This window comes from Crassostrea angulata, chromosome 7 (genome assembly GCF_025612915.1).
Source record: "Crassostrea angulata isolate pt1a10 chromosome 7, ASM2561291v2, whole genome shotgun sequence".
Taxonomy (NCBI): domain Eukaryota; kingdom Metazoa; phylum Mollusca; class Bivalvia; order Ostreida; family Ostreidae; genus Magallana; species Magallana angulata.
The window spans coordinates 57576743-57698638 of NC_069117.1; the positions used below are offsets into that span (position 1 = coordinate 57576743).

Consider the following 121896-nt stretch of genomic DNA (forward strand, 5'->3'; position numbering starts at 1 on the left):
TGGTCCGATTTTATATCAAATTTTATGCACGCTTTTAAACGATGGCTATGCTTAGTATATGTATAATAATAGACATTGCAGTAGTTTTCCCAGTCAATTAAGCCAAATTTCAATGAAGAAAAATACGTACAAAATCTGCTAACAAAACAAACGACATTAAAAGGTATCGCGTTATTTCGCCTCATGTTAAATTTCACCCCTGACGACGAGACGGGTATGGTTGTATTACGAATTGACATCGCTTTAAATAAAGGTCGAAATGGTCACACAAATGATCAGACAAATTACAAATAAACATGTGTACGTTTGTTTGCCAATATTTCTAAAGTCTGCTTTCTTTACAATCGCATAGCATGCGGGTTGAATAACCCCAATTATTCGGGGGACGAAACCATGCGGTTTCCTTTTCTAAACATTCCCGTGATGCATTTTGGTTTGTTTTTTCGTCTGCCCAAAGAGAAATTATTTTTATTTACTTTGAATATTTCTAACTTTGAAAAGAGATTGATTTTGCTGGTGTAAATAGGAGAAAGTCCATAACTTTGTAAGATAAATGATTTGTATGAACAAAATTTTGATACTGTAATCACGAAAAAATCGGACCAAGCAGCTATGGTTTTAAAGAATCTTGGCCTTTATTTTTCATTGATAATTTATTTCCAAATGCACTTTCTTCTTGATTTTTTTAAATATGCTTTCTGGCACATTAAGGTAAGGAAATGATGCCGGGACAGTCCGGTCTCTTCTTATAAAGCGACCTTGGTACGATTCGGGTATTTTTCTACTCTACGGTCTTATATATGCAGAAATGTGATTTTTAATGTGAGACTTTCATAGAAATTATTTAAATCTAATTCATTCTGTATACAAAAAATGCTCTTTTCTATGTCAATTCTTACTGAGGGGGAGACAACCGGACGAAGTTGGTTCCTACTGCCCGTTAGCCTTGTTAGGGCTTTCAGACCATTCTTCCATTGCATTTCTCCATAGCTAATCTACTCCATGACTCTGAATGAACTGTAATACTTGCTCCCCCTGGGACAGAATCAGCAATTTAGAATTCATGAAACACATTGTCATGGTTTAAAACATTTGACTAATGGGTGTAAACTAAGGTGTCTTTGTACTTTGGGACGAGTAATGGCTATTAGTACTGTTTGTCGCTAATCATCCCGTGTACTATGTAATGTATGGCCACAGGACACGTTGGGAAATTAAAGGAATCTGAAACAAAACACATTCAGTCTACCAACATACTCATACAGCTGTTATGAATGAGCACATGACTCGGAGCACAATATTTTAACAAGATTTTATTGGTCCAGTTCACAAATAGTGTGTAGAAGCCCGTCTTGGGTTTTTTAAACAGTGTTTTTACTTGTAGTCTGAAAGGCTATAACCTTCCATTCTTTTAAACAATATCTGTTTACACAATCATAATGCATGGAAATGTTTATGATTGTTTATTTACCAATCGGAGGCCCTGTAGGGGCATGCATAATTTAAACAATATATGATATATCAATCATTTTGTATATTCAAAATGCATTTTATTAGAAGAACAATAACGTATACATTATTACCAATCATATCAATTTGTTCTGTAACATAGAATAGGTAACATTGTTAGGTCTATAACACAAAAAGGTGGAAATTTTCTAAAAAAAAAAAAAAAAAAAAAAAGAAAAAGAAAAAAAAAGAGTGTTGCTTTGTTTAACAAGATGGATATGTCGTCATTTTGGATCTAAAAAGGGGGGGGGGGTAATGTACTAGCTTCTTATGTTTAGAAAGTACTATGTGATTGTTTCAAAAGTATATCAAGTAATATGGCTGAAAAGGAGAATTTTTAGGTACATGTATGACAGGGAGAGGTTATTTAATGTTTGTTTTTTTAACGGGTTTTTTTCCCGACAACAGTTCTAGTCTTAAGTTAATGTGCGATTTCATATGAAGAATTGGTTATGGGTTGTAGCCTTAAATTAATGTGCGATTTCATATGAAGAATTGGCTATGGGTTGTCATAATCACTCTGGTGTCGTTTTATCGCTTATATTTATTCCTACAATCAATCCTCTACTTCCTAAAACATCGGTTCAACTGAACGACATAAAACATAAAAAAATGTTAGGCCATGGAAAAATCTGTCAATTAGGCTGGAAAATTGAATTTAAGATTTTGATTTAATTTCGTTTTCATTTCCAATCTGACAAGTGAGACTGACAGTCTAGAAACAATTTCATTCTTATTCTTTTTTACTCTAGGACCTTTATAAAAGGGGAATGTTGTGTAATAGCCCATGGCGTGCACAAAGATGACACTTTCATTTTAATTAGACCATACGGAGTGTTCTAGATCAGTTAATGGGTCCTTTACCCAAGTCACATGACACTCTTCCATTAACACAAATTTATCATTTTGGCTTTTCCTTTCAATTGAGAAAGCATAGAGACTTTTGAAATTTATATACACGCAAAACAAGACATCTTATTGTGTTAATGTTATCAATTATCTCGCCGAATTCGGAACAGTTTGTCCATCAGAAGTACAGTTAAGATATTTCTAGGAGGGGGCTCTCTCTCCATTGTATGACTAGGACATTAAAGCCATCAGATTGAACATTAGACCCGCAATGAAGACTATTTACATATCTTTTTAGTGTTTATCTCCTGATTGCGTTGTCTATTGGGAAATTAGTCGTCTGCAATGATAAGGGCGCGTTATAAAATTGGTATATCGGATCAGTTTGATGGAAATTACGTATAATAATGCATATTCAAAACAAGTTACAGTTCAGAAGGCGCTAGTTCACTTTCTAATGTGGAAATTGCTTCCTTTTAAAGAGCTCGTAGCAAACTAACTGTGTTTAACGTAGCACAGAGTAAGCTATCATGCCGAGACTTAACTTAAAGGGGCATGGTCACGATTTTGGTAAAATTATTTTTCCACTTTTAATGTTAACAGTGCTTCAGTAAAGCATATTTAATAGACAACCAAAATTTGATTGTCATTCGTTGAGATATAAGCTAGTATCAGAGCTTACCATTCTTTGCTATGTAAACAAAGCATTTGTTTACATCTTGAATGTTGAAATAAAAACTCCAATTTTATACCTAAAATGGATGTGTTAAATGTTAAGAAACATTTATTTATGCTTAAAATGATTAGGAAAATCGACAAATCAGTTTAAAAAAGATTTTTACTTGTATATTGAACATATGTAAACAAAAACAGGACACGAGCCTTGTTTACATGACAAAGAATTGTGAGCTCTGTATCTTCCTTATAACTTACCGACTGACTCTCAAATTTCATTTGATCATTAAAAATGCACTCCTAAAGCATTGTAAATGATAAAAACGAAAAATAGAATTTGACCAAAATCGTGACCATGCCCCTTTAATACAGTGGGATTTTTGTGTTGAAAGACACATCTAAAAATTAGTTTCAAAACTAACCTATTTTGTTTTCCTATTTTTATATACGAAAATCAATGTAGGAAAATTCAATGCTTAGCATTCCCTGTCGAAACTCAAAGCTACTTTACGGAATTTCTGGCGTTTCGGGTGTTTTGGAGATACCACTATGGGCAGCGGAAAGGGCAAAAAATACATTTTTACAAAATCAACGATAAACTAAATTCAGCAATCCAAAATAATATTATCAATGACCATAAATGCAAAACCAACAGTCTTCTTTGCAAAATAAATGTACATAAAAATCATCCAAAGATATCTAAATACAAATCAAACACAAAAAGTAAAACCAACAGACATAAATGTAAAACGAACATACATCAACATGAAACAAGCGGACGCACAAATAAACGCCAGGTGGCGTTTTTTGGGAAGCAATATACGTCATCGATTATTGGAATCCGGGATGGTTCGCACCTATTTTGTTTCGCCCTGAGATGTTTCGCACCTGCCTCGGAGCGAAACATCTCACTGTATTTAGATATTTTTCTCGTATTATCATTTCTCTGAAATTAATTATTACCTATACAAGAATTGAAATATGTTTTAAAAAAAAAAACTATTGAAACAGTGCTTGTCTTTATGCATGCATCGCCAAGAGAGCGTTCTTGCTTGATTAGGATTTTTATTTACTAATTTTATTAAGCCATGTCGTTTTATATGGTTCAGAACAAGAGGTGTGAACTGTGTAGTAATAACATTTATAGCCTGTTATTCACTTGAGAATTACCTGTATTTTTATAATGAAAAATTTGGGAATGTTAATTACAAATGTAAAATATTATATTGTTAGCATAGCTCTGTTTATGGGATCATTTAATTACATAAATTATCAGCTTGAACTTTACATTACCCACCCCCTCCCCTGTATCCATTATTTAAACTACGCCTATTACCAGTCTTATTCTTATGGCAAAAGTCAAACTCGTTAAAAAAATTATTTCTATCCGACTTCTTTTTATTCTATAAATTGTTTATTTACCGGATGGCAGTAAATACAAAATTTACAAAGATGTCAAGTTGTAAATTTTGCATTACTTCCACCCGGTAAAATTAAAGTGATACGAAATGCAACAAATGACTGACAAATTTTACGTGAATAGAGGCGTGAAAATTTGGTTTGCTATAATTATCTATATAGATGTGCCTTAGCCTGACGGAAACGGAAAGTCATAAAATAAACATTTTGTATAAATTGTTATCATCAAAATATGCATTAATTAATGCATACAATGTTTTCTATAACGAAGTTTGATCTATTTTCCTACAGTCTTATGTATTGCCTGTACAAGTAGTTTGAAGAAAATTTAAGGCATGGCAGTATTCACGTCGCACTGGCGTCGGAAGCAAATTGAAAGGGGGGGGGGGGGGGGGGGGGGGCTAGACTGATCCTCAGAAATATTGAGAGAAAAAAACCTAATTCCCAAAATCATAAAAATCCTAATCCGTGGGTGAGGGGGGGGGGGGGTGAGGGTGGGGGGAGTAAACCTATACTTCCAAAAGAAAAAATCTAACCTAGTACATTAAAAATTATTTCCCCCCAAATCATGAAAATCTTAATCCGTGGTGGGGGGTGGGGGGAGGGGGGGGTGGGGGCTAGTATGCCTAAGACTCTAACTTCTCAATCTTTCAAGGTACATTAAGGAACAATTATATTTCCTGCGAGAAAAAGTGTGTGTGTGTGTGGGGGGGGGGGGGGGGGGGGGGGAGGCTGAACCGTCTATTCTGCTATGTGCCTAATGGTTAGGTCTAACTTTGCAAAAAGCCCCCCCCCCCCCCCCCCCCCCCCCCCCCCCCCCCCCCCCCCCCCGGTTCCGAAGCCTATGTGTCGATAAGCTTGAAGTATTCTGATACATGCACTTAATTTTAATTCACAATGTACATATATGTCTTGTAGCATTTTAAAATTTTTTTTTTCCAGATACATGTATTTGTATATCATCATGTTTATGGGTAACAAATAAATGACCTTTTTTTATATATAAGACTGTACAATAATTGATTATACATATGTTTTCATCCGAATAGGAAATTTGGAACAAATGTACGAGTATAAACAGGTCATTAAAATATTATTTATAATTTTTAATAAATCATAATAAATAAATGGGAATGGTAATAAATTTTAACCCCACGTTTGCTATAAGAATAAGACTGATAAAAATCGTAGTTAAATAGTGGATGCAGTTGGGTAATGTAAAGTTCAACCAGATACCGGTAATTTATGTAATTAAATGGTCCCCAAAATAGATCTTTGCTAACTATATATACATGTACATTTCTAATTACATCAACACTCCATTACATTACATAACAATACAGTCAGATGGTTTGCTCCGATGCAGGTGCGAAACATTGAGGTGGGAAACATCTCAGGGTGAAACAGAATAGGTGCGAACCATCCCGGATTCCAATAATCGATGACGTATATTGCTTCCCAAAAAACGCCACCTGGCGTTTATTTGTGCGTCCGCTTGTTTCATGTTGATGTATGTTCGTTTTACATTTATGTCTGTTGGTTTTACTTTTTGTGTTTAATTTGTATTTAGATATCTTTGGATGATTTTTATGTACATTTATTTTGCAAAGAAGACTGTTTGTTTTGCATTTATGGTCATTGATAATATTATTTTAGATTGCTGAATTTAGTTTATCGTTGATTTTGTTAAAATGTATTTTTTGCCCTTTCCGCTGCCCATAAACCACGGCAGTCCTTGGTCCGCGTTTTACGTTAGAATTTAAAGTAGCATGTAATCGCATTTTCTCGGGCCTTTCCGGCAGGCATGTTCTTCCGAGCTCTGCCGGAAAGGCCGAGAAGCTGCGCATGCAACTATTACAGGGCGCTCTCTCTCCTACAGAACGAATACTGGGCCAACTCTGAGCTTATTCTCTTGTTGTTGGACCCAGCCTCATGAAACCTCCAAAAAGCCAACACACGTTTTAGTTTTCAGACTTTTATAAAGACTTTACATGAAATATACTTTTACGTGAGTTTGGTATGCACCAGCACCGAAGGTCTGATTCCAACTGACTATAATTTACAATTCAGAATCATATATAATGAACAATGTAATAACACAATAAGGATTAATATAATATGTACAGAAGTAAGAAAATCAATTATAAAACAGCTATTGAGAAGCTTAAGTGTCAATAAACATAAACAGAGGTCAATTTAAAGATTAGCTGTCCATCACTGATTTGCCTCAGGTGGGATTAATGCTGCGCGGAATTTAAAACGATTTTGAAACAATTATCGATATAGAGGAAAAGTTTTTGTAGCAATTAACACAAAGTCCGAAATAGTTAATTTACACAATAATTAAAAATAGTCCGATTTCAAGATTGAATTTCACACCGTGACATAACCATGTAAATAATGCTATTATTATTTTCAAAGAATTGCTGATAAATGAAAAATAAACAGGTCAGAAAGGTGGTAAACATTTTTTAGGATGGCAGGAATCCAATGGGTATTGGATTTATGGCAGAACTTTGTATATGCCACCTTGATTTTTTAACGTGTTTTTTATTAACTAAAATGAGATCACCCTGCCATTGTTGTTTACTATTTTTTGTTTATATATGACCTGGTGATCTCAATATTTGTTCAGGTGTTTTTAACTAACAAGGGAGATCCCACAGTACCTGTTACATAAGTCATTTTAATAAGTTTAAGTATTGACTTTGTCAGGGATCTCCCTGTTTGTGATATGGTTTATTTGTACAAGTTTTTTGATTCGTCATTAATAAATGACATTATTTCGTCAATGACTATTTAGTTGTTTTTTAAGGTAAAAAATTAACAAGCTGTAGTTCATAGATGGAACAAAAGATTTGAGTTTATTAATGAAATAGGCTTTATTGGTAATTGTTAAGATCAATGTATGAATATAAACATTTTATCGAGATTATCGGTAAGGTAGTACTCGTGACGCCTGACCCTGTACCCACAGGCGTCGGAACCGGGGGTGGATTTCATATAAGTCTGCCCCTCCCCCACCCCATTAAATTTCTTTCGACGCCAATGATTACCATTTACAGGTAGGGGCTACCTACAGTACCGATCAGACACAACCTAACAGAAGGTAAACCCCAACTAAACCCTGGGTTTACTTGCTGGGTGTACTTCGGGTTTACTAGAGTGGACCCAGAGTAAACCCAAAGTAAACCCAGAGTGGACACAGAGAGTAAACCCCGATCAGAAGTACACGAATACACAAGGGGCAGGAATTACAGGGAGTAGGTTTGTAAGATAAATGACGGGTCTGTTTCACACTTCAGTGCATACAGTTGACCACAAAAGCAATTTCCAAATAAACCCAAAGTAAACCACGAGTAAACCCATAGTAAACCCATGAGTATACCCAAATTTTCAAAAAGTAAACCCAAAGTATATACTAGGTTTAAGGACACATGTACCGTTTCTCAGTTTTAGATAAATTTCAATGAAATTTTATTTCTTATCTACATGTATTTGCATTTGAAACTATTTATGGCAAAAAAAGAGATTATTGCCTGGCTACTTTTGAAGTTGTAATTTTTAAGGATTTCTTTATCAAAGCTTGCAAGTTGCAAATAAAAGCGATAAAATAAATTCATATAATACCATTTTCCATTGAAACTTTATATCTCATAAAGTGGAATATGATTACGGAACTACATAGTGGAAATTGTCACATTGCTGAGTTTGAAGATAAATTGGAGAATGATGGAAGATGCATGACCCGTCTGACCTTGAGTGACCTTTTATGTCTGCAAGTATATTGATGACCTGCAATTGCTTACTGTTCAATCCGACTCCAATGGATAAAGCAACAAACGCTACTCAACTCCATGCATTGGAAAATTTATTAATCTATGATATACAGTTGTCAAAAACAAAGTATTCACAGGTAGGATTACTTCTCTGGTTCGTTTAGTCGGTTCAAGTAAAAAAAAAGTCTCATTTGGCGGAGTGATACTTCAGTTTCCTCTTCTTCTTAGAAGCTTAAGGAGTTCTCTCTTCAGCTCTCTCTCATCATCCTCCTTCTCACAGGAAGCTGTAAATAATGTCAGAATAGAATGAATATGATCCAATGCACTTCTTAAAAAAAACGCTAAGGTATAAAAATAAAGGAAATATATACTAACCAATGACGTCCTTGACTACAGCATCAGCTTTGGCCAGGTTCAAAACTGACCCCTTGGTGAACATAGCGACCTCCACAACTGCAACATTTTATCATACTAGTATTTTATCTTATATATATATGTATACAATAAAATATGTTTAAATCACAACTGTAAGCACAATGTTAATTCCTGTAATTATACTGTACGACTGAAACTGTGAATTTTCTTTGAAATAAAGCGAGTACACGTGTTTGTTTACTAATTCTTAAGCATGATTGAAATACGCACTGTTAGTATTTGTCCTCATTTCATTTAGAACATCGTCAACCGTGCCTTTGATGCAGGTTCCGATTTTAATGGCTTTGCTCTCACATCCATCGAGAGCTAGTACTGCATCTGGAACATGAAACTGATGTTAAAGTTTTTGAAAATATTATTTTTTAAAGACATTATAGCAAAGTCAAATTGTCTATGTTTCAGTAGTTTGAAAACTTGGTTTTGAAGAGTTTCATCAAAACGTACCCTTGGTACAACCGGCTTCGGCAGGAATGTTCGATGGAGTGATAGATCCAGCTCCTGAAAGTACAAAAATACGGTGAAAGATCGAAATAACGGGGACAATCACGACTGACAGTTATTATCCTTACACTATGGTGACTGACCTTGGTCCTCGTGAAGGGCGGCAAGTTTGACCGCGGCTTCCAGGTGTTGAAGTGCAAGGTTGATGTCCCCTCCCCCTGTGAACACATAATATGACAATTTACTCTTTGATTAACATTGGAAACCCACATACAATCTATTGTATGTGCTTCTCTAAACTGATAGCAATAACCTTTATTTCAGCTGTTTTTTTACTTTCCTGTTAGCCAATCATACTTTTTTGTGTATTGATATCTTGTACACGATTACTCTATTTGAATTGTATTTGGGATATGGTCTACATGTGTGTAAGATTTGTCTATTTACCAATTCTATTGACCATCAATATCTAATTGAAGATCTTTGTTAAATTTTTACACTGGAGTTTACTTTTCACACAGTAAAAAAAAGATATTGCTCAAAGAATTGCGTGATTGCTTGTACATGAGCAATATCTTTTTTTTCTTTTCTTTTTTTTTGGGGGGGGGGGGGAAGGGGGTGAGGGGGGTGAGAGGGGGGGTTAATAAGTTCCTGACTTACTTCCTTCCAATAAGGCAGCGAGATTTTCGCGAACTTCAACCAAATCGTTATGTATTCTCTCGCCCAACTTCTTGAACTTTTCTAGATTGGCAGGATCCTTCAATTCTATAAATTCAAACGTATGTTTACTTTATTTTATAACTTTTAACTTTTGATAAAAATAAAAACACGATTTTGTTTTTTAAAAATGTCACCTTCTTCTGTGATTAGCCAGGCCTTCTCCCAATGCTCTATGTCCAACTATGGCGGGAAATGTCAATAAAAGTTAGAAATTAGATGTTTTCTTTCTGAAGTTTTGTTATATAACATTTATCCATCGTGAAGGCGTATACACTTACAAGTATTACCAAGATTTGAAGAGAAACTATTTTTCTTTTAGTATTTGCCACTTATCACAAACCAGAAAAACAAAAACATTGATTTTGTTAAATTATTTTGTTTAAAAAAAACATACCACAGAACAGGTGCCTGTAAAAGAAATGAAAAAAACCTCGATAATATTAATATTTTATTTAATAATTGAAATGGCCAGATATCTGAAAGTGTAAAATTGTTCTAAATTACATAACATCTTACTTGCAATCTCTTGCAGTACTTCTGGTGCCTTGGCGATGTTCAAAACAACTCCTTTAACGTATTTTACCAGTCCAACATCTAAAATATCATAAAACAAAATAAAAAAATACAAGTACAGATTTTCAATTAGCCACAAATTTAATAAACATTTAGAAATAATATTTTTGTATCATTCTTATGTGAAACATTTGAAATTGATTATTTCCAACTAATTATAGTATATGATATAAAGAGGACAGGGTGTTTAGACTACATTTAACTTTTTTGAGACAACAGGCTTGGTATAGAAATTTAAGAAAATATAAAATATTTGGAGTTAAATGTAGTTTAGAAATGAACGTTGTATTTAACATTATATAAATAGTGCCTGTTTGGGAGGGTAACAGTTGAAATTGACACCACGAGAAAACCATTGTCAACCGACGCGAAGCGGAGGTTGACAATGGTTTTCGAGGGGTGTCAATTTCAACTGTTATCCTCCCAAACAGGCACTATTTATTTTGTTATACTGAATGTCTTTTTTAAAAATTTTAAGAAAATTTTACTGCTTTTATATAGGAATAACGTGAATTCTACAGCGAACCGTACGCGCATAATTTTCGCGCATGTAACATTTTTTAATGTTACCCGTTGCCAAGTGCGTTGCTAACGCTGAGGGTAATAGTAAATATTATTAACTGCGTCTTAACCAATCAGATTTCAGTATTTAACATGAAAGTATAACAATCTAAGATAGAACTGATGGGTAATAAGGTGACGGATAGGTGATACAACCACCTTAACCACCTTTAACAAATGGACGATACAGCCACCATAAACTGAAAAGTGGTACAACCATCTTAATCTAATGGGCGATACAACCACCTTAAACGGCACAAAAATCTGATGTTGACCAAAAAAGACTCACAGTCCCTGTTGTTATTTTCCATTCTTTGTATCATCTTATCCACAGCAGCCCTCAAACATGTTCCCACCCGGAAATACTTTTCCCCGCAGTCCGCAAGTTTGCTGATCTCCTCTGTAAAAGATTAAATAAAAGACATGTTACACTTATAATCCCCTAAGTTGTGTATTCAAAAACTTTATAACGGAAACTCATCACAAAATGTTCTGCGTACCCTTTGTGCACTGAGCCTCCACCGGAACATCTTCTGGCTGGACAGTCCCAGCACCTGTAAAATTAGGTCAACAGCTTCGCCGTGAGTACTAGTCTTATCTGGACATAAGTCGATTTCATGCTACTAATACAAACAACTGTCTTTGTATATATCCATACAAAAGATTGAGGCACGTAGCATTGTTTTTAAAAAGGGTGAGGGGCAATATCATCCAAAAATTCTTGACAAGCTAAAGAAAAAAAGGCAAGTTCGAAAATCATGAAAATCCTAATCGGGAGGAGAGTGTACATGAATACCTACTTCTAAAAATGCTGTTATTTAACCGATTTTCCCTTCAAATTTTACATGCCCCCACAAAGATAGGGGACCGACTCCATAATCATTCAATTCCTAAAATGTTAATTTAAGAAAAATGGAAAAAAATTTGCTGCGAGAAAAAGCACCTCCCTTCCACCCCCTCCCCCCACCCCAATGCTATGTGCCTGAGATTGTTATATTATAGGCTTAAGAATTCAGGTATAAGGTATGTACAGTCCAATGTTCAGCGTTATACCTTGTTCCTCGTGCAGTTTGGCCAGCATGACAGCCGCCGTCAGATGTTTATGGGCCTCTTTAAACTCGCGTTCGCTTCCCTCTGAGTAACACATATAAAAGACGCGCTAATTAATAACACACCATAACCAAGTTCTACAGCAAAACTGTTAAATTCTATTTTCTAAATGTTACTTCATTGTGATGCTACTCACGTCCGCTGAGCAAGATGTCCAGGTTGTTTTTGATGGCGGTAGCGTCCTTGTAAATCTGCATCCCCATATCGGCGTACTTCTGTTCTGTCACATCTGGTTCACTCAGATCTGCGATCAAAATGAACACCTTCAAGTTACATGTATATGGTATCGATATATTTTTGAGCAAAGATTTGGTTGAGCTATGAATTTAACAGTACCTGCTTCTGTTAGCTTCCAGGCTTGTTCCCAGTGAGCGGGTAAAAATGGCTGAAGAGTGATAATAGAAACTAAGATTATTTATCCACGCCATGATGTTTTTCTAACAAAGATCAGCTTTAAAGACCAAGTGTTTTATCTTACCTTAACGCAGTGGTCTGTAAAAAAGATTGATAAAAATGTATTCAACAATCAATGCAATTTATATACAGTGTATTTCAAAATTTGAGCTTAATATGTGCAATATGAAAAAAAAAGAACTATAATTTAAGTTTTAAGTATTTAAGAACTACAATCAACTTACCGAACAACATCCTAATGTTGTCGAGTTCTCCCACAATTTTGCCAATCATCGCTTTCAAAGCTCCGATTTTGTCTTCAACTGTTGATAGCAAAACAAACAGTGTGTATATATATATATATATATATATATATATATATATATATATATATATATATATATATATATATATATATATATATATATATATATATATATGTATGTATATATATATATATATATATATATATATATATATCTTAGCAACATGTTGTCAAACTCCTGATGATTTGAAATTTGAAATGAAACTAGTTGAGTTTATTTCGGTGTTGTGTGTGTGTGTGTGTATATATATATATATATATATATATATATCAGAAATATATATATATATATATATATATATATATATATATATATATATATATATATATATATATATATATATATATATATATATATATATATTAGAAGTATATGTAAAGTTTTGAGTGACTTACAGGATTGGTTGTCGGAGCTGAGGACATCAAGCACGGCCTGGGTGCCGCCTTTGATACAGTTCAACGCCTGGTTCACCATCAGCTTACATTCCTTGAGAGCAATGATGTCATCTGTACAGGAAGTTAAAGAGAGTTCAAATCTTTATTACTAGATACATTTAAGGTTGCATATTTCTTCGTCCAGATGAATAATTGTATTCTTAATTTACTAGAATTCAGTTATGTGTGAACGTTTTATTCATTATAATCTTTGGTAAGTGAAGAGTTATATCAATGGTAACGTTATTCATATTGAATTTAAGCTCAACTGTTTTTGTTTGCTTTATTTTAATTTTGTTCAAAGAAAATAAAAGCGTGCTATATATGTTTAGCCTGTTTTTAATTACTGACCTTTAGTACATCCCTCGGGAATAGAGACTGGCTTGGCTGGGATCATAGAGTGACCCTCTTCAGCTGAATCACAAAAAACACAATCAAATATATAGGCCTACTAAGTAAATCATTTTCAGCATAAACTTGATCATGTTTATAGTTTACGTTGTCTTTTATTTTGTAATTTTTATTTCAAAAGTTCTATTCTACACAATTCAGATGATGCAGTCGTCGATAAAAGCGAACACCTAAGTCGAAAATGACATTTTGTATTTTGTATTTATTTTTATTTAAATCTTTTATGCAATCAAATACACTCATCTTATTTATTTTATGAATCTGCACCATAAGATGATACTATGAAAAAAGTTATAAAAAAGTTGGAAGATTCTGCTGATGTTAATTGATAAAATATCACTGTCACACGTTAAGCAATGGTTTGAAACAAAAAATTCACTAATACGTAAATAAGACAACTTTTGTAACGATAGCTGTTAGCACTTTAAACTTGAATGAACATCGTTTAAAAATACTCAGTTTGAGATTTGTGGGTAAAACATAAAACCCTAAGTTTATTTAGTATCACTAAAACTAAAACAACAATCCTCACAGTCTGGTCAAACAATTAGCAATAGTATAAAAAATGCAGACATAAGGACTTTCAGTACTTTGATTACCTTTCTTTTCATGCATTTCTACAAGATGGATGCCCCCTGACAACATTTCGAGGATCTCATATTTGCTCTGGCCGCCATTTTCTAAATACAAAAACGTGTAAAGGATTATGTATATTGTGTATAATACTTTGTATAAGGTTTATTAAACAAGAGGCCCACGGGCCACATCGCTCACCTGAGGACCAATAGGTATGATAAAATCAGCTTAATGGAGTCATAATACAAACTATCTGGACAATGTACAATAATACATGTAGATCCTGTATAAATAAAATCCATTTTTCCCTGGATATTCTTATGTTTATAATCATTAGTCCTTTTTCTAACAGGATGATTTTATAGTCATATCATATGTTGAGTATTGCAGTTTTCAAAAAGATCCTTAACAATAATTTATATATGGGATATAAACGTACATCAAACTCTGAACCTTCTCGTGAGGCCAAAGAATTATCCTGGGGCCAAAGTCTTAGCAATTACTGTAGTTTCATTAATTTTCGTTGGTATCAATTTTCGTGGATTTTCTAAATATCACAGTTTCAAGGATACGTAAATTCATGGCCAATGATCCTATCAATACAAAATGTTAGTTGAAATTGCACTTCAATGAACATTTAATTTCGTGGATTAACTTTACAACGAAATCCACGAAAATTGGTATACAACGAATATTGATGAAACCACAGTATGAAGAATCATCTGGCTGATTAGTTTCTGAGAAGATTTTTAAGATTTACCCTATATATTCCTTTGATAAACTTTGACTCCCCATTGTGGCCCCACCCTACCCCTGGGGATCATGATTTTCACAACTTTGAGTCTACACTACCTGAGGATGTTTTCACACAAGTTTCAGCTTTCCTGGCTAATTAGTTTCTGAGAAGAAGATTTTTAAAGATTTACCCTGTTTATTCCTATGTAAAACATCGACCTCCCATTGTGGCCCAAACCTACCCCCAGGGGTCATGATTTTCACAAATTTGAATCTACACTACCTGAGCATGGTTCCACACAAGTGTCAGCTTTCCTGGCTAATTAGTTTCTGAGAAGAAGATTTAAAGATTTACTCTATATAATCATATGTTAAACTTCGACCCCACATTGCGGCCCCCACCTACATACAGGGGTTATTATTTTCACAACTTTGAATCTACACTACCTGAGGATGGTTCCACACAAGTTTCAGCTTTCCTGTATTATTAATATCTGAGAAGAAGATTTTTAAAGATTTACTGTATATATTCCTATGTAAAACTTCGACCCACCATTGTGGCCCCATCCTTCCCCGGGGGTCATGATTTTCACAATTTTGAATCTACACTACCTGAGGATGCTTCCACACAAGTGTCAGCTTTCCTGGCCGATAAGTTTCTGAGAAGAAAATTTTTAAAGATTTACTTTATGTATTCATATGTTAAACTTCGATCCCCCATTGTGGCCCCATCCTACCCTGGGGGTCATGATTTTCACAACTTTGAATCTACACTACCTGAGAATGCTTCCACACAAGTTTCAGCTTTGCCGGCTGATTAGTTTCTGAGAAGAAGATTTTTAAAGATTTACTCTATATATTCCTATGTAAAACTTCGACCCACCATTGTGGCCCCATCCTACCCCGGGGGTCATGATTTTCACAACTTTGAATCTACACTACCTGAGGATGCTTCCACACAAGTGTCAGCTTTCCTGGCCGGTTAGTTTCTGAGAAGAAAATTTTTAAAGATTTACTTTATGTATTCATATGTTAAACTTCGACCCCACATTGCGGCCCCCACCTACATACAGGGGTTATTATTTTCACAACTTTGAATCTACACTACCTGAGAATGCTTCCACACAAGTTTCAGCTTTCCTGGCTAATTAGTTTCTGAGAACAAGATTTAAAGATTTACTCTATATAATCATATGTTAAACTTCGACCCCACATTGCGGCCCCCACCTACATACAGGGGTTATTATTTTCACAACTTTGAATCTACACTACCTGAGAATGCTTCCACACAAGTTTCAGCTTTGCCGGCTGATTAGTTTCTGAGAAGAAGATTTTTAAAGATTTACTCTATATATTCCTATGTAAAACTTCGACCCACCATTGTGGCCCCATCCTACCCCGGGGGTCATGATTTTCACAACTTTGAATCTACACTACCTGAGGATGCTTCCACACAAGTGTCAGCTTTCCTGGCCGATTAGTTTCTGAGAAGAAAATTTTTAAAGATTTACTTTATGTATTCATATGTTAAACTTCGATCCCCCATGTGGCCCCATCATACCCCGGGGGTCATGATTTTCACAACTTTGAATCTACACTACCTGAGGATGGTTCCACACAAGTTTCAGCTTTCCTGTATTATTAATATCTGAGAAGAAGATTTTTAAAGATTTACTGTATATATTCCTATGTAAAACTTCGACCCACCATTGTGGCCCCATCCTTCCCCGGGGGTCATGATTTTCACAATTTTGAATCTACACTACCTGAGGATGCTTCCACACAAGTGTCAGCTTTCCTGGCCGATTAGTTTCTGAGAAGAAAATTTTTAAAGATTTACTTTATGTATTCATATGTTAAACTTCGATCCCCCATTGTGGCCCCATCCTACCCTGGGGGTCATGATTTTCACAACTTTGAATCTACACCACCTGAGGATGGTTCCACACAAGTTTCAGCTTTCCTGGCTAATTAATTTCTGAGAAGAAGATTTTTAAAGATTTACTCTATATATTCATTTGTTAAACTTTTACTCCCCATTGTGGCCCAACCCTCTGGTGAGCTAAAAAAGTTAAGTTTACAATACAATAAGTTGTTAAAGTTGGTTTCTGGAAGAACAGACTTTGAAAATTTTCTTAATAAATATTGACAATTTTTTTACTTTTATAATCTTAAGTTTTTAAGATCTGTGTACAAACATAGAATTGTGAGCAAATCTCTGTATCTTGCTTATAATTCGAAGCTTAACAGTCAAATATGGTTAGTAAATAAAAATTGTAAACAATTAAACACAAGAAACATGCACTACATGACTGTATAACAAATAAAGAACACTATTTATTTTATCGAAATGAATCATATATATACATGTATATGCCTACATATTTCCGTCAGCGATATCAAACTCTATTCAAACTGAATAAACTCGAGAAAAAATGCCGAGCATCTCAACAAAACCTATTGCAGTAATCTACCATTACGCAAAAGATAATGCCGAATTACCGATAGAATGAATTGTATTTCAGTACCCCTACATCAGATTTTGCTTAATTTGCGCAGGTAAACAGTTAACTGTTTGATTTACCGAAGTCTCTGTTTGATTTGATACGTAAGAATCACGAAATGCAGACGATAGTTTCCAGGTTACAAAGCATAAATAATGAAAACGAAACGAAAATCAGAACAAGCTAATACCAACGTCATGTGTGAAAACTGTCAACTCATTGAAATATTTAGCCTCAATTTACTTTTTTTGATTTACCAAAATCGGCACCAATATATTTTGCATGTTTCAAAATTTCCCTTCATACGCGAACTGTTGCACAACAAGCAAATTCATCATAGTCAGATCGACACTTTTTCGTATAATGTCATGGCTGCTTTAAACAAAGAACCTCGTTTCAGAAGTATGGAATACGAGTCTTGGTAAAATGGGTATGCAAACCCGGGCCGTGGCAAAATAAAAGCCGGGGCAAATCGGCAATCGTCAATTCCAAATACGCATTAATTGCAGCATTATTCACAGCGAATACAAATATACAAGTCCATCAAATATCCTGAAATTTAAATGAGATTGGCAGATTAATAACTGCCAATCTTTTGTTTTGCCCAGGCCAAGTCTTGCCTACCCATTTTACCGGATGCCGAACCCGAGGCTATTAAACTGATTGAAACACGCCTTTCCTACATTATTATTTTTGTAATAACTCAGATTTAAAACAGACCATCAAATATCCTGAAATTTAAATGAGATTGGCAGATTAATAACTGCCAATCTTTTGTTTTGCCCAGGCCAAGTCTTGCCTACCCATTTTACCGGATGCCGAACCCGAGGCTATTAAACTGATTGAAACACGCCTTTCCTACATTATTATTTTTGTAATAACTCAGATTCAAAACAGAAATACCCCTTAATTTTTGCAATTTATATTTTCCTTCCCATAAGGATAATTTATGCTAAACTACGTTGAATTTGCCTCGGTGGTTCTTGAGAAGAAGATTTTTAAGAATGCACCCCCCTTTTTCTACAGTTTCAAGGTTTTCTCCGCTTTGAATACAGATCAGACTTTTATTTCTGCAATTTATATTCGCCCTCCCATAAGGATGCTTTGTGCCAAATTTGGTTGAAATTGGATAAGCGGTTTTAGAGAAGAAGTTCAAAATGTAAAAAGTTTACAGACGGACAAACGGACGGACGGACGGACGGACGACGGACAAAATGTGATCAGAATAGCTAAAAAGATTTCTTTTATAATTCATATTTACATTGTATTTTAATAATTAACATTATAACATCAACCCATTATTTAAAGGGGCATAGTCACGGTTTTTGTCAAAAATCATATTTCATTTTTAATGTTTATTACAATGGCTCAGTAAGGCATTTCCTCGATTATCTCGTCTTACAAAGAGATTATCTAATTCTAGATCTATTCTATCAACACATGTTTCGGTAAAAAAAATTGCTTAAGGAAATTTCGCTATTAAGCTATTTTGCTTTATTGAAGGTATAGGGTATTACATCTGATCCGCTCCACTCTTAATCTGTCATCATTGTAAATGTAGATTGGAGCGGATCAAACACACTTGAATTGTGGAGATGGGTTGACTAGGGGCGCATTCCTGAAATCTAGTGATTACGGTAAAAATCAACACCTTTTGAATTCAATTGCGTCACTTCAATGGGTTTACAACATTAAGAAATCGGCCGTGTTTTCAACCTTCAGGGTATTACTCTGACCATATATTTACGTAATTCCTTTCCCAATAAACAATAGGATTACTTTGTATTTTTTCTTCCTTGTATTGTTACCTAACAGCGTAGGGCGATTGGTTAGAGCGTTAACTACCAGTTCCAATACCGCTTGGGCTTTTATAATTTTTAACTTTCTTAAATGCTTTTGAAACATTTTTTGGGGTAAAAAATTGTAAAATTTGAACGTTCTAAACCGGTGAACGTATTTTGATTATAATGTAGTTTATCCACATTAAACAAATGTCCCATAACACCTATGATTATGTAGACTGACGTGTGTAAAGGTTTAATTTACCTCCACTCAGGGTTTTCTCTACCACAGCCTTGAAAAACTTCAGGTCATTTATGATGTTAGACACGATGGAAGCTTTTTTGTCATCATCGAAATCGTCTGGAAAATTAAAGCAGCATGGATTATAACAACAGCATTTTTATTCATGTACTACATGTATATATACTATTATATATATATCTTATGCAAAATCCAAACAGACCAAAAAAATACACCTACTACTGTAATTGAAAAATTTCAATACATATTTAATTCACATTGTTTATTGTTTCAATCACAAAATGCAGAATTAAGGAGTGCTTACTGTCGACTGTGGCCAGATATCCCGACACCCAGTGGTTCTCGTCGTCGTCGCCTCGCTTCTGATAAAAAAATAATAACAGGGAGGTGAGGTTCTTATTGTTCTTCTTCCCCCCCCCCCTTTAAAAGAATTACAATTCATTTTTTAAAAGATAGCCTCATCGCTTCCATTGAATAATTTTTGTTTAGTCAGAAAAGCTGTTTTGGAAAGCTATTGTATTGCTCGTATTGAATTACAGAGATTTTGAAATAATATGCATAGTCCTCTGAATTTCAATAGATCCGGAGTAGGCTGTAGTTATGATTTTTTTAAAAAGGGAAAATGCGCCTATAGACATGTCACTGATTTGTTATGAATGTTTTTCTCTATATTTACATGGGTGTTTTATGATAATGCATTAGGTGTATGCAAAATAGACATTTTGATTTTATAAGCTTGATTATTTTTATATTGAAGATATTAAGGTGGTAGTGTTTTATTATTTTCAACGGAATTTGAAATCTGCAACAACACAAAATTCATCAGAATTTTCAGAAATCCATTGAACAAAAAGAAACATCAGCAAAAACCTGATCTAATCTAAGACCTGAAATCGTATGTGTGAAATAAAAGAAACAATTTACTTGAGAAAAAAAATGTAATATTTCTAGGTATGGATATCTAGGCGTATTTATTCAGTATTTCCATTTTTTTATTAATTATAATTTATCTATTCATTTTTTTTTTACTTTATTTTTGAAAACGCAATTTCTTCAAAGAAATATAAAGCATGAAATTATTATTTCTGATCAGATTATATATATTGTTGTAGAATTATCAATGAGACTACAATAAAGATTTACCTTGAAAGAGCGGGCGGCGGTCAACGCCAAAAGTCCCAAGAACAAATAGGCAACACGCATCTTTAGACTATGCTCTTCCTCTGTTATATGAAAAAGTGTCTAACGCAACCAACTCCACGGTTTTTATAAGTATACTTACCCCTCCCCCTCCCGTCTATTTTGAAATAAGATTTAAATGTTGATTTCTTTTTTTATTGCCTCAATACTAATGAATCCTCTGGTAAAGTCTCGGTTTTGAAATCGCTGTCCCTGAAGCATATCGGAACTTGATCGTGGTTTAAATATTGCTGTAGTGAAAAAGATTAAATTTCATTATCGTGTTGAATAGTCTTATTATTTATTTTCAATTTAACTCCATCGCAAGAACTGGTTTTGAATTTTTTCTAGCACTTATACAACTTTCAAAATATTTTTACAATAGAATGAAAATATCCACAGGTCAGCAGTGCGATCATTGAGAAGTAGCGGTACGCGTTTTCTGAAATAAATTGAGTCAAAAATGAAGTTTAATATTAGGGATGAATTTTCAGATGATAACGTATTAAGGGATTACGTAGAAATTTTCTACTTTGTCCAACATTTGTTGTCATTACAGCCTTACCAGCAAAAGAACAAGTAAACTTTTCATTTTCAATTTGATCCAGTTTATTAATTTTTATTGCTCCACATTTGTAAACTCATGAAGTTTATTGATATCTTCCGTTGCCATGTCGTTACGTTTTGCAATAATCATCTCTAAGTACATACGTTAGTACCTTACGACTAAAAATTTTACATCTCGTCTTTTAAACATTCAGATTTACAATTTGTTTGGGTCTTTTTTTTCTCAGATTTTCCATTGGCCGCTGACATCTATTCTACAAATGCAATATTATAGAAATAGATGAATGATTAAGTATTCAATGACCTGTTAGACATCCATAGAATTTCCACGGAGTTGACACCCCATCTTCCCTTATATGCATAGACTTATAAACTAGTATTTTACACTATACGGTCTTTTTCAAATTTTGATGCAAGTAATTTATACATATATGCAAACCTTTAAAAATACGTAAATTCGTGACGCGGCGATATCAGGTATATATCATGATATAAACATCATTATCTTGTTAAGTGTTTAACGAAATTTAATCAAAACTTTACTTCCAATTAAAATTTTGATAAGGAAAAGTTTGATGAAACATTTTGTACAATACAGCGCCTCTATGAAACTCGTTGCATTGTGTAACACTGCTTTTGGATCAACATTTGTAGTTGAATAACAACAGACAAAATTGAGTCATCATGTGTAACGTTACCAGATTCAACAATACGGAATAAGTAGATTAGGTTTATACACAGTTACCTCAGGCATTATTCAGTGTTTGGATTTTTCTAAAACGATTTGTTTTTGATGCAATAATTGGTAACCCTGTAACAATGCGGGAAGCGTATATTTGAGAATTGGCCTTACCAAGGTAATATACATTTTGGAAAGACTGTTTTTTCCAAAAAAAAATTTCAAGAGACCTAATTTTTTTAGTGCTCTGTTTACTATAATAGTATTGTGCTCCGACCATTTAAGATCGCTTGCTAGATGTAAACCTAAGTGTTTGTGTGTTGAGATATATTCTAACATACAATGCTGAAAAAATATTTCGGGTAGTTCGTAGCTAGATTCTGTGGTAAAGATGACAGCCTTAGTTTTGTTCGGATTGAATTCAAGTATCTATAGACCACTGTTCCAAAATGTATAAATCATGATTGATATTATGTTCAATGCTAGACAAATCATTGAAATTGATATAAAGCGCTAGACAAATATTTACCTAAATTATTGAGTTCCTTTTTTTCACATTTAAAAGTTAAAAATTGGGGGGGGGGGGGGTGTTTTGGGGGGAGGGGGGGGGGGGATAAAAACTCTATTTCTTTCGTTATTCAGCGCAAAAAGGACATACACACGAGTATAAAGTGAAACGTATCTTCCAAATCTTTTTTATTACAAAGATTGCAAAATCTCTGGTTTCTTGGCACCTTGTTTGTTGTGTCGACCTTTTTCAACATTTAAAGACTGTGATGAAGTTCGAAATATACTTTTTCTTTTTTTATTATTCAAGGAATAAGGGATCATTTTTTGAGTATTATGATGTGATAATTTCGGTCGGGGCGTGATCAAATTCAATAAAGTCTGAAGGGCTTTATGATAGATTTGATCACGCCCCGACCGAAATAATCACCCCCATAATATTCAAAGAATGATTCCTTATTATTATCATTTACTTTTACATAGTTTTCAGCAATTTTGCGATTTAACATATTGAATATGAATAAGAAAAACCCATTTGTGTCCCAATTATACGTCATTTGAATTTATTGAACTGTATAGTACAAAATTAATACGTGTTATCACAGGCGAAGACACTTAAAAATTAATTGGTTTTCTGAGATAAGGTTGCATATTCTTCTCAATTCATTTATATGCAGACAAAAATTATCTGCAAGGTGTTGATATAACACACGCTTCGGTTAGGTTGAAAAATATGACTTCAAACTCTGTTTATAAATATCTAATATTTTACACTCAGTTATCTTGTAGGTTTTACATTGATTTGAACACGTGTCGTCAAACAATTTAAATCCATCCTAGACAAATAACTGCATGGAAACCACCCAGTTATTTCGAAATGAATTAATATTGAACCACTGTTGCACAATTAGATATAGATATTATGCACTTTTTTATCTTAAATCAAATTTTTACCTTATCCAACTTCACACCTGACATGTGAAAAGATAACTCAAACACATACATGGCGGAACTGTCATGATGGCTTTTTATTCATATCAACATTCACAGCTAACATGCCACTTGCATGTTCATACTCTATGCGCCGATCTTACGACTTGTAAGCTTTTGGCAGCATAGCATTTACAAAATATTCATTCAACAAACCATATCAGAGCTGGGGGACCTAGAGACAATAGTATCCCTCAGCAAATGGTTACATGTCAAAATTGCTCGAACACTCTCACCAATGTAACTGTCCTGATCACCAAAACCATGGTTTTCTTAACGCCAGAACGATATCTGGAATTGAAAAAAAAATACACAACAGCAATCAGTATCTGAAAAGCTATTTCTAAACATACAAAACAAGGTATATGTTCAAACCAGTCATAATATGTAGGTGAGGGGTGGGAGGGAAATGTTCGTGTTCCCTTGGCCGAGGATTGAAATGAATAGGCCAAGAGCGCATGGTCAGGAATGAATAAAGTATCAGTCATGATGTATAGAAAAAAAAATTCCGGAAAAATTGCATAATATTTTCCTTGATTTTAATTGCACTAATTTATTATCAATAACTGTATTTATCTGTAAGGGATAAATTTGATTATTGTTATTGACATGCATGTTTTCGTATGCATCCTTCAAGATAAAGTTATTTGCATTTTTAATTTCTAACCAATATTTAACAATTCTAAGTTTCCTTCTATTATGCAGAGGCCACAGACCACAATACACGTGATATGAAAAGGTTTAATTATGCCTTACTTTGTGTATAGTCATTTTAAATAACAACCAAGCTCATTTTGATCCACTAAGGTTTAACACATAAGTGCAAATGGCAAATTTTATTCGCCATTTAAAATGAACGCGCTATACTTTTTGGGGGGAGTGAGGTATTTTGAACCAAAAGACATTTGTGTAAGGCTTGATTTGTATCATGTTGGTAATAGATTGCCACTTAAATGGAATTACAATAAATCTAAGTCCTAATTTGTCATATTGTGTTGTTAAATATCCCTTCAAGAACTTTACTCACACTCGACCCCACTGGTACCCACAATAGTGCCCAAGAAATCCGGAAAAATACTACAAACACATCATCAAAGTGTTTGAAACATTCCAATAATGTTTTAAGCGTTTTGATTAAGATTCATTCGAACAATCAGCGAACCGGTTAATTGATTTCTACATGCCATTTGTATGCAATTTAATGCACCTAACGCAGACTTGTGTATTTGACAGATTGGAAAAAAACCTAATTTTTCAGCGATAAGCGCATGCGCTAGCGCTTATTATGGTTACACCAAAAACTCATGAGCTTTTTATAAGCGCCACCTAGTGATCATGCTGACCGACCGCTCGTACCGCGTACTCTAAAAATAGCAAGATCAAGGTGTGTAAGCTGTTTGTAATTAGATCCCACGTATTGCAAAAGAAAGTAGATTTATGGGTTTATCTAATTAAAACAAGAATAAATTGCAAACTTGTCATTATCAGACATATCAGGTAAGTCTGAGGATGCATAGCCAATTACACAATTGAACGTGCCAGGAGACATTCATGTATTCTCTTTTGAGAAGTGGACAGGCATAGCCTACATCCACTTCTCTTCGCAAGCCCTCATGTTTTGATTCTGGAAAACGTGTAAATGTCGGAACCAAAGACGGTTTACACTTCGAGCCATGTTTCGACTCCAGTTTCCCTGAATTTTCGTAACAGACCTATTATTTCTATATTCTAAACATAAATGCATCCATATATAACAAACAAATCACCACTAACCCGCTTTCAAATCATTTTCTCAACCTCTACATTCCGGGTTTAAATTATGAGATCACTCGCTATAGGTGGTTTAAAAAGTAGAAATTTTAGAGTCGGAAAAAACGGAAAATAGTGTTCCGATTGTAGACTTTAGATTAAAGGTATTTTTCTTAAAATTTACAGAGCTATATAGAACGGTTTTACAATTTAACACAAGTTAACAAAATGCATACGATAAAATAAGTAACTTTGTCACATAAAACAATGAAAACTCTTTATTTTAATCTTTCTTGTATGCTATATTAATCAATGTTCGTTTTATTGTTTAAAAATAGATGTAGAACAAAATTTGTCACCATAAAAGATGGTTAAAAAGGGAAGAAATACCACTTTGTAATTATTTGACTCAGTATTTGTTTGTATGTTGTAAGATTAAGTTGATTCAGTTACGTTTTTGACATTATTGTCTTAAATAGGTTTCCAATTTTATCCGAAACATAAACTTTTAATCTGCGATGACCTAGATAAACATTTTGATACACAAAATTTAAACCCGGGATTTAGAAGTTGCGAAAATGATTTGAAAGCGGGTTAGTGTTGATTTTTTTTTGTGATATATGGATGCATTTATGTTTAAAATGTAGAAATAATAGGTCTGTTACGAAAATTCAGTGAAACTGGAGTCGAAACATGGCTCGAAGTGTAAACCGTCTTTGGTTCCGACATTTACACGTTTTCCAGAATCAAAACATGAGGGCTTGCGAAGAGAAGTGGATGTAGGCTATACCTGTCCACTTCTCAAAAAAGAATAACATTCATGCTGCTGTTATATAAGACGCGTGTTGGTTGACCGCTGTGTCATGTAAACAAAGGATGGCCAGTGGAGCGGATCACGGAGTTTCGAAGCATGCGCTCAGAGATATTTTCTTGTCTTGTTGCTATATCAAAAGTTTACGTAGACAAAATTTTAATTGAGACTTTCAAAGGCCAACAAATTTATCAACATAGTGTGTTAAGAATATTTGTTGTGTAACTTTAATAATTCATGCGTTTTGTCAATTTCTTTAAAAAAAAATCAAAGACACTAGTCATAGTTTAGGGTCTTAATCGGTGAAATTGTACAATCGGTCTAGCTTCACTCACTGAGTTTACTGTTTTCAAAACTTGCCATACACTGAATACATGAACAAGGTTAGCATCCTGACTGTTGGGTAGGAGACAAGCGTTCAGCGATACAATGTATGACAGCACACCTAGAACTTATCAATTAGACTTTTAACTTTGCAGAGATCCCTCTCTGAATTTCATATGGTGCCGTCGCAAACCACTGGCAATAAATATATCCTCTCACATTCGAGAAATATCAATTTTATATGCAGACTCCCAACTTTAATTAGTCAGTCCGTGGGCCGACTGATCAGTTACAATGTAATATGCATTACATACTCCTCTCTTCAAATTGATTGAAATGGTATGGTCAGGTTCTCATGTCACGTATTTTTACGAAACCTTTTTTTAGTTTATGTATAATTATGATTTTAAAATATTAACAATTGACAATTTTTAAAAAAGTAGCAATGAGGCTGGCTTAGCGCTTTCCAGTACTTTGAGTACTTTGTTGTATTGCTGACCAAGTCCTCAACATTGATAACGAGGCCTCACAAACAGCAGCCTTAAAAATGTTTCACTGGACACCTCTACACGAAATGCCGGAAATGTTTAGTCACATTGTTGAGTAACAATGGAGTTGTCCATGTGTTAGTTTGACAGAATATTACATTCAACTGCAGGAGAGTAGCGGGGACTTTGATTAATTTGTCCAGCCATCATGTATGTCCACGGGAGAGGGGGCGGGGCCTTACCTCTCATAAAACAATAGGTCGTCGTAAATGCCATACCTACAGTGCTATACCTGCAAGGGCGCTTACACGGACCAACACCATGTGGATTAATACACTGGTAAGTTATTTGTATTTGGCATCATTATCAATTTGACATAATTGAAAAATATTGCTTTCAAAAAAATATGGTACAATGTGCTGAAACGTCAAAAAATGATCTTTCTGGTACTCAAATCTCGTCAATAATTCTTTCATCAACGTCTTAAACTGTATAGTGAAATACATTTATTCATATTTTGTGTAGAGAAATATTTGTTTGCAATAAAGTGCCACATCTGTCTAGCTTTTGAAAGGGTTGAATGGTTCACCGAGGCTTCCTGAGGATTGCATTGGTCATTCATGAGGAGTTAACGCCCTTGCCACTTTTATAAATAGTACTACCTATTTCGAAAGTTAAATTCATTGTAAAGAAAATATTTTTTTTTATCAAACAAGCGGAAGAGCGTCTGTATCATGGTCCCCTCTGTTTTATTGACAGGAAAAAAAGTCTGCAACATAATTTAAATTACAGATTTCATTGGATAAATGAGAAATTGTCAGAAAAGGACATAAATCGACTACAAAAAACTGTCATTAAAAACGTAATATATGTGTCAGGACTCCTCAAGATGTGTGTCATAATGGACCCATGAACCCGGGGTCCTGAAGGCACTGGGACAAGGGATGTGTTTATGACGCGATTCTCGCACGCATTGATGGGTTAGCTGTCGTCCCGTCAATGTTGCACAGTTCGTGGTCTGTCCATTGATACACTAATTACAGTATACACCAACTATTAGACTAGGTAACGCTAACATATAGAGGATTTGTCTTAACCACACTCTCGCTCTCTTTTCGATTATTCTAAGATTACATTGAATACTAAATATACCGTATATATATTTAGATATACTTGTTTGTGAATGTTTGTGTCGTGTCTCATTTAATGATATTTTTTTGTTTGCATGACGACATTTCGTGCTATTAATAATATTATTCCAAAGAAACTATTGTTTTTGGGCAACATAGCGGAAAAAATAAATAAATACCGTCCTCGAATGATGCGTGTTTTATGTCTAGTCATGCCTTTTATTGTTTATCCTATGAAAGAGTTCTTCAAGGCTGCCCCTTGAAACCAATCTATTTATTGTTATTTTAAGCGTATAAATACCTGTCGCATGTCTTTTAATCTTGTTTATATGCAAATGTAATATTGATCATTATCGAGCTTGTCCGCCACACTTTCCCAATTTTTAGTTATTGTAAGGTCTTATTTTCTTCTTACAAATTCAATCAGCAATTAAAACAAATTTGGTTGTTGTTGTAGATACTTCTTGTCGCGCTCTGCTTGGTCTGTGTCTTATGTCAATCGACGCCCACGTGTGTAAGTATTTAAGATATAAATTCAAATGATATTGTGGTGTTTTTAAAAGCCCCTTTATAAAATCCAAACCTTTGTTAGTTTTTATGGTCGAAACTAATGTGATCCAAACAGACATAAGCGATTACTTTTATTTTTGTTCTTTTGCAGTAACAGTGATTTCCTATCCGTTGGTTTTACTGAATTTTATACTAAACGGTACCCGTACTTTAAACAGTGTCAAAGAGATTTTTAGAAATGCAACTAGAGAGATTCCCTCGTGGTTCTTTCAATATGATTTCACCATACACGAATTAAGGATTATCTGAATATTTAAAGTAGTGATTATCAAAACAGGTTCACAATATACTAGGTTTTAAAGAAACAAAAACTATTATCAGAGAACAAAATCTTCATTCCAGATTTATTGTTTTAAAATACAAAAAAAACAACAACAAATAGCTGTTTTTGTATTACTTTTAAGGACCCTCCTTGCAAGGCCGGGACAGAAACATGTGTAATGTTATCAAGGTGTACAGGGAAACAGTGCAATATGTGTGCTGGTACGTTGCAATTGAATTCAATCCCGTTTCTTTTTTAAAATATTGCTGTATTTTATATAAAATTCAGAACTCTTGAAATCAGAGACGATTGTTACCATATGTTAGTTCGTTCAATGCTTTTTGTCTCTAAGCAGTTAGCATAAACTGTTTTCAGAATCATCAAGCATTCAGGTCAATAAAGCCGCCAGTGTACAAATCCCTGGAATGGGACAACTGCAAAAGCAACAGCTACAAATGTTGCTCCAAGCAAAAATGCTGCAACAACAGAACCAGGACCCAACCAACATAGCAACAGATGCCACGCTGATTGACCCCGTGACCCCTCCCCCTAACGACTGGTCCACAATTTTTGGAGGGAACACAGCTAACACAGCTAACACAGGAGCAGCCGCGGGTAAGGCGCTTCCAGCATAGAAAGGACGAGGCTTTTCTTGATTTTTTTATTTGATATTTTTTATTTAAAAAAAACGGGGGAAATAATTTTTTTATACATGAAAAACATGAAATATCCCGACATTTACATGCATAGGAGAATGAAAAAGTATATATATATATATATATATATATATATATATATATATATATATATATATATATATATATATATATATATATATATATATATATATTCAGCGGGATAAAAGAAAATCTGCTTTCAATATTCTTATTACGTTCTTTGGTATTATTATATTAATTAATCATGAGATGCTGTTTTTTACAGGTTCAAACTCCTTCTCTATGAACGATTACTTGTAAGTACAATATTTGAATAATCAATTTCTATAATAATACTTTACTTAGCAACTATTCAAGAAATTTTTTTAAAACAAATGAACTTGGAGATAATTATAATTTCCATAATCAAACTTTAATTAGCAAACATTCAAGAAAATTTTGAGAAGACATTTCTAATTCATTGCTTTATGTTATATAAAACCCCATAATCTTTACGGAGCTCTTCCGTATTTTACTGATAATGTTGGTCTTTTTCAGTTTATCTGGATACCTATTTGACGGCTTCGGTATGGGACTAATGGCATGAAACAAAATGGCCGTCACATGAACAACATGGCACATATTTAAAATTATAAACACTGCTCTCATTCTCATCCCTTTTTTGTTATATATAGCTTTGTTTACAAGTTAATAAATATTATAAGACAATTTTTGCGGGTTTTGTTTTGTATATTAAGGCCAAAATAAAGTAATTAAAAAGTGTGTTGCAGATTTGCACATTAACCTTGAATGATACCTACAAATGTACATATATATAAAATGTGTCTATGGACGTTTTTTTTTTGGGGGGGGGGAATAATCATTTTTTAATTTCATTTAAAGAATCCTTATTTTGATTTCTTGCACCGAAAAAAAACCAATGAACATGCATATATCAGAAAGAAGCATTTAGGTATCTTTGCGACCGTATCTGACAAACGACGACAAAAATGTAGTAACTGAATGTAATGTTTCCATATTTACCGATCCTATTTATTTCCAAATGTTTCCATATTTACCGATCCTATTTATTTCCAAGTGGAAGAGGGAAACTTTTACTTCATTTGGCCTTACTGGTTCTCGGACAAAGATGGTGTCTTTAACTTTTGATAGTGGTCAACTTGTTAATGATTCCAACATGGCGGAAGTGATGGAATCCTGACAGTGATAAGTAATTTAGTCCTTATCAGTCATGACCCCACTATTTATCGCTGGACGCTACTACGGTCAATATTTATACATCATGGTGACTTTGTGCATTTGCATTTTCTTGGCCCTAGGGAATGTTTGTGGTGAGATTTCTCGTTGACCTGTCTTCAACACAGCCATTTTACCTTCGATACTGGTGAACAGAGTTTCCTGATAACCCGTATTACGTAACCTTTAAATAAACTCAATTCAAAACGACACTCATTTTGCGTGGATTTTAAAGTTTAACTTTCGATTTCATTGATTGCGATGAAATTTCTTCAAACGTTGAATAAAGGCACTCAATATAATAATATTACAAAATGTATTATTATTCAATTTTAGTTAAATTGAAATAAAAAATGCATCAGATTTCTGTTAGAAAATAGAATCTCTGTTTTTATTTAACTATTTATTTATTATTTTATTCAAGGCTCATATTTCTGTTTGGTTTAATTAAAAACTTAAAAACAATGGTAGTCAAACTAAAAGTTGGCATTGAGGCGTATTAGAAGTATTAGACTATAATCCGTATTGCTCAGCTCTGTAGGATAAAGGAAACACTTTTGCATAAATGATAATTTTTTCAAAAGAAGTAGAAATAATTGCTTTAATTCATTGGAGAAGAAAACAATTTTTATTTATCCTGTTATCCTGAGGAGCAATATTTGTTTGACAAGATCCCTTTACAGTAATGGTTATCTACCTTTAAGAGGGTGTTTGTACCTTAAAATGTACACAATGTACCACTGTAGGGTTTGAGCGAGCCTCCCGAGATGAAATGTTTGGAAAGCGGTTGTTTCAGCGCCATCTACGTGAAACATCTGGGACATCAACAGGTATGACATTAACAAATAGTGTGTTTCCGATCCAAAGATAATACGTCTATACATACGGTATTTTAACAGACACAAGAACTGATTTATCAGTATGCAACCAATCATTGAAACTGTGGGAATGTTTAACCTTATGAAAAAACATCTGTATTTCAGGGTCCTCGACTTCGTTTAGTTCTCTCGCCAGTGGTGGCTTTAGTCCCGGAACACTCACCGGAAGTGGGACTGGGTCGCTAGGCTCCATGAGTTTTAATCCAAACCAATTCAACTCAATGATGGGTCAAACTTCGGGCGGCTCATTCGGAAATTTTGGATCTGGAAGTGGCATGGGTTCGGGTTTTGGAACAACTGGAAGTGGAAGTACTTCTGGCTTCGGGTCTGGAAGTTTTTCCAGCTCTGCAGGGTTCGGATCGGGATCTAGTTCATCGTCTATGGGAACAGGATTTAATGCTGGATCATTTGGAGGTTCAGGTACTGCATCAGGTTTCGGAATGGGGTCATCATCAACTGGCTCTGGCTCAGCAACAGGAACCGGATTTAATGCTGGTTCATTTGGGGGTTCAGGCACTGCGTCAGGATTTGGAACAGGTTCATCAACAACAGGCTCCGGATCATCGACAGGATCTGAAACAGGGTCATCCACAGGAACTGGATTTAATACAGGGTCATTTGGAGGGTCTGGATCTGGATCAACAGAAACAGGATTCAATGCTGGATCATTCGGAGGATCTAGCTCCGCATCAGGATTTGGAACGGGTTCGTCAACAACTGGTTCCGGTTCATCCACAGGAACTGGATTTAATACAGGGTCATTTGGAGGTTCAGGCACTGCGTCAGGATTTGGAATGGGTTCATCAACAACTGGATCTGGTTCATCAACAGGAACCGCGTTAAATGCAGGGTCATTTGGAGGGTCAGGTACGGCCTCGGGTTCTGCATTTGGGTCTTCAACAGGAACTGGATTTAATGCTGGATCCTTCGGAGGTTCAGGCGCTGCATCTGGATTCGGAACGGGATCTACTACAACTGGTTCTGGCGCCTCTGGAAATAATGGATTTAATATCGGGACATTTGGTACTGGTTCAAGCACAGGTGGGATATCTGGAAGTTTTGGTACAGGATCAGGAGCTGGAGTAAATGGAACAAGTTCCACGGCAGGATCTGGAGGCTTCGGTTCAGCTGGAATGACAGGGGGAACAAGTGGTTCTGGTTCAAGTTCGTTTGGTTCCACTGGTGGGTTTGGAGGCTCTAGTGCTTCTACATCTGGATCTGGCTTTAGTTCCTCGGGATTTGGAAGTTCTAGTGCTTCGTCATCTGGATCCGGCTTTGGCTCGTCGGGATTTGGAAGCTCTGGTGCTTCTAGTGGATTATCTTCAGGATTCGGTTCATCATCAGGAAACAGCACACTCAGCAAGACTCCCACATCGTATACGACGAGCAATGGACCGGGAACTGGAAATGGCCGATTTGATTACAGTAACAGTTTTGGGAGTCAAAGTGCATCAACAGGGTTTGATGCGTTCAGCAGCAATTCTTTAAACAAACCTGGTAGCGGATTTATCAGACCAAGCCTTCTTGAGGCTAGCTTTGGCTCAGGTATGCCAAAAGGAGGTAGCTTTGCGGACGGAATAAAAGGCTACAATGCCGATGCATTGGTACCAGGCGGTGATACGGGAGGAACGCAAGGCGCATCGAGTGGCACCAGTGGTGCTGTTAGTGGCGCTGGAAATAAAATTCCTACATCAAACACTGGCAGCAGTGGGGGAGCTAGTAAAGGAGATGATGGATCGACACTCAGTGGTTTCGTAGGCAGCTTCACTAGTAATAAGCTTGGAAATGTTTCAAGTATCGGGGGGTTTACTTCATCAGGATCGGGTGCTATTGGATCGGGATCGGGTGGCAGTGGATCAACCATAGCGGCGACAACTGGCAGTGCCTCTACATTTGGAGACAGTGGCAGTAGCGGTAGTTCCTCCTCAAGTGGGTTCGGTTCCAGTGGATCGAGTGGCTTCGGTTCTGGTGGATTTGGCGATGGTTCGGGAGGATTTGGGTCTGGGGGTTTTGGTGGTGCAAGCTCTAGTGTTGGCTCAAGCGGAAGTGGTTCCGGGGGATTTGGATCTGGGGGTTTTGGTGGAAGTTCAAGTGGCACATCTGGTGGATTCGGATCTGGGGGTTTTGGTGGAAGTTCTAGCAGCACTGGTGGATTTGGATCGGGGGGTTTTGATGGAAGCTCAAGCGGAAGTGGTTCTGGTAGTTTTGGGTCAGGAAGTGGGAGCTCCACAGCTTTTGGAGGAGGAGGGGACAGTTTTGGCGGGGCTTTTGGGTCAAACACCGGAGGTTTTGAGAGCGGAAGTGGATTTTCTTACACGGACGGTTCGATGAGTAAAGGTGTACACGACACTCACGCCGGAGGAGGACCTCTGTGAGTAATACATTGGAGTGACACTTCAGGTCTCTGTTATATCATTACGATGTTTAGTTGATGAAATGTCATCTGTGTACCCTCAGTTCTATTAAATGATTGGGGATAAATTTCCAAGCGTTTCATTTTTAAAATCGTTTTCACATTTATATCCTTTATGAATAACTCCTTAAATACGTACTAACAACAGGTTATGTGTGAGACACGAAATGGAACTTATTTCGAACAAATTATTTTTTATCAAAGAGTAAAAAAATAATAGCAATACCTTTTGTATATAAACTTCTATTGATAATTTAGAATCAGCTGAAGGGATTGATATAGTAATTTGCTATTTGTTTGAAATTCAGAGTCGCATATTATATCATCGATATTATATTTACATTCTACTGTGTTTTTCCATTAAATTCTGTGATCTTCAAACGCCTCTAAATGCAACAAGTAGTCAAAGGTCAAATTGACGAGTTTAATTATGACGTCACAAACGTTGAACGCTGTAAACTGCAGGCACGTAGCATCGTTTTTGAAAGTGGGGGGGCCAGACCCATCCAAAAAATCTTGACAAGCAAAAAAAAAAAGAAGAAAAAAAAAAAAAGAAATATAAAGTTTCCAAAAATCTTCAAAATCCTAATCCGTGGGGGGGGGGGGGGGGGGGGGGGGGGGGGGGGGGGGGGAGTAGACTCAACTATACTTTCAAACAAAATTGTTCCCTACCATAATTTTTTTCCATCCAAATCATGAAATTCCTAATCCGTGGGGGGGGGGGGGGGGGGTGTAACTTCAATTTGACTACTCATTTCCTTATTCTCATATCAATTTTTTACAAACTTGCAAAAAAGTGGGGGGGGCCAACTCCATTATAATTCATTTTTTTATATGTAAGGCCAGCATTTTTTTATTTTTAGATTTACGAGATATTTTTCAAATTATTTGGTGAGGAGGAGGGAAAAAAAATAAAAATAAAATTGAAAAATTTGTCCGTCGAGAAAAAAAATAAAAATAAAACACAATTTTTCAACAATATTTTTTTTTATTTTTAAAATAAGAATTAACACGTGTCCAGGAGCTGCCATTTTTTAAATATATAAGTAATTTTGGTTGTTGATGTTCTTATCATAACATATTTTATCCATGGGCACTGTAAATTTGTGTTGATTTATTGTATATGCATGTATAAAAACGAAGGTTTTTTTTTTATATACAAGTACATACTGTACATATACATTAAGACCAAAAAAAAAATTAAGGGAGTTTTCACTTCTTCCTTGCAGAAAAATAGGATGAAGTATGAGAAATCATTCATTTGATTAAATTAACAATGCTTTTCACAAATTCAAAATTTAAAATATTGTTACTGAAAATAAATTGGATTAGATGCATGTCCATAAATGTCAGTAAAAAATCAAACAAGTTTTTTTATTTAAAAAAGACTAACTAATTTTTAAAATTTTAATTATTTATGTAATTATACCTTTAATAAAGGAAATGATTCGTTATTTTGTTCGCTTAATGACAAATAAAATCATTCTCTTTCCTTCAGTCATAAGACTCCTGTGTTCAGTGTATTTAGGGTTATTAGTCCAACCCTATGACCCACTTACAACCGTTATGTAGAGGATCTATTTCCAAACGGTTAAATTATGATTATTTTAGAATTTATTTTGCAAAAATGTTTTTAAAAAAGTTACTTATTATTTTCTTGCCGATGAGTTTCTTTTTTAATTTACGGAATTGTGATAGAACAACTTCTCTTTCTTGAGGAAATTCTGGCTAAGTTGCCGATCACAAAACTTAATAGTCGTAAATTGTAGGGTTGGACGAAAGCAAACAGTAGTAGGCCCAATGGTATTTTTTTTGGTGACTTCTAGTGCCTGTGACTTGATCGGAAAGAACTTGGTCTTTTTAATCAATGCATGAACAACAATAATTCAGACTACACATACGTGATTGCATCAACATTTATTTTTATTTTTACCAGAAAGAAAATTTCAGGTCGGAGGAAAAAATAAAATTAAAAGCTAGTTCAGGTCCTTTTATTTTTATTTGAATTTTTTAAAAAATAGGGTCGGCGGGTTTGTAAATCGAAATTTTAAAAAATGCTGGCCTAAATTTTAAAAAATTTGTTGCTGCGAGAAAAAGTGGGGGGGGGGGGGGCAGGCCCCCCCTGGCCCCCCCTGATGCTACGTGCCTGAACTGCAACGTCACAAGCGAAAATCAAAGTTCACGCTTGTGGCTGTTACTGTGGCTCTTCCATTAATATTAACTTACCCTTAGGATAAGATATGAATTTTAAGGTATGAATCACATTTGCAGACGAGGCAAGAAGTTAAACAAATGTAAATATAAGCATTAAATCATGATTTTTTGAAGTATACACTCTCATAACTGCAGCGGTGTGTGCATACAAATTTTTATAACGCGCTAACGCGCGTTACTCAATTTGTATGCACACACCGCTGCAGTTATGAGAGTGTATACTTCAAAAAATCATGATTCAATGCTATAATAACATTACACTATTATTTGTAGGCGGTTCACGTCAGTTATATGTTGGTGAAATACCGGTATACTTACTATGTTCATAACTGGTACATGTTGGTCATATGTTGGTGATATACCGGTATACTAGTATGTACTATATTCATAAGTGGTACATGTTGGTCACGTGTTGGTGATATACCGGTATATGTACTGTATTTAAAAGCGGTACATGCTGGTCATATGTTGGTGATATATCAGTATACGTACTACTAATACGTTATTACTAGTACATGCTGGTCATATGTTAGTGATATACCGGTATATGAACTATATTTATTACTAGTACATGCTGGTCACATGTTAGTGATATACCGGTATATGTACTATATTTATTACTAGTACATGCTGGTCATATGTTAGTGATATACCGGTATATGAACTATATTTATTACTAGTACATGCTGGTCACATGTTAGTGATATACCGGTATATGTACTATATTTATTACTAGTACATGCTGGTCATATGTTAGTGATATACCGGTATATGTACTATATTTATTACTAGTACATGCTGGTCACATGTTAGTGATATACCGGTATATGTACTATATTTATTACTAGTACATGCTGGTTACATGTTGGTGATATACCGGTATATGTACTGTATATATTTCTAGTACATATTGGTCCTGTGTAGGCTGTACATGGGAGTTGTTCAAAGAGACGTACACTGGTATATTGCGGGTGTTGGTGTCTACTATTTGTGTAAGTCACAGACTTGCCCTAACAGATTAGTATTGACACAGATAAAATACTCGGTATGTACAAATACCTGGTGCAAACATTGATAACATCACACCTACAAAATCATTTTTCGATATTCATATCATCCGATATGGAAATGTAGAAGTTATTGAATATAGATAAACCATTATTGCAGAGATTATTATAAAAAACTGTAATATTTTAAAGATGATTGATATGAACATGTCACCCGCCTTATGAAACTTAAAATATTTTGATCAAATCATAATTATCCAATTGGTCACCCTCCAAATTGACAGTTGACAGTAAATATTATAGTTAGGAAACGCACTCCTTTCGCACTTCAGTGTCAGAGATTCAAGGAAATAATCACGTGACCCCGCGATTAGGCAAGTTCCGGGTACAGACCATAAGATTATACTCAATGCAGTCAGAATTTTTAGATATTATTTACAGTAGATACTCTTTTATTTTTTTATAAGCTTCCGTTTTGAAAAAAAAATTCAGAACATGTATGTTTAGTTGCATGAGATTCTGACTTTAGTTAGATAGGATTTTTTATGATTCTAGGACCAAAAGTGTTCGTTCAAGTACATGATTTGACATCCTAACTGCAACCTACTAAACACTTATTTAAAGACAAGTTTTTCATAATATTCAGGATTTTTTTTTTAGGTTTTTTACCACAATGTTCGTTGTATTTTTAAGACGTATCTGAGTCTGTAAAAATGTTAACAAGAAAGAAAATAATAGCGCGCTTTTTTATGAAGTTAAATAAGGTACTTGGGGTAGTGAACTTGTTCAAGGATCGTACGTATACCACCTACCCCACAAATTAAAGCTTATAAAACTTTTTTTCATGCAGGTATCGGTATGTAAGCAATATAGATTGTTGTCCTTCAATGTTACATGGACATGATACAGTTTCCTAAATATATGGGTAGATTAGGTGTAGATAAAATGTGTTCTTCCCCAACCTTTGCACGCTCCTTGTCCAGATAACGTACCTGGCCGTACCTCTTTGCTGGTCCCCCATCCTCGTGATAAGTTTTGTAATTTGCCTCTTATTTTATTTTGTAATTTACCAAATAACAGTTTGATTGTATGACTGTTTTCATATTTTGAAGTGACGTGAATGTTAAACAAATGAATCTTCCTGCGTGTGTTTGAAGAGTTTGGTGACAGGGGGACAAATTAATACTCACTCAGAATCTCGGACTTATTAATAAAAAAAAACTATGACTTTCTTAAGAAACTTAAGAATTGTGACAGCTTGGTGCTGGATGTTGTGTTTTATACAAACCTCAACAGGTAAGTGGACGGATGTTAAAGTTTTAATCTCTCTCTCTCTCTCTCTCTCTCTCTCTCTCTCTCTCTCTCTCTCTCTCTCTCTCTCTCTCTCTCTCTCTCTCTAACACAAATAAGCTCAGAAATGTTTTATAAATAAAACATATAATTGTCCTACACCACTGAAAATCAATGAAAATTTTGAATAGATTTACTTTTATTATATATAGCCAAATTTTATTCTTAATCTGTAAATGATTATCCAATGGTTAAAATGTATTATTTTAGAAAAAATAGAACATCAAAACTATCGCGTGTGATAGTTTAGCTGAATTTTTTTCAGACACATGTTCTTATTTGCATGTTTTACTATTATGTGTCTTAAAATGAAGGATGTTATTTCCCTTTGTAAAAACCGTTTGAGGGAAGGAATACTGTGATAATATATTGGTTACTGGATATATCAACGGAAGAGATTAGGGGTGAATTATTGTGAAACATGAATACATGTATCGTAGCTCGTCACCCTGCCTTTTTTATTCCTTCTGAAAAAAATGTGTCAAGATTTTAAGGTAAAATAAAAAAGAAATGCCAAAAGTATATAGAAATGGCCCTTCGTGATCTAGTTCTAATTTCTATCTAATCCTTATATAATCATTCATACATGAAGCATTACCAGGTACAAGATTTAAGTTTAACACCCCCTGGAGTCAAAGGTCAAGTTGGCAGATACCGTGGACTGATGATAAATGGAGCATTTATTCGGAGAAACGTATTCTTTTTTAATTCATGTTACGGGTCTATAAAATATCTGTAAATCTGTAAAATATATAGCGAAGACCGATATATCCTTCCAAATCTCTTATCAATCGTCGACTGTCCTCTTATAACTTGTTCTCTACAAACTCTCACCAGTCAGATACTAGCTCTTCGTTGATTTTTTCCGCAATAGATTCACAGTACATGTAATTTCGAAATAGAGACAAACGTGTACATGTATTTTTATCGGTTTCCAGTCATTGAAATATTCCAATTTCTTTGTACTAATTTTGAGAACTTCATTTTCCTTAAAATGAACCAAATTTAATGTGGAAGATAAAGAAAGTCTCACAGAGTTCATTACGAAAACTAACCTGGTAAACTTTACTGATTGGACAATGGTTATGATATTGTTACAGTAGAACTAATTTAAAAGCCAGTTGTAATCATTAAATTAATAATTATAAGTTAAAAAAATTACATGGACGTATATACGTCCCGTAATTAAAAAAATGCACCGACTTTTTCAAAGAATTGTTTGGGTAATTTATAATCAAACTCGTAAGCTCGTAAGTATTAACCCAAATGCTGAAAATAAATTGAGTACATTTGTACACTGTACTGAGTATATGACGCCTACTGTATGCAATATGCATCAAATAAAATTATAACACTGCATATATATTTTTCTTTAACGAAAATTAATAAATTCCGTATACCGGTAATCAAAAAGATGCAAATATCACGTACAAATTCGCTACCCTTTATCGCTAAATGTGACCTCTTTGTCCTACATATACTATATATATTCAAACAAAGATATTCGATATGGTTAAGATAATAATTTAATCCCCGCCACTGTATTCCACGTGTCCCTGTATGATACGAAGGTTAAATAAGTTCGTCAAAATATCCCTTTTTTATATTAGATTTCTTTTTTTTTTTTTTTTTTTTTTTTTTTTTTTTTTTAAATATTTTGCATTTTATTCAGTAGATTTTGTTTGGGTGGGGTGGGGTATTTTCAATACACAGGCACCTGACGTTAAAATTTTTTCATTATAAATAATATATACCCTCTACCTAAAAATACACGAATTTGTATTATTAGTTAGGCCTAAAGGGAATATTTTTTTTTTATGTCAAGTTCCTGTGGTTTCCAAGTGAAATAATGATAATCCACATTATATATTAATAAATATTTCTCGGAAGCAGAGACATAAATAAATATAAATTAAAAAAACAAAGAAAGAAATTGATTTATTCATAAATGCAAGGTGAGGCTTTTATAATGAATAAAGAATAAAATAGGCATTTATGGGGGGGGGGGGCAAAAATGAATGATCGGGATCGATATTCTGTTCATGGTTTCTGAGAGCGGAAACAGACGAAATCGAATTTGATTGAGGTTAGTTTGGCATGGAGTGTTAACTTAAAAGTAAAATGTAGCATTTAAACAGTTTGCAAATTCTATGACATGCATTTATCGCTTTTTGTACAAGTAGACTGAATTTGTTACACGACAGTTAATCAACTGCAGTGCTGTTGCCGCTTGTGTCGTGTGTGTAGTGTTTGTTTTTTTGTTTTTGTTATTTTAATAATAAGCACTTAAAAATTCATTTCAGCTCAACAACTTAGAATAGTAAGCAGTTCAGGGACTGTTGGAGGATTAAGGGGAAGATTAGAAGTATTTTACAATAACACGTGGGGTACAATTTGTGATGACCATTTTGACAGAAATGCTGCTACTGTGGCGTGTAAAATGCTGGGATTATACAGCAGGTAGGTATGACTGCCGGTCTAGTGTTACGTTTGGTGATTATTGAAAGGGATTTATCAACAGTTATTCAAAAAGAAATGGACAATTCTCACTAACATCAGATTTAGGCCAAAAAAATTAATGTTTCGTTTCTCAGGCACCGCCGCATCAGTAACATTTTTGCCGCATCAAACTTTATTGTTATATTCAGTAGTATATTCTCACTAATTAACTCTATATAGACGATTTGCCAATAATTGTAATATTAGCTCGTCCGAAAAATATTGAACGGTCAATATTTTTTTGTTATTGTCCGGCTAGGAATAATATCTAGAGAACATTCCCTCTATTTCAAATAATCGCCTCTGATTTGTTGATTTGTAATCGATGACGAAAATAATTCTTCACAACTCCAAACAAGGTGATGTCATAATAGACAGTCAGTTAAGGCAAGTAAATAATGGATGCGCAATGCGACGGTTTGCTATCATAACAGGCATATTAAGGATTTGCGAATTACTGTGAAGTAAAATAAGGTAAAACATCTGTATGTTTTAATTCTTAAGGTCGGTGAAATATCACCAGTGACCATTTGATGCTGAGGATATTTTGGAAATGAACTTTGCCCGGCACAAAATTGAATTCGTGAATTCTTTGTTGAGCTGAGAAAATTACGGCGATCTGTTTTCAATGACTTTCTTAAATTTTGGTTTGTTTCTTCATATAACAAAACAAAATTAATGTTGACTGTGTTTTCGGGCAACATTGATTATATTAGCCCCCTTGGTCCAAAAATATTGCCCTCCACTTCGCGTCAGGCAATATTTCGTCCTTCGGGGGCTAATATAATCAATGTTGCCCTCAACCCCAGTCAGTATTTGTATATTATTGTTTTTACCTTTGGGCGACTCATTGTAAATATTACTCTCTTTCAGTGTAATTTTGCAGATACATCTAGCACTGAAATGTGTCTGTTATCTTCACAAATTGTGAATGGACATTCAGTTCTATAATATTGCCTTGGGGCATTATCGGAGGATTAAACAACAATTGTACTGTAACTGAGAATTTTTGATGGCCACTAAATCATGTAAAGTTGGACTTGGTGGTTTTTTTTTCTTTTTCCTGAAAATCGTTCATGTTCCCCATGAACTTTAGATAACAGAACACCCAGAGTGAATGCTTTATTTTACAATGTTTCAATTACTGAAACATGAGTTGGTGGTAAATTTGTGATCAATTAAAAACTGGCTGCCTGCCTACCTGCCTCATCAAAATTTTTAAATTTTAGGCCAATAAAACTAAAAATGATTTTCTTGGCCTTATATCTCCATTTTGTTAACACTCAAAATTAAGTGGAGGGAACAGGATTACTTTGCTTGAGTTGGTCTTAGGCAACAAGTGAATATTTTTTGCTGGTGTAAGATTCTCGTGAAATGAAAAAAATATTTAAAAAGTACACATTTGTAATAACAGTGTGTTTAAGCAATATGAGCTGCATTTTTTTACGAAAATGTTCTTTTCTACTAAAATGATAAAAATATCATGGTTTTCAAATTTCTGTTAGCCATATTTTTGTGGAAAAGGCCTTTAAGAAGCCTTATTTGGAGCAAAATTGAATTATTGTGGTCTTGTACAAAAATTGATTTGCTATATATTCCTTAAAAGAGAAATCTTTCCTTTGACAAAAATTAATGATTTTTTCAAATCTTATTTATCATAAAAGTTTAAGTTAACATTGGTTAAATGCAGACTTGTCATGCTAGGAGGTTTTTGCAGCAAAATAAAATTCTAATAAATACAGCTCATATTGCTTTAAATCAATGAAACATTTTTTTGCCCCTGAATATAAATCATCATATTAATGATTGTCTTAGTTCTGGCCATATCTGCATTTTCTTTAAGAAATAAACAGCAAGTGAAAAGTTCACTGGGATATGAACTATGTTGGTCACATGATCAAATCCTGTGAAGCCTTCAGAGGATTTGATCATGTAATAACCTAGTTCATACCTTGGTAAACATTTTAACTTATGATTGCTGTTTATTAATAATATTTACATTTGAAAAAAAGCAAACTGTTCAGACTTGTTAAAATTACCAAGATTTTATGTTTATAATAATCCAACTGACAAGCGATGTTCATTGTGATGTCATGAAAAAGTTTATAGGTTCATATAAGGAAACATATTTGCAAATGTTTATATATCTGTTTATTAAAAGACAAGTTGCTGTCCTTTAAAAAAGGACTACAATACGTGGACCATTTGCATGTGTTCCAACGAATACGTGAAAGCCTTAAGATTATCAGAATTTCCACCGACTCTAGCCCCCTGCTATTAAGGTGGCATGGGGCATCCGTCGATATCAATGTGGATTAAAGTACATTATAATTGAAATACTTTCAGCGGTTTAGAATTTTCAAATTTTACAATATCTAACCAAACAATAGCTTTTAAAAATATTTTAAAAGGTAAAAACTGTAAAACCCACAGTGGGATTCGAACTCATGACTTACAGATTCGTAGTAAACCCTCTAACTCACTGCGCTACGCTGTTAGATGACAATATTGGGAAAGAAACTACTTATATAACTGCACTTAATTTTATTGTTTATTTCGATAAACAATACGTCACAACATGGAAGTGTCCCATACCACCTTAACCACTAAATTTGTACGTTGTATTACGTATACATGTATGTATAGCCCTGACTTTTTATCTCAGAATTTAAAGGATTCATACTTCTAAAATAATTATGATCTGTCTATGAATGAAGTTTGCATGTATAGTATCAGGCACTCGGTGAATTCTACTATTTGCGCACACATTACGATTCGCACTACTTAGTTAACTATGCAGTGACAGCTTTGAGTAAATTAAAAATTTCATATTTTGATGCATTTTTCTTGAGATATAAACTTTTATACAGTGACATAATTATTCAATTATACTTAAATGCTTAAAAAGAATTAATCGGGAAGTTCTCTAGCCTCGCCTACTATAAAAGTAAAGTTAAGTTACATGTGTATTCAGAAAACAACAAAGCATTGCAAATTATGCTAGTTGATGCATGTTGTAGTTTCGGCAGGACATTAACTTATTTCATAATACTGATAGTTCATATCACATGCCAATGATTTCTTTAAAAGGAATACTTTGTTTCTGTACTGTTTACCGACAACTTTACAATTACAGCGCCTTTGAACTTATGTGTGGATATGGCATGGAATCCCGATCCCGATTCAGATAAACGTGTGCTAGCCTGGTTCCCTGAGCTACCCATTACGCACAGGAACCAGGCTAGCTCATGCGCAGGCTGAATTTTCCCCATAGCATCCGGTTTAACCTCGCTTATATATTTTCTGCGTGGACCTCAGGGTCCACGCAATAATCTTATTACCCAGTACTTATAATGCTTGAATTATCAATTCAGTAACAACTTTGTGGTTGCCCGGACATCAGCTTATTTTGGACAAGGAAATGGACCCATATGGCTGGATGATGTGACGTGTACGGGTAATGAGAATTCATTGCTGAACTGTCAAGTCAAACCTTGGGGGGACCAGAATTGTATGCACAATGAAGATGTTGGCGTAGATTGTAATGCAGGTTAGTCAATATATTGTCACCTTATTCCTCACTAGATATGTTAATAAATGTTAATCTCTTAGGTAATGACTTAATGTTAATGATTTTATGATAGGGAAAATCCAAATTGAAAAAAGATATGCCGTGGTCAGAAAAGTCTCACAATAAAGCCAGAGGTGTAGTTGAATTATTTACATGTACTTTTTCTTCTCTGACAGCTATGGTTGCTAATATCCCTGTGCGGTTGGTGAATGGAACAAATAATATGAATGGTCGAGTTGAAGTCCAAATCAACAACACATGGGGGACGATTTGTGATGATGAATGGGACGATAAGGCTGCTAGAGTTGTTTGTAACATCGTAGCCCAGCAAAGGTAACTACAACTGTAACTTATATCACTGCTAAAAGTAATAACTGTAACATTATATGACAAAAATGCAATAATTGTGACATTATACCCCATCAAAATGTGATAACTGTCACAGGAATAATTGTGACATTATACCCCATCAAAATGTAATAACTGTAACATTATATCCCTAAAATGTAATAACTGTAACTTTAAAACCCAACAAAATGTAATAATGTCAACATTATATCACACCAAAATGTAATAATGTTAACATTATATCCCAGCAAAATGTAATGTATTCCAGTAAGTTTTAGCATCATATCTCAACAATATGTAACCATATATATATTCAACAAAGTGTGACATATCCCAATAGGTTGAACCATTATATCCCAACAGGCTAGTGTCATAGCCCAACAGGCATATCAGAAGTCCCAACAAAGAGTAATAACATATCCCTACAAAATGTGAGATCCCATCTCTACCATCCTATAACATAGCATATTCTAGTAAGAGCTGAACATGATAGGCCACAATAGTGTAATATATAATCCTAACGAGGGATACCATCATATTTTACATGTACTATATTAATGAATTATCATATCCCAATAGGTTGAAATATTCCAGTTAAGTATAATACATCAAATATATCCCAATATATGCTAAAATATAATATCCAAAAAAAGTGTAATATGACCAATCACAAATTTCAACAAATTAAGTGTTATATGATTTAGCAGCATTCAATTATAAAACTTAGTTATTATACAAATTCCAACAAATGTGAAGTATAAATATCCCAACAAAAAGTAACATCATATCCTGTTGAAATGTAACGTTTTATTCCAGCAGAATATACTGGTAATATCATATGTTAACGGAGTGTTGCCTCATGCTCTAACTAAGTGTAATTGATCCCAACACAGTGTAACATCATATCCCAACAGTGTAAAATCATGTCCTAACAATCTTAAAAACTATTTAGTGTCACATCAGAGCACACGGGGGGTGTGACCGGTCAGCAGAGGATGCTCACTCCTCCTAGGCACCTGATCCTACTTCTATCTTTTTAGAGGTCCGTGTTGCTCTGCTTTGAATTTGTATTTTGTTGGATGGAATTTTGAGATGGTTGACAGTTCGTTATTGTCATTTTATATCATACAAATTGATTGACAATTTAAAGTAAAATTCCAAAATAAATTTCACGATTAGAAAACTCCAATCAATAAATACAAGGAAACAATTCCAATTTTCTTTGACATTTATTGATAAGTTAATAGCTTAAAGGAATTACTGTAATAGGTTAAAAAAAACTTTTTCCATTTATTGTTACATTGTCTTATTTATTGTAACCCTTTCCATTCATCAAGTTTGTTTTTTTCTCTTTAATTTGCAATATTCCCAACACCCCAAAGTGTTATAAATATCTGGTAAGTGTCAAGGCTGTATATGTAAATGCACTTTTGAACCTTAACAGTACAACAGCTGTACCAGTTGGGAATGCCATGTTTGGCTCAGGAAGGGGCCCCATTTTGTTGGATGATGTGAAATGTTTAGGAAATGAGACCGGACTTGGAGCTTGTGATCACAAACCGTTCGGAGTCAACAACTGTGACCACACAGAGGATGCGGGAGTTTTCTGTCTCACTGGAGGTCTGACAATATTTCTCTATAGAAATTCATTTTCTAAACATATTGTTGTTACAGTCCAGGAACTTTTTATTTTCCCCTATTATCTTTGAAATACTTTTTGGAGAAATATATTAAGGTGGATCTCTACACCAAATAAGTGTAGGAGATTTTTGTTGCATGCATTTGTTACCAATACTAGGCACAGTATTCAACAATAATATACCTCAAAATACAATACACTATTTTCTAGAGAATTTTTAAAATATCAGTCTGGTTCCAGATAACCCCTTATTTATCAAATTTTTAAACATTTCTGTTTTAAAATTTTAATGAAAGTGAAATGTTATTAAGTTTAGAAATGAAAAACGAAAAAATCATGAATGAAGTTTGTATGATTTTTATTGGAATCCACATAAATATGAAACTAAAATATAAAAAAAATTCTGTTAAGGCAAACTGCTGGACAAAATCCCACAAAAACCTGAAAATATAAACAATATTCGTTGGTGAATGGGATAAAGAAAAGAAATTGAATGAAATTAAAAAATTAAAGGAAATACTTAATTATTGCAAAAATCTTGGTATGAAAGATCCTGTTTAAGAGTTGTCTTTCTTTATTTTACATCGTCTCAAACATCTTGGGATCATTTTTTAATTAACAAAAATCACGAAGAAAAATTATAAAAGGAACAAGTCTATGCTAAATATGTAGATATAAGATAAGTAGTGCTTATGATAATGTTTGAAGCTGAAAAATTATATTATTGATGAATGCATTACATATATTTAACTCTTCAGAACAAAATATTAGGAGTTAATTATATTATAAATTGCCTTTTTTTATATACAATAGCAATTATAAACAACAACCATACGCATATTAATACATACATTAGATGTCGATAGTGATACACATGCATGTGTGGAAATGAAAAACATGCTCCTTTTCAGAATCGTGTCTTTCCCTCATTTTGCTTGCAAATCCGGGCTTCCACTGCTATTGCTACCTAGCTGTATCTATTTAAATCAAAATACATTAGTTTAATGTCAAAGTTTCAGTGAAAGTCTTTTACTGCAAATGTTTTTTTTTTAATTTGGGAAGTTAGGATCAATTCAAGAGATCGTACTACGGTACTTTCGTTTTATATTCAACATACATATATAGTTTAAATGAAAATTTGACATCTGCTTACCTATATCGATAATCCGCCACATATGTATGATCGTCTGTTGCAGATGACATGACAAAAATGTATTGCCAATATCAGCAGAGCAGGGAAACGGTATATTATTTAGAGTCCACGTTTTCCGTACAAAACAGCTGATAATCAATGTTAGTTAAAAGCTTTAAACAGGAAGAAAATTGACATATTTTCTAAGCGTTTTGGTGATTTCAGTCCTATCTCATCTCCTTAGTTAGAAGAGTTCAATTAAACGGTGTATAGCTATTTTGTACCACGACATAATGTTATCAATCCGGAACACAATGGCGTTTCGAACGGAAGTCAGACTTGTTTGTGACGATGTAGCCTTCCACCTTAACTTTAAAAAAGACAACCACAGTTTTATGGACGGCAAATCCAAGTCCAAATCCAAAACTTTTCTATACTTACTGGCAGACAGAATGATAGTGTCTATTATATCTGTAAGGTCTAGATTAATTGGAACATACCCCCTTCTTGATGTTTTTTTATACATACTAATCAAGTTCTTCTCTATTATTATATTGAATAATTTGTGTTCTTTTTTCAGCCTCTAATGTACAGCTCAGACTGGCTGGAGGGTTAAACAGATACCAGGGGCGTGTAGAAATACAGGTGTTTGGTCAATGGGGGACGATTTGTGATGATAGCTTCGACGTAAGAGAGGCCAATGTCATTTGTCGCCAACTGGGATTCCAAAGGTATGTCAATGCAGTGGCAAAATCTTAAACCCTTTTAAAAGAATTTCCATATTGCTCCAGATAAGACATAGTCTTGTAATGCTTTGTTTTATGCTGTATAGAGGAGGCGTAGTGCTGACTGGATCTTCATATGGAGGAGGAAGGGGGCCTATCTGGATGGATGACCTGGAGTGTTTGGGAAATGAAACCTCCATCCAGTCCTGTACCAGGAAACCCTGGGGGGTCAATAATTGCGGGCACGACGAGGATGTAGCCGTATCTTGTACGCCAGGTAGGAGGAGACAGTACTGCATTACATGCTGGAGAAAACTGCACTTTATTTATGTTAATCTTTGTATTGCTAGCGTTGATTTATACACAAAATTAGACCAGTTCTGAGGCAAATAATAATTCAGATCTTTTAAAGTACATGAAAAATGCTTGCAATTAATGGTAATTTAAATGGACACTAGATGCATCATTCTATTCTCTTACAGACAACGTCCCACCTGTACAGATTCGCCTTGCAGGAGGTCCAAACAGTAGGGAGGGTCGTGTGGAAGTCCAGTACAATGGTCAGTGGGGCACTGTCTGTGACGACTCGTGGTCCAACGCTGACGCCGCTGTAGCCTGCAGAATGTTGCATCTTCCTTTGTAGGGGCCTTTTTGTTGTTTTGTCATATTCCAATGTGCCATTAGATTGAATGCTGTTTATCATTTTCATCCTAGACTTACTTAAACATAGCTTTTATCCTTTGTTAACAATTGTTGACAATTAAAAGTAAGTAAATATGAAATGAAGTTTTCCCTGGCTTTTTGTTATAGCTCTGGAGCTGTAGGTGTCACTAAATCTCCGTACGGTCCTGGAACGGGGCAGATTCTGATGGACGATGTGAAGTGTGTAGGGACAGAGAGCTCCTTGGCAAACTGTAACTTCAATGGCTGGGGACAGAACAACTGTGGACATAGTGAAGATGCAGGTGTTATATGTCAAGATAGTGAGTATCCTCTTTTGATGGAAATTTATTCAACTGTTGTTGTATATGTGTAAAGTTTGTAGCATTGCAATTACTTGTGGTTTTCATTCCCACCTTGAATATCATTTTAGCCACAACTCAAATGCAAATCCGACTGGTAGATGCCAATGGTCAGAGTGGGGGTTTTCAAGGTCGTCTAGAGGTCAACATTAACAACACCTGGGGCACTGTGTGTGATGATGCCTTTGGGACCCCAGAAGCCGTTGTCGTGTGTAAACAGCTACATTTCAGTGGGTATGGTCAAAAAACAAAACAAAAGTACAAGAACAAAAAAGTACTTCAATGTTTATCCACTTTAATAGAAATTCTAACTTAAATTTTTTTGCATTATTAAAGAAAATATCATGAGGTAAATAGATTTTGTTGGTGCATTGTTTAGGGCCAATGCAACAGCTAAAGGTAGCGCATTTTTTGGACAAGGAACAGGACCCATCTACCTGGACGATGTGAACTGTGCTGGTACCGAGACGGGACTCCAGTTCTGTGGTCACCGTGGATACGGACACAGCAACTGCGACCACTCAGAGGATGTCTCTGTCATTTGCAAATGTAACGGCTGTCAGGGTTTTTTCCCCTCTTATTACTAATTTCTTACCATGATCTATATTATAAATAATATTTTAGCAATACATTGTATTTATATGATTTTAATTTTGATTTTGTAGCTGGAGATAATTTACCGACACGTGTGAGGCTAGTGGGGGGAACAACAAACAACGAAGGTCGAGTAGAGGTCTACCACCAGGGGGCGTGGGGAACAGTCTGTGACGATTACTTTGATACAGTGGCTGCTCAAGTTGTCTGCAAAATGCTAAATCTGCCTTGGTATGTCTTAACAAGAAACAATTTCCATTGCAGCACATGATTCAGGGTTTCAGCACTTTATGTGTTTATAAAGAACTCAGAACAAGGTGATCATAAGAAAGTTTATAGCTTTCGGTCATGTATGTGTATATAGTTTCTTCAGCTCTCAGTGCAGTCTTTTAAATGTTTACTTTTATTAAAGGCAAGGAGCTCAGCCAAGATCAAAAGCTTTCTTTGGACAAGGATCAGGCCAGATTCTGTTGGACAATGTGATCTGTAGAGGAAACGAGACAAACATTGAGTTCTGTCGACACAGGCCATGGGGAACCTCAAACTGTCGCCACAGCGAAGACGTGGGCGTGGTGTGTGGATCACGTAAGTATCGATTTATGGTAACAGTAGACATATCTGTAGATCCCCGTCGACATTCAGATAATGATACATCGTTAATGCCTATATTGCTGTTCAAAATTCATTTAAGTGAGTCGAGTCCAGATACGACTTGTGAATGGCTCATCCACCTCTAATGGACGTGTAGAGATCTACCACAATAACACCTGGGGAACTGTTTGTGATGATTCCTTTAACAACAATGCTGCAGCTGTTGTCTGTAATATGTTAGGTTTCCAGAGGTAAGAAACAATAGAATATGACTTACATTTGTATGACATCTTGAATTCTGTTGTCAAATGTGCAGGAAATAAATGGTGGGATAATAATTACAGAGGCCGTAGCACAGCCGTGTCCAATGCGAGGTTTGGTCAGGGTACTGGACCAATATTACTTGATGATGTCCTCTGCAAGGGGACAGAGACTAGCATACTTCAATGCAGAAGCAAGGGATGGTACACCAACAATTGTGACCACACAGAAGATGTGGGTGTCGTCTGTAACACAGGTCAGGCATATCTCTCTCTCTCTCTCTCTCTCTCTCTCTCTCTCTCTCTCTCTCTCTCCTGATATTGACTTGTCCCCTCATCGGTTTACAGCTCAGCCTCAGCTTAGACTTGTAAATGGAGGGAGCAGATACAAGGGGAGAGTAGAGATCAACATAGCTGGAATGTGGGGTACAATCTGTGATGACAAGTTTGATGCGAATGCTGCCAAAGTTGTATGCAAGACCATGGGGTTGCCATAGTAAGTCTAATAATTTAAGCTGTGAAATTTGACATGACTATCGGTAGATATTGGTTCTTTCAAGAAAATTTTAGGTCACCTGAGTCACTCAAATAATAAAAGTGGGGTAACAGTCAGAAAATATCCGACTACCTGACATGAAATTATTCGAAAAAGAAGCACAGAAGTTGTTAAGAATTTGTTGGGCTATAAGTTGAACAGTGCCTACCTTAAGCTTATGAATACTGGTACATTGAATACATCCATTTTCATTATTCATTAGTCAGAATGCCCTTCCTGCTACAGCCGCTGCCTTTGGGCAGGGAACGGGAAATATCTTGCTGGATAATGTTGTGTGTCAGGGCAACGAATCTTCCATACTGGACTGTCGAACTAATCCTGTCGGGACCAACGATTGTGAACACTCGGAAGATGTGGGAGTCATTTGTCAGAGTGGTAAGGGACTTAACATATCTCACTCTGTAGGGCTACCTTAAAATCACTGATGTGTACATCTCTTGGCTGAAATTTTACATTTCTGTCAAGATGATAAATTTTTGTTTGATATTTCCTTAAATTGCTGTGTAGGTTTAAAATTTCATGGTAATCTTGAATTTTGACTATAATATAGTGGAATTTCCTTAACATTTCTGAAATACAGATGTCAAGAATTTATTGCCAGTGTTAATTATTACAGAATTATAGACTAATTTTCTCTGTATTTTCAGCTCCACAAAGTAGCAATGTACAGGTGAGGCTTACAGGTGGTCCCTCCAATCAGGAGGGGCTCCTCCAGGTGAACTATGCGGGTCAGTGGGGCACTGTGTGCGATGACGATTTTACAGACAAAGCTGCTAAAGTGGTCTGCAACAATCTTGGACTAACATAGTTAGTATTACTGGGTACTGTAGATTCCTTATTAAATGCGAGAAATTAATATGTGCATGATATTACGAGAAGCACATCTCGCTTATTTTAAAATGTCGCTTTTATGTATCAGACCGATGTAAACTTCATGAACATATGATAAAATATTGGTGTTCACGAATTTATATTCTCGTGATTTTATGCACAACAGTTGATTTGCAAAATTGATTACTCTAGTAAAATATGGAATCTAAAATATATTGTGGAATCATTAATATTTTTGTTGGCTCAATTTTTGTCAGTTTTGTTTCTACCACTCACATAAATCACATCCTCAGTTGGATCTGAACTTACTGTTCATTGAAACGCTGTCTCAACATTATGTTTCTATGAACCTAAATAATCTTGCAGTCCAGGAAGTTTGGTCCCCATGAATATAAATGATTCCACAGTATTGTGAAACAAAAAATTTGCAAACAGTGATATGTATCTCTGTGCAGAACATTAGATATTCAGCTCTGCGTTTGCATTTGACTCGTAGTGTTAAGGCTGTGGCTGTAGCATCTGCCACGTACAAATCTCCCAACACAAACTACGGTCCTATCTGGCTGGACGGAACAAACTGCACCGGTACAGAGACCTCTATTGGACTGTGTGGCCACAATCCTTGGGGGACAAACGACTGCGACCACACTGAGGACATAGGGGTGGCCTGTCAGACCAGTAAGTAGGACAACACCATTACAGCCCAATACAGACAGTTATTGATACAAATGAGAACACATCTGAATTATAAAGAACGTACCTGAAACATTTAAGATATGTTATTGTTATACTTTCATGTTAAATACTGAAATCTGATTGGTTAAGACGCAGTTAATAATATTTACTATTACCCTCAGCGTTAGCAACGCACTTGGCAACGGGTAACATTATATAAATAGTGCCTGATTGGGAGGGTAACAGTTGAAATTGACACCCCGAGAAAACCATTGTCAACCGACGCGAAGCGGAGGTTGACAATGGTTTTCGAGGGGTGTCAATTTCAACTGTTATCCTCCCAAACAGGCACTATTTATTTTGTTATACTGAATGTCTTTTTTAAAATTTTTAAGAAAATTTTACTGCTTTTATATAGGAATAACGTGAATTCTACAGCGAACCGTACGCGCATAATTTTCGCGCATGTAACATTTTTTAATGTTACCCGTTGCCAAGTGCGTTGCTAACGCTGAGGGTAATAGTAAATATTATTAACTGCGTCTTAACCAATCAGATTTCAGTATTTAACATGAAAGTATAACAATATATAAATAGTGCCTGTTTGGGAGGGTAACAGTTGAAATTGACACCCCGAGAAAACCATTGTCAACCGACGCGAAGCAGAGGTTGACAATGGTTTTCGAGGGGTGTCAATTTCAACTGTTATCCTCCCAAACAGGCACTATTTATTTTGTTATACTGAATGTCTTTTTTAAAAATTTTAAGAAAATTTTACTGCTTTTATATAGGAATAACGTGAATTCTACAGCGAACCGTACGCGCATAATTTTCGCGCATGTAACATTTTTTAATGTTACCCGTTGCCAAGTGCGATGCTAACGCTGAGGGTAATAGTAAATATTATTAACTGCGTCTTAACCAATCAGATTTCAGTATTTAACATGAAAGTATAACAATAAAAAATGTTGCATGCGCGAAAATTATGCGCGTACGGTTCGCTGTAGAATTCACGTTATTCCTATATAAAAGCAGTAAAATTTTCTTAAAAATTTTAAAAAAGACATTCAGTATAACAAAATAAATAGTGCCTGTTTGGGAGGATAACAGTTGAAATTGACACCCCTCGAAAACCATTGTCAACCTCCGCTTCGCGTCGGTTGACAATGGTTTTCTCGGGGTGTCAATTTCAACTGTTACCCTCCCAAACAGGCACTATTTATATAATGGTACTTGTAAGAGCCAGTACTTCACTACAGCCTTATACAGAAGACTTGTTAAGAAATTTTTAGAAATACAAAGAAAAACTAACAGGATAGATGAGAATGTTTGTTATACAATGTGTTAGAAACATCTAAGCTATGTTTTTGGTATATACATGTAAAGTTAAAGTATGACTTGTTTATATCAATAAGAACCTTTTTTTTATCAAATGTAGGTCAGATGTTAAGTATGCAGGTTCGTCTAAGAAATGGTACCAGTAACAGTGGAAGAGTGGAGGTCTACCATAACAACCAATGGGGCACCATTTGTGACGACGGCTGGGGAATACAGGAAGCTACCGTAGTCTGTAGAATGCTGGGAAAACCCACGTACGTGTCACCCACATATGTAAAACATAGTCTTATTTCATCATTCAAGGACTCTATTAATTTATTATATCAAAAGTATTATAGATGTACACTAAGACAGATATTAATGTTATCAAAAAGGTTGATTATTGAGCAAATTTTATTTATCAGTGCATATTTTAAACAACCTATGTCTGGCAATCAAAGAATGTTCAGTTTTGAATAATGATCAATAATTTTGACAGGGGGGTAGTGGTACCTTTGGCCAACTCGTACTATGGAGCAGGATCAGGTCAGATCTGGGTTGATGATATTAACTGTGCAGGAAACGAGACTAACCTCGGGTCATGTGCCCATAAGCCATGGGGTGTCAACGACTGTGACCATACAGAGGATGCCTCTGTCATGTGTTTGAGTATGTGTATTCTGTATAAATACTCAAAGAAAACCTATGAAAATTATAAAAGATGTATACCTTGTTTTCTAACTACCTATAAATGAATGCACTGCATAGAGTTTTTTTTTTTGGACCTCATTGGACAATCTAGTATCAGTATTGTAAATGGAGTGAAACCTGACATTATTTTAGATGCCAACCCTCACCCCCCTCCAGTGTCGGTAAGACTCGTGGGAGGGTTGACCCGGAGCCAGGGACGGGTGCAGGTCAGGTACAATGGAATCTGGGGCTCGGTGTGTGATGACTCCTGGGATAACAGGGATGCTCAGGTCATCTGCTCTATGCTCGGCTTCAGCTCCAGGTAAATATAGTAAAAATTCAATTACACGTACATGCAAAAACTTATTTAATAAAAATAATAGATGATTGTACCGGTATATGATTGTGTAGTGAAAGCTTTAAAGGGCAAAAGTGATTAAATGTGTTATTGTGTGTGCTTTTGCATGGTTGTATGTGTATAAATATATTTTAAAAAAATATCTTTATCAATGATGAATTTTTTACTTTCTAAGGAAAAAAGTGAAATGTATATCTATTTGTTGTGTTTCTGAAAAATCTTATCAAATGGACTTCATTGAATGTTGATAATGACAACTTGTAGTGGTGCCCGAGCTATCAATCACATAGGAACAGGAAGTGGTCCGATCTGGATGGATGATGTCGAGTGCACGGGATCAGAGACCAATATTGGACAGTGTACCTTCAAAGGGTGGGGGGAGAACAACTGTGACCATTCAGAAGATGCTGGTGTTGTCTGTGTAGATTGTAAGTGGAGGATATTTCTTATAATCTCACTGTGTAAATGTTATTTCTCTATTTAAAATTTACTACAAATCAGCTATTTATCATTTTAGTTGATATGCTACTTTACTTGAGCTGCTTGTACAGTTAAAGTGCAACTGAATTGAATTAATTAATTTGAGATTTTGAAAATTAGAAGAAAATTCTACACAGGCAGCTTTTAGATAAAGTGGTTTGCAGGAATTGTGTGTACAACATACAAGTGGGCAAGTTTCTTCTATTCCTACATGTATATTACTGAAGGTTCATATTGCACAGAGCAATTTTTCAAATTTCAGACAAAAGTTTATTATTTTTGAAAACAGTTTTTTTTCCAAGTTTTTGATATCGTAAAATTATCTGTAAATTTTGTATAAATAGCAAAAGAGTGTTCTACAGTTTCTTCAAACTACTATGGTATGTATTTAATAACAGAACCTATATTGACACAAATCATTCGATGAATCACTGAAGAGTTATTTGTTTCATTCAAAAGCCTCAGTGCGACCTCTCCAAGTGCGATTAGTGAATGGCCCCTCAAATAAGGAGGGTAGGGTGGAGGTTAACTATGGAGGGACCTGGGGGACAGTCTGTGATGACCGGTGGTCCAATGCCGACGCTCAAGTCGTCTGTAGAATGCTTGGATTGCCAACGTGAGTTTGGATAACGACATCTTGCAATATGTTGAATGATTTCACAGTATCTGTAAATATAGTGCTCACCATATATACTCGCCTATAAGTCAGATTTTTTGGAGTAGAAAATTTTGTCCTACTTATAGGTGAGACATACAATTTTGCACAAGAGAATAATAATAACAGATAAACACATATTGAAACTGTTTTTCTTAAAATACATTTTATTTGACTGATATTATTGGACATCATCCAGGCAGTCAATCGTTCACACCTGCGGTGAACTACATTATAGGTGTTGACATGTCACCTAAAACAACACAGGCCAGCACTTCAGTTTAAGGGGCTAATTACCAACCTAATCACTAATCAGGCAGTAGGGGATTAAATCACTATCATAAAATTAATTACCAGAAGTTTTGAAGCTATTACCAACTTGTAATGAGATATATATGATTGAAACAGATAAACAGAGTATAGAAGCAGTAATTGGGTCAAAGAAGGACATTTTTTTTAAAAATTCAGGTTTGTATGATAAAATGTTGTTATTTTATCAATTATATCTGTACACCATTTGTTCTTAAAAAGTGATCCGACTTATACGCGAGTCAACAGCAAAGTACCGTTAAAGAAGTTAGAATAGCTTAATTGCCTCAATAAATTCGGAGAAAATCGTTATGCTCTTAAATCTGATTCTGCGATAGAATAGAAAATGCCCAAGTAGACCCTAACTCAGCTTTCAATTTCCAATCGCTCTGAGACTTCAACAGAAGTGGTACAATTCCGCCTAGCTTTTTTCAATTGTACAAGTGAGTTTTCTTTACTGTTTCACTTTATTATATTAAAATGTGTTCCCGTTGTCTTTTCAAAAATAGTGTCATAATTATTTATCATGATATTCAAATACTTGCAACATTGCTGAACTATTTTTTGTTACATTATGTAAATCGAAGCTGCATTCTAGGTCATCACAAAAAAGAAAGTATGGCGCAATGTCATCATCATAATTTGCAACAAATGCAAATATATAATATAATGTGTCATTTTTGGATGTATATCGGGATATGTATTAGTACATATATTGGTACATGATCAAATCTTCCATAGAGCCCTTCGGGCTTTATGGGATTTGATCATGTGACCAACCCATATTTATATCCCATAATACATCCAAAAATGACACATTATTTCTTAAATACCTTATACACTTGCCTAAATTATGTTTTCATAATGATATTAGGTGTGTTTTAAATTAGCTTAAGTCGGTTAGTTTGAGTACACAGAAAAAGTAGTGACCAAGATTATTCATGCGCTACTTTGACCTCTTGACCCATGCTGATGTTATTCAGAAATAATGCGGATTGCGCAAACAGTGTTAAATTAGGAAAAACATTTCCAAGTGTAAATATAGTGTAATAAAAGCAGCAGTCAGGATTGTGTGGTTCTTTCAGTTCCCAGGCCACTGCCTACTCAAGAGCTCGGTATGGACAAGGTCCAGCAAGTCAGAAAATTATCCTGGATGATGTAGGCTGTATTGGTACAGAGACGAATCTGGGTCAGTGTAATTATACTGGACTGGGGCTGAGTAACTGTGACCACACGGAGGATGCAGGTGTCAGTTGTCTTTCAGGTAAATCTACCTCTCAGAGGTGTTACTAGACACGGTCCTCTGAGACTTTTTCTCACAATATCTGTTAAGTAGCTTTGTGACTATCATCTGTTTTTGAGTTTTGAAATCAAAAGTCTTTTTAAATTAAGGGACATATATATGACATACATACGCTTGTATTTTCAATAAATAACTGAAAGATGAATTATTTTTTATATAACTGAAACAATAGGGACCATTAACTTGCAAATTCGCCTTCGTGGTGGCAGCAACAACCAGACAGAAGGGCGAGTGGAGATCTTTTACAACAACACGTGGGGAACTGTCTGCGACGATTACTTTGGATCACAGGAAGCTGCCGTCATTTGTAGGATGCTGGGACTTTCTTCGTAAGAAAATGATTTACACATCAATGAAGAATTTGCTGAGATGCATCAGGAGTTGATATGTATTCTGCTTTTCAATGATACAAAATATCAATAAAAACATTGCCTGTTACTGATTAAAGTCTGTCTTTTGCAGAACTGGAGCGCGTGCCAAAACTTCAGCATTTTACGGACAGGGAAGTGGCCCCATCTGGCTTGACAACCTGAACTGTATTGGCAATGAGAGCAGTCTTGCCCAGTGTGGTAGCAGGGGTTGGGGGATCAGCAACTGTAGACACAGCGAAGATGCTGGGGTTATCTGTCAAGGTAGAAGGAAAACGTTCCTTTTAGGAATGTAAAAAATGTCAAAATAATGTAACACTATTAAACTGTCCTTCTTTTATGAATAAAGGCAGACAGAGAGTGACTCCTGTTCGTTTGGTGGGTGGAAGCAGTCGATACGAAGGCAGAGTGGAGGTGTTCCACGGTGGACAGTGGGGGACGGTGTGTGATGACGTGGCCGACTACAGGGCAGCGCAAGTCATCTGTAACCAGCTAGGCTTCCCCAGGTAATGGCCAACATGTACCTGATTTTATTGCACTCTGGAATCCCAAGTTCTTATCAGAGAAAGGCATACCATTTAAATAAGAATAATTTATGTACATTATATGCAATGTAACTTATCTTACAACAGTTAAGCTTTTAAAGAAAGGTTAAAATCTTATAATTTTATATTCTACTTCATAATTCAGAAAATAAAATGCATAATTCTAGAAAAAATTATTTCTACAGTTCTACAGCTGCTGTGAAGGGCTCCGCCTACTTTGGGGCTGGAACTGGTCAGATCTGGATGGACGACCTCCACTGTGATGGAACTGAGCTCTCCTTGGACACCTGTCACTTCAGACCGTGGGGCACCAACAACTGTGGTCACAACGAAGACCTCAGTGTCATCTGTACAGGTAAACAGGGTTATACAGGTAAACAGTGATATACAGGTAAACAGAGATATACAGGTAAACAGGGATATACAGGTAAACAGAGATATACAGTTAAACAGGGATATACAGGGATATACAGGTAAACAGGGATAAACAGGTAAACAGGGATATACAGGTAAACAGGGATAAACAGGTAAACAGGGATATACAGGTAAACAGGGATATACAGGTAAACAGGGATATACAGGTAAACAGGGATATACAGGTAAACAGGGATATATAGGTAAACTGGGATATACAGGTAAACAGGGATATACAGGTAAACAGGGTTATACAGGTAAACAGGGATATACAGGTAAACAGGGATATACAGGTAAACAGGGTTATACAGGTAAACAGGGATATACAGGTAAACAGAGATATACAGGTAAACAGGGATATACAGGTAAACAGGGATATACAGGTAAACAGGGATATACAGGTAAACAGGGATATGAAAAATTGCTCATTTCTGTGGGTCAGATATTCATAAACCTATATATATGATAGATAAAAATAATCATTTTTATGTGAAAATAACTCTCAAATGTATCTCTACAAGGCTACAAGGACTCATGTTTTTAAAACAAAGAAATGCCCAGTATACAAGAATACTAAAATAGCAAAGTATTTTTGTTCAAACTCTCTCTATACCGCATTGTCTGTTCAAGCTTCTTTAATACCACTATATCGAGTTAATTCTGTGAATGACTCTAGGCCTGTTTTTGCTTTAGCTCCCAGTATACCAATTCGTCTGGTGGATCCCAATGGCAATCCTAACCAAGGCCGTGTGGAAGTTCAAGTTAACGGAACTTGGGGCACTGTGTGTGATGACATGTTTGATTCCAAAGCAGCTGGTGTCGTGTGTGCAATGGCTGGCTTTAGAAGGTAATCTAGTGCAGAGGAAAATTGTGCTGTCGATAAACATTACTTGCCTTAAATGCTCATACTCGGTAAAGCAACCAAGGACATTAATCCAATATTTTTTTTTTTTTTTTTGTTACATTCATTGGTGATGATCTTTTAATAGAACAGGGGCGGTTGCGAAGCCGCGATCATTTTTCGGGCGTGGATCGGGTCAGATTCTCCTGGATGATGTTCACTGTGTTGGCTCTGAGAAGACTCTCCTCCAATGTTCCTCTAAACCCCTGGGTACCAACAACTGTGACCACGATGAAGATGTGGGTGTCATCTGTAATACACGTAAGTCAGCAGTAGTGATGGTTCCTCACAGACACGATTCATTTAAGAAATAAACAGCGAGAAAAAAAGTTTACCGAGATATGAACTTGGTTGATCAGGGGATCAAATCCTATGAAGCCCAAAGGGCTTCTCAAAAGATTTGATCAGGTACCAACCTAGCAAACTTTTTAACATTGCTGTTAATTACTTTTACTAACATTTGAAAAAGGCAAATTGTTCAGAGTGGTTAAAATTACCAAGATTTAATGTTTACAATAATTCAAGCGATAAGCGTTTGCTTTGATTTTTCTGAGGTCATAAAAAATTCATACAGAATTGAACGTTTTTGCTATTGTATATGTTTATATAAGGAAACATATTTGCAAATGTATATCGTGAAAAATGCACTTGCATGTATCAACACAATGAAACAAAGTGGTGTTTTATTTGTGTCAAGATTTCTTGTTTGTTTCATATGGTTGTAAATGAGGCTGACTTAAAAGTAAAGATGATATATGAGAAGAATATATTTATATAATTGATGACTTTATTTTTACTTAGAGATTTTACCAATACGGTTAGTCGGTGGAACAGCAAACAGTGGGCGTGTGGAGATCCAGTATAACAACACATGGGGAACTATCTGTGATGATTACTGGACAGCTAGAGGCGTGAACAACGCCAAGGTTGTCTGTAAAATGCTGGGAAAGCCATAGTAAGTCATTCATTTCTGATTGATCTCCTTAGTGCAATCATATGATATGAAATTCTTTGAAATTTCCCCAATCACCATAAAATACAAGTACAATATACTCTGGGCTGTATTTTTCAGCTCCAATGCTTATGGACTAAGTAGAGCATACTTTGGTCAGGGAACAGGACAAATCTGGTTGGACGATCTGAAATGTAGAGGAAACGAGTCAAACATTGATTCCTGTCCACATCGAGCCTATGGCAGCAATAACTGCAGACACACGGAAGATGTGGGAGTCGTGTGTACTGACAGTGAGTCTGATTTTGTCATATTGTTTAGAATATGAAACAAAAGGAAATTAATATGATCATACAATTGTCTGTCACACAACAGTAAGATAATTTTACTGAAAATGGAGCTAAGAAGCAAATCCTTTTTAAATAGTCATTTTTAACAAAGATTTCATTTGACTAAAACCGGAGTTACGGAGGGATTCCCCTATGACAGTATACACGTACTAGATTAACAAAGTTTTGAGTGTCCAGTGTATTGAAAGTGTTATTTGATCCAATAGCCCCTAGGACCACCACCCCAAGACCTGGTCGGGTGACCACCACCTTAGCGACCCCTGCCCCGGGAACCACCTTCATCCGACTGGTCAATGGCCCCGATGCCTATCAGGGACGTGTAGAGGTGTACGCCTTTGGTCAGTGGGGAACCATCTGTGATGATGCATTCACCAATCAAAATGCTGGGGTTCTCTGTCAGATGCTGGGATACAGCAGGTCAGTTTCCTGGAAAATGTTTTCTTTCTAAAAATTGGTATAAGTTTGAAAACTTTACAAAAGAGTTTAATAAGAGCTGTGTATTTATGTGATATTTTACATCAAATGTTCATCCTGTATCTGATAAATACATGTATCACTAAAATGAAATAATTTTTTTATGATATTCAGTAGTTTTGTCACAGTCGTGTGATGGAATTGTAATCTCTTTTTTGTCTTAAAGGAGCTTTTTAAAATGTGTTTAAAAGATTATTCCATGATTTTAGAAGTCGCACAAGTTATTGGATAAAAATCAATTTCCAAATCAAACCATGAAAGATTCTATGTTTACAAAATGTAATATAAAAATAATGAGAAATATTAAAAAAAAAAAAATGATGAAATACAGGAATGATTAAATTATCCTCCTGTATGTCGGTGACCCTAGTATGTTTTTACAACTTAATTCTAACAATTAGTTAATTGTTTGGTTCTCTGCTTGTAGCACTGGAGCCTCCTTTAGAGGTGCTGCCTCCTATGGAGCGGGGACAGGAAAGATTTGGCTGGACAATGTGAACTGTACAGGGTCTGAGACTTCCATCACCCAGTGCCGGTCCAACGGCTGGGGGGCCCATAACTGTGGACACAACGAGGATGTGGGCATTGTTTGCTCTTCTGGTCAGTCAGTGGTCTAGATAGAGGCCAATTGCTAATATGAAATATAGCTAGCAAAATGACCCACTTGAAATTTAAAAATACTGCATGAAACTCAGGAAGGCCTTGTTTCCCTCTATTTACATATAGCTAATATACAATATAGCAAGCAAAATGAACCATTTGAAGTGTTAAAACACTATGTGTAATTCAGGAAGGCAATTCTTTTTCAGCTATTTAAAATTGTTTTTAACCGGGTTTTCCGAAGGAAAAATCCGGTTATTAAAATGGTGAAAATGGCGGGCGGGCGGGTGGGCGGGTGGGCGGGCGGCTGCCAAAAGGGTACCCTCATTGTATGTATAACTCCTCCTACAGATTTCAAGATAGGAAGTTGTTCTTTTGCAGATCAATTGTACATAGGGTATATCAGAGGTGTGCATATTGCTAGGATTTTGATTTCTGATAATTTATGAAAAAAATACCAGCTTTTGAACTTAGTCATTTTTTGGCAAAATATTGCATATAGGGGTACACCATTTCACTGGATATGGGTTGACATGGATTATGGATAAAGTTCACATAAAAGAAAACCCGGTTTGCTGTCACATTGACAGCTTTTTACTTGTTTCCTCATTCATCCAGTAAAACATATCCCAGCAAGAATTGTTAGGGTGTTATTTCAATAAATTATTTAGTTAGGTTACTTAACTTTGTGTGAATAAATACGTTTCTTTTGAAAAGTCTACCAAAATACAACACAAAACCTCTGACATTAATTATCATTCCACCATTATGATCAAATACGGTATGTTAAACATTTAATAATTTTACCAAATGCCATTTTTTCTTCATACCAGGATCATACCCTGATTTCTTCCTGCTGATGACTGACACCAGAAACAAAAGCATCTACAGAATGGATCTAAATAGCTACAGCTATGAAGTGGTTCCCCTACATAACCATGACAACCCGATCTCCATTGACTTTGACAGCCAGAACGAGGACATCTATTGGACGGATGTAGGATCCAATCAGATCAGGAGTGCCTCCATCACCGGCAGCAACGAGAAGGTCGTCAGACAGCTCGGCAATAGTAAGAATGGATCAACTTTTTTACTCTACTTTTGAAAAAAGAATCATGCATGCATACATATTCTTGTACATAATACGTTAATTTTTTTATTTCCATAATTGTGATTTATTATGCGTAATTGCAGAAGGCAACTTTTTGGCTATGATAAAATATGATACATGTATTGTATTGTAAAAGAATGAACTACAAGTTTTTTTAGAAAGGTCATATCAAGTTTCACATGCAAGAAGACAAGAAGAGCAAACTTAGACCTGTATTGTATTTTGAAGGTGCCACCCCTGATGGAATATCTGTGGACCCAGTGTCACGCCTGATCTTCTACACAGACACAGGCTACAATGTCATTTCCCTCATCACTATTGACGGCGCCTACTCCAAAACTATCATTAACCAGAACTTGGATGAACCCAGAGCGATTGTCACAAATCCACAGACAGGGTAATGTCTTCTCATAATATTTCATTTGAAGACAATGTGACCAATCACCCTGTCTGTTTTTAAGTGTGTGAGAGATTCTCAAGCTTCTGTAAGATATAGGTTAAATGTTAGACTGTCAAAAATGTGTGTCAGTCAAAATTTTTTTGGTATATTTCATAAACAACAGCTTTAATTAGATCTATACTGGCAGTAGTATGTGTTTTTGTTTGGTTGTCTTCTTGTTGCTAAGAGGTTGAGATACATGTGTAGCAAATCCTATTTGGAGGATGCTGTATGTACAGGCGAATACAACTGGTCTTCTTCTGTAGGGTATTCTACTGGACAGACTGGGGAACAAATGCCAGGATAGAGTCGGCTAACTATGATGGAACTGGGCGCAGGGCAATCATCACCACTAACATCAAGTGGCCCAACGCTCTGGCTGTGGACTTCCAAAGTATGTATATAAATAGACGTCTCTATAAAGAGATGTGAAATGAGAGCTTCACTGGCTCTAAAAAAACCTTTGTTCACTGTTTTGATAGCCATGATTGTGTGTAGGTAACAAGATGTACTGGGCGGACGGGAGCACGCGTCTGATAGAAGTGGTTAACCTGGATGGTAGTGGGCGAACCACCGTGTCCGACCAGTCTCGCACACGCGCACACTTCTTTGGCATTGTACTGTACCAGACCACCCTGTATTACACGGACTGGAGCCAACAGTAAGTGAAAATCAACAGGCAGCATATGGTACATGTACTAAATCTGTAAGTAAACATCAACAGACAGTCTATGCATGGTACATGTACTAAGTCAGTAAGCGAACATCAACAGACAGTCTATTGTCATTTGAAAGGAGGTTTTATACTTTGATGAATTAGTTGACAAAGTCAATAAAATTGAGTTTGTTACCCCATTTCATCAGCTAAGTTATGATGTTACCTGTGTCTTTATATTTGTTGCTATACAATCAAGATGCTTCCCCTTTTACATCAGTTCTGTGATAAAGGTCTGCACCTCCCAAAACTTCACCTTTGTCCCCGTTCATTTTTCATCAGCTCTGTGATGACGTGTCTGTTATGATTTGCTGCATGATTGAGTCTGAATTTTTTTTTCATCAGTTCTGTGATGAAGGTCTCCACCTCACAAAGCTCCTCCCCTGTGGCTGTTGGACCTGCCACGTTTGGTAGACTCAACGACCTACATTTGTACAGAAGTGGTGTAGGATTTTCAGGTCTGTATTGTTCTTGTTTTAAAGTCTTATGTTGTGGAACATTTGCTTGAACAATGATCAAATACTCTGCTAAGCCTAGAAGTTAGCAATTGTACATGTATTACACTTTTTGTCAGACAGTTTTGATTGGTCTGTTACAGGATCCAATGCCTGTACCAGCGGTAAGGGAGGCTGCTCCCACATCTGTCTACCTGGCCCAGGTAATGTCAAGAAATGTGCCTGTCCAGACGGCTTGTCTCTACAACCAGGAGGTTTAACCTGTGGAACAGGTAAAGTCCTCAACTGTTGTTCTGATCAGACATTTAGTTGACATTGACATTTATCTTCAAAATCTGGTCAATCAAAGTTCAGTATCTGATTCACATTCAAATAATTGTGCTAAACATCTAAGTAACTCAGATAATGACTTCAACAATTGTAGCTTATTTATAAAACTCTATTATAACCTCAAATTAAGAATTTTTGATAGATGGTGTACCATCTTTGCTGGTCAAGGGTTTTTAATCCACTCCTATTTGCTGTGTGTGTATTTGTGTGGAGCAGAGCTATTAAAAAATATCAGTTAGCAAAGATAGTTAAGATGAAACACTGAATTGCCAGAATCATTTTTCGTGCATGGAAGAAAATTTGTGAATATAAATGATTTTTTACAAGTACCCTGTGTTATTGAGTGGTTGGGCATACATGTTATATTTTACAAGTTCTCTGGTTGAGTGTACTAGAAATGAGTGTTTGCTTCGACAGCTGTCCCCTGTCAGGCCCTGCAGGCCCCCACCAATGGTATGGTCACTCCCGCAGCCTGTACCAGCTCACTGTCCAAGCCCAACACAAACTGCACAGTGTCCTGTAAGAGTGGCTACACCCTGTATGGAACAAGCTCCCTCACTTGTAACGCCAACGGACAGTGGAACACAGGGGCAGCATTCATCATGTGTCAAGGTACGATCTCTCTGTATCATGTTTGACCGAGATACGCAATACCCAACATATACAAGTATGTGTATGATACACACTAATGAATAACAAATGTACATGTATGACAGATTTATACTGTATTTAATTTTAATAAAGTAAAATATGCTTAAAGCAGAGTGTTAGAGGCTTACAAGTGATTTGGCTTAGACATGATATATACCTATTTACTGGCTATGGGGACCAAGACAGCAACTATTTCAAGAGGCGAAGCCGAGGGAAATAGTTGCTGTCGAGGGGGACAATAAACTTGCTATGGTCCCCATTGCCAGTAAAAAGGTGTTTTATTATACCGAATAAAACTTTATTTGTTGGCTATGCAGAATTTCTGGATGATAAACAAAATAGAGTTATCAGACTTTGAATTTAATGTAGCGATCGGATTACATCAGAGGTGTTCCAAGTTTAAAAAGGAGGGAAATCGAATGCCGCCGGTGAATAGTTGCGATGACTATTCACCATGGGCAGAAACTATTTCATGGTTAGATAGAGTAGCATGTTTATTCGTTGTAATTTTACATAGAAAATATTCACAGAGGTATTATAATACATTACCGCGGTATATTCATTTAGTTTATACTATGATTCTAGTTATTTTGGATGGAATATGATTTTGTAAGTGTTCTTTCATTTAAAGCATGTTCATTGTAAGAGCCATGAGTGTTTAACTGTAAACCTTTATATGTAAAATGTTATCATGCTGTGAAATGGTGTGATTTCTAATATGATTACAGTAGTATCTGACCTTTTTTACAGATACCCAGCCCCCAGTGCTGACCTGCCCAAAAGATCAGACAGTGACCGCTGACATGGGTAAACAGACAGCCACCGTCCAATGGACCCCTCCCTCAGCCACCGACAACTCAGGCAGTAACGTCGCTGTGCTACAGGAAGTGACATCACCAGCCATTCTGGGAGTGGGAGCCCATGTGATCAAAGCCGTTGCCTTTGACTCGGCTGGACGATCAAGTTCTTGCAGCTTTACTGTAACTGTTAATGGTGAGTTCTTCATGAAATAGTATTTAGAGCAATAGAAATATCCCAACTTTTTAAATAAAAGCTTCCTTCACAGGAATTGCAGCACTCTCTTTTGCAAGGCAAATTGATAAAGTTTGGTCATTTTCCTAATCATTTAATTATCTAATAACTTAAACTTCACCAAAATTATCAATTCATTCTGCAATAGAGCAGAGATAGTGAAAGGGTCTATTCCTATACCAATTAACTTGCATCAACAATCCTGTATGGTTTATATATTGAAGCCTTTGTTTTCAGTGTTGAACTGCCCTGCCCTGTCTCCGCCCGTGAATGGCATGATTCTGTCCCCTGGGTGTGGTAACTACTACGGCGCCACATGTCAGGTGGGATGTATGGCCGGCTTTAATCTACAGGGAGGAAGTGCCACCGTCACCTGTCAGAAGAATGGTAACGGTGCTCAGTGGTCACCTGCCACCTCGACCCTGCAGTGTAAAGGTAAGGTTACGCCACCCTACAGTGTTATGGTAATGTTACTCCAAGCTCCATTATAAAGGTAGGATTACTATACGCTCCATTGTTAAGGTAAGGTTACTCCAAGCTCCATTGTAAATGAAGGTAAGATTATTGCAAGCTCTGTTGTAAAGATAACATAACTCTGAGTTCCAGTGTAAAGGTATTCCCAATTTCAATGTGAAGTTAGTGTAACCTTATATTTACAATCAGTGTATAGTAAAGATCTTTAAGCTCCAATGGTAGAGTTAGGTTTAAACTCCAATATAGAGATAAGTCTTAGATTCCAAATAAATGTGATGATGAATACATACACTGTTCTGTGGTACAACATTGTAGATGTTAATCTCCAAAACAAATAACTTACATCATGGAAATTCTTATCATTCATGTAACTAGCACTATACACTTTCAAAACTAGCACTGTACACTTTTTCTAACAGCTGTAAGCTGTCCAAAGATCCCTGTCCCACAGAATGGTTACATCACGGGCTGTCAGCCCCCCTACACAGTGGGCTCTGTTTGTACCCAGGGCTGTAATGCCTCCTACGTCGCCTTTGGGAACACCATATACAGGAACTGTCAGTCCACAGGAATGTGGGGCGGGTCCATGTTGACCTGTCAGCCTTATGGTAAGGACTTTGTTACTCAAGATAAAGCTTTACTATTGACCATTCATTCTATTCGTATATCAAACATTTTTATATCCATGCTAAGAATTATGGATAATATGTAACATTACTCACATAGATTCTGATGTTTGTACGGTCTTTGTAGGATCTCCTGGAATGATGAGTGGGGCTCAATCCGGCGGTGGCTCCAGTGGTAGCTCCGTTAACAGCAGTGCTATCACCGCAGGGGCGGTGATTGGGGCGGTGCTCATCGTCATCATTGTTGTGGGGGCCTTCCTCTACACCAAGCGACAGTAAGTGGTGCCACTTTCATCCACAGCATTGTTTACTCCATGGTTGCATAGTGTCTGTAGTAAAATTTGTTGATCATAATTTATTTTTGGTATCATCTGCAAAACTAAATTAAAGATAAACATTATATATATATTTACTTTCTTCAAATATGAAAAGTACTTTGGTTCTGATTTAAAAGTCAGGACGCTAGATCCTCGGAAGGCTTTTACACTAGGTACCCCTTGACCTATCGTTATCTTAACCTCACACAAATGTCTTTATATTCAAGGAATTAACCTTTTAGTTTGTATATATTTCCGAGAAGCGTATTATTTTAGGACAGTGTTGATATTTTGGCTGACAGGGTTTCTGCTCTAACTTAACTGATGAAGAATACAGGATATCCTGTTTTTATTTTTACAGACAATTTGCTGCGGCAGGTTCTAGTCGGTCCTATGAAATGGGAGGCATGAGTAATCCTAATTATGGGACATCAGACACGTGAAGGGGAGAAAACTCCTGTCGATAACTGAATACCAGTGACTGTATAAATAGTGGAGAATATTCTAATTGTCGCATCATTTCATCCATCAGTGTTAATATTTGGTTAATGATACTCATTTGGATCATCATTTACATGTAAAAATGCATAAATGTTGACTTACCAATACTCAGTAAGAATTCATAATACTCCTGTCAATATATTAATTTAATGATTAAATGTGTATGCGTGTATTTAATAAAGGTTTTAAAACACAGTGCTTCTGTTGTGTTGGTGATTTTCAGGTTTGATTTATTATAAATTACGTGCAGTACAACAAGACTAGTATTCAAACTGCATGTTGGAAGTACATTGTAGTAAGAGATAAAAACAATTATTAATCACTCAGAAACCAGTAAAACAGAAGAAAACTTGATTGCGCAAAATATTGCGTGTAAATTGACAAGAAATATGGCAGCATTTAAGAATTTATCAGGAATCTTTTTCCTCTGGTGGGGCAGGCTTTAGTCGCTAATTTCTGCTGATGTTGTTATTTCTTTATTGTTGCAAATAAATTTTTATTACGATATAAAAATATATTGTCCAAAGAAGATCTATGATATATTAGAAATATGTTCTAAGCAAATGACTGACAACTGAATTGCTACCACCAAGAAGTTACTGCGTAAGTTAAAAAAAGTTTAAAATAAATATCGAAGATGAATACGAGGTCATATGGAAGGTCAAGGTAAAAATAATAAATGGGTCCAATTGCTCTTACAATTCATGAATTTAATTGCTTGTACAAACACTTCTCTGAAGTAAGTGTATCTATTAAAAAAGTAAAATGTGAGGGACAAACGGGCCAGAATAAGGAGACCAGGGTTTAAGAGTTATATTATCGAAGTATTTATCATTACATGTGTATTATCAACATGTCTTTAAAACAAGTGTTTCAACAACAACGGCCCCGTGATAAATTTGGGTGTAAAATTTTACAACCGCACAAAAAGAAAAAAAAACAATATTTAACTTTAAGCGCATAACCCCGCCCCTTCCTCTCTCGCTGCCCCCCCCCCCCCAAAAAAAACAAAAGTGGGTGAGAAGCGAGGACGGAGCCTGTGTGAGTCAGTGGTCAGTGTTCACGATCCAGTGACGTAACATTACTGTCTCCAGCGATTATCGGAAGTTGGGGATGACTCTAGTCAGGAAATGGCGACATTTTACTCAAGCAGTTTATCCGTCAATGTCCTTAGCCAGTAAGAGTAAGATGAACGACAATGTTTCTACTATTGTGTTGGGCTTATTTACCGTTCGTATTTTCATCAGGTAAGTTACGTCATGAGTTGGTTACAAAAAAAGTTCTAGTTACTAATTACGCGGTAATATTATGTTCTCCGTGTTTATAACGTGATTGTGCAATCAGTAATTAGAGTTAATTAACCGGTGAACACACTCAGTGTACATGGTCATAGCTTATCCTCTTCAGAATTTGTATATATAAACACAAAGTCTAAGTACATAAGATACTGTTAAACAGGATCACTACATATGTAAAAGATGCGTTTTGACCAATTGACACGTTGTTTCAGTCAATCTGGCGCTAAATCGCGTCACCACGATGACGTCACTTTCCCGCTCTATTGTTGACGCCTCCTCATCTAACGCCGTGGACGGCAACAACGACACAAACGTTCTGAATGGACACTGCAGTCTGACGGACGAGACCGGAAACTACGGCACCGCCTGGTGGAGGACTCGCCTGTCATCTGCTTCCTACATCAAATCCATCAACATCGTCTCTAGGAATCTCTGTGAGCTTTTATGTGAAGACTGGGTGACATTTTGACTTTATGAAAGGCAGTTCTAAAATGTTCAAGCCAACAGTGTAAAGGTTTTGACAGTTTAGGTCATAATGGGATGGAAAGGAGGGGGGAAAAGGCTCATGACTGTGTTAGTTTCTATCCTAATTCGATCTAGTCTTGATTGCATTAAGAATTACTGTGGAAATATTACTTGACAAAATGGCAACAATACTTAAAACAAATGCTGCTTTAGACCGTATATACAGCCAACAAATCCACGACTTTTGAATCGACAAAAATCGTGTAGTTCAGTCCTTTTCGCCTTTTGGTATATACTATATATCGTTTTTTGTACGTTCTATTCAGTAAATTATTCTATAGTAAATCCATTTTCTTAGATGAGAGTCGTTTGGCGGGCCTGTCGGTCTATGTGTCAACGGGAGCGTTAGCTGACAACCAGTTCTTTGTTCACCCCTATGTGTTCTACGACCGCGGACCAAGTCAACCCAGTTCAAACATCGTCATCAATCTCCAGGAACCGGTCCTGGGGGATTATGTCACCATCTTCAATAACCGAACAAATCGCCCTCTACCGCCCGTGTATAGTAACTCGGCTATACTCGAACTCTGTGAGGTCGAGGTCAATGGTAGGTATTACAGGCCAACCCCTTCTTTAAATGCTTAGCTTAAGGTCAGACGTGTTTATAATTATCACAAATAATACCAAACAAACAATATACTTTGGTTTTATTAATATTCGCCTGACACCAATTTTTTGTGGATTTCGTTCTTCTGTCGATCCACGAATTCAATTGTTCATCGAAGTAAGATTGGAGACATACGACAAGACTCTGCCGACATATTCACATATCCCTGAAACTGTCAACTTAATACTTAAACAGCAAAAATTGAACCTTATGAATTTAAATGAAATCATTAGTACATATCCTTTGCTTTTAACATCCAGTGTTCACTTGTTCAATATATTTGACTTGTTTAGGTTGTCCCCTGGGGTGGTACGGCCCCTCCTGTCAGTTAGGCTGTCCCGCCAAGTGTCTGGACGGTGTGTGTGACCCAGATAATGGACGCTGTTGCCGCGGATGCCAGGACGGCTACACGGGCGACCTCTGTAATCAAAGTGAGAAAATGTCAAAATTAACAAAAAGGACGTTCATCAGTAATCATATAGATAGAGATCTATAATCAAGTATATGTGATAAAATTCCACGTTTAAAGCGCTGCACTACACGCTGTTTCAACGATTTTTGGTCCAGATTCAAATGTATACCGAGTTAACTTTAAAGGGGCATGGTCACGATTTTGGTCAAATTTTATTTTTCTGATTTTGGGAGTTGATTTTAATCAAATCTCCTATGCAGTTACTCTGGCAAATCGAAAGTGAAACAGTGTTTTGACCTAAGCACAAATCATCGCCACTGACAAGACTTAGTTCTTGAAAATAATAAAAAAAAAATCGATGTAACGTATGCTGAAGCATTGTTTTTCAAGGAAACTTATCTATAAACACTTTGAAAATAGTCAGATTTTATATAATACGAACAATTTAGATATTTTTTGTAGTCTCGTGTGTACGCCAGAGTGTAATAAAGTCTCGTTCAACCAGACTCTCGGCTGTCTCCGTAAATTTCCGACAAGCAGAGAGGCTCTCTTGCGTGTCGGAGATTAACGGAGACAGCCGAGCGTCTGGTTGAACGAGACTAGTGTTCGATATCAATAGTGAATGGATCCATACGATTTTTAGAATTGTTTCGATTACTAATACATAGTTTGAAATCTATCTTTAAATATTACACAACATGATTCATATGGAGTTTCTCGAAATTCTTGTCGGAAAAGTCTAAAAATTCATATAATAAAAAAGTGCGTAATTCAATTACAGACTAGAAACTAATTGCCATGCAAGATAACTTGATTTTAAAATGAATGATAATCGATAAAATCAACTCCCCTCAGTACTTCAGTACTTTGATTATTATTTACAATGCTTTAGGAATGCATTTCTAATGATCAAATGAATTTTGATTGTCAGTCGTAGAGTTATAAGCAAGATACAGGGCTCACAACTCTTTGCATGTAAACAAGCCTCGTGCTCTTTTGTTGTTAACATATGTTAAATATACCAGTTAAAATGTTTTTTTTCAAACTGATTTGTCTATCTTCTTATTCATTTTTATCATAAATAAACAGTTCCTAACGTTTAACACATTATTTTTGGTCTAAAACTGTAATTTTCACTTTAACATTCAAAATGTAAGCGAAGGCTTTGTTTACATAGCAAAGAATTGTAAGCTCTGTAACTCGCTTATAACTCAACAAATGACACTAAAATTTTGGTTCCATATTAAAAACGACTTACTGAAGCATTGTAAACACTAAAATCGGAGAAATAATTTTTGACCAAAAAATCGTGACCATGACCCTTTAACTTCCAGATGGTAAAGAACTTTGCACTTATCGGTACTTTGATTTAGTGATAGAATTTTGGGATGTACATGAATGTAAAAAAATGACACCATAGAAATAACATCTTGTGATGAAATCGTTACGGTAGTTTTAAACGTTTGTCATTTGAACGACAGAGAATTTTTGTTTTGAAATTGAACATTCACTGGGAGTCGGAATTTGCATATACTTTGAAATTAATGTCCTCTGCTTGGTAAATCTAGATCTCAAGAATTTTTTTCCTGAATCTCCTGGAAAATTTTTTTGGGATAACAAGATTTTTTTCTGTATTAAGTAAAAATATTTAAACTAAAAGCATTTTAGTGATGAAACAGTCATCACTCTCTGGTGACTTATAAGGCCCGCGGCCTTCTCTGTTTTGTTTCCACAGACTGCCCGCTGGGATTCTTTGGCCGCGGTTGTCAGCTCCGATGTGGGTCCTGTGGGATGAGCATGCCATGTGACCCCGGCAGTGGCGAGTGTCCTAACGGCTGTCGGGCCGGGTACGCGCCCCCGTACTGCAACCAGAGTAAGTGTACAGTAAAACCCCATTACAGCGAACACTCTTATAACGGATTAACTCTTACAGTGAAACCAGTGTTGCTACCCCTTTATCTTATAACATTTTATAAACTTTTACTACTTTCATTATGAATCAAAATTGTTCGTTTCTGACACTTTGCTATTGTCGTGTTTTATTGTTGTGAGGATTGGGTTTCGAATACGAATACTACATTTACATGTAGTGTTTAGTTTCAATGATTTGTATTTGTGAGTATATATATTTTTTTTAAATCTTTAAGCATGTTCGTGGGGATATTTCGGGGTCTCATGCTCCGAGAAATGTCGGCCGTGCCCACAAAACCAGACTTGTAACGCCATGAATGGAGAATGTCCGAGGCGCGATACCCTGGGTAATGGCATGTCCACCTTTAGAGCCTGAGTAAATAGAGATAGCTATTTGATTCCATAAAAATAAATCAAAAAGATGTCCTAGTGCGTGAATTATATGACGTCGATATTGTACTCACATCCTGGACAGAGCTTATAATATAAACATACACACACTTACATAAGACAAACATTTGCGTTGTCAATGACCGTTGTAAACTTGTGGGAAAAACAAATTTGTCATGCTTTTGTTGTCAATACACAGCCCGCCCTTTTATTACAGGTATGGGGTCCGCGCCCCCTAACGACCAGGTGTACACGACGGTGGCGGCCGTCCTGGTCCCCCTCATCCTGGTGATAGCGGTGGTGATTGGCTGTGTGATGTGGCGACACAGGAATAGTCTTGGTGGTGCCGTGGTTTATAAAGACAGAATGGCGGCGTACGTATATAAGCATGGGCGGGATTGTGGTGACATTTACTTATCAGTATAGTCTTTTGGTCTTCTGGTGTGAACTATATAGAGTATAAATTGCGAGAGAAAGAGAAGGGTTTAAATCAAAAATATAAAAGATAGGAGAAGAAAGGGTAATTAGTTTTTTTCTTTAAATTTAACTCAAGTTTGATTAAGCATATCCATGTTTACAAAATATATGCACCACAGACCGATTTTAATGTTTCAAAATAATTATTTGTCTCGCCCTGCTTGTACATACTAAACACGCGATATTGATATACTGTTTAATTTTTGGAAACAGATATATTTCTGAGAAAACTCAAAACGGGACGGAATATCTCCGGAGAAAAAGTCGGAGGAGTCTAACCAGGATGACCAAGATGATCCGAAGGGGACAGTACACTCGTAATGTCTCGGAGGAGATCGCCCCGCCCATTAAAGAAAACACACGCGGTAAAAAAATTATATCACAAGATTACAGTACAACTTATATATTACGTAAAAATACTCTCACAACAACTTTCTGTAAAAATTCACTAGTACATCCCCTCTCTTCCTAACTTCTATTTATTCCAGGCATTGGCGTATCTTAATTCTTTCCTATTTCCAATTTCCTACACTAATTTCCTCTGCACTTATTTCCAGATATGCTCCGTTGTCTGAATATGAAGTACTAGTAGTATGTAAAATAGAATAAAATTTCGAATAACTGTTTAACAGGCAAAGAAAACGTTTATATCAATACTGGAATCGACAAAGTTCCAATCATTACATTAGAGGAGACTGGGTCCCAGGGAGAAAGTGGACCCACCCCCACCGAGGCCCCGGCCAGACCGGAGTTACCCGCCAAAATCAGCACCCCGTACGAAAACACCAGGATCCACGAAATGGCCATCAAAGAGCTGATGTACGTAGTCACTGAGAACTCTAAGGACAACAACAGACAGCTCAAAGAACAATTCAAGGTCAGGACACGTTACTTACTTAATAGACAGCTTAAAAAACAGTTCAAGATAAGAACAGCTTACATGCGTAATGAGAGCTCAAAGCACAGTTCAATATAAGAACAATAATAAACAGCTTAAAGAACAGTTCAAGGTAATGACAGGATAGACAGAGAACAGTTTAACGAAAGGACTGCTTACGTAGATAGCTCAAAGAACAGTTCAATGTTCGGACAATTTACATAAACAGCTGAAAGAACAGTTCAATGTTCGGACAATTTACATAAACAGCTGAAAGAACAGTTCAATGTTCGGACAATTTACATAAACAGCTGAAAGAACAGTTCAATGTTCGGACAATTTACATAAACAGCTGAAAGAACAGTTCAATGTTCGGACAATTTACATAAACAGCTCAAAGAACAGTTTAATGTTCGGACAATTTACATAAACAGCTCAAAGAACAGTTCAATGTTCGGACAATTTACATAAACAGCTGAAAGAACAGTTTAATGTAAGAACAGTTAACAAAGACTGCTCAAAGAATAATTTAACGTAAGGGAAATTTACAGAGACAGTTCAGGGAACAGTTCAATGTAAGGACAACAATAGACAGTTCAATGAGCAGTTTAATGTAAGGACAGCTCAAAGGACAGTTCATTGAAAGGACACGTTACGTAGACAGCCCAAAGAACAGCGAGTTTTATACGTAATAAACAGTTCAATGTACAGTTCCACGTGAAAAAAAAACTTGGTTTCGAAAGGCCGCTCAAAGAACAGTTAAAGGTAGCGACAACAATAGACAGCTGAAAACCTGGTTCAATGTAAGAACGTTACAAATACAGACACAGCTCAAAGAACAGTTAAAGGTAGCGACAACAATAGACAGCTGAAAACCTGGTTCAATGTAAGAACATGTTACATATACAGACACAGCTCAAAGAACAGCAGGTTATACACACGTACACAATAGAAAGCTCAATCAACAGTTCAAGGTAAAATCACTTAAGCAGCTCAAAGAACACTTTAAAGTAGGAACAGCTTACATATGTAACAGACAGATGAAAGAACGACTCAAGATATGAGTCTGCTGGTATAGAATACTGGGTAGAAAATTAGAGTAATTGAGTTTAGACCACCTGGCGGGTTACAGGAAAGAGTAGAATAAAGTAAGAACTTTTCAGTTAAACAACGTAAGGTTCACTGTGATTTTATTCCCTATGCTAGGTTATTAATAGTTTATTTATAGAATCATTACCTTATAACAATGTTGTTATATTAGCATCTGACTCCGTCATTAGCATTAGTCTCAGGTAAGGGATCTTTGCCACTGGAATAAGCGGCATTTTATATCTTTATTGTCCATCAAATTATATCTATTTCTACATGTATCGTATAACACTGTACAAAGAGATTATCGAGATTTATGCTTTTATTAAATATTTTTTTCTTTTTGCAGCAACTAAAATATGGACAAAATGCCAGATGTGATGCTGCTAAAAAGACAGAGAATACTTCTAAAAACAGATTCAAATCAATATATGCATGTAAGTTCTTTGCTTTATACCAGGGTTTCAGGGGGTGTTCAAATACAATGCTCCGATTTTGGGATAGGAATGGGGTAGTATTGCAATAATCTCACATTAGTTAAAAATGATATTTACATTTTATAAAATAATGAAAATAATGAGTTGATTGGTTTTTTCTCGTCAGATGATCACAGTCGAGTCAGATTGAAGAAGGACGAGAGCGGCAAGTCGGACTATATCAACGCCAACTACATCGATGTGAGATCACAGCTCTTAATTCATATTCTCTCAGTTAATTTAAATCAACTTTGTTTGATATATGTTTTTAATTAAACCGTGTTTTTTACTTTACTGAATAGAGCGTGGACGAGCCCGCGTACTACATTGCCTGTCAAGGTATATACATGTATACTCTTATTATAACACATCTGATATTACAATACGTCTCCTAGTGAACCAGCTATCTTTTGCATCGGTGTACTATGGGTTTTTTTTTCGTTCATTTGCCAGGAGCAATTTCATAAATCATAAATGTTGATAAACGTTAACGTGTAAGGTTCAGTACATGTCAGGCTCATGCATTTATGGGTCAATGGCTATACACAATAGATTTCACTTAAATTCGTTTACAGAGTACCGGTACCATGATTTAGTATACGATTATTTAATGCTTGAGCAGTCAATAGACCCGAAGATTTTTCCCTTGGTGCAGGGAACATTTCAGTATGATCTATTGCCCGAGGCCAACGGCCGAGGGCAATAATATACAATTATTTAATGCTTGAGCAGTCAATAGACCAGAATATTTTTCCCGAGGTGCAGGGAACAGATCAGTATGATCTATTGCCCGAGGCCAACGGCCGAGGGCAATAGATCATACTGAGCTGTTCCCTGCACCAAGGGAAAAAAGTCTGGTCTATTGACTGTTCAAGCATTAAATAATTGTTTTATTACCTAATTCCTTTTTTAGTTTTCGGGGTTTACAATTTGCATATTGTAGGTGGTTTTCGTGCCATTATGCAATATACTAAGATTTTTTTTCCTCTTTTACATGCACAAAACCAGTTGCATGCATTACAGCATCTCAATTTAATATTAGTTTACACAAAGAAGGTGGTTTTCAACCCATTAGATTTTAAATAGTCTTTTACCTTATATGAGGCTTTAAAACTGTTGATTATTTGATACTCCATTTTGATAACATTGTATTTGGTTTCACCAAGCACTAAAAACAGCGTCAATGTAAAGGAATATACATTCCTTGAGAACTATCGAAAGGATGACTGTAACATTAACATACCCGCTTTCTGATATACGTTGCCGGTCCAATAGATCGCAGTCTATTGACCGGCGGTCCAATAGATCGAAGTCTATTGACCGGCGGTCTAATAGATCGCAGTCTATTGACCGGCAGTTCAAAATAGACGCAAATATTCAATTTGTAATATAACAACAAAATCCCTTTAATTAGGTAATAAAGCATACTGAGCTGTTCCCTGCACCAAGGGAAAAAATTCGTGTCTATTGACTGTTCAAACATTAAATAATTGTTTTATTACCTAATTTCGTTATTAGTATGTTGTGTTCACAATTATAAAGAACTATATATGATATGAGTCGAATTCGGCCCCAATAATTTGCCATTTTTTAAAGTGCATCAAATACAAAAAAATGTTATTTCATTTTTACGAAGAGTTGATATAAAATATATTTTTTACCTATTTATTTTATTTACATGCACTCACTGGTAGTAAATGACGTCAAAAGTGATGATATCTTATAATTCATTCAAAATTAGTCAAAAATTGGCATTTTTCTTATCGTTTTTCGAATTGACAATATAGAGCGCAGCTTTGAACAAACAAAATCTGTTTGTCACTTATTAGTCTTGGATTGATACATCTCTAACGAAAATATTTTGTTTGTTCAAGGATGCGCTCTATGCTTTCTAAAAGAAAAACTGCTTAAAAAGCAACCGTTTTATGCTAAAAATGCGAAAATGGCGGGAAATGGTTAAATTTATGATGTCATATTTCGAAATTGTGGGCACTTGAATCAAAATGGAAATTATGAAAAAACTTTACATGTATATCTGTACAAGAAAACAAAGAATGACAGTAAAATGATGATGTTCATTTTAGGGGGCCGTTTTAGGCTCAAATCATATATATAGTCCTTACAGAAGGTTTTTATACCATTATGCATTCATGCAGGTCATTGTTAATCAATACCAAGATGACCTAAAGGATAAATTTAAAGAACAATAGTAAAATAAACATAATAAAGTTATCTTTTAATCTTGTAGCAATTTCACATTTTTCTAAAATACGTTGCCGGTCCAATAGATCACAGTCTATTGACCGGCGGTCTGATACTAGTAGGTCGCAGTCTATTGACCGGCAGTTCTATAGATCACTTTCAAACCTGAATACACATACAAAATAAACGAAAATATTTAATTTGTAATAAAACAACAAAATCCCTTTGATTAGGTAATAAAATATATCATTTTACTATGATTTACATCTGTCTGGTTTGTGTGTGCTTAGGTCCAAAGGCGAACACGTTGTCCGACCACTGGCAGATGATATGGCAGGAAAACATCGCCATTGTGGTGGCACTGGCCAACGTCTATGAGAACGGGAAGGTAATAGCTTAGCGCTCAAACTTAAGTATTTTCTGTATAAATATCACAGTGTGTTACCTACCACATGTCATATAAATCATATTATAGGCAAAATGTCATCAGTACTGGCCGGAGAGAGACCAAAACATCCACACCGGAAAGTTTGTGATCCGCCAACAAAATAGAAAGGACTACTCGTTTTATTGCGTGCGGTACCTGTCCGTCCTCAATAGAAAGGTATATAGTTGTTTTCAGATATATACAGGCAGACTTGTTTATTTTTCTTGATTTAAGGTGTTAGAAATTGTCCTTACCCTTCAATGTTATTGTTCGTCTAAAGTAATAAATGTAAACCTTTAAGTAAAACAACACTAGTGAGTACTGATATTTTCCCTTGAAGACAAAAGAGGAGCGGACGGTGGTTCAGTTTCACTTCCGGGAGTGGCCAGACCACGGCGCCCCCGAACATATGAGTCTTCTCACCTTCCAAACGCACGTGCGGAAAGAGAAGGGTAGAATGGTCGGTAAAATACTGGTTCACTGTAGGTAAGCGGCCAGACAATTCACGGGTTGTAAATCTTCAGTTGAATTTATCACACAGTCAGTATTGCATTCTGGGTCTTTCGCTATTATGACATCAACTATTATGACATCAACCATTATGACATCATTTTGTCCCCTCAGTGCCGGCGTGGGACGTACGGGGACGTTTCTTGCGGTGGATGCTCTGCTGGACAATGGGCGGAAAACTGGACAAGTGAATGTGTTCGACTACGTCCGGAAAATGAGAGAATGCAGAATGAACATGGTGCAAACTGAGGTAGGCCAAAAATGCGGGCAGTGTTAGCGTGTGGGCATTGTGAGCGTGTTCAAATAAAATACTGTTTGTGTAACATGCCAGTTATGCTCAATAATTTTTTCTTTTGACAGACGCAGTATATTTTTGTCCATGAAGTTTTGTTCGAAGCTTTCCGATACAAGTCTCATGCTATATTATACCGCGAATTTGCAAAGGAGTTTAAAAAGCTATATGGAGGCGACCAGCCTACCAATGAAAACCCACTACGGATGGAATATAATGTAATTATATTTTCATGTATAATCACATGTAATATTAATGTTACTCTAATCAAACATGTTAATAAAAGGTTGTACTCAAATTTATCAGTATGGCTAATAATTTCAACATTAATAACGCACTTTTAACGGTTGTTTTGAAGGACATCGAGTCGATGAAACCCAGCTACCCACAGTCCCGGTACAAAGCGGCTCTGAAACCTATCAACAAAACCAGAAACCGCGAGGAGGAGGCCATGCCAGGTAATCATCACGTGATTATTGGACTCTTGTCCGTTTTATAAATGTCATATTCTGTCGTACGACGTGATAATACCTTCGAGTGCTTGATCACATGGTTTGAGAAGCTGTAGAAAAACCCTCACATAATTACGTCTTGTTGTAGCTAGACTTTGTTGTTTTGTTTGTTGTTGTTTTATTGGTTTTCTTGTTTTGTAAATTGTTAGAGGAACTGTAACCGATTTATTGCGTCAAACGATTTCGATTGTTGTTAGGTAATCTCCTTTTTAACGAAATTATTGAAATTTTTACGCACAGTGGATGACTATAGGGTTTACTTGACAACCCCAGTGGTGGGACGGAATGATTATATCAATGCAGTTTTCCTTTCCGTAAGTTTGGCTGAAAGTTTTGCCAATATATTGAAACACATATAACATGGCTAATTTCATACTCAATGAATAATTATGTTTATTTGTTGTCAGACATACACAGAGGCTAACGCGCTGGTGGTCACGTGCTCACCTCTATCACACAACGTGGGCGACATCTGGCGGATGGTTCATGACCATAACGTCGATGCCATCGTCCTCATGGGATCCTCGGGCATACCTAAAGTACGTAGTCATATTATATTGTATAGATAAAAGTGATTATTAAACTTATCAATGATGCTGAAAGATGATGAATTAGATAACATTTTTCGTAACATGTCATTCACATTTACCTTTATTTTTCTTTGTCATTAGTTTTCCCACTGGCTGCCCTCTTCTGAGGAAACAATGGAATTTGACCCTTTCATTGTCCGGAGAGCAATCAGTTTCGCAGGTCATGAGGAAATCGTGGAATCCACGGCCAAATTCCACATGCAGGTAGCGCTGCAACAAGTGTTCCCCTCGAACACGTACATACAACAAAACTGTGATTGAAAATACAAGTAAAATGAAAATTGTAAAAGATGAAAAATCTGAGCGTAAGATTACCTCGTGTTGTTTTCAGGAAAGTCAGGAAACAGAGGAGGTAAAGATTTTTGAGTTCCTTAACTGGGAAATCAAGAACAAGTTCCCGACGTCACCGAAGATAATGGTAAAGATGATCGAACACGTCCACGACTGGCGGAAGACTCGCAACACGGACGGTCCTATACTGGTCGTATCCGTGTAAGACTCAGTTCTCCTGTCATTACTGCAGAACGCAAGATAATTTGTTTTCTTTCGGTCGTATTAATTATAAAAATACTACTATAACATTTGTAAATGAGACTGTTTCAAATAGGGTGCTACATTTCTGGCACTAAATTCTAAAATTTGAAGAATTGCCGACTTTTTGAAAGGTAGTAAGGTTTTTAAAAAGTTTTAAAATAATAAGGTCACCAATTGCCATATAATCAAAAACCCGTCAGACAACCAACTATTTTTAAAGTGCATCTGTATTTTTTTGGGGGGGGGGGCATTTTCTCGTGCGGAAGGGTTTTTAGACGAAAATGACAGAAACAATCAAATTGTAACTATCATAGAAATTGTCTATTTTAAGTGAAAAAAGGCCACAAAAAATTTATGCAGCTTCGTACAAAATTTTCTCGTAATCCCTCTATTCATTGTGACCATTGTGCATAATTAAAAACGATATTTCAAGAAAAAAGTTTGCGTAATCAAAAATACTGACAACAAATCCTTATAAGGCTGAAATCGCATATTTTAGGTGCAAAAAGGTCAAATTAAATTGGCCATAACTCAGAGGGATGAACATCTTTGTATTTTTCAACCAGGTCCTCAACTGTCAACAATTAGTAAACACAACTTTGCTGACGTCGTGACCAAATATCAAACTTTTTTGACGTTACATGCTATGTGTTTTAGAAAAGAACAACTAAATAGTCAACTATAATTCAAAGTTTTTTTTTAAAATGTTGATAATAATAAATGTGTGTTTTTCACTTCGTTTTGGACAGTGATGGTGTGAAATGGTGCGGGGTTTTCTGCGCCGGATATAACGCCGTGGAACAGCTTACGTTAGACGACGAGGTAGACATGTTCAACATCGTCCGGCTCATGCGCGTCCGCCGACCGGAACTTGTGCCGTCTTTTGTGAGTACTTTTTTTTTTTTTATTAATTTCGTGTTTGGTAAATTTTCGTGATTTATGAAAATTACAGTACTTCATTAAAAAATTATGGAAACTTTTAAAGTGTATCTAATTCTTAGTACAAAGGTGAGTTAATGCAATATCTATCTATATACTACTATATTAAAATAATAGACTCGAATTTTTGGGCTTTAATACCGAGAAATCGGAAGATTACTGTCATTTGTTTTATATATTTTAAACATTACTGGCACTTGGAGATTACCAATTTGTTTTTATTTTTTCTCAATCAAGCTTCGCTAATTAAAAATCAACGAAAATTCCGGTAAACAATCCGGAAATCATATAGATTTTTCAGATTTTACAATCTTGCGCATGCGCATTACATTCACGCTAAATCACGAGAGGCTCTTTAGTTTTTGTTTCCACAATATCACATTTGCATGGATAAACTCAGAAACGATATTACAAATACGTGTAAATTTTCATTAAAATTTTGCCATATACGGGAGATAACTCTTACTCAGTGCATTTAATATGAAAAATCACGATAGTTTCGAATGTCAACTCGAAGCAAGTGAAAAACCTTGCTGGAGAAAGTGTTGAATTCTTCATTAATATGAATTAAATTTTTAGATGAAAGGTATTTACAGGTTCAAGATGGTTTATTATGAATAATTTGACTTATTTTCAAAGCAGCTTCATTAATTTTCTCCAAAATCGTTTCGGAGCTATTCTTCAATTTTTTGCTTCATTACGGGTAATATGGGAGGCATTTTAATTTAAGTGGTATAGGTCTGTCCCGAGACACAGTAAGATTATTCTAAAAAAGCAGAATGTAGTGAAAATAACAGCGCTATTGTAGGCTTATAACTTTATTATGAAAATGGCAACAATACGGTGTGTCGATGTATCTTTTTCGTAAATGTCGGCCATCATATAGGCCTACAATGTATACCCATGCACGCACGGGTCAAAATCTAGTTAGATAATAAAATCCCTGAATAAAATTTCTTATTTGAAAAAATTGACCGTTTCACTCGGTAAATTATGACAGTAATCTATAATTCTAATATATACACAGGAGGAGTACCAGTACTGCTACCAAGTTGTCCAGAACTACCTCCACAGTGGGGGACCGTATGAAAACGTGGACCTGTCGTGGGAGGGTTAGACCCGCCGTGGGAGGGATAAAGCAGTCTCAGGGACCTCGAGCAGCTCATCTCAGCCTGGTGTGATATTCTGTCTCATCTAAGCCTGGTGTAATATTTTGTCTGCTGAAAACCTTCAGTGCATTAACAATAGTCACTTAAAACATGACGGTCACTGAAGTTCACTGAAGTCTTCAGACCATGTGCTACTATAGTCATCATTTTGTGTGTGCCCGCGCGAGTTACTGATGCTTGTAAATTGATGATTGTAGTTCAGAAACATATATATGATAATATGCCTTGTAAAATAGGTATATAATAACTCTCATTATGAAAGTTGATGTGATGTATGCATCTTTTTGGTTGAGTGGTTATTAAGTTATTCATATTATTTAAATGATTACATGCTGTATATTCACATTGTTATGGCTTATATTTGTTCATTTACATCTTGCCTTCTGTAAAGACACCTCCTGTTACCCATTTCCCACCAAAATTCAGCATCTTGCCATCAAGTACAATTATTTTTACTGGTGTTGTTGTTCATAATAAACATATCAGACAGCATATTCAGTTGACCATTTTATCTCATGTACATGTATGTAGGTGTAACACTGGCTGTCAGTGTTAACAGAAATCCCAAATAATAAACCTCAAAATCAGATAAAACCTACCATTTCTTTTCCATACGAATGTTAACACGATTTGTAATTCATATTTTTTCATAAGTCTTAATGATCCGAAGCTACATAGACAGGGACAATTATAATGTCTTTTTTACCTATAAGAAGAGTTTGGTGAAGTTTAACTATTTATGTTTGTTACATGGAACTAAATCAATAAATGAACAGATAGTAAATTATCTATGGTCCCAAGATATCAATGGTGATTAAATGCAGTAAATTCTTCAGCCTTTTCAAAGGATCAATCAAAATTTCCAAAAGAAAGAAAATCAAAATTTACATTGTAACTTGTAATACATATTGATATTATTTTTGTAATAAAAACAGATGTTGGACATTTTAGTAATTCTTAAATTATTACTAGCTGTGAATAATGTAAAGTTCAACACAACCCAGTATGTTGACAACAGACAAGAATAAATATTTAATAAAGAGACAAACCCCAATAAATTAGTCACATGTAACAGTATAAACATGACATGTCTGTACAAAGGGAGACATAAATGGCACACACTCCCTGTAATCCATGGGCCAAACCTCTAGTCATGGAAAGAAGGGCCAAAACAGGGAACAAAAACACACTTTAAGGAAATCAATCCATCTAATGTTAAATCATCTGATACAGAGGGACTCTGAGTAACAAAATGAAAGGTATAAGTGGAAAAATTGATAAATTAGTCAATTTTCTGATGCTCTGTGGAATTGTGGGTATCAGCTGATTGACTATCCTGGGTTATCTTCCTGTCTTTGATCTGTTCACTCTCCGTTTCTATGTTCTGTTCAACCTCTCTGGTCTGTTCAACCTCGGTGTTCTGTTCAACCTCTCTGGTCTGTTCAACCTCGGTGTTCTGTTCAACCTCTCTGGTCTGTTCAACCTCAGTGTTCTGTTCACCTCCCTCACTGTCTTGTTCCAAAGATGGCGCAGCCTCTTCCTGACCTTTCGTACGATCATTCACCTCCATGTTTTCTTCCTCTCTCACTTCTTGCTTTGATGGCCGATCAGCTTCTCTCTCAACGTCACTTTGTGAGCTCCCTCTGTACCCACCGCTCTTCCCCAGGGCGGACGACGAGGAGGACTTGTGGGTCACTGGAGGAGACTGACCCCCTAGGTTCCCCCGATTCTGTTTGATGAACAGCTCTGGACCTCCACCATATATCTCTGAAAAATGTATCAAAACTTTGACTCAGGATTTGTACAATGTCAAAGCATTTGCATATTTTACACAATGAATCAATGGTACATGTAGCTTTGAATAATGTCTCACTATGAAGGAATTTCCAAGTCTCTGCAGTTAGCTGTCCATGATCCGAGTTAGTTTTGAGGTAAGTCTGTCCTCCTTTAGTGTACGATATTCTCTGATTTTCAATTGGACCAGGAGGCGCTGAAATTATTTATATTTCTTGTGCGATTGCAAATAAACTTTTATTACAATATTTAACATTTCATAACTGAAATAGCAAAAATGAAGTCTACATGTTTTGTATGTACATGTACATGTATCACATTCCAGTATAAAACATTATTTCTATAACATATTCAGGTAATGAATGAAAAGGCTTACTGTCAGACTTTCCTCGAACAAAATTTTCCCAGTCCTTAAACCAAGCCATGCTGATAGCATAGATGACTGAGGGACCATCATCTTCATGGAATTTATCATTCAGCTACAGCAGAGAAATGTCACAAAATGATTTTTTTTTTCAATTCTCCATGTACATTCATTAAAACCTGCTTTCTTTTTATCAAAGAATAAAATACGTTTACCATCTTTATTTGATAACTCCTACCTATTTTTGAAGAGAAAGTCATTAAAATGATTTCATCTGATACACTTAATCAACATACATAATTTATGTTAGAAGAAATTATGAATTGAGGAAATACTATTCTACATGGAGCATATATCAGTTTGTACCTTATTCTAACTGAAGCAGTCCAATATTAATGAATTCACATGACGTGCCCAGTAAATTTAATTGAGGACTGTATCTGATTTAATCTAATTCTTATGTACATCATTTAAGTGAACTAAGTACCCGATACCCAATTTATACAAAATTATTTGAAATGTGAAAAATTTTACCCTAGTTACTGTAGATTCCTATTTAAACGCGAGGAATTAGAAGAGAAGTGAGAAGCTCATCTCGCGAATTCTTAAATCTCGATTTTATTTTTTGGACATATCTAAAGTACATGAAACTATGATAAAAATTCGGCATTCGTGAATTTTAATTTCCGCAATTTGATGGAAAACGGCGCGCTGAATCACAGAATTAGGAACAAGCTTAAAATAAGAAATCTACAGTATTAAGTTTTGCCGAGATGTGTTAGATTGTACCTGGATGAACTGGTCCATTTCTGATTTCTGCCGGAACTGTAGCTTTTCCAGCTCTTCCTGACAAGTTGTACATGGAATTAAATGGTTACAGACAGGACCTCCTCCAAATCTACACCAGAAAAGACATAATTATACTAACTGACGTCATGATTTAAATGCACACACCCGGTACATGTATATTTAGCTGGTAACATTATAAAAATCAAGAATGACCCCTTCTGACAGACGTTGTGCTGCTTTTACAACCCTGATAATGATTAAGCCACATTATTTGTTTAATGTTATAGAGAAAAAAAAAAAACATTTTATAATTTGTCTGGGTTTTTTTTTTTGCTACCAATGATGCTTGAATGTTCAGTACCTTTGGTGGAGAAACTCCCAGAGAGATTGGTTAAAAGCAATGACAAGGTCATCCACATGGTTGATTTTATGGGGTGGCACTCCTATATAACAATACAAAACAACATTACGATACCATAATATGACAAACTATCATTATGTATCAAGGTACTGCAACCAGCACTCCAAACAACACTAAAAACGTTATATAATTTGACAAGGAATCAATATGAATCAAGGAATATTAACAAAAACAAATTGAGAGATTACCCCCATGTTTACATAGAAAGTCATCATTGCTAATAGGCCCTGGTTCAGCAAAAGTGTTGAATTTATTGATCCACTGCTTGGAGATGAAAAACTCCATCAAACTTGGCTGCAATAGAAATGAACAAGACTGTACAAAAATTTGCTTGTGTGAATAAGGGGTTTGATATTTTCAATGTGATATCATCACTGATTGTGGACACACCCACAAAATTGATCACATGACACACAGAGACACACCCACCTCCCTGGCCTCGATCAGCTGCATGGCTTTCTGTCTCAGTGGTACCATGTCATCATTTCTCTTCCTGAAAAAAACCCCCATAAAATCAGACAGAACTAAAAAAAACTTAATGACATTTTTCTTTCACAAAAAATAAAACATGAACTAAAGTAACTTCGAATTCAAATTGTAACCCTCATAAATGTGAATAAGAGAGATATAAAGATACTGAAAGATACCAGTAAGATGTTCAGTTTCAGATCTACATAAACATTTAGGGATGACATAAAATTGCTATGTAGTACATATGAGGGCTTTAAAAAATACATCATAGCTATTTTATATTTTTGAACTTAGTTGCAACTTCTCTATAGCTGTAATGCACCAATACCTGAATAATTTGTAGTACAAATAAAAGCCGAGTTCAATCGAGCATACCTGTAGAAGAGCACGTAGGCCTCACAGTTAATGACCTGACCTACTTCCACCTCGGTGACGTACTGGTCATCAAACTCGTACCACTGGTCATTGAGGTAGTTCAGGCAGTAGGCTGTGTAGTGTCCACCTGACACAAAAAAATCAGGTAAATCAAACTCACTTCTTTAAGTATCGGTGTAATGAAACGCAATTCTACAGGTTCATGCATAAAGAACTAAAAACATCAAAAAAGGGTTAAGATGCATTTACTTACCCCCCGCAGTCCCATGGTGACAGATAACAGCATGGAGGTCAAAGACAGTCACTTGGGAGGAACAATCTGTCAATCATTACAGATATAAATAGACCTCTAGTTCACATATGAAAGTAACGGTAACCAGTCATTAATATCACAAGGTGATTTGTGGAAGGAATAAGGAGTTTAAAGAATAACCACTACATGAACAAACCTCTGTGTAAATACTTCTTCATGTCCAGGCTATCCAGAGGAAATGATACATAAGAACTGATCTTGGAGGAGTAGAATTCATGTCGAAATCTCTTCAGATGAATGCACAGGATCTGTTATAGAATAAAGATGACTGTAAATTGATGCAAAAACAAATTCTATATCACAATGGAATTTAACATGATGATTTGTACTAAATATTGGGATATTATTTAATATTCTAACCTCTGGTAATTCCAAAACTCTGGAGAACTTTAATCCATTTCTTAGTCTGTAAAATAAGAAATATTTCATCAAAACAGAACTTACTTTTATATACAAAAATCTCCGACCAATCTTCCAAAAACAAAAAGGTGCATTTAAAAGATTAACAGAGAGAACTTACTTTTTACATTTCTCACAACTATACATGTTGTCCCCCTTTAATTCATCTGCTGAAAAGAAGGCTGCCAAACAATCCTGAAGCGTGATGGTGGGACCAATGAACCAACTGCAAAATGAAAATCCGGACTGATGAACTACCTGACTACAAATCTCTATAGATCTTCTAAAATGGCTACAAACTAATGAAACTATGTCTTATATGTGCATCCATAAATGTCTCAAAAGAACTGGTATCTTGAAATTTAAGAACTGAATGCAAATAAAATGAGTTTAATATCTAGAGTATTTTTCCCTGAAAACGACAACTATCTGTATCTAGTAAACACTAGACAGTGGCACTCACTTTCTCATCCATCCAAACATCCAGCTGAACCAGCCCTGCTTGGCCTCGCCACACGCCCCCACCTTAGTAAGGGCGGAGGTGTTGTGTCCGTGCAGCATGTGGAGGTGGTCCTTGGTGGGGATGGGCAGGGACAGGTCCTGGAATGTCTCCTTGGTGGTCGAAATCTAAAACAATGTCAACAAATTAACAATGATCCAACACTTTCCAAACCTTTTTAACAATGGTCAAAACTTTCCAAACTTTCTTTTTGATAATGCTTTAATCCTTTCCAAATTTTCTTTTCAACAATGATCCAAATCATGAGCAAGAATTCCTTTTCTTACCCTTTCACAGGTCAAACACTGCACTGAGCTCAAGATTTTACCATCAAATATGTCTGATATCACACTTCTGTATTGCACATTTTTCTTGTTTCCTAATGGAACAAAACAAGTGTTATATCTTTTTTATAAATTCCACTCTGAACCAATATATTGGTACATGCAAATGGTAATAAAATAAAACATTTTCTATTACACATATTATGAATTTCACAAATACTCACCCTTTGGTCCAAGAGATGCTTTAGATGAATACTGAGACTTTTTGGAGTCCACATTTTCTGAGAACTTCCGGGTCCTGCTGGAACTTTTCTCTGTGTCTCCCCTTCCCCCATCCGAGGGATCTTTACCCCTGCCCCCTTGTTTCATCATCTTGTTGCTCTGTGTGTCACTGTCTTTAGAGGCAATGCTATCCCCCGCCCCGGAATCCTGGTCACTGTTATTCACCTGAATGTAAGTTTTCCCACCTGACACTATACTGTTTGGACACTGATTTTGATTTTCTTTGTTCAGCAGAGTTGAGTCTGTCAAATTTTTTTCACTACTGTTTCCAGAATCACATGACTCGTAACACTCCTCTGATTGGGTACTGCTATTAGAATCTCCCGACAACTGCCTGTGATGATTTGTTTCTGTTTTATCACCACTCGTCTCTTCATCGTCATCATCATCAGTAACCAGGGGTTGTTTTAATTCTTCATGGATTTGATCCATAAAACATCTCAAGAATTCCTGAGCATCCTTTTATTAATAAATAAAAATTTCATATTCTTTTAGTATCAAAATGTTGCTTCACATTTATGTAGAGGACAATATTTTTGAAGCCAATTTTCTACAAGTTATACCTGTTGAGAATATCCTCTGAACATTGGATGAACTACTTTTATGCCAGTAACAACTCCATTTGGAATGACATAGCTGGGCCTACAAAAAATTTTCAACCAAGATTTATGCTTTCAAGAAACAAATTGTAAATATATTCACATGCATATTTTCATCAAGTTTTATTTATGCAAACATACATTATCATGGATTAGAAAGAACCTACAATTTTCATTCAGGAAGTTCTTTTACTAAATTGTCAGATTTCATTGATAAACTTGACAATAAAACAGTTCACTTGGATTCAGTGGGGGACAGTACCTCTTCTTGTGCCAGATTTCATTCACAAGCTTCATGTAGTTCTTGGACAACATGGGGGATCTTTCTGGTCTAACATAGGCTGAGCAGTCCAGGAAAAATCTGGTTAGTGGAGGACTGAAAATTAAAACATACAGTATAAGGCTTTATTATAATAGTATTCTCCTATCTACAAAGCAAAAAAAAATTCTCTAATAAGAATTAATTTAATAATAATGGTTTGCATTTCTTCTTTAAAATTAGCAATTGTATCAAATAAAGTGTATGCATCATTTACACTTCAAATACAGTAATGATAAAGTGAGACATTCAGCATTTTATAAAAAGAGTTGCAGAAATTTCACCAGTTGGATAAAGCTTGAACAGCTGCATTAAGGTAACAGGTGTTCCCCAAATTCTGTAGTCCTGTTAATCCTACAATGTACAATAGATTTGTTATCAGATATTACTAAAATTTTAACCCCTTTATTGCTTCTTGGTCATATTAAAATTCATTTTTTTTTCATTCATAAATAAGTAAAAACTAACAAACAGTCAGGATGGTCACTTCACCATGCTATTGCCTTCTAAAAATGGTGGTTTGAATGTGTTTACCTCTAGGCTTCATGTTTTCATCTTCACCCTCAGAGTCTGATTCTTCACCAGCTGAAATACTACGATATGGAGAACTGTCTGAGCCCAGCTTTCTGCTCCGTGATCCACTGCTAGGTAACGAACTCATTCCATCCTCCAACATATCACAGTCCTTTTTAATCGGAACACTGGCAGAGTTTTCTGGGATGCTGAAAGGAAATTAAATTATGGTTCAGAAGAACTGCACACATTTAACTTCTTGTCTCTAGTAAACAACATGGTGGTATGGGTAATGGTGAAATACACATACATGAAGGTTGGTGTATTCCTTGATGGAAAAACCTCACTTTCACATCTGTAACACCATATTCGTAGAGTTGTCAAGTTGATTGTCAAATAATGTTGATACTCCTGCAATAAAAACCACCATACTATCAATTAAAGTATTACAATGTATATCTAATAATGCTTTAGTGAACATTAGCAAAAAGTAGAAAATAAAAATTAGTGAAAGTTACTGATTATGTGTTGAAATACAATTAACTAGCATTAGTTTTTCCTAATAACTTTTTTGAATGTTTAGAGTATATCTTACATCAGAGTGAGCGGAGCTGTGGTCGGAGTAGGACTCTCCACAGCCTACATACTGACAGGACCCAACCAAACACAGCCACAGGTTACTTGTGCTCACCTTACAGGTAAAACAACTTACAGGGCCCTGAAACAATCAAACAACTTTTAGTTGGCAAGCGCCCCTCAAAGACTTGTGCACAAAGTAAATCAGCCTTCTATGGGATGTTAGTGACGAATGAGAGTGCTTGTGATAATTGATTTCATACCTGTTGCTTGCGTCTGAGCTCTTCCCAAGTAACGCTGTCTACTACATTCACATGGGGACATGCAGAAGTTTTTGCTGGCATTCTTTATTTACCCTTGTCTAAATTAAAATCATCAGACATTTTAGTAAGATCTCTAAATATTTCACAAGCTAAAATGAGTATAGTTTCCCTTATAAATCAAATGCTTCAAATCTCTTCTTTAACAGTTTAATGTAATTAGCCGTATATGAAAATTTCTAACTGTAACCACTAATATAACCTGATGACATATCATTTCTATAAATCAAATTGAAATAGCTTTCGTTTACTATGTATTCATTCAGACTTAAACTTTTGATGAATGTGAAGTCGATTTATAGACCTACTGTATTATATGCACCCTTCCTAATTTTTTGTTCGTTTATCAAGCAAAACTAAACCACGCTCATCGGAACATGATTTTTGAGCTCTAGGGAGCAGTTTCGGGTTTGCTGCTGGTCATCGATCGGAGAGGAAGTAGTGTCTGGCTCAGTCGGACGTTTGAGATTTTTCGGCTATCTTCGACTTTATGTTGAGAGTTTGTACTCACAAACCGAAGAGTTCCGAGTAGAACAAGAATTTTTATTCAAAATGGTGGAGAAAATTCTGACGATGGCGAAAATAAATCAGTGTGACTGTGTCTGTGGGTAAACTCTCTCCTCCAGAATAAATGTAATTGGACCATTCCCAGAAATTTTGAATATGCCTGCTCCAAGTATTATTGTGGACGAGACCGATGTGGTCAGACTGGTATCAGAATTTTTGCACAACAGAGATCTGAATATTTCTATGCTTTCGGTAGAAAGAGAAACGGGTATCATCAATGGCGAATTTTCTGATGACATGTTATTTCTTAGACAGCTGATTTTAGACGGTCAATGGGATGATGTTATCGATTTTATCCAACCTCTGAGTTCCGTTGAGACTTTCAACTACACAAAATTTCAGTACATCATTATGAAACACAAATATCTTGAGCTTTTATGCATCAAGTCAGAACCAAGTGTAATGCAGAATTATGATTTCACCGTAGAAGAGGTAGTTAAATGTCTGAACAGTTTAGAAAGCTTATGTGTTTCTAAAGAAGATTACAATAACTTGTGCTTGCTTTTAACAATTCCCAAAATTTCTGATCATCCGGAATACCAGAATTGGAATCCAAGTAATGCCAGAGTGAAGTGTTTCCGAGATGTAACCCCCCTTGTGGAGAAGTATCTTACACCCATGGATCAATCCAAAAAGAATGCAAAAACAGCTGAGGATGACAGACTTCTTCAGCTAGTGCTGAAGGGCATTCTTTATGAATCTTGTGTTGAGTATTGCCAGCAGAGAGCAACCAGCTCTGAGGCATGTGATGAAATGACATTTCCTGCTCTCCTCACAAATTCTGGATTTAGTGATGCTGATCTTAGTTTGATTTCCTGGTTGCAACACATACCAAACGAAACATTCTCTTGCCCCTTTGAGCAGAAATCATTGAAATTTGACATAAGACAGTTAGTAAAACCAACTTTAGAAGCATCATGGTCAGAGCAAATTCTAGTGACCCCTATCAAACCCAAGCTGTTTCCTCATTCAGCTGTTCCCAACATGAGACCAAGGTCTGCAGATGTCATGACAAGATCTTTAAACCCACAGTTTGATGGCTTGAGTCGAGGGCTCTGGCAGGGGGGAAGGAAGAACATGTCTGCCTCGGTCAGTGGAAGCAGCACACTGTCACAGTCCATGTCTGTTGTGTCTGGCATTGGTCTGAATAATGCTTTAAAAGACCCCATGCAGATGTCGATGGATAAACTGTTTTCAGAAGGAGAGATGGTGAACACTCAAAGTTCGACAGTATTGGAGGAAAATTCTCCAAGACAGAAAGTTGAAGAAGGAAAGCCTCAGACAAATAAAAACCTAAACCTGAATGATGAGACAAAGCCAACTCCACCTGTTGCAACTATAGCCCCACAAGACAAGTTACAGAACAAAAATAATCCCAAGCCAACTGTTGATGAAGAAATGAGCAAGTCATCCACAGAACTGTTAAAGGAATTTCAGCGGCAGAAACAGGTGTGTAGAGAACAGATAGAGATATATGAGCAACAGCGAGAGAAGATGCTGAAGGAGCTGATGACGATTGAAAGCAAGACCAGCATGATTGACAACAGAGAGGGACCGGCCACACAGGAGCAGACAGGTAGGATACAGGTGTTCACTGTGTTTTAGGTATTCTGTGTCAGCTGTTAGGTGAGGTATATGTCAGACATTGTTACTTCCAATTCTGTTGTTGTCCTATCAGTGTTTGTTTAGTTGTTGTTACCTAGTACTTTGTTCATTTTTGTTTATGTATATATACTATTTATGTGATTTTTTTTCGTTATTTTGTGTTAGTGTTCAAAACTATATTCTAGGCTAGAAAAACATACAGTATATTATATTATTATGACCATTATGATTTTAAAATATCACATATTAAATGAAATCTGTAGGGAAGACCAAGTGAAAATCACAAGGTTTAGGGTACATAACAGAGTCTGACAAGTTGTTTCTATATTCCTTTGATTTATGTTTTATTTTTTACATTCTGTTTTACAGAGTCCATTTTCCCACAAAATCCAGGCTCGCATTCAAATCAAACTAACAATGTTTCACACATAAACCAGACAAACAAGCTCAATAGTAAACCTGTTCAAAAACATTCAAACAGTCCCACAAATGTCAACACAGTAAATTCTCAGACTGTCCCAACACCAATCCCTGATGTTAACCCTGTCTGTAACAGACAAACCAGCCCTGTGACACACCCTGTAACACACATCTACCAAGTAGACAGTCTGGCCAATACCCCCACCTGTGAGTTTGTGGTTGGGGGTCACGAGCTAGGGTCAGACAGGAGCATTCTGACCCCGGTCAATGTTGAGGAAACCAGCAAAGTAAACCCTCCACCAAGCCCTAACACATTACCCAGAGAATCAGCACCTGTCATAGACTCATCAAGACAGCCAGAGCCTACAGGTAATTTACTGTAAATTAAATGATACTGGCTAACCTCACAAAATTATGAAAGAATTATTGTAACTAACAAACTTGTAACAGCTTTAGCCTCTGTCACAGGCCGTTCTACCACCCACTCCACTAAATCTGTCAAAGCTAAAGCCACACCCAATACCCAAGGCAGTCAGGGTAAGCCTGCTACCAGCAGAAAAACAAGCACACCTGCAACTGCAGGTAGAGAAAAATGTGCAGACTCAAAACCTACAAAGACAACAGGTTCAAAATCCTTGGGCCGCGGGACTGCCACAAGGCCCACAACTCTGACCCCTGGAGGTCTGGGTAGAGCCAAGAGGGCGCCAGTGCCCAGTAAAGGTGACCATGTGATGCATGACAACCTGCATCAAATGCCTGTCTCAACAGATTATGGGATGAAAATAGTTCTGTTTTGAAGGAAATGTTTTGTTGCAGCATCCCTTCATGTTTAATCAAATTGCCATCCTATGACTACTTATTCAGGTTTTTGCAGCCTGGATGTGCAGTAGATTATTGATATTAATATCATTTTGCAGACAAGATGGTCTTAGAATGAATTCCATTTCATTCCCTTAATGGATGTTGTTAGAGTTTTGCTGTACATGATGTAGTTACAGACTGGTATTGATTGTTGGATCAGTCTTGTCTTTGAATCTACAGAATCATCCCCCTGAACCCTTCACATGATAATCTTTACTAACAAAGCATGTTCATATCTTTACATCTTGAATTATGTGCCATAAATTATAAATAATAAAAGTTTACTCATGTATGTGTGAAATCTGCTAAATTAAAAACAGAAAAAAATATGTTAGTAGAAATGTCATATGATAATCACAAATATTAAGCGCATGATCTATTTGTAGAAAGTTTGCAATCTTTAGCATGGAATTGTGCTTTTGGTTGTCAATTTATGTTGTAAAATTGATTGTTGTAATGTATGGACATTTTATATTATAATGATATGTTATCAATTTTATTTATGATACTTGTTGAAAAGAATATGATCTATTAACTGTCTATCAAAACAGACACTCACCTAGTCCAAAGGACAATGCCAGTAACCAATTCATGATAAATCTTTATACCTGTACTAAAGATAGTAAATGTTCAAATGGTTATTCATAAAGTTTATTTTTTAAGAAAAAAAATTAAATGAAGAGGAAAAAATTAATTGTATCCTATTTCATCTTCGCATTCTACATTTGAAATAATTTATTAGACAATAAGCCCGCTGTTGTTGGGGGAGTGGGAACCAAACCAATTGGACCAGTAATATCTCAGAGCCCCAAAAAGACACCCAGACCCATCAGCCAGATTGATGTAAGATTCTGTTTGGTTTGATTCTTTATCTGTCAGACACAAAATTATTGAGATTTTATAAAGGAGGTTCATAAATTAATACACATTAGAAGGTAAACTATAGTGATACGCATGTATTTCAATCTGTTTGTTAGCTTGAGGACCAGAAGATGTCCCGTCCTAAGTTTGTCCCGATCTGTCGTCTGGAGGACCCCCAGGCTATCCGGACGGTGGCCTTCCATCCCTCTGGAACCATGTTCGCTGTCGGATCCAACTCCAAGACCCTGCGGGTCTGTGCCTTCCCAGATGTTTCCAATCTCAGGTAAAAATTCATTGTCTTTTTGAAAAACAATATACATCTATAATGATATTGTGTAGGATTTAAATAATGTAAAGATTTAAAGCAGAATATAAATTATCTGAAGACTTTTCTTGAAATCCAATATCTGTTAAAAGAGATGTTTTTAACACAGTGAGACTCACGAGACGTTTGAGACACAGACCATGTACACAAAGCACAAGCACCACAAGGGCTCCATCTACTGTGTGGCCTGGAGCCCCATGGGGGATCTACTGGCCACCGGCTCCAACGACAAGACCATCAAGATGTTCCAGTACAACATGGACATGAACGCACAAGGTAAACTGAACTTACAGGATAGATTGTAAAGACTAGTACATGTATTAGGAATGGGAATTCTCTTGTTTACCAATTTTTGTAGGAAGATGTGTAAGGATACACACATGTAGTATGTGTGGGTTAGTTTGAATAATTTTTGTAATTCACAAATTCAAAGTCATAGATTATGACACTATTCCAGCATAAAATTTACACTGAAACAACTTTGACTTTGTCACAAGGATACATTTTACTATAACTTATACTACCTCTGATTTGCTTATACATAAAAGGTATCAAGTTTTGCTCTTGGTTGACAATAAAAATTGATTAATCTTGCATCTGAAACTCTCTTGCTGTACATCAGTACACCTTCCTTATACATGTACCGGTACTTGTTTACCTTGCAGGGCCTGAAATGGAGTTATCCTTTCATGACGGTACAGTACGAGACATGGTCTTTATGCAGGACACAATAAATCGGTCGTCTCTGTTGATCAGCGGAGGGGCAGGGGATTGTAAGATCTACGTCACAGACTGTGAGACTGGCATGCCTGTACGAGCAATGGCCGGACACTCGGGTATGAATTTTCAAGAGAATAAAAAAAATTTAAGAGAATATAAAAAAATCACTTGCATTAAAAAATTTATTTGATAATTTAAATTTGTTTTATCCATTTTATACAAAAGATTAATAAATTTGATAAATGTAAGTTTGTTTTATAGTTTGTTAAAAAGTGTTGGGTATGTTTTTAGGTCATGTGTATGCCCTTCATTCCTGGGGTGGCTGTATGTTTGTCAGTGGATCAGCAGACAAGACGGCCAGGTTCTGGGACCTCCGAGCTTCCACCGCAATCACTGTTGTTCCTAGCTCCACTGGTACGTACAGTCCATCTACAGCTTATTGTAGATTCCTTTTATTTACACGGGTACTGAATTCCATGATTTAATGGTTTTGCATCAAAAACCGAGAATATAAAATCGCATACACCAATTTTTTTCATAATTCCAAATAGTTTACATCCGGGAGATGTGCTTTTATGATTTTTCGCGGAGATTACCGTAATTCCTTGTGTTTACCGTAATTAGGAATTTACAGTATTGAATTGCCTAGTAATCTTTATGTACAGGGACCACTGTTCTACTTGCTTGTAGATGACTAGTAATCATGTGAATAAAATGAAACATAACTTTGTATTCCAAGACCCTTTAAATCACTGTGATGGTGGTTCCATTTTAAGAAGAGTAATGTATTAATATAATGGCTACACAATTTAGAATGTATTGAATAACATTTTTCTCTGTAAGAAATTATTCACAGTTTGATTTCTTTCTTCCAAGGGAGTGCTTTTGCCTCAGTATGTGTGGACCCCTCGGGGCGCCTCCTGGCCTCAGGCCATGAAGATGGCAGCGTGATGCTGTATGACATCAGAGGGTCGAGAGGGATCCAGAGCTTCCGACCCCACTCTGGGGAGTGTCGCACAGTCCGATTCTCAATGAACGCTTTCTATCTGCTGACTGGCTCATATGACAAGAAGATCATTATGACTGACATGCACGGTATGTACATATTTATAAAAGGACTTTGTCAAACCTTGTTATCTCATACTGTATGGAACTGAGAAAAATTAATTATGCACCCCTTCAAAAAGGGAGGGCATATTGCTTTGCTGCTGTCTGTCGGTCGGTTCACCAACAGTTTCCGTTCATTTTCTTCGCAGAGGATGAACATATTGAAATGAAATTTGGTATACAGGTTTATCTTGATAATATCTAGGTCAAATTTGTATTAGGTTCGAGCAATTTTCGACAGAGTTATGGCCCTTGGGAATAGAAAAATTCCAGTTATTTGCAGTTACCGCTCATTTTCTTCGCAGAGGATAAACATATTGAGATGAAATATGGTATACAGGTTAATCCTGATAATATCTAGGTCAAGTTCGATTTTGGGTATGATAGAGCAATTTTCAACAGAGTAATGCCCCTTGGACTTAGAAAAATTCCAAATATTTGCAGTTTATGTTCATTTTCTCTGTGGATGTTTCCAAGGGAGGGGGGCATAAGTGTTTCACAAACATCTCTTGTTAATTAAAGATTTGGAGATAAAATTAAACTCTTAAAATAAATGGTTAGGACTTCCAAATCTTGTGATTTACTTGTATCGAAAGGAAACCAAAGTTCAACTGTATTAAAACAATTTGTTATTCTTTTTAATTAATATAAGTGTGCAAATTTCATACATGATGTAGATTTTAACTTCTGCTTTAACTGGATTTTTTAACTGTTCATTTTACAGGCGACCTTCTTCGACCCCTACCCAGTGTGGTGGTGGCAGAACATGAAGACAAGGTCATTCAATGTCGATGGCACCCAAGTCAGCTGGCCTTTATCAGCTCCAGCGCTGACCGACATGTAACCTGCTGGGGACTTCCTGTTGTCTGAGCCCCCCAACCACCCAAGAACTGCTATATATATGGCTTTATCTGAACCAATTTGTACAGTGCTTTATGTTTGAACTTTAAACCATGTTCATATGTTTGCAGATATACAATAGATTTATAGATATTTTATGAATCCAATAATTTCATGTCTGGTTATTGCAAAATACATGTTTACTCACATTCATGGACTTTGAACTTCAAAACACCATAAACCAAGAATTATTCAAGTGCAATAAATATTGGTTAGATTTGAAGCAATATACAAAAAGTACTTCTGGAATTAAAAAAGAATTAATACTTGCTTGCAAAAATTAATCATTGCAGAAAAGTTATCAACTTGCCAGAAAAAAAATTGTATAAAAATTAGGTTTATACAGTTTTTAAGTGAAACAAAATTGGGTGCTTTGATAACAAAAGTACAATGCACAAGTCAGTGAAAGAAAATTAAGAAAAGGAAAGCTTTGAACTTGCTGGTGTTTTGAGTTCAAAGTACGTGGATGGGCAAACTTTGGTAAATATTATTGTACATAGGAGATATATAGTTTGTGCACATTGTAAACTTTCAAGAGCTTTTATATAAAAACATTTACACAACCAGTGTGCACTGCCATGATTATTTTATGATTATGTTTACTGGTAATTATTTCATTTCTTTTGGAATTTATTCTTTGTGTTTATCAAGTTTTTCTTGACGTATATATATCAGTAAGCAAGAACTTACTGAACTGGTTATTGAAGAGAAAGAAAGAGAGGAGAGAGAGGCTGGAAGTTTGACTACTTTACACTTCTAAAGCTTGCTTACAATGATGTACAGATTATTTTTACATGTTTCTGAAGCACTTGTATATATTTTAAGCATTATGGAGGTTTTTATACAGTTGTATAAACCAGTGCCATTATATCTAGTCAAATACTTTTATGTGTTACTTCATGCAAGTGATATTTTTTGTGTCATGTCGCCATTTAGCAGTTTATCCTTTAAGTACTTAAATTGTGGTATCATGGTTTTGTTTGCTTGTTTACAGCTATTTTCTTACCATACAAGGTTTCTGTTGTTTACACAAGTAAACAACTGTACAAATGATTCTGTCCCCAAATATTTAGTCTGTGATGCTGACAAGTTGGGTATTATATTTACAGATTTTGTTTTCTCTTTTTTTTTGTGATGGCTTTCATTCCGCCCATTATTTTTCTTTTGGTTGGTTTTTCCTCCCCTGTGAAGATTTTTTTTATTTTATTTATATTATATTTCCCACCATTATTACCCGTTTATATAGACTGTATAAAGAATAGAGTTCCATTATACAAATATATTCCTATGTGTTGTGAAAGATAAATACATGTATTCACATTATACATAGTATAGTATCTCGCTATTTATTGTACTATTCTTACTTATCTGTAGATCTGAGATTTGTACACATGTATTGTGCATCTATTATCTGTATCACACTCAGAAGAGGACAAGTCCAAACTTGTTTCTGAAGATTCATGGATGTAGGATTTTGATGAAAAAATATAAAAAATGTTTATTTAGAAAAAATTATATTCAAAGATTTGCAAAAAAAGACCATTACATGGTTTGAAAGATCAATGGCTTTTAGAATATCAATTGATAGATTCAGCTTGACCTTTTGTGTACAAGTTTGGCTCTGTACCTGACAGTTTAAAAAAAAAACCAAGATTTTGATGTAAATTCATATACTGAGTGAAACTTATTTGTAGATATCACTCACTTGTATTGCTAAATCAATCTAACAAATGCAACATGTAATTTCAAACTTTATAACTTAATAATGATTAATTAGGATACAGTAACAAAAATTTCGAAATTAACTAGTGGGAAGAACATTAATTTCATTTTTCACCCTATTTCTGTTACATTTTTAGCTTTGCTTTACAATGTACATTTTTGAAAATATAAATTCAACTTTTGTACATGAATAGCTTTTGTCACAGAGACAGATTTGCTAGGTACGGGACTGAGTTAGGCTTCGCATGTTCAGCTCATTCTTTTGATGTTACTGTCTTTGCAAACTTTTTTCAAATTTTCTTGCAGTAAAGGTAGAATAAACTCCACAAGAATTATGTGTTGTTTTTCTGTGAACTCTCATTTAGTCCTCACTTAACACTGCGCACTGTATGTCAATGTATTGACGATGCGATGTTGACCTCTTGTTAACACTGGACTTTAACTATAATGGACATAGTGGCTGCACTGAGTGGTCTAGTCTTGTACAACACTACAACAGGGCTGACAATCAAAAGATATCCTCCGCATCATAGCTCACAATCTCCCTCTTGTCTTTGTAGGAGCTCTTCTGAGAATTACTGGCAGCTAAAAGATAACAATTTGTAACCCTGGTAAATGTCTTGCATGAATACTGTAAAACATGTACACAATTTGGAGTTTAATAATAAATTATAAAGACAATGTTTCCTAATTGTGGGTATACATGTATGTGGTACCAATACATTAGATTTCACAAGTATGTTATTGCACAAGACTCTTTACAAAACGCTCTGTAGATTAAAGGCTTGCAAAGAGAGCACCATACCTATGGAGGACCAGGATTTGGTAGACTGGTCATTGTTCTGATCAAAAGATGGCTGTCTACGTGCCATGGTCACTTTTAACTGAATTCCTTCAACCATTGCCCCATTCACCTATAGAGGAAAGTAATGAAACAATGTCAAACAATATTAAACTATTAGGGTGAATTAACCATGCATCGGACACATACCTTGGATCGGACAGCTTTGTTTATAAATATACAAATAAATGTGCATGTGCTCTTGTGTGGTTTCGTATAATCCTGAATTACAACAAATGAATTTTATCATTATTAAGAATTTGACACTCACATTGTCAAAGAAATAGCAATATAGGCATCATAAAATGACGTCAAATACCACATCATTGAAAAATTAGTTACGAAGATTTTACACTAAAGCATTATTTGAATGTTGTGCGTTTGATTGTGAATTAGTGAAAATGCACCCTCTGCGTAAAATAATTAGAAAAAAGTAAGTTTTGAAAATTTGAACAATTAATGTCAAGGTCATTTTTGCTCCATATGTTCATTTCACCATGGATCGGACGCAAATTAACCATGCATCGGACAGTTTTCACTGCATGATTTCTTCTAATAATAAGGATATTATGTGCCCAATCCTTGTGATATACTTTAAATGTGAAGTAAAATAAAAATTTAAAAAGTAATTGATACATTTTCCTCAGACCACTTAAAAATCGAGTTTTACGAACACAGGCTTTTTAGTCCAAAGTTCCTGTAGGAGCTGGCACGATAAAGAACCCCTTATGATAAGTATTCCTTTAAAGAGAAGCACTAGTCTAAATTCCTATATGTAGATTTGAGGATTTACATTAAAAGAAATCTGAATAGCAATTGAATAAATTAATTATTCCGGACCTTTGTATTTTTGCATTAAAACCAGAAAATGTTGTTATTTTTAATCTCCACTGTTCTGCTATAGCTGCCCGATGCTTGGTAAATATTGTCCGATCCATGGTGAAATAGTTCAACACTTCATTAATGTGCTTTATTTTCTACATTTTGAACAATTTCACAAATTTTTCTCCAATAATTATGCAAGGGGAAAAACTGTAACTTTTAAAACAAGTTTTATTTATATTTGAACAATATTTGATGCGTGAACAAAGGGAGAAATCCAAAGGTGTCTGATGCATGGTGAAATCACCCTAAATAGAATCTCTTTAATTTATTTACCTACGGAGCAAGTGATGAAACAATGTATCCATTGACCAAAAATTTGTTTACAACAAAAAAGTACCTCAGCAATGGCTGTATCTGCCGACTCCATTCTCTCAAAAGAAACAAAACCAACACTGAAAAACATCAAGACATCTGTGATTACAAAGGTCATATAAAATACATTAATGAAGTATTAACCTCTTACTATCATAAACAAAAATAACATAAAGACCTTGTAGAAAAAGACATACTGTTTATCCCGCTCCATATTGATGTTGAGTATGGTGCCTATATTAGAGAAAGCCTTCCTGAGGATCTCCTCAGTGATCCCTAATCCATTAACATAAATCGTGTTTCCTTTCTTAGGCAGGTCGTAGTCTCGATCCCGTCGCTCCTGCTGAGCTCTCTCTTCCCTTCTTTCTTCTCTTTCACGATCATAACCTGTCGGGAATGGGTAAATTGATCAAACTGGTTCAAATCTTCTATTAAACAATACCCGTTATTGCTGTATATAGAATTTCTTCAAATTAGAATCATGTCGTAATGAATGAAATTTTCTATACATGTCTAATTAGGAGATAAATAGGACAGATACACAAAGTAATACCTCCGCTGACAAAACTGTCATACAGGCCCCTCATCCTTGGTCTCTGAGAAGTTTTCTGTTAAAAAAAAAAATAGCAACAAAAATTATCAAGCAATCAATATCTATACTCTATTTTAAATAATAAATGAACGTCAAGTCAGTTTTTGTTTCTTTACATTTCCATCTTTGTCTTCTTCCTCGGCTTGAGCTGCTGAAAAAGGTTGAAATCCTACAGCTGTTGGGGTCTTCTCAGGATCCTGATAAAGAGGTCAACACAAGAAATCCAATAATGAATACACCTTTTTAACACTAACTTAATATTTTACAATGTATAATTCTATAAATTATACTGATGAATAAGTTTTGATATAGGCAATAATAGATGATTTCAAATTACCTTTAATTTTCTCTCTTGGTTCTTGGATCGTTTAAAACTTTGTTTCTCATTGTCTACTTTGATTTTGATCGACTGCAAAAAAAGAGAAAATCATTGACAGTCAAAAATTATAACAAAAATCTGTTTGTCAAAAAAATAATAACTTATTTCTTAGCATTTTTGCTTATCTCTGTAATGTACATAAATAAAATATGCTGCATGATCTGCGATGTTTACCCCTGACTTGAGTAGTTTCTTGGCTTGTTCCTTGGCATCTTCTGCAGACTCAGCTGCAGCTGTAAGACAGAGATATCATTTATTATAGACATATATTTCACAGTTTATACTCAAACAATTTTACTCTGGCATAGAATGCTTGTCGATGTATTAGACTAAAAATAATATATATTTATCATTTTAGTGCAACCAATATGCTCGTTCATGTGCAAGAATTTTGATTCAGAGAATGTCACTGACGCTGGCTAATAAGGTTACTGTTTGTCACAAACTTACGTCTTTTAGCAGGAGCCGCCTCAGCTTGTACCCGCTCTGGTTTTGCTGTTCTTATTGCTTGTAATGCCTTTTTCTGTTAAAATTAAGAATTTTAGATTTATTTAGTTATTGAGTCAAACAAAAGTGCTATGAAGAAAGTTTAAAATTTTTACCTATCCTGTAATTTCAGTGTCATCGAAAATTTTAGGTTTTCGTTATTCACAGAATGGTAGCTTGTAGAAATCTCCCCCTCCCAAAAATATCTTATTTGAATTCATTGATATACAAAAAATACCTTCTTTTTCAAAGTAGCATATTTTTGCTTCAAAATGAGCTCTTCTTCGGTTAAATTTTGTGGAAAATTGACGTAAACCATTTTTACAAGTAGATAAAAATTACTCTTCTTAAAATGGAGGTAACAAAATGGTCGGTTACACTAATTAACGAAATGCTCGAATTAAAAGTCTAAAACAGAATTCTTAAGTTTCATCTATTGCTCTATAAAATATCATTTTTATTATTTCGTAAATTAATTTTGTCTTTATCATTTATTGAAATGCTAATATAAAATGCTTCTGACATAATATAAAATATTTTTTAAAACTTGTATTATGATTCATGTAGTTAGCGCACCTAAATGATACTTTTATAAGATTTTAGTCAAATGAAATTATTTTGTGGGGGTTTAAATCATATTTCCAGGTATAATTTTGTTTAAAAAAATATCATAATGATCAGTTATTCAAGCAGAAATATGAAAGACCTGAAAATTTGAATTGACCTGAAAATTTCAAATGACCTGAAATTTTATATAATTGATATAGATGATACTTTTATAAGATTTTGGTCAAATGAAATTACTTTGTGGGGGTTTAAATCATATTTCCAGGTATAATTTTGTTTAAAAAAATATCATAATGATCAGTTATTCAAGCAGAAATATGAAAATTTGAATTGACCTGAAAATTTCAAATGACCTGAAATTTTATATAATTGATATAGATGATACTTTTATAAGATTTTGGTCAAATGAAATTACTTTGTGGGGGTTTAAATCATATTTCCAGGTATAATTTTGTTTAAAAAAATATCATAATGATCAGTTATTCAAGCAGAAATATGAAAGACCTGAAAATTTGAATTGACCTGAAAATTTCAAATGACCTGAAATTTTATATAATTGATATAAATGATACTTTTATAAGATTTTGGTCAAATGAAATTACTTTGTGGGGGTTTAAATCATATTTCCAGGTATAATTTTGTTTAAAAAATTATCATAATGATCAGTTATTCAAGCAGAAATATGAAAGACCTGAAAATTTGAATTGACCTGAAAATTTCAAATGACCTGAAATTTTATATAATTGATATAAATGATACTTTTATAAGATTTTGGTCAAATGAAATTACTTTGTGGGGGTTTAAATCATATTTCCAGGTATAATTTTGTTTAGAAAAATATCATAATGATCAGTTATTCAAGCAGAAATGTGAAAGACCTGAAAATTTGAATTGACCTGAAAATTTCAAATGACCTGAAATTTTATATAATTGATATAAATGATACTTTTAGACATTAAAACTGACACAGAACTTAGAAATGTTTCAATTATATATAATTTCAGGTCAGCTCAAATTTTCAGGTCAATTCAAATTTTAAGGTCTTTCGTACTCCTGCATAAATAATTGATCAGTATGATATATTTTAACACTTATATACCTGGAAATATGATAAAAACTTACAAATAGACATTTATATTGACACAGAACATAGAAATGTATCAATTATATAAAATTTCAGGTCATTTGAAATTTTCAGGTCAATTCAAATTTTCAAGTCTTTCGTACTCCTGCATAAATAATTGATCAGTATGATATATTTTAACACTTATATACCTGGAAATATGATTAAAAACTTACAAATAGACATTAATATTGACACAGAACATAGAAATGTATCAATCATTTAAAATTTCAGGTCATTTGAAAATTTCAGGTCAATTCAAATTCTCAGGTCTTTCATATTTTTGCATGAATAACTGGTCATTATGATATTTTTTAAACAAAATTATACCTGGAAATATGATTTAAACACCCACAAGTAATTTTATTTGATAAAAATCTTAGAAAAGTATCATTTATATAAAATTTCAGGTCTTTCAGGTCATTAGTATTTCAGGTCTTTAGTACGTCCCCCTTGAAGGAAAACGGAAAACGTGTGCCTACTTTCACTTTACCAAATATTGTGATGAGATTTTCATTACGATCCGTGTCGCATTGTGGCTGTCGAGTGGGAACACTCTCGTGTACAAGAGCGGTGAATGATGGAGAGAACAAAGAAGTGGAAACCCCTCTGTGTACACTCTATACGAAAAAGGGTAAGCATTGTGTATAGAACTGGGGATATAAGTTCTGTAGTGTCCCGTTTGAAATAGTACATGAATCATGTATTTGATTAATTGGTCACCCGAGTCGCACCGTGAAAAGAAATTGTGAATAAAAACAAATAATGTACTGGTTTTATACATACATGGTAAATGTAAAAATGCATCTAATACATGTAATATAAGAGGGATTTTACTTATCTGTTAAAATTCCAAAAACTGTGCCAGATACATACCGGTACATGTTAATTGATACTAAATTACAAGTATTTTAATACTAAACTTTGATCTATTACTTTGTACGAACAACAAGATGTATATTTCCAAGTTTAATACAGCAGGGAGGTATATATTAATGGGATAGGCAACTCTCGCTAGTCTCACCGAAATCATGCGGTACCTGATTTCTTAGGTAATTTTTAACTTCAAATATCTATGATGTTATCTGATATATCGGTATAAAACCTTTCACAAACTATCTTGAAATTATTCTAGAATTGTTATTTGTACTTTATAACCCTGATGATCTGATCATAATTATGACAGAGTTCTCAAAACCCCGAGACCCATTTTTGCCCCATTTCCGAGAGTACGTAAAAATTGATGTATATTTTCTTTATATCTAAATTAGTTAACCACATGTGATTAAAAATGTATGAAAAAGCTATTCCTTTTAACAAGAGGAAATAAATAATCTAATGAAATATGAATATTTTACTGGGATAAAACAGAGTTTTAAAAACATGTCAAGGCTCGCGTGATAGTTTGGGAAGTATCGGTAAACATGGTGAATGTAGAAGTTGCCTATCCCATTAGTATATACGTCCCTAGTTACAGGTATTACTTCATCTTTATTTTATCCTTTTAGGCAGTGCTCCATATCTTTCAGTTGACATGCTGAAAAGAATTGAAAAATTACCTCCCATTGCAAACATGCATTTATCTTCTCTGTGAGTTATGTTAATATTTTATTACTAGTAATATCTTAAAATTGTTTGCCTCTCCTAATTGAAAGTACCGGTGATCAACTCTTATAACACATAACTTTTGTAACATTCTTAGCATTTTTAATTGATTTTTCAAAATTCTTTTTTTAATTCACTTTCAAATGTAATAGTAATTAAAAAACGACAATTTTTTTTATCTGTTATTTTGTGATTTTTTTTTCATATTATTGAATAGCTATATTGACTCCAATCAGGCTTGGGGCGAATTACATTGTAAAGTAATGCATTACATTACCATTACTTCATGAATTTGGGCATTAAATTACCATTACCATTACTTGATTTTCTTGAAGTAATGCATTACATTACCATTACATGAGTAAAGTAATGCATTACCATTACCATTACTTTTTTTTTAAAGTAAAGCTAATAAAGAGTCTTTGCAAATGTTTCAAATGTACAACACTCTTTAACATATCTACAGCTTTATGCTTGCGGTATCAGGTTCAAATTCAATGAATAAACAAGAGTCATTCTTTATTTGCTCAATATATAATCATATTGTGGCAACATTTTGAACAACATATTACATAAGTAAAATGATATTTATAGACAATTGGCATGATACAATATCAGATAATTATGAAATAGAGACACAGGATAACATGCGTAACAAAAAACAATTTATGAAATAATGTTGCGGTTTTTAAAAGCTAAATATAGATATATCCCCAGATTACACAAATCTTTATAATTTTGGACACTTAATTTTATTAATTTATAAACAGATGATTTTTCCCAGTTATATTTCTTAATTTATTTTAATCGTATTTCTTTTTACGGAGGACAAAAGATTGCTGTTGCATTTTATGATCGAAGTTTCAAAGGGTTCATCTTTTAAATGCATCCATCTTCCGGGCTATACTAAATAAATGTTTTGCAGGAGCAGTCAAAGCTTGGACTGGAAAATACTGTTTGACGATCTTTATCTTAGGATATATTAAGTGCAATAATAGATTAAATACATAAATCTTGTATTTTCTATCAGTCCAAACTAATGTAAAGTGTAATTAATATACAGGAGAGAGAGAGAGAGAGAGAGAGAGAGAGAGAGAGAGAGAGAGAATAAGTAAGATTATTTTCAAATGGGTTATGATATTGGAAGCGATATTGATTTTCATCATGGATGGACAGTGCATTCATTTGGCTTTTAAAGGTGCATGTCTGTCTCCTTTTCTATTGTGACATATTGCGAAGGGAAGGGGATTGGGGTGTTTAGCACTTCTTATAACAATAGATTGTTTTGATCCTGGGGGCATAGTGTGTTGTTGACACATTTCTTATTGAAGTGCAAACTAATTGGAGTAAATTGTTTAAATGATTAAAAACTCTTAATAACAACACTCTTAAAAATGTTATGAAATTGTGCTGTTATCTTTAGTAATATAAACAATTCAAAAATGAGTTTTAAAAAACCTTTTTTAATAAAACATGTACAATTAAAACATTTTTTCTTAATTAGAATTATTTCTTTCTTCTTTAAAAATAAATTTAATCAAATTTAATTTCAACTATTCATTTATTCATCACATTTTTTAAAGTGAACATGCATAAATATGCATAGTAATGCAAAGTAATGCCATGTAATGCCAGCATTACACTAGATTTTGGAAAGTAATGCATTACATTAGCATTACTTGTAATGCTAATTTTGAGGCATTACACATTACTAGCATTACTTTGAAAACATGTAATGCATTGCAATGCATTACCATTACATTTAGCATTACCCCAAGCCTGACTCCAATAAGACATTTCCTTTTAGGGCAGATTATACAGAAGCTTTAAATAAGTTCCAGCATGGTGTTGACCAGTTTACAGCATTGCAGGTATTCCTTGTTCAGAATTTAAACATTTGTATTCATCTTTTACTGTTTGTAAATTCCTGGCTTCTTGTTTCACAGGATTTTTTGGTGTACATCTCTGTACATGACACAGGTATAGAGATCCCCTCCGGATACAACACAAAGGCAGGCACAGCTGTCTGGAACAAAGCTGGCAAGAAACTGGTCAGTAAACATAAATAATTTGTTATTGATATGCTCCCTTATAGTAAATCAGATCAAACAGTATATTCTCTAGTAGAAACTGGTCAATGAAACTGATCTGAGTTCTTAATATTCTCCCCTTTAGAAACTAGTTGTGTGATGCTATCAAGACATGTATATGGTAGTCCCCGATACTTGTTGTAGATATCTTCTCTATTCTCATCATGTGACACCAAGATCGATATTTCAAGAAGTTTTGGATGTTCTTATGCATAAAGATTTCATATTCTACATGGCATTAAAATGCAAGTGAATTTTGTAGATAGAGCCCCAGCAGTTTGTGAAATGTCAGGAGGCCTTCCGTCCCACTTTCTACCAAGCCCTGTCTGACAGTGACACTGACAAGAATTCTGGGAGGAAGCGTGCAATGAAAGCTGTGGACCGGACACTTGACTTCCTGGACACGATACTAGAACTACATAAAAAGTCAGAGGTGAGACACTACAAAAATTCAATCAGTCCTTGCAGATATTTAAATACAAAATTGTAAGAGAAACATTTGCTTTTCAACATTGGTAATGGGGCCTAATTAAAATCTTGTATAAATGTAAAAAATGTCCCTAAATTGAGATATAAGAGCACTGTGATATGAAAATAAAGTCTAAAGGGAGATTTCAAATTTCTTTGAAAAGTCTTCAGCAATGCTAAGTTTGAGGAGCTATGATTAGATGCTGGAGCTCCATTAAGTGTTTCAGCTTAGATCCTTTAAATGTTTGAGATGAGATACTGAAGCTCCATGAAATTTTTGAGATGAGATACTGAAGCTCCATGCAATATTTGAGATGAGATACTGAAGCTCCATGAAATGTTTGAGATGAGATACTGAAGCTCCATGAAATGTTTGAGCTGAGATACTGAAGCTCCATGAAATGTTTGAGATGAGATACTGAAGCTCCGTGAAATGTTTAAGATGAGAAACTGAAGCTCCATGAAATCTTTGAAATGAGATAATAGAGCTCCATGAAATGTTTGAGATGAGATACTGAAGCTCCATGAAATGTTTGAGCTGAGATACTGAAGCTCCGTGAAATGTTTGAGATGAGATACTGAAGCTCCATGAAATCTTTGAGATGAGATACTAGAACTCCATTAAGTGTTTCAGCTTAGGTATTAGAGCTCCATGTAATGTTTGAGGTGAGATACAAGGGTTCCATGAAATGTTTGAGATGAGATACTAGAGCTCCATGTAATGTTTGAGATGGGATACAAAAGCTCCATGTAATGTTTGAAATGAGATACCGAAGCTCCCTGTAAAGTTTGAGATAAGATATCAAAGCTCCATGTAATGTTTGAGATGAGATACTGAAGCTCCATGTAATGTTTGAAATGAGATACCAAAGCTCCCTGTAAAGTTTGAGATGAGATATCAAAGCTCCATGTAATGTTTGAGATGAGATACCAAAGCTCCCTGTAAAGTTTGAGATGAGATACCAAAGCTCCATGAAATGTTTGAGATGAGATACTAGAGCTCCATGAAATTTTTTAGCTTAGGTATTAGAGTTCCTTAAAATGTTTGACATGAGATACTAGAGCTTTATGAAATGTTTGAGCTGAGATATTAAAGTTTATTGAATTGTTTTAGCTGAGATACCAAAGCTTTATTAAAAATTTGAGCTGAGATATACTAGAGTTTTATGATTTGTTTTGGCGATCAACAACTTCTGATTCCCGGTACCTGGCTATTCTGTAATCTTCACCTGGGTCTTGTTTTGTAGAGACTGCGAGATGTGGGTGTGTTTGGTTCTGTGGAGGGGGGATTCCATGAGGAGGCAAGAATGAGGTCGGCCAGGGAAACAGCTGCAAGGAATGTTGATGGTGAGCAAATACCATAGGTCTTGCTAGAGTTACCTCCCTTACAGCATCTCCAATTATTCTCCATTTACTGTGGGCTATTTTGTAATTAAAATTTACAGCCTGAGTGAACTTTTTCTTTTAGGATTTGTAATAGAAGGTTTTTATGCACAGAATGAGAAAAATAAACAAATAGATGTTGAAGAAATAAAAGATTTATGCAACAAAGTGTTTGTAAGTATATATACTGTATATATTTGGCATATTTATAAAGAAGAAAAATATTAAAACTTCTTTTTCAGAACTGTAAGTTGTGAGGTATTTTATCAAATATGTTTTTATTTAAGAAAATTTTGCCGGAGGAAAAGCCAAGACTTATGCACGCTGTTTGGTCACCTGATCAGGTTGTTATGGCGTTGGAGCTTGGCATTGATGTATTTGACAGCTGGTATCCTTAACACAAACGTCTGTGGATATCATCCATTAACATATTTATTCAATGTTTACAAACTCAACAGAAACAGTATCAGTGGTAATGTTTTTAACATCATTCAGGCAGCTTATGGGTTTCTCAGCATTTTCAGTTACCAGTATAAGGAGCTGGAAATGAATCCACCATTCTTGTTTATGGCTTTTCCATGAGCTGACAAATGTAAGAAAAACCTTTGAAGCAAGGAGATGTGAAACTATAGGGCTTTCCCAAATGATATGGAAGTGAGTTCAAGAAACACTGGCTCAGCAGTCCTGCAGGTTTATTTTGTAAATAAACTGTCTGTTCATGTTAAGTAACCCCTGCTGGTGGAAATCGTATCTAATTCTTAGTGCTGATTTAATAGGTTAAAGAAACTTAAAATTCTAGCACTCTGAATTTACCATGCCCTGTAAAATTTCAAAAAAAGGGTTTTTTTTACATGATAATTTTCCTTGAAGTTTTTTTTGTATTTCATATACCTTTACATTTATTTCCTTTAAATAACTTTCTTTATTTTAATGTTTTGTTTTAGTCTTCCACTGAATAACATATACATGTATATGTGATTTTTTAAATTTTCATGCAGTACACTTATTACACCCTTTTGTACAATACACATGTAGCTTTGTTTTCCTTCATTGTCCAAGTTACCCATGGCTGGTCACAGAGAGGGGTGGGGCCCTAGTCTTCTCCTTCCAGTATGACAACAATTCGGAGAATGAAAGAGAGGCTAGGTCAACTGATGGGTTCGAAATCTCCTTGAAAGATAAAAGGTATGGAACAGGTGTGTAAAGAGAGGCTGAAGTGTGTGAGGATTGGCGGATACTTCCATCTCTTTGTAGAGGGCTTCTTCACCGTACCATTTCCCAAGTGTGGAATCCGGAATCGCTCAGCCAGTAGATCTTTTTTAGTTCAAGAACAGGGTTTAAGAATTCATTTTAAATGTGTGTTCACAGCTGAAAAATATTTATAAACACACTCTGTATTTGTTATATATAAATATTTTACCTGATTACTCGTAAATAAATGTGGAGTGGTGTGTGTGCTCAGATGCTGCCTTTTGAACACTGACATAATGTCTCTCTGGTCACTTTTCAGCATGTTTGAGGACTTCGGAGCCCCTGTACCTGGCTGCTCTTGTTACACCTGTCAGAATTTTACACGGTCCTACATTCACCATCTCCTGAACACCTCAGAGCTCCTAGCTCCAGTCCTCCTGATGATGTGAGTCCATTACTTCCTCTAGGTGCAGTCTACAGTAGTAATACTGCTAGTACTTATAAACCAATACATCAATTTTGCCTCTTGTTGAATATACCTTAGTTAATTGCACTTTGGGGATTTCGAGGGGAGGAGGGGGCTTTTTTTTTAATGGAATGTCGTGCAAGACTTTAGTGAATGTTGTCAGAAAATTTGGTCATGGTATGATGTGTGTAGATTAGAATTTGATCTGGTTAATTATCACCATGTGCGGTGTTTAGGGGGTATTTAGGTCACTCTGCACATAAATACTTATGGATATACATACACGCCTCTTATAAAGTTTCAAGGTTATTCAACTCAGAAAAGAACCTGAAATTCTTTATGGGATTGTACTGCTTATATCAGTGAATTTGATGCCTCTTTACCTATGATATTTTTCAAATAAGAAAAGAACCTGTGGTATTTAAAAGAGTGTGGTAATTCCCGGTCTATGTTTATACTGGAGATAGTGTTCAGAACAAATTGAAAAGAATTTTTATGTCAAATTTGATTAAATTCATTGTGAAAATGAAGTGAAATTTGATAAGAGAGTTAAGAGTGGCTTTGTAATGTATATAAAGATCAGATAAGATTTGAGGAGATAATCGTCAATAGAAAAAAAAGCTAAGGTAGATTTCTTTGACAAGAAAGGTGGTCTTGCACTGTACACACCTGAATGTATATACCTGTCCAGGTAGATGATGTCTCACCTGTATCAGCTGACACTTTGTCAATAGGCTCTCTTGTGTTATGCAGGGATATCAAAATTCAACACAAAACCAATCTCATCTTACTAGGTCATTCCTTACTGTCATTTGTTTAAAACAGATGAATGAAAATTGGTTTTGTGCATGCATTGATATTTTTTTTACCTCTTTTATTTTCCAGACACAATTTTCATCATTACTTCGAATTCTTTGAATCCCTTCGCTCATCATTGAAGACTGACCAATTCCTGAAACTAAAGACATTGATTCTAGAACAAAGGCCACCACAAGAGCCACCAAAGTGACACAGTTACAGGCAGGAAGGTGTGACAAAATGAGTGAGAAGCAGTCCTGGGACAGGATTCCTTGTGACACAATTATCACCCAGAGGGGCCACAAAATGGTGGGGGATTATTCTGATTAGAGGGGAGGTCCCAGTAAATTACACCAGTTAGTTTTACATAAATCAGAAATTGCTGTTTTTTAAATAAACACTGGAAAGGAATAAGTAATGTTCCTTAGATAAAAAAAAAAATCAAACAAAACGACTTGTTTCAATCTTTTCCCCCTCAAATTTGTATTTAATTCTTTTTTGTGGTTGAGGTGGGGGGGGGGGGGGGAGAGAGAGAGCACGGAATGGGCTTCCTGCCTCCAGAAGGTATGCATGGTGAAAGTTTACGTGATTTCTGATTCCTGCAAGAGTGCAGTGTTTTGAGAAATTCCAAATTCCTCGATCCTCCTGATCACGGGGGATGTACGGAGTCTCCATACCTGATCCAATTGCAGGTTCACTTAATGCAACATTATATTTAGTTATGTAATCATGCTTACAACCAAGAGACATATTTCACTGGTATTAATTAGCGATCGAGAATTCTACCCGGTTCTTCCAGCACGATTCGTTAATTAAAACGTAAGGGAAGCCCCTGATGTTGACTAGGGACAGACACTGCCGTAGCTCAGGGTGACATGATATTGAGTCGCTCTGTCGTATCTCTCCGTCTGGACCGCACGTGTTTTCCACTATGGAGGTTTACAGTACAGACAAAATGAAAGTCGCATTTTTTATCGCGGTGTCAAATAACTCCGTAAACCCCTCCGCGCTGTTATGGGCACGATCTGATGCCGACTCAAACATGTTGTGTAAATGTTTGAGGACGGCATTGGGGGAGATTTGTACATGAAACTAATTCTTAAGGCTTTCTTTGACAATTAAAAACGGTAAATAATTGGTCCTTGACTACCATTGAAATCAATTTCCTAAAGTTTGTCTTTTCTGCAGAAACTTTTACCTCTTGCATTAAATGTCAGAATTTGTCAACTGATCGGGATTAACTATTTGCTTTGGGCATGTTAAGTTCCAGAGAGACCACCCCACTAAGGGCGAGCTATTCCAAACCTGCTGACAATGCGAATCTGGCGATTGAATTAAATACTTTTTGACACTGTAATGTTTCACAATTGATAGGGAAGTGAAGACATAGGCTATATTTAAATGGTAACTTACACTGCTATGTTTAAGCAGAGGACATAAATATGTAATGGGGCAGGTGAAGCACCTGTAAATCCGGAGAATGTTACCCCTAGAGGCCCGCGGGGTCGTTTGTCTGGGCCGTGTCTGACGCGGCGGATGCGAGAGTATGAAGATGGTTGATCAAAGTAGATTGCTGATTGACCTTCTACCGCTTATTGAATGTACCCATGTTCAACGTGGTCTTTGCAACATGCAAGTTTAAATTGGGGTGGGGGTGGGGGGGGGGGGGGGGCAGAAGGTAGGCACGTTAGTAAATTTCATCATCTAAATACTAATCGGACACTTGGCGATCCCAGAGACCCCATCAAGAAAGCGCCTGAAGACTTGATTTTTTGTATGTAGCTCATGGTTAATTAATGTGAAAACCCATTCAATTCCAACCGCAGGTTGAACTGGCAACAGAGAGTTTGCGGTATAACCACCCCCTCAAACAATATATCGGCAGCCGACGAGGATGCCTTTGGGTTTACCAGGCGGGGCGAGGGTGGGGTGGATGACGGAAACAGGAATTTGACCCAAGGGCATTTAATTGTCACTAGTGGCATCGATTGTGTGCAAGATTATCAATTGTTGTGATCCTGTTAGAATTTGCTGGTTAGTTAACAAAGTCTACAGAGAAGTCTGAGAACGCTAATTACAGCTAGTCGGCAAACCACAGGTAGCCCGGGTCAGGGCTGCGGTTTCTGTGGCCGAGGTGTCAGAACAGCTCAAACTTTCTGTCAATGTCGATTAGTAATGCGCTAAAATCAATGTCTGTCGCCACGGACAAAAAATGAAGAAATTAGGTTCCCATCGCCCTGGAAACTGTTTTCTGTAAACAATCGCTAGGTTAGGCTGCTGAGATAGGATCTTATCGGTCCATCAGAAACCCGGTACTTGTAGGACGCTGATGATATAAACTCGGGAGAAGGGACGCGGAAGCCAGTGCCCCCTTTCTCCCGTATCAGCCTCAGTGGTTGTAAAATGTTGTGTGGCAATATAAACTTGATGTCCCTCAACGGAACACGGCCTCCCCTCTCCCCATTCTGATGATATTTTCATTAAACGCGATAGCAATTTATCAGAATCAATATTTTTAGATAAGCTGAAACGTTGTCCGCAGAAAGCATAAAATTCAAGGATCCGATTTTTCTCCTTCCTTCGAACTGCTCTTTGATTTTTGTGGTCTTTTATCGGTGAACTGATGCGGCGATGACGAGCAAGGTTAACAAATATTCACAGAGAGATAACCGTTCTTATGCCGAACTCTCCACGTCTTGGCCAATGTAACAGCTGTCAAAATTCAACTTTATGACTTTTCAAACATCTTTTGATATGATCACTTCTTTCCACATGGCTTAAATGCTTGGAAAGAGAAAAAAAACCCGACTTGGCAGAGTTTCATTCACACACTTTCTTGCGTGTGAAAAATTTTAACAATTGATATAACGCCATCTCTTTTTATCCTTTTATTGTTTTTGACAATTACTTAATGTTTATCCGAGTTATATCTGATACAGCTCTCTCTCTCTCTCTCTCTCTCTCTCTCTCTCTCTCTCTCTCTCTCTCTCTCTCTCTCCGCTTTTCAGGAATCCCATTCATGCCGATAGGAATGATGTGCTCTTTGTATCTGTTTTCTCCATTCATTCGGTATACCCTTGACTGCAGTGTATATATGTGCATTCTGCTAGCAGCGCGGTTATTTCTCACGCAACATTATCTGTTTTCACTGAGAAAGTGCTTATCGTTTAACAGCATTTCCGGACAGTTGTTCAGCGCTTCCCACTCTAACACTTACATTTCCCGCCCTTTCCTCTTGGAAAAACCAAAAAATTTTCAAACTGGTACTTGCAGTAAAATATTCACTTGAAATAACATTACTTTTACATTACTCGGCAAAAGATACTGGTTGTGCAAATCAAAATGAATTACAGTTTCTTCGTCTTCTATGAAATAGAAACACCAAGAAAAGAGATTACTGACATTTCGCCACACCGTGCATGTAATTTCAGTTTGTGTCCCCCCCCCCCCCCCCTAAAAGTTTGATAACACTTGTATTTTTTTCAAGAAAAAATGTTCAGACGCAGTAAATTACAAAAATCTAGTCGAAGTTATCACTCAAAACTACATGTGTGGTAATATAATACTCTGAGTGACATTTTAATTTTTCGCTGAAATTATGTATCATAATACAAATCTTCAAGGAGTTTTTCAAAGTTTATGTGAAACGGCAAGACCACATGAACATTTAATGACACCGCGCTCTGAATGAGAAATGCAAAAAGGTGTTTAAAACCATTATTCCAAGCACAGTGCGTGAGGAGGAAGCATAGTCGAGCACACAAATTGCTGAAAATCGAAGTCAAACTAATGTTGACATTCGTCTTCTTGTTGTTACAAATCGATTTAAAGTTTAATTGTACGCAACCAGGGGATGTACTTCAAAAAAGCGGTAATTGGAAAATGAGTTAGCGTTTGATTTTATGATTGTTTTTCCCAGATTCTGTGTCAAGATTTTATTTCTTTTTACTTAATCTATAGCAGTTTTACTGAGATCATGCCGCAAATCAAACACACAATTGGATTTTTGTGAGTTTTATTTTACTGGAGGAACAGATATGCTAAGATTTCGGACCGTGGGAATTGAGGTTCGGATGATTTCGATGGGAAACGTTTATGAAATATCATCTAATTCGAGCTTTGCCACTGCCAGTTTTCATTATCGACAAGTAACCGGGGCACTTGTTTCCTTTTACAGTCATTTTCAATTAATCTGATCACAAATGAACGATTTGAGTCGAAACTCTATTTTTGGAGAATGGCGAAGTCCGAGCGCTCTAAAACCCGGATCAGCACGCGCAACACTTTCCGAATTGTTTCCATTCATTGCTGACAGGTCGCTCGTGCAGATTGAAATCTAGTCACCTGTATTCAACATTAATGTCAAAAAGACGCGATATGGGCTCCTGTTGCATCGTCTATATTCGGCTGGAAACAAAGACTGATGCAGAGAAGGTCCAATCATTTGATACTTCTTAATGAATGAAGTGAAAAGCGCCGGATTTGATCACAATTAAATGTTGAACCCAATGACTCGTGGCACGCGCAGGCCAGCAATATTAATGTAAAAGCATACAGTTGTCTCAAACAAAGGGCTGTTGAAACTGTTGAGAATAAATCAGATGACGATCTGGCATGGCCTTAAATTAGAACTGCATGAAAGCCTGCTCCATTATTGATTTTGTTTGAAAATAATTATTATTCCTAAAATATGATTTGGGGCATTTATTGCCATTTTGGTATTTTATGCCCTTTAATGTAAATGACCGAGCGTCTACTTTACCATTGGTTAGAGCAATTCATTGGAAATTTCTGACCTCGATTTCCCCTATAAACTTGACTTGGTCATTGGTCGTTCCATATAAAGCTCGGTTTCGAATAATATTATATTTTACCACGCTTCATGCAAACATGCTTTTCGCTTATTATATCAATGAAAATGTATCTTGACATTTGACAAAAGACCTTTCTGACCTTGCGTTCATTATTCTGTATTTTTCTGTTAATCTTTGTTTTAATTAATGAAACAGTTTAGGTACTTTATATTACTTTAAAAAAATGGATAAGGACAAGATTCCAAAAAAAAATTACATCCCCAAAAGACTTTCACTATTCCTGACCCCCGTTTTTGTGTACATTAACTAATTTGAAAAGGTATCAATTTTTCACCATACATGAAATAAATCTGAATGAAGATTTCCTGAAATTACCATGTACCCACAAGGCGGACTTTCATGATCTTTCAACACATCAGTCGTTTTCTTTGTAAACAAGAAAAGCAAACTAAAGTATTAGCAGTGGAAGATGCTTATGTTCTTTACAAAAAATTAGATTTTTGGGAATCAAAATTTGTCATATTGCAAATATTATTTGAAAAATAATATATGTCAGAAAGGACACTTACATATTTGATGCAAACTAATACGTGTATCCGTAAATTAGGTGCATATTTAGAGGTGTAAAACTGTCCTACAGTACTTTAATATTGATAATTTTATAAACTGGAAACGTAACCTATGCATTGTTCCCGCCAAAACATTTATCGCAAATTCATTGAATAAAAATTTTAAACATATTTATATCAAGACTTTCTGTATTTCACAGACACAGAGTCGCTGAGAATTTGATCAGAACAATACACTGGCAAACGGCTTTTCACTCAATAAACATCGATTAAATAATTCTATTTTCACGACAAACAAGAAACGGAAAGTGCTATTTAGAACCAGGATCACAAACTGACACTAATTAACGCTAAAATAATCGCCACTCGCTCCGGGGGTGTCAACGAGTGCCACCAAAGCCTGAAACTGCTGTATCTGGGATAAGATTTGTCACTGGTCATCGCTCATCGTCGCTAGCAGTTCCATTATCGACATCTTGCAGGTCATGCTAATCACCCAAACTAATCAACCCCGACACTTTCTCACGCTGCTTGAGGAATATTGGACTCTCGCGGGGAAATCAATTTATAGACGCAGTCGCTCGTAATTATTTATTGCAGGAAGAAATCCGAATTATTTTATCACATTTTTTGATACCGAAACAAGAATATTATTTATCGTTTTATATTTAAAATCTTGTTGCAGAATTTACATACAGTGTATACTTGAGAATTACATTGATCTTGGTTGGGTTTTATAGATGTCAATAAGTTTCATTTGGTCACCATGTAATGTGCCCACACAGAAATGAACTAGTATCGGAGATGTCAGTCAGGCTCGTAAATCTGTAACTATATTGCTGAGAACATTCGGCGTGAAGACTTAACACGGGAGCCGGCGAGCAGGTGTTTGTACATAAACCGAGACTTTAGTTTGACGTTTAATCAGATGATAGCTCCCGTGAGTAGTACATACAACAACAATAAGCATCTCAAACGGTTCTTATAGCTCTGTAAACACTCACCGAGGGGACGATTACACAAATCTCTAATTGGATTAAAGGGGGGTTCCCGTGGATTTGTTCAAATGTCATCTCTATTTTTGTTTACCTATGATAGCCTAATTCATGTTTTTCATTTCTTACCAAGAGAACATTGACCCAAGTTCCAAGTTCTAATTCTTGAGTGAGAGAGAGAGAAAGAGAGAGGGAGAATAAATATATTGGTTCGCCAGAAACTCATCATTCAACCTTGGTCATGAATCGTCTTACATTACGTCTATAACCCGTTACCATTTTCAGATGGTCGGTCTCGTTGCGTTTAGTGTTTGTATTTTCGCCACCAACCCCAACCCCCTCCCCCCAGCTTTTT

General features: G+C 35.7%; 9 protein-coding genes and 1 long non-coding RNA gene across 14 annotated transcripts; 6 read left to right on the forward strand and 4 right to left on the reverse strand.

Annotated features, from left to right (window-relative positions):
• Nucleotides 1-8306: 8306 nt before the first annotated feature.
• Nucleotides 8307-20831, reverse strand: LOC128193186 (uncharacterized). The gene is made up of 22 exons (XM_052866511.1): nucleotides 20637-20831; nucleotides 19798-19855; nucleotides 19497-19592; nucleotides 14235-14315; nucleotides 13576-13638; nucleotides 13186-13296; nucleotides 12710-12787; nucleotides 12550-12563; nucleotides 12408-12456; nucleotides 12208-12315; nucleotides 12015-12095; nucleotides 11462-11515; nucleotides 11251-11361; nucleotides 10344-10421; nucleotides 10222-10235; nucleotides 9962-10007; nucleotides 9768-9872; nucleotides 9251-9325; nucleotides 9111-9164; nucleotides 8877-8984; nucleotides 8607-8684; nucleotides 8307-8515 (listed from the first exon to the last, which is right to left on the reverse strand). Exons 1-22 carry the CDS (start codon nucleotides 20694-20696, stop codon nucleotides 8439-8441), a joined length of 1599 nt encoding a protein of 532 aa, XP_052722471.1. The 5' UTR covers nucleotides 20697-20831; the 3' UTR covers nucleotides 8307-8438.
• Nucleotides 20832-27009: 6178 nt separating this feature from the next.
• Nucleotides 27010-30136, forward strand: LOC128157003 (uncharacterized). The gene is made up of 6 exons (XM_052819349.1): nucleotides 27010-27126; nucleotides 28375-28431; nucleotides 28892-28970; nucleotides 29125-29364; nucleotides 29692-29722; nucleotides 29964-30136. The coding sequence occupies exons 1-6, from the start codon at nucleotides 27109-27111 to the stop codon at nucleotides 30010-30012; spliced, it is 474 nt and encodes a 157-aa protein (XP_052675309.1). The 5' UTR covers nucleotides 27010-27108; the 3' UTR covers nucleotides 30013-30136.
• A 521-nt stretch (nucleotides 30137-30657) lies between these two features.
• Nucleotides 30658-34021, forward strand: LOC128157002 (uncharacterized transmembrane protein DDB_G0289901-like). The gene is made up of 3 exons (XM_052819347.1): nucleotides 30658-30757; nucleotides 31409-31492; nucleotides 31646-34021. Exons 1-3 carry the CDS (start codon nucleotides 30658-30660, stop codon nucleotides 33913-33915), a joined length of 2454 nt encoding a protein of 817 aa, XP_052675307.1. The 3' UTR covers nucleotides 33916-34021.
• A 4180-nt stretch (nucleotides 34022-38201) lies between these two features.
• On the forward strand, nucleotides 38202-69529 carry LOC128193092 (deleted in malignant brain tumors 1 protein-like). The gene is made up of 47 exons (XM_052866340.1): nucleotides 38202-38470; nucleotides 40828-40984; nucleotides 44398-44573; nucleotides 44771-44927; nucleotides 46387-46562; nucleotides 48294-48444; nucleotides 48546-48715; nucleotides 48921-49077; nucleotides 49249-49421; nucleotides 49532-49694; nucleotides 49840-50009; nucleotides 50126-50285; nucleotides 50467-50639; nucleotides 50746-50896; nucleotides 50990-51162; nucleotides 51254-51401; nucleotides 51664-51836; nucleotides 52109-52268; nucleotides 52789-52970; nucleotides 54406-54559; nucleotides 54784-54953; nucleotides 55128-55296; nucleotides 55597-55760; nucleotides 56272-56428; nucleotides 57862-58040; nucleotides 58252-58408; nucleotides 58542-58711; nucleotides 58797-58953; nucleotides 59178-59347; nucleotides 60100-60253; nucleotides 60396-60568; nucleotides 61109-61262; nucleotides 61380-61552; nucleotides 61816-62026; nucleotides 62511-62683; nucleotides 63517-63753; nucleotides 64023-64191; nucleotides 64500-64627; nucleotides 64732-64894; nucleotides 65294-65406; nucleotides 65547-65675; nucleotides 66151-66345; nucleotides 67135-67377; nucleotides 67654-67851; nucleotides 68310-68498; nucleotides 68644-68791; nucleotides 69195-69529. Exons 1-47 carry the CDS (start codon nucleotides 38398-38400, stop codon nucleotides 69274-69276), a joined length of 7722 nt encoding a protein of 2573 aa, XP_052722300.1. The 5' UTR covers nucleotides 38202-38397; the 3' UTR covers nucleotides 69277-69529.
• On the reverse strand, nucleotides 46923-48052 carry LOC128193093 (uncharacterized). The gene is made up of 3 exons (XR_008244593.1): nucleotides 47735-48052; nucleotides 47433-47558; nucleotides 46923-47022 (listed from the first exon to the last, which is right to left on the reverse strand). It is a non-coding gene; the product is annotated as an uncharacterized LOC128193093 (long non-coding RNA).
• Nucleotides 69530-70411: 882 nt separating the features above from the next.
• LOC128192056 (receptor-type tyrosine-protein phosphatase kappa-like) lies at nucleotides 70412-85065 on the forward strand. Of its 2 annotated transcripts, XM_052864468.1 has the most exons (24): nucleotides 70412-70581; nucleotides 70845-71066; nucleotides 71456-71704; nucleotides 72058-72195; nucleotides 73912-74049; nucleotides 74324-74434; nucleotides 74695-74851; nucleotides 75168-75319; nucleotides 75587-75831; nucleotides 77270-77357; nucleotides 77524-77597; nucleotides 77699-77735; nucleotides 79889-79986; nucleotides 80074-80202; nucleotides 80366-80511; nucleotides 80650-80785; nucleotides 80896-81045; nucleotides 81186-81285; nucleotides 81580-81653; nucleotides 81747-81878; nucleotides 82011-82133; nucleotides 82261-82421; nucleotides 83213-83348; nucleotides 84430-85065. In XM_052864468.1, the coding sequence occupies exons 1-24, from the start codon at nucleotides 70533-70535 to the stop codon at nucleotides 84517-84519; spliced, it is 3135 nt and encodes a 1044-aa protein (XP_052720428.1). In that variant the 5' UTR covers nucleotides 70412-70532; the 3' UTR covers nucleotides 84520-85065. The 2 variants fall into 2 exon arrangements, with proteins under 2 accessions (XP_052720428.1, XP_052720429.1); XM_052864469.1 differs by lacking the exon at nucleotides 74324-74434 and having other exon boundaries at nucleotides 70414-70581.
• LOC128192057 (ubiquitin carboxyl-terminal hydrolase 20-like) lies at nucleotides 84430-93343 on the reverse strand. The gene is made up of 23 exons (XM_052864470.1): nucleotides 93198-93343; nucleotides 92833-92930; nucleotides 92589-92711; nucleotides 92304-92404; nucleotides 92015-92202; nucleotides 91765-91834; nucleotides 91424-91537; nucleotides 91126-91204; nucleotides 90505-91021; nucleotides 90284-90375; nucleotides 89961-90124; nucleotides 89619-89723; nucleotides 89459-89504; nucleotides 89235-89346; nucleotides 89039-89104; nucleotides 88786-88912; nucleotides 88369-88432; nucleotides 88128-88233; nucleotides 87880-87961; nucleotides 87519-87627; nucleotides 86742-86844; nucleotides 86445-86561; nucleotides 84430-86338 (listed from the first exon to the last, which is right to left on the reverse strand). Exons 2-23 carry the CDS (start codon nucleotides 92911-92913, stop codon nucleotides 85854-85856), a joined length of 3051 nt encoding a protein of 1016 aa, XP_052720430.1. The 5' UTR covers nucleotides 92914-92930; nucleotides 93198-93343; the 3' UTR covers nucleotides 84430-85853.
• Nucleotides 93344-93413: 70 nt separating this feature from the next.
• On the forward strand, nucleotides 93414-102312 carry LOC128192054 (WD repeat-containing protein 47-like). Of its 4 annotated transcripts, none has more exons than XM_052864464.1 (10): nucleotides 93414-95032; nucleotides 95431-95850; nucleotides 95932-96201; nucleotides 97085-97185; nucleotides 97320-97486; nucleotides 97638-97804; nucleotides 98194-98364; nucleotides 98540-98662; nucleotides 99125-99343; nucleotides 100080-102312. In XM_052864464.1, exons 1-10 carry the CDS (start codon nucleotides 93553-93555, stop codon nucleotides 100223-100225), a joined length of 3264 nt encoding a protein of 1087 aa, XP_052720424.1. In that variant the 5' UTR covers nucleotides 93414-93552; the 3' UTR covers nucleotides 100226-102312. The 4 variants fall into 4 exon arrangements, with proteins under 4 accessions (XP_052720424.1, XP_052720425.1, XP_052720426.1 ...); XM_052864465.1 differs by having other exon boundaries at nucleotides 95938-96201; XM_052864466.1 differs by having other exon boundaries at nucleotides 95950-96201.
• Nucleotides 101520-105861, reverse strand: LOC128192058 (negative elongation factor E-like). The gene is made up of 10 exons (XM_052864472.1): nucleotides 105711-105861; nucleotides 105437-105509; nucleotides 105161-105219; nucleotides 104945-105016; nucleotides 104724-104804; nucleotides 104569-104623; nucleotides 104213-104402; nucleotides 104041-104095; nucleotides 102783-102891; nucleotides 101520-102562 (listed from the first exon to the last, which is right to left on the reverse strand). Exons 1-10 carry the CDS (start codon nucleotides 105789-105791, stop codon nucleotides 102486-102488), a joined length of 852 nt encoding a protein of 283 aa, XP_052720432.1. The 5' UTR covers nucleotides 105792-105861; the 3' UTR covers nucleotides 101520-102485.
• A 1764-nt stretch (nucleotides 105862-107625) lies between these two features.
• Nucleotides 107626-115608, forward strand: LOC128157365 (queuine tRNA-ribosyltransferase accessory subunit 2-like). Its single transcript, XM_052819869.1, is given in 13 exon segments — nucleotides 107626-107796; nucleotides 108671-108752; nucleotides 110575-110638; nucleotides 110714-110818; nucleotides 111120-111290; nucleotides 112573-112672; nucleotides 112794-112882; nucleotides 112996-113096; nucleotides 113768-113893; nucleotides 114219-114344; nucleotides 115251-115369; nucleotides 115372-115405; nucleotides 115407-115608. Coding segments are annotated over 13 exon segments (1365 nt in total). The 5' UTR covers nucleotides 107626-107666; the 3' UTR covers nucleotides 115525-115608.
• Nucleotides 115609-121896: the final 6288 nt, after the last annotated feature.

Excerpts from the sequence above, each read along its gene's own strand:
- LOC128193186 (XM_052866511.1), bottom strand. The coding sequence starts at position 20,696 with ATGCGTGTTGCCTATTTGTTCTTGGGACTTTTGGCGTTGACCGCCGCC. Across the intron at positions 11,362-11,461 it reads GGAGGCTCAGTGCACAAAGG|AGGAGATCAGCAAACTTGCG; the intron begins GTACGCAGAACA and ends AATCTTTTACAG. Across the intron at positions 8,985-9,110 it reads CGAAGCCGGTTGTACCAAGG|ATGCAGTACTAGCTCTCGAT; the intron begins GTACGTTTTGAT and ends TTCATGTTCCAG.
- LOC128157003 (XM_052819349.1), top strand. Across the intron at positions 29,365-29,691 it reads TAACACAGGAGCAGCCGCGG|GTTCAAACTCCTTCTCTATG; the intron begins GTAAGGCGCTTC and ends TGTTTTTTACAG. Across the intron at positions 29,723-29,963 it reads TTCTCTATGAACGATTACTT|TTTATCTGGATACCTATTTG; the intron begins GTAAGTACAATA and ends GGTCTTTTTCAG.
- LOC128157002 (XM_052819347.1), top strand. The coding sequence starts at position 30,658 with ATGACCCCACTATTTATCGCTGGACGCTACTACGGTCAATATTTATAC. Across the intron at positions 30,758-31,408 it reads GGCCCTAGGGAATGTTTGTG|GGTTTGAGCGAGCCTCCCGA; the intron begins GTGAGATTTCTC and ends GTACCACTGTAG. Across the intron at positions 31,493-31,645 it reads AACATCTGGGACATCAACAG|GGTCCTCGACTTCGTTTAGT; the intron begins GTATGACATTAA and ends TCTGTATTTCAG.
- LOC128193092 (XM_052866340.1), top strand. The coding sequence starts at position 38,398 with ATGACTTTCTTAAGAAACTTAAGAATTGTGACAGCTTGGTGCTGGATG. Across the intron at positions 54,560-54,783 it reads AGAATGCTGGGAAAACCCAC|GGGGGTAGTGGTACCTTTGG; the intron begins GTACGTGTCACC and ends TAATTTTGACAG. Across the intron at positions 60,569-61,108 it reads GGGTGTCATCTGTAATACAC|AGATTTTACCAATACGGTTA; the intron begins GTAAGTCAGCAG and ends ATTTTTACTTAG.
- LOC128192056 (XM_052864468.1), top strand. The coding sequence starts at position 70,533 with ATGTTTCTACTATTGTGTTGGGCTTATTTACCGTTCGTATTTTCATCA. Across the intron at positions 71,067-71,455 it reads CATCGTCTCTAGGAATCTCT|ATGAGAGTCGTTTGGCGGGC; the intron begins GTGAGCTTTTAT and ends CCATTTTCTTAG. Across the intron at positions 74,050-74,323 it reads GCCCCCGTACTGCAACCAGA|CATGTTCGTGGGGATATTTC; the intron begins GTAAGTGTACAG and ends TAAATCTTTAAG.
- LOC128192057 (XM_052864470.1), bottom strand. The coding sequence starts at position 92,913 with ATGCCAGCAAAAACTTCTGCATGTCCCCATGTGAATGTAGTAGACAGC. Across the intron at positions 92,405-92,588 it reads ACAGCTCCGCTCACTCTGAT|GAGTATCAACATTATTTGAC; the intron begins GTAAGATATACT and ends TTTTTATTGCAG. Across the intron at positions 87,628-87,879 it reads TGGGAGTTTCTCCACCAAAG|ATTTGGAGGAGGTCCTGTCT; the intron begins GTACTGAACATT and ends TTTCTGGTGTAG.
- LOC128192054 (XM_052864464.1), top strand. The coding sequence starts at position 93,553 with ATGCCTGCTCCAAGTATTATTGTGGACGAGACCGATGTGGTCAGACTG. Across the intron at positions 97,186-97,319 it reads GACCCATCAGCCAGATTGAT|CTTGAGGACCAGAAGATGTC; the intron begins GTAAGATTCTGT and ends TCTGTTTGTTAG. Across the intron at positions 99,344-100,079 it reads CATTATGACTGACATGCACG|GCGACCTTCTTCGACCCCTA; the intron begins GTATGTACATAT and ends TTCATTTTACAG.
- LOC128192058 (XM_052864472.1), bottom strand. The coding sequence starts at position 105,791 with ATGGTTTACGTCAATTTTCCACAAAATTTAACCGAAGAAGAGCTCATT. Across the intron at positions 105,220-105,436 it reads GGCGGCTCCTGCTAAAAGAC|CTGCAGCTGAGTCTGCAGAA; the intron begins GTAAGTTTGTGA and ends TCTGTCTTACAG. Across the intron at positions 105,017-105,160 it reads AGAAACTACTCAAGTCAGGG|TCGATCAAAATCAAAGTAGA; the intron begins GTAAACATCGCA and ends CTTTTTTTGCAG.